Here is a 132464-nt window from a genome sequence, read left to right as displayed (position 1 = left end):
ATTCCCACTAAATCTTCCTTTCCTTTCAGCCATTTTAACAGAGTTTTTAATTATGGTGCATGAATATGCCAACTTACGCCAAATTACGCCAACTTCTTAAACGCTGCTTCGCAATATGCTTATGAATATTCGCAACTTTGTGATGAGTTGCGATGTGGCAAAGAATCAGATTTTTTTTTATAAACTGGCATCTACATATTTATGTATGTACTCCGTAAACTATTTTTCGTAATCTTTTCGTTGAAGGAGTTTTCATTTTTCTTCTCATTTGCAAGGAATATATTGTCATTTAAAATAAATACATATGCACGTCGTTCACGAAACCGGTTTCGGAAGCATTGCAAAGACGTGTTGCGAAGCGACATTTTTGATTGACGTGAATACCCACATAATTTCATGCATTGAAATGTATGCACATATTGATATCTGGACAACTTGATTAAAAATGCTAGAACTTCTTAAATGACCATTCCACAATGAGGATGTAGACGGGAATTCACATAATATACAGGACTTGGCAATTATTTAGACTATGCTGTGTCAACAAGCTACCAGGAATTGTTAGAGCATTATTGGACACGTGAACAGAGTTGTTGCAGTACCCATTGGCGGCGGAAGTTGGGGGGGGGCATAGGGAAAAATTAAGATATGTACATAGATAGCAGGACAATGCCAACTGTCGCCTTGCTTCCGCTGCCCGTACATATTTCCAGGTCAGTTTTATGACGAGTGTTTTCGATTTCATCTGTAAGTATTACATAATTTATATTAGATAATTGCAACTCTACATGATAATGATACTAATTTAATAAATAACTACGTACTTATTGCTTAAAACTTACATATGTGTGTGCGTACCTACATATTGTTATAAATATTATTCGCTAAGGAGCTATGTAAACAAGCACTCTACAACGCAACCTCCTGATACGACCTTCAAATAGACGAGTTGTCATAAACCTCCTATTTCATTGAAATAAATGGCAAAAAAACACCAATTTTTATTTAACAATAAGGGTATTCAAGATTCCTTCGTATCCTGGGTATGTATTATTCGTATCGTAAAATAAGTTACGAGGATTACGAAATTTTGGAAGTTTCTTTCATCGACAATCCCTTTACGAATTTTACGAAGCGTAACCCCTTATTTTTCCCTCGTAAACCACATATTTTACGATAAGTTACCAAAACAATTGTGAATACCCTTAATATAGTTATTTATGCGGATACGCAATTCTTACTTTTAGTCCTCTCGCCTTGCTCTTAGCCGTACATTTTGCGTCACCATCCTCTCCAACCGTGCACTACGATAACAGTTAACCGAAGTTCCAAATAAATGAAGAACATAGTAATCCAAAAATATGCTGTGATTTTGTTTAGAAATGTGTATTCAGAAAGAAATGAAGACTCAGGTAAGAGACGAAGCGTACAAGGAAAAAAACTCGCCATGGTAATGTTTCTCATTTCAAAGGTGTACAGTTTTATGATTTTCTGGATTGAGGAGAAAGTGACAAACCTTCACCTGACACTTTATGATGGCAAATGAACAAATTTATCAGACATGTATCATGGATAGAATTTATGTTATGTTGATTCAATTTTACACTTTTCTGTGTCTGTTGCAACCATCCATATCCATATCCGTGTTCGTTTGCATTTGTGCCCGCATCTGTACATATGTACATACGCCGAAAACTGATATACATAGATTTGCACATATTAACAAAGCATGATGTTGCAAAATGGTTAGGTAAAAATTTGCATTCCTTAATTATTTATGGAAATCTATCAATACATACGTATGAATTTTTAAATATGAGATTGATCGAATAGCCAATCCAGGAATATATTGTTTAAGTATACTAATCATTTAACAGACATATGCTTATGTAGGTAGGTATGTATGTAAGAGTAATAATGTGTGGGTGTGGTACCTCGTAATCTTAACGACAATCAGGCATCTACTTAATAGCTTTACATATGTATGTACATGTACATATCTCGCTAGATTGGTGTAGATTTCTCCACCAAATTGTAATAAATTTTTAAAGGAGGTTGGTTAAAGAAATCTGAAAGATTACTAATTACAAAAGCTCATAAGTGATTGATCCGATTACGTTTATTCTTATTCCCGCATTTAATTCTAAAAATTTCTAGGCAATTTCACCAATTTACTTACTTCTTATCAGGCATATATTACTTAGGATGCTACTTTAAGGGGAAATTAGATATGTAAAATGATGATTTGGTGAAAATTGGATCATTCGTTAAGTTTAAAGGCCGTTCATAAATTATGTAACGCAAAAATCGAGATTTTATACATACATATGTATGTAAGCCTTCCTTTACCTTGAGCACATACACACAAAATCATTGGAAACTTTGGCCCTCTTGGACCCTCTCGATTATTAACGGCCCTTTAATTAGATAACATGATCAAAATACGATTCCGTTTTTTCAAGCTGCTTAATAATGTATAATCGTTCCAGATTTTACATATTTTGCAATAGCCGTCCATTTAGAAATTTTGTGCATACGCTTATCTTCCTGGTCTTCAGTGCATTTAGATAATTCTATCCTCTCGTGAATGCCTTCGTTTCGAAATAGTGCAGCAGTCATTTTGCCAAGAAAGATTGAAACTTCCCCCAAAAATATGATCCCCCCGATACAAACTCCCCCAACAAAGAGGATGAATATGGTTGCCACATTTGAAACGATACTTTGCGGCCGAAACTCATTTTCTGACGTAAAACGCAAATTTCTGGAAATAAGCCCAAATTCGAAAATACTTTTCCACATGTCATACAACCCTGATTCAATAAGGGTATAAATTCTGCGCAAGACTAGCGGGTTTCCGAAACGACTGGTCCCAAACCAAGCTACACTTCCCTGCAATGAATCTTCTTGAAGACTCGTCCTGTAAAATTTATTCAGCTTGGAAGATCGTTCCGGAAATGCGCGAAGCATATATTTTCTAAAAACGCGGGAGGTTTCAACCAATGCGGAATTTTGACAGGATGAGATTTCCTCTTCTATTGATTTGTAATCATAGTTAACTTTGAGCTGGGTCATGGTGTAGAGGCGACCTTCCAACGTTGTTTCGAAAACCTTGTCCATCGCTTGTTTCCTCATAATTCCCTGCGTGCCTGTTCAAAAAAATATACGTATATTCATCCATTCACAGAAAATATTCAATTTAAAAATTGTAAGAAAGTAGTTCCTTTTTTTAATTTGAAAATAAATATTTATTCACACTCATTTTTTAAAAATTTTATCTCAAATTCCACCAGTTAGATGGATTTCTTAACAAAGCCCATGTATTAACCACCACGTGAAAAATGAGTAATGACAAAAATATTCACTCATTGTTCATGAATATGTAGTGAGTAGATATTTTCTTAATATTCATGCATTCGAAAATTTGTGATAAAAAAGTATTTACTCATTCATTAAACTCATGAATAATGAATGAATAATTTGTTCATTTGCTATTTAATTAATGAATATGAACAGTTGAATACAGACGTACCAACCCACTCTTCTGCAGTTTTCCTCATTTTGACAAAAAGCTCCTTCGAGAAGCGGGTGTTCGGCGTGAATAGAACACCATATTGGGACGAAACTTTATCTGACGGCGGGATGCCGCCATCTCCCATCCACAAAGTGAAGTTGGTCAGGTTAACGAGAGAGGACCACGTTCGCGGGGTATAGTCTTCCAGCGGGGCGACAACATAGTTAGTCAGAATTCCTTTGTATCTATGTAATTGCATACATACAGTTAGAAACACGATTAACCGACCATGTTTTAATCTAGCGTATCACAAAAGTGCTTAGCAATCTTAATTTTTGCATATGTGAAGCCCAGAAAGTTTGGGGATGGGTGACATTTCTGTTCTTGAAAAATGTCAAAACGGTAAAATATAATCTGTTTTTTTTTACTTAAAGTTAGTAATTTCTACTTGGTACATATATAGTTTCATGTTTGTTCCGATTGTCAAACTCATCCTGTGTTAACATATTATACACTTCTCTACGAATTTTTTAAAACATGTTATGAATTGTTGCATAACGTGAATTTTGACAAGTTTAACATTACGCTTCTGATAATTTTCAAAAATCGCTAAAATTTCCGATCTATAGTCAACTTTTAACTGCATAATTACTAAATTATTAGCAAACTTACGCATTACTTATGATGACACTGCATGCGCACCAGACGAGAAAAAACAGAGCAAATATTGTGTTCCTTTTAAGCGATTTCGGTTGAGACAACTGCATTTCAATGATGCTCAAGAAAAACGCTGAGTACAAGAAGGCCAGCCTGCATTTAATCGATTTTTGCCCCGTTAGCCACGATAACGCCAGCACGACTGTAGGTAGAACCACCAAGAAGGCCCCAATGACACCCCAAGTATCACACTTAAAGGGATCGAAATAGAAGAAAAAGCTAATCCGGGACCTTGAGATGCTTGAACAGGTCAGAAACCTAAATTCCGGTCCTCCCGAGAAAACCAGGTGGAAATTTCGGTCACCCATTTCTTCCGGTCCAAGCTCACCACCAACATCGTCCTGTTGCACGATATAAGCGGCCCCTGAAATTTGAATATCTTGCCAGCCGCCAAGTTGCGTTTGTCTGTAAAAACTGTGCATTTCCAGATACTCCAAAAAGGTTAGATTCCATCCGAGAATAATTGGTGCGAAGATGTCAGACGGTACGAGTGGAGCCTTTCCGGGGCTCATGTCCTCCAGCACGTGGCGTGGTCCGTACGAGAGACGTTTGTCGTAGTGCCTTTTCCAGATGGGAATGTGGTAATAATCCAACCAAAACAGGGTGACGATAGATTTCTCTGATTCTCTGACAAGGTTAAAAAGGTCAAATGTATTGGTAACGTGTACCCCGTTCCATTTCCAGAGATCAAACCGAAAATTCGAGTTGGACCAGAGTGAGGGCAGGCATCGGAGACACGTGTACTTCACGATAGGACCACGTGACAATGACGTATCAAATGCAAACCAATGGTTAGGATACTCATTCCTTGTCAACTCAGCCATAAACCAGGCTGACCCTTTAGTTTCAAAATGACCGACCAGAACAAAGAACGTGTTTTCGTACCCACCAACGTACCTGTTTTAAAAAAATTTCTTCATTCAAAATTCATTCGATTTAAACATTAGAAAAGTTCTTCATTTAAGTATTCAAAATTTAAAAATGTATCCATTATCCATTTTTATACATTTTATCTCAACTTCAATTACTAGATGGATTTATCAGTATACACAATTTACTAATTATAGCGTGAAAATTGAATAATGAATAAAATTATTAGTTCATATTTCATGATTATGTAATTCAAAATTTTTGAAAAAAATTATTCCTCATTTTTCATGAATTTATTTATTGAATAATGAATGAATAATTTCCTCATTCTCTGTTAAATTAATGAATGGGAACAGGCCAATCTCGCCAACGTACATACCAGGGATGGCTACCTCCAATGTTATAAGCACTTTGTAAGATTCCCTTCGGAGTTTCACTATTCACACCGCCAAATCCGTGATGAACATTCTGCAGAAAATCTGGGGTGAAACGCTCCACCGGAAAAATTATGTTGGCCCGACAGTTCTCACTTTTCAAAAAACGATTCACAGTGTTTAATTGGTGGTTACTGATAAACAAGTGAACCGGAATTGTAAACAGAGGGCTGTCGTCTTGTCTCGCTAAAAACATGACGTGCAAATTGCACTCTGCGAATATTTTGGTTGACCATTCCAAACTTGCGAGGTTTAAATTAGCACTAGCCACAAATATAACCAGAACTGAAAATACGCAGAGTCGCAAGAAATTCAGCAGGGTGGGGTAATAAGCACCCATTTTGTTGATGATCGTTATTCTACGCTGCACGCCCTTTGAAACGACGCTATTTGCAGATTGTCAGGAAGAATCAGAAGCCTGATCGATCTCTGCTCAAAATAGTTTTATTGAATTGAACACTTTAACAATTTTGACCATAAATACTTATACGTATTACGTCATCGTTTTCAACATTAAAGGTTAGGGAAAATTTCCTAGCCTCTAGTGTTGAAAATTATGAAGTAATATATGCACAATCATTTTACGTATTGATATTCCAAATTCATATAAAAAACTATGCATATATTTCTTTGAAGTTTATTTACATATGTACATGCACATGTGTACAATATAATATTTACAACTTTTTGCCAACTTACATAGTTCTGTATAAGACCTTACTCAAAACAAACACGTGCGTAACCTATTCTTAAGAATTTTCTTAGGAATAGGTTATACTTAATAAGAATTACGTGTAACTGTGTTAGCAAGGATTTACTTACTAATACACAATTGGGCGCAACTACATCATGCTGGAGTATGTCTTTAGTAATTATGTATGATGGCTCGAGGTGTACAATAGGACAATAGTGGCATGACGAATTCATGGCATTTACCAAGAACCTCGAGAAGAGGTTTAGTTATTTGAAGATGTTCATCCTTTGTGCTACATAAGTGCATACGTTACATTATATCTTAAGTATGCATGTAACATAGTTAGTGCGCATATATGTACATATCTTATAAAATATTTAGACTAAAGAATAAATAAATAGTATCTAATAAAAACGTTCACGGTGGGTGGGCAATTTTTCGTCGCCGTTTAGGCTTAACATGAGTAGGATAGGAAACGGGTGGTGCAAAAATTGGGTTTTTCAATAACCTAATATGTGTACATAAATGTTCCCACAATATGGTTCTACAAATACATACATATTTACATATTTATGTATATATGTATATATGTTTGTATTTATGTACATATGTACGTATCATTTGGTTTTGAAAATTGGATGCAAACTTAACTTATTTATTTGGCATGAAAAATGAAGCAATGTGTTGTTAGTGCCAACCAATTATTGTAAACTAACGATGCACTCGGGATAAAAATTCGATGTCGAAGAATCAACCTTCACTCAGCAATAGGATCTGCAATTAGAAAGATACACTGGAACTTATTGAGTATTAATTTGCATTCACACACTATGTACACACTCGGACAATTAGCTCCCCCAAATGCGTTTCTGGTTTTAGTTAACAAAGTCTTAGAGCTGTATACTTATTTGTCAGAAATTTTCATGGATGAATAAGTTATTAATATTGTTGAGATGTCTTAACTTGCTTTTCATAATTTCGGGCTTGTACTCAAGAATAACTTTGACCACCCGTCATAATTTAATTTGAACAGGACGAGGACCGTTCCTGTGATGAATTAAATGGTAAATGAATTAAATGGTAAATGAATTAAATGGTAAATGAATTAAATGAATTAAATGAATTAAATGGTAAATGAATTAAATGAATTAAATGGTAAAATGAATTAAATGAATTAAATGGTAAATGAATTAAATGAATTAAATGAATTAAATGGTAAATGAATTAAATGGTAAATTAATTAAATGGTAAATTAATTAAATGAACTAAATGAATTAAATGGTAAATTAATTAAATTAATTAAATTAACCTAACCAATGGTTCATGTTTCATGCTAAACTTCTTCTTAATTATGAATTCTCATTTTTTCACTCATAAGCCCTTCGGGATACTGTTTAGGGTTTTGGTGGTCCTACATCCATGTAGAAGTGCCCAATAAATTGGCATGTATTGTGATAAATTGCACGAACCCGGAGAGTCTAAGTAACGAGGGATTTATAAGTCGTCATATTTCTTTTAATGCCCTCGAAATATGAGTGATTTTTGACATCCTGGGGTGGTAAGCTGAACCGAACGGCATGTGACGAATATCTATATTCATGGACAGATATATATTACTGAAACCGATCCATGCAGTACACCAGAGCTGTCAGAAAGGTAATCTCTGGGGAACAAAACGGCGGAGGCTATGTACTCTATGTTTGGTGGGCATTTAAGCCAGCCTTAGTCGAGAAAAAAAATTTGGCGTGGAAAACCGATCGATTTGATACTAACTTCTGCAGCTCAATTACATCGCGTAGGCCTAAAAAATATTTTGAGGCTGGAAGTGAATCAAGGATCATGCCATAATGGATCAGGCCGACCTTTTATGGTAAATATCTATATTCATGGACAGATATATATTACTGAAACCGATTCATGCAGTACACCAGAGCTGTCAGAAAGATAATCTCTGGGGAATAAAACGGCGGAGGCTATGTACTCTATGTTTGGTGGGCATTTAAGCCAGCCTTAGTCGAGAAACAAAATTTGGCGTGGCGTAGATTTGGAAAACCAATCGATTTGATACTAACTTCTGCAGCTCAATTACATCGCATAGGCCTAAAAAATATTTTGAGGCTGCAAGTGAATCAAGGATCATGCCAGCATGGATCAGGCCGACCTTTTATGGTAAATACCTATATTTATGGACAGATAGATATTACTGAAACCGATTCATGCAGTACACCAGAGCTGTCAGAAAGATAATCTCTGGGGAACAAAACGGCGGAGGCTATGTACTCTATGTTTGGTGGGCATTTAAGCCAGCCTTGGTCGAGAAAAAAATTTGGCGTGGCGTAGATTTGGAAACCCGATCGATTTGATACTAACTTCTGCAGCTCAATTACATCGCATAGGCCTAAAAAATATTTTGAGGCTGCTAGTGAATCAAGGATCATGCCAGCATGGATCAGGCCGACCTTTTATGGTAAATATCTATATTCATGGACAGATATATATTACTGAAACCGATTCATGCAGTACACCAGAGCTGTCAGAAAGATAATCTCTGGGGAACAAACGGCGGAGGCTATGTACTCTATGTTTGGTGGGCATTTAAGCCAGCCTTAGTCGAGAAAAAAATTTGGCGTGGCGTAGATTTGGAAACCCGATCGATTTGATACTAACTTCTGCAGCTCAATTACATCGCATAGGCCTAAGAAATATTTTGAGGCTGGAAGTGAATCAAGGATCATGCCAGCATGGATCAGGCCGACCTTTTATGGTAAATATCTATATTCATGGACAGATGGATAGACATTACTGAAACCGATTCATGTAGTACACCAGAGCTGTCAGAAAGATAATCTCTGGGTAACAAAACGGCGGAGGCTATGTACTCTATGTTTGGTGGGCATTTAAGCCAGCCTTAGTCGAGAAAAAAATTTGGCGTGGCGTAGATTTGGAAACCCGATCAATTTGATACTAACTTCTGCAGCTCAATTACATCGCATAGGCCTAAAAAATATTTTGAGGCTGCTAGTGAATCAAGGATCATGCCAGCATGGATCAGGCCAACCTTTTATGGTAAATATCTATATTCATGGACAGATGGATAGACATTACTGAAACCGATTCATGTAGTACACCAGAGCTGTCAGAAAGATAATCTCTGGGGAACAAAACGGCGGAGGCTATGTGCTCTATGTTTGGTGGGCATTTAAGCCAGCCTTAGTCGAGAAAAAAAATTTGGCGTGGCGTAGATTTGGAAAACCGATCGATTTGATACTAACTTCTGCAGCTCAATTACATCGCATAGGCCTGAAAAATATTTTGAGGCTGGAAGTGAATCAAGGATCATGCCAGCATGGATCAGGCCGACCTTTTACGGCAAATATCTATAATCATGGACAGATAGATAGATATTACTGAAACCGATTCATGTAGTACACCAGAGCTGTGAGAAAGATAATCTCTGGGGAACAAAACGGCGGAAGCTATGTACTCTATGTTTGGTGGGCATTTAAGCCAGCCTTAGTCGAGAAAAAAAATTTGGCGTGGCGTAGATTTGGAAAACCGATCGATTTGATACTAACTTGTGCAGCTCAATTACATCGCATGGGCCTAAAAAATATTTTGAGGCTGGCAGTGAATCAAGGATCATGCCAGCATGGATCAGGCCGACCTTTTATGGTAAATATCTATATTTATGGACAGATAGATATTACTGAAACCGATTTATGCAGTACACCAGAGCTGTCAGAAAGTTAATCTCTGGGGAACAAAACGGCGGAGGCTATGTACTCTATGTTTGGTGGGCATTTAAGCCAGCCTTGGTCGAGAAAAAAAACTTGGCGTGGCGTAGATTTGGAAAACCGATCGATTTGATACTAACTTCTGCAGCTCAATTACATCGCATAGGCCTAAAAAATATTTTGAGGCTGCTAGTGAATCAAGGATCATGCCAGCATGGATCAGGCCGACCTTTTATGGTAAATATCTATATTCATGGACAGATAGATAGATATTACTGAAACCGATTAGTGTAGTACACCAGAGCTGTCAGAAAGATAATCTCTGGGGAACAAAACGGCGGAAGCTATGTACTCTATGTTTGGTGGGCATTTAAGCCAGCCTTAGTCGAGAAAAAAAATTTGGCGTGGCGTAGATTTGGAAAACCGATCGATTTGATACTAACTTGTGCAGCTCAATTACATCGCATGGGCCTAAAAAATATTTTGAGGCTGGCAGTGAATCAAGGATCATGCCAGCATGGATCAGGCCGACCTTTTATGGTAAATATCTATATTTATGGACAGATAGATATTACTGAAACCGATTTATGCAGTACACCAGAGCTGTCAGAAAGTTAATCTCTGGGGAACAAAACGGCGGAGGCTATGTACTCTATGTTTGGTGGGCATTTAAGCCAGCCTTGGTCGAGAAAAAAAACTTGGCGTGGCGTAGATTTGGAAAACCGATCGATTTGATACTAACTTCTGCAGCTCAATTACATCGCATAGGCCTAAAAAATATTTTGAGGCTGCTAGTGAATCAAGGATCATGCCAGCATGGATCAGGCCGACCTTTTATGGTAAATATCTATATTCATGGACAGATAGATAGATATTACTGAAACCGATTCATGTAGTACACCAGAGCTGTGAGAAAGATAATCTCTGGGGAACAAAACGGCGGAGGCTATGTACTCTATGTTTGGTGGGCATTTAAGCCAGCCATAGTCGAGAAAAAAATTTGGCGTGGCGTAGATTTGGAAACCCGATCGATTTGATACTAACTTCTGCAGCTCAATTACATCGCATAGGCCTAAAAAATATTTTGAGGCTGCTAGTGAATCAAGGATCATGCCAGCATGGATCAGGCCGACCTTTTATGGTAAATATCTATATTCATGGACAGATAGATAGATATTACTGAAACCGATTAGTGTAGTACACCAGAGCTGTCAGAAAGATAATCTCTGGGGAACAAAACGGCGGAAGCTATGTACTCTATGTTTGGTGGGCATTTAAGCCAGCCTTAGTCGAGAAAAAAAATTTGGCGTGGCGTAGATTTGGAAAACCGATCGATTTGATACTAATTTCTGCAGCTCAATTACATCGCATAGGCCTAAAAAATATTTTGAGGCTGCTAGTGAATCAAGGATCATGCCAGCATGGATCAGGCCGACCTTTTACGGCAAATATCTATAATCATGGACAGATAGATAGATATTACTGAAACCGATTCATGTAGTACACCAGAGCTGTGAGAAAGATAATCTCTGGGGAACAAAACGGCGGAAGCTATGTACTCTATGTTTGGTGGGCATTTAAGCCAGCCTTAGTCGAGAAAAAAATTTGGCGTGGCGTAGATTTGGAAACCCGATCATTTGATACTAACTTCTGCAGCTCAATTACATCGCATAGGCCTAAAAAATATTTTGAGGCTGCTAGTGAATCAAGGATCATGCCAGCATGGATCAGGCCACCTTTTATGGTAAATATCTATATTCATGGACAGATGATAGAATTACTGAAACCGATTCATGTAGTACACCAGAGCTGTCAGAAAGATAATCTCTGGGTAACAAAACGGCGGAGGCTATGTGCTCTATGTTTGGTGGGCATTTAAGCCAGCCTTAGTCGAGAAAAAAAATTTGGCGTGGCGTAGATTTGGAAAACCGATCGATTTGATACTAACTTCTGCAGCTCAATTACATCGCATAGGCCTAAAAATATTTTGAGGCTGGAAGTGAATCAAGGATCATGCCAGCATGGATCAGGCCGACCTTTTACGGCAAATATCTATATCATGGACAGATAGATAGATATTACTGAAACCGATTCATGTAGTACACCAGAGCTGTAGAAAGATAATCTCTGGGGAACAAAACGGCGGAAGCTATGTACTCTATGTTTGGTGGGCATTTAAGCCAGCCTTAGTCGAGAAAAAAAATTTGGCGTGGCGTAGATTTGGAAAACCGATCGATTTGATACTAACTTGTGCAGCTCAATTACATCGCATGGCCTAAAAAATATTTTGAGGCTGCAGTGAATCAAGGATCATGCCAGCATGGATCAGGCCGACCTTTTATGGTAAATATCTATATTTATGGACAGATAGATATTACTGAAACCGATTATGCAGTACACCAGAGCTGTCAGAAAGTAATCTCTGGGGAACAAAACGGCGGAGGCTATGTACTCTATGTTTGGTGGGCATTTAAGCCAGCCTTGGTCGAGAAAAAAAACTTGGCGTGGCGTAGATTTGGAAAACCGATCGATTTGATACTAACTTCTGCAGCTCAATTACATCGCATAGGCCTAAAAAATATTTTGAGGCTGCTAGTGAATCAAGGATCATGCCAGCATGGATCAGGCCGACCTTTTATGGTAAATATCTATATTCATGGACAGATAGATAGATATTACTGAAACCGATTAGTGTAGTACACCAGAGCTGTCAGAAAGATAATCTCTGGGGAACAAAACGGCGGAAGCTATGTACTCTATGTTTGGTGGGCATTTAAGCCAGCCTTAGTCGAGAAAAAAAATTTGGCGTGGCGTAGATTTGGAAAACCGATCGATTTGATACTAACTTGTGCAGCTCAATTACATCGCATGGGCCTAAAAAATATTTTGAGGCTGGCAGTGAATCAAGGATCATGCCAGCATGGATCAGGCCGACCTTTTATGGTAAATATCTATATTTATGGACAGATAGATATTACTGAAACCGATTTATGCAGTACACCAGAGCTGTCAGAAAGTTAATCTCTGGGGAACAAAACGGCGGAGGCTATGTACTCTATGTTTGGTGGGCATTTAAGCCAGCCTTGGTCGAGAAAAAAAACTTGGCGTGGCGTAGATTTGGAAAACCGATCGATTTGATACTAACTTCTGCAGCTCAATTACATCGCATAGGCCTAAAAAATATTTTGAGGCTGCTAGTGAATCAAGGATCATGCCAGCATGGATCAGGCCGACCTTTTATGGTAAATATCTATATTCATGGACAGATAGATAGATATTACTGAAACCGATTATGTAGTACACCAGAGCTGTCAGAAAGATAATCTCTGGGGAACAAAACGGCGGAGCTATGTACTCTATGTTTGGTGGGCATTTAAGCCAGCCTTAGTCGAGAAAAAAATTTGGCGTGGCGTAGATTTGGAAAACCGATCGATTTGATACTAACTTCTGCAGCTCAATTACATCGCATAGGCCTAAAAAATATTTTGAGGCTGCTAGTGAATCAAGGATCATGCCAGCATGGATCAGGCCGACCTTTTATGGTAAATATCTATATTCATGGACAGATAGATAGATATTACTGAAACCGATTATGTAGTACACCAGAGCTGTCAGAAAGATAATCTCTGGGGAACAAAACGGCGGAGCTATGTACTCTATGTTTGGTGGGCATTTAAGCCAGCCTTAGTCGAGAAAAAAAATTTGGCGTGGCGTAGATTTGGAAAACCGATCGATTTGATACTAATTCTGCAGCTCAATTACATCGCATAGGCCTAAAAAATATTTTGAGGCTGCTAGTGAATCAAGGATCATGCCAGCATGGATCAGGCCGACCTTTTATGGTAAATATCTATATTCATGGACAGATAGATAGATATTACTGAAACCGATTATGTAGTACACCAGAGCTGTCAGAAAGATAATCTCTGGGGAACAAAACGGCGGAAGCTATGTACTCTATGTTTGGTGGGCATTTAAGCCAGCCTTAGTCGAGAAAAAAAATTTGGCGTGGCGTAGATTTGGAAAACCGATCGATTTGATACTAACTTCTGCAGCTCAATTACATCGCATGGGCCTAAAAAATATTTTGAGGCTGCTAGTGAATCAAGGATCATGCCAGCATGGATCAGGCCGACCTTTTACGGCAAATATCTATATCATGGACAGATAGATAGATATTACTGAAACCGATTCATGTAGTACACCAGAGCTGTGAGAAAGATAATCTCTGGGGAACAAAACGGCGGAAGCTATGTATCTATGTTTGGTGGGCATTTAAGCCAGCCTTAGTCGAGAAAAAAAATTGGCGTGGCGTAGATTTGGAAAACCGATCGATTTGATACTAACTTGTGCAGCTCAATTACATCGCATGGCCTAAAAAATATTTTGAGGCTGCAGTGAATCAAGGATCATGCCAGCATGGATCAGGCCGACCTTTTATGGTAAATATCTATATTATGGACAGATAGATATTACTGAAACCGATTTATGCAGTACACCAGAGCTGTCAGAAAGTTAATCTCTGGGGAACAAAACGGCGGAGGCTATGTACTCTATGTTTGGTGGGCATTTAACCCAGCCTTGGTCGAGAAAAAAAACTTGGCGTGGCGTAGATTTGGAAAACCGATCGATTTGATACTAACTTCTGCAGCTCAATTACATCGCATAGGCCTAAAAAATATTTTGAGGCTGCTAGTGAATCAAGGATCATGCCAGCATGGATCAGGCCGACCTTTTATGGTAAATATCTATATTCATGGACAGATAGATAGATATTACTGAAACCGATTAGTGTAGTACACCAGAGCTGTCAGAAAGATAATCTCTGGGGAACAAAACGGCGGAAGCTATGTACTCTATGTTTGGTGGGCATTTAAGCCAGCCTTAGTCGAGAAAAAAAATTTGGCGTGGCGTAGATTTGGAAAACCGATCGATTTGATACTAATTTCTGCAGCTCAATTACATCGCATAGGCCTAAAAAATATTTTGAGGCTGCTAGTGAATCAAGGATCATGCCAGCATGGATCAGGCCGACCTTTTACGGCAAATATCTATAATCATGGACAGATAGATAGATATTACTGAAACCGATTCATGTAGTACACCAGAGCTGTGAGAAAGATAATCTCTGGGGAACAAAACGGCGGAAGCTATGTAGTCTATGTTTGGTGGGCATTTAAGCCAGCCTTAGTCGAGAAAAAAAATTTGGCGTGGCGTAGATTTGGAAAACCGATCGATTTGATACTAACTTGTGCAGCTCAATTACATCGCATGGGCCTAAAAAATATTTTGAGGCTGGCAGTGAATCAAGGATCATGCCAGCATGGATCAGGCCGACCTTTTATGGTAAATATCTATATTTATGGACAGATAGATATTACTGAAACCGATTTATGCAGTACACCAGAGCTGTCAGAAAGTTAATCTCTGGGGAACAAAACGGCGGAGGCTATGTACTCTATGTTTGGTGGGCATTTAACCCAGCCTTGGTCGAGAAAAAAAACTTGGCGTGGCGTAGATTTGGAAAACCGATCGATTTGATACTAACTTCTGCAGCTCAATTACATCGCATAGGCCTAAAAAATATTTTGAGGCTGCTAGTGAATCAAGGATCATGCCAGCATGGATCAGGCCGACCTTTTATGGTAAATATCTATATTCATGGACAGATAGATAGATATTACTGAAACCGATTAGTGTAGTACACCAGAGCTGTCAGAAAGATAATCTCTGGGGAACAAAACGGCGGAAGCTATGTACTCTATGTTTGGTGGGCATTTAAGCTAGCCTTAGTCGAGAAAAAAAATTTGGCGTGGCGTAGATTTGGAAAACCGATCGATTTGATACTAACTTGTGCAGCTCAATTACATCGCATGGGCCTAAAAAATATTTTGAGGCTGGCAGTGAATCAAGGATCATGCCAGCATGGATCAGGCCGACCTTTTATGGTAAATATCTATATTTATGGACAGATAGATATTACTGAAACCGATTTATGCAGTACACCAGAGCTGTCAGAAAGTTAATCTCTGGGGAACAAAACGGCGGAGGCTATGTACTCTATGTTTGGTGGGCATTTAAGCCAGCCTTGGTCGAGAAAAAAAACTTGGCGTGGCGTAGATTTGGAAAACCGATCGATTTGATACTAATTTCTGCAGCTCAATTACATCGCATAGGCCTAAAAAATATTTTGAGGCTGCTAGTGAATCAAGGATCATGCCAGCATGGATCAGGCCGACCTTTTACGGCAAATATCTATAATCATGGACAGATAGATAGATATTACTGAAACCGATTCATGTAGTACACCAGAGCTGTGAGAAAGATAATCTCTGGGGAACAAAACGGCGGAAGCTATGTAGTCTATGTTTGGTGGGCATTTAAGCCAGCCTTAGTCGAGAAAAAAAATTTGGCGTGGCGTAGATTTGGAAAACCGATCGATTTGATACTAACTTGTGCAGCTCAATTACATCGCATGGGCCTAAAAAATATTTTGAGGCTGGCAGTGAATCAAGGATCATGCCAGCATGGATCAGGCCGACCTTTTATGGTAAATATCTATATTTATGGACAGATAGATATTACTGAAACCGATTTATGCAGTACACCAGAGCTGTCAGAAAGTTAATCTCTGGGGAACAAAACGGCGGAGGCTATGTACTCTATGTTTGGTGGGCATTTAAGCCAGCCTTGGTCGAGAAAAAAAACTTGGCGTGGCGTAGATTTGGAAAACCGATCGATTTGATACTAACTTCTGCAGCTCAATTACATCGCATAGGCCTAAAAAATATTTTGAGGCTGCTAGTGAATCAAGGATCATGCCAGCATGGATCAGGCCGACCTTTTATGGTAAATATCTATATTCATGGACAGATAGATAGATATTACTGAAACCGATTCATGTAGTACACCAGAGCTGTCAGAAAGATAATCTCTGGGGAACAAAACGGCGGAGGCTATGTACTCTATGTTTGGTGGGCATTTAAGCCAGCCTTAGTCGAGAAAAAAATTTGGCGTGGCGTAGATTTGGAAACCCGATCGATTTGATACTAACTTCTGCAGCTCAATTACATCGCATAGGCCTAAAAAATATTTTGAGGCTGCTAGTGAATCAAGGATCATGCCAGCATGGATCAGGCCGACCTTTTATGGTAAATATCTATATTCATGGCCAGATAGATAGATATTACTGAAACCGATTCATGTAGTACACCAGGGCTGTCAGAAAGATAATCTCTGGGGAACAAAACGGCGGAGGCTATGTACTCTATGTTTGGTGGGCATTTAGGCCAGCCTTAGTCGAGAAAAAACATTTGGCGTGGCGTAGATTTGGAAACCCGATCGATTTGATACTAACTTCTGCAGCTCAATTACATCGCATAGGCCTAAAAAATATTTTGAGGCTGCTAGTGAATCAAGGATCATGCCAGCATGGATCAGGCCGACCTTTTATGGTAAATATCTATATTCATGGCCAGATAGATAGATATTACTGAAACCGATTCATGTAGTACACCAGGGCTGTCAGAAAGATAATCTCTGGGGAACAAAACGGCGGAGGCTATGTACTCTATGTTTGGTGGGCATTTAAGCCAGCCTTAGTCGAGAAAAAACATTTGGCGTGGCGTAGATTTGGAAAACCGATCGATTTGATACTAACTTCTGCAGCTCAATTACATCGCATAGGCCTAAAAATGGCTGCATGGCTGCAGCGCCACCATGGCGCTGCAGCCAGGAAGGCAGAAGACCGCAAGAGGGAGAAGTACGACTTCCTCTTGGACAGATACATTTTTTAATAGTTAGATTTTTATTAAATCTTAGTATAAGGTGTATCGCAGAGTATGTGTGAAAAAAATATGTATCACGAAAATTATCACAAAATGCTGACTACGCAGGAGTCGTACAAATAAGTCCCTAAACTTAAAAAAAACGCAGAAATCGCAGAAAAATCGTAAAAATAAAACGCAGAAAATCGCAGAGAATGTCCGTAAAAGGGGGAGAGAGTGGACTACAAATAGTACACTTCGTCCAGTTCCTTCCTGAAGGAAGTGTACCTAAAGTCGAAGCAACGTTCCCACGTTGAGCAGCGAGGGAAACCCGCTGCCGGAGAAAGTTGACGGCGTTGGGCTCACCAGTGGTGGCGGCGATCCTCTGTCCAACTTGGAGGATGAAGGCCAGTCCTTCTTGGCCCCATACTCCCGTGGTCTCCATGGCAACGGGGACGAAAATGTACCGGTCCAAGAGGAAAGCATACCTCTTCCTCTTGCGGTCCTCTGCCTTGATGGCTGCAGTGCCCTGGTGGCGCACGGTGTCTGGGAGGTAGCTGGGGGCAAATGTGTCCACGTAGGTGAAGTCCAAGACAAGGGACCTCCCCCGCGACCAAGGGACAAGTGTCATCCCGTCGGGACGCTTGCCGTCCGTAGTGGAGCACCCCGCGGGCCCCCTGATGCATGGTACTTCGGCCGACCGGAGTGCTCTGGCGATGACGTCGTTGGCGGCCTCATGGCGCGACCAACGACCTTTACTACGGCGACAGGAGAGGCCGTGGTAGCCGCGGGAGGTGACCTGCGCCCCGCAGGGGCACTTATGCTGCTCGCAGATGTCGCAGCCGAGGCGGAGGGGGATTACGACCCGAAAGGTCTCGTTGGGGAGAGGGGTGCCCAGTTGTTGAGAGGGGAGGGCGTTGAGCCACACCCCGGCGTATTTGTCGCGGCGGGAACGAAGGCGGGCAGTATCCTCCGGGATCACTGCCAAGTCGGAGAGTTGGGACACAGTGGTGTCCAATATGGGGCGTTCCCACGCCGACTGAATCCCTCTGACGGTTTCAGGTGGTAGGTCCGTAAGGCCGAGGTCGGTCCACCGCTGCACCCCCTCTGCAATGGCGATGTCGGTACCATGGAGGTGGTTCGGAAGGAGACGTTCTACGTGGGGCAGGACGCTGTGGACCGACGCTAAAAAGCTCGGTATCGCCACATCCACAGCGTGCCTGACCCCTAGGCCGCCTTCCTTCATGGGTAGGGAGGACTGCATCCATGCAGCCTCCGAGAGAGAGCAGTTGAGGATCCCATCCAGGGCGTCCTTCAGGGTGTCGTCATAGTGGGCGAGGGCGTCCAACTTTCTCCACGATGGGGCACAACGGAGAAAGTAAATCAGCCGGGGGATGGAAATGGACGCCCTCCGGAGGAAAAAGGCCAAATGCGCCGAAAGGTTGAGGAGTCTTTGGGAGAAAGTGGCCAATTGTTGCCAACAATTTGTTGGGTCTTCATGGCCAAGACCACTCCCAACGCTTCGTTAGTAAGGGGGGCGCCCAGCAGCATCGCAGGATCGGGGGACATGAGTTGGATTCCGGGGGCAACTTGCTGAAATTGGAGCAGGATGTCGATGGCGGTGTCCCGCTCCGCCCCCAGGATCCCCACTTCACACTTGTCGTGGTTGAGGTGAAGGCCCACCTCACCACTCATCCTAGCGACCGTTGCTAGGGCCTCCAAAACCTTCTCCGGCGTGTCCCCAATGGCCTCATCGTCGAGATACCAAAAGTTGAGCTCGGTTTCCATTGCTTCGGCGATGGGGTGGATCACGAGAGAAAAGAGGGCGGGGCCTAAGGGGTCGCCCTGATGGCACCCAAGGAGGGAGGGGATGGGGATCGTCCCGTAGAAAAGTGCCGAGGAGCTTTCGTAGCATTGCGCCACAAATGGGAAGATTGAGGGGAACTGGTTGCGGACGGCGTGGAGTAGCGTGTCCCGCCAAATTTCGTTGAAGGCGTCCCTGAAGTCGATTTTCAGGAACGCCTTTGGGGAGGTGTGGGCGTGCCCGTAAAAGATGCGGGCTCCGTGGGCGCCGATCTCCGCGCCCCCCTTGATACCCACCCCCAGTTGGTGGGGGGAAAAATGTTTAATTAGCTGGGGGGTAATTCTTCCCACGACGATCTTCGCGGCCAAACGCCGCCATGTATTCCCCACAGCGATGGGTCGAATCCGGCCCGACTTCTTCTTTAACGCCGTTAGGGAAGCTCCATAAAAAAGTGGCCAGAAAGTTGGCGGGACTCCCCCGGAGAGGACATTGTTGAGGAAGGTCCGCATTGAGTTGGTCGCCCCCTTCTCCTTGACTACACCCTAGGAGGTCCTTCAAAATCTGGGGCCTCAATCCGTCTAGTCCCACAGCGGACCCTGGCGGAAACGAGGAAATTGCCCGAAGCAACTCTTCGTCCAATACCGGGGCAAAGGCGGGATCCTCCAATGGGGGAGGAAAGTCGACTGGTTGTGGGCGAGCAGGGTGTTTGGTGAGAAGGGCGGCAAGGGTTTCATCATCGGACGGTGCGATGGTGTCGTCGGAGCAGGCTAGGCGGATTGCTCTCCGAATGTCACCATCCGCCAGCTTGGCTTCCACTTTTTTGGCGGTCATGTCGGGTGGGGGTTTATTACATTTTTTTGCCCGTTGCCATAGAGACCACGGGAGTTTGGGGCCAAGAGGGACTGGCCTTCATCCTCCAAGTTGGCCAGAGGATCGCTGCAACAAGAACAACTGGACAGGCCAGCGCCGTGAATTTTCTTTGCGAGCGGGTTTCGCTCGCCGCTCAACGTGGGAACGTTGCTTCTATTCTAGGTACACTTCCCCCAGGAAAGGAGCTGGAGAAAGTGTACTATTTGTAGTCCGTTTCTCTCTTCGTCCTATTTAAGGGACATTTTCTACGATTTATCTGCGTTTTTTTTTAAGTTTAGGAACCTCTTTTGTGCGACTGCTGCGTAGTCAGATTTTTCGATACTTTGTAAAACAATTTTTTGCGTAACTCGGAGAATACACCTTACACTCTTTCTTAACAGTTTATCTAACATGGTTTTACTTTCTGGGCTTCCGATCATGACTATTTTTTGAATTATCAAATTATGAAGTAGTTATAAGTATTCCTGTGTTCCCATAACTGGATACATATCGTCGCACTAATTCTAAATAGACGTAAGTGCAGTCGATGTTTTATTTTTAAAAGACGTAAGTGCACTCAATGTTTAATTTTAAAAAGACGTAATTGCACAAAAAAACTAGTAAAACGACGGTAGTGCACTTTTGAAATTATTAAGAGTAATTACTTGTTCAAAATTGTCAATTGAAATTTTACTTTATTGTCCCCGGTAGGCCAGTAATGAAAGAAAATTCAAAATTTAAAAACCACACCCTCAGGGGGTGTGGTTCTCTTGGGCCTAACGTGAATCAAAATCCTGTCTTTTATTTCTTTTCTTCCCCTGATAAGGCAATTACTAAAGATTATCAAAAATTTAAAAACCACACCCTTGGTGGGTGTGGTTCACGGCGCCTAATTTGCTACAAATAAAACATGGCATTTAACATGTTATTTTACTCAGTCCGATGATCCATATTCGACGGCGCACATAAAATCTTAAAACTAAAATTTTCAGGGGGTGTGGTTCTTAAACCCGAAATTGAATTCTTACTTGGTTACACCAAAAAAGTTTCCAAAAATGAATTTTGATTTGGTTACACCCCCAAAGTTTCAAAATTGAATTTTTACTTGGTTACACCCCCAAAGTTTCAAAATTGAAGTTTTACTTGGTTACACCCCGAAGGAGGACGTTCATAAACTTCATAACGCAAAGAGGGGTGGGTGGGTACTAGAAATTCCGTTACGCAGCGTGACAGGGGGGAGGGTGGGTGAGCTGATACATGTTACTGTAACGCAAATTTCTCTTTGTGCACACAATATAATTTTTAGTTTAGGTTAGTTTTTAGGAATTTGTGGGTATAAAAGTACATAAAATGCATAACAATCATAAAAATGAATGAAACTAAATTTATGTATACCGAGAATTTATATTTTAAAAATATATATTTTCCACCCTGTAAGGTTAGGGTAATATTCAGCTATCTAAAGTTTTGTGCTGTTTTGAAGCCTTACAGCAATATTGTTTAGCCCCAAGTAGGGTTGCCGCGGGTAACGGGTCGGGTACCCGTTACCCGCATACCCGCACAATTCTTGCGGGTACCCGTTATCTGCGGGTAGCGAGAGCTACCCGCACGGGTAACGGGTAGTTCTGTTTTTATTTAATTTTCGGCATAAATCAGTTCACAAAGTACACCAAGATTGTCTAGCGAGTATACATATTAATAATTCAAGCAACAAATTAGGAATACTTTCCGTTGAATGATACTTTCCGTTGAATGTCCACTTTGAAGAAAAATATTGTCGGCAAAGTTCAATTTTTAAGTAAATGTTCTTCATGTTTTTCCTCCACTGGACGGAAACCATGGTGGACTTTGAACTCTGCCCCCAATAGTTTTCTTTAAACTGGCTATTTAAGGGAAATATAATCGATAATTCCTAATTTTGGGATTTATATTTTGATATAATACGCTAAGAAATTCCGATGTAGTTTGAAAAATGTTCCATTGTAAGCCAAAAAGTTCGGTTTCAGAAACATCTAGTGACATTCCCATACCAAAGTATGGCATGCGTTACTTGCGTAGCATTGTATCAAAATACATATCAACCAAAATGAGCCAATAATTAATTAAATCGAATTTATTCTGGTGGCTGGTGAGGTTTTAACTTAATTCTCATAACGGGTAGCGGGTAACGGGTACCCGCACGGGTACCCGTGCGGGTAAGGGTGGTTGTGCTGCGGGTAACGGGTCGGGTAACGGGTAGCATTTTCGCTACCCGCGGCAACCCTAGCCCCAAGTTGGGGGGCTAATCTATCCTTAATATAGTTGCTTACTTCTTTGTATGTCAATCGATTACGCTCGTAAGACTTAATTTATCGACTTGAAATTTACTACACATCGAATAACATGAAATTATTATTCAGAAAAAAAATTTCAAGATGGGTTTGTTTCGCCACAAAGTACATGCCTGTATAAAGAGTTCACAAAAATCGTCAAGCTATCATTCCTCCAAACTTAAAAGTCCTAAAAGTCTTCATTCATTTTTCATATTAAAAGTGGAAATACTTTGATACTAAAACACTAATAAGATGAGCAAAGTATACTTAAAATAGCAGAAACGATGTTTTTAATTCAAAAGTAGTTATGTATTTTATTTGCATGTATACCAAGTAGCTAACTAGTATTTATGTACATGTTAATGATACTTGAAATTCAAGTTGACTATATCCTCATAATGTACATAAATCCCAAAAGTTAATTATTTAGTATTGGTCTGAAATTCAGACCAATTGTTCAACCCACTCGAACATCATACATACTTACAATAAAGTTTGGAATTTTCCGTCATTAAAAATTTGAAGTTCAAACTTCAAAATTCATTAAGTCATATGTAAATACATATGCTGAACACCTTCATCTAAACCAACACTGACAATTTATCTCTCTTGGAGGCTGTACAATTAGACACTTGCGTTACGTGACTGTGGGGGGGGGGGGTGGGTGGGCTACCAATTTTTGTGACACCAGCGTGACATAGGGGAGGGTGGGTGTCCAAAAAAGCCAAAATTTGCGTTATGAAGTTTATGAACGTCCCTAAGGTCCCAAAACTGAATTTTGACAAGTTGTAACCTATTCCCTATGGGTTTAAGAACCATACCCCCTGAAAATTTTAGTTTTAAAATTTTATGTGCACCGTCGAATATGGATCATCGGGCTGAGAAAAATAATATATTAGATGCCATGTTTTATTTGTAGCAAATTCGGCGCCGAGAACCACACCCACCAAGGGTGTGGTTTTTAAATTTTTAATAATCTTTAGTAATTGCCTTATCGGGGGGGAAAAGAAATAAAAGTCAGGATTTGATTCACCTTACGTTAGGCCCAAGAGAACCACACCCCCTGAGGGTGTGGTTTTTAAATTTTGAATTTTCTTTCATTACTAGCCTACCAGGGCCAATTAAAATTTCAATTGACAATTTTGAACAAGTAATTACTCTTAATAATTTCAAAAGTGCACTACCGTCGTTTTACTAGTTTTTTTGTGCAATTACGTCTTTTTAAAATTAAACATTGAGTGCACTTACGTCTTTTAAAAATAAAACATCGACTGCACTTACGTCTATTTAGAATTAGTGCGACGATATGTAGATATTTTAATTATACAATTATAATTGTAAAGTAATTGGCAACCCATTTCTGTACATACGGCGTTTAGGTATGTGTAAAAATGATTTATAAAGCTGGATACGGCTGTGGATAATTAGAAATTGTGAGCCGAGTCCTCAGTGATACCGATTTATGCTCGTTGTCAATAAATTTCTTTTATGAGTGTATGAATCTATGAATATGAAAAAATCGTGAGAAAAACTTTAGCCAAGTATATAGATGTATGCACAGGGGAGTAATTTTATTTTATTTGTCTGCCTTTCTGCTTGTTGTTGACAAAAATAACATCACAAATCGTTCCATACGTTTAAATCGTTTAAGATACGTTAGTTTACCCAACGAATCCTTTCCCATGACATAAGTGGCCGCACACTGATAAGAACGTATTTTGCCCCTAATCAATCGTATGCAACTGTCTGAATGAGAACAGTGCCCTGGTGAACAATAACATATTTACAAACTTAACGTAGCATGACGCAAACCTACCTATGTATTTGCACATGGTTGATCTTGACCATTATGCCATGCATTCTTCCAGGAACGTCACCTTCGCATCAAGAATTCGCAATAAAAGGCAATTGTCTGGAAATTTGCACTCCACACTTTTTAAAATCTACATACAGTTGTGGACAAACATCGTCGCGATAGTTATTTAAAAAAACATTAATATAAAATTACAGATTTTAATTCAATTTAATTTCATAATTTAAGTCTATACAATCTAATCAAAAATGGGTCAAGGTAAGCAAAAAATTAAATCCAGTTACATTAAATATTTAAAATTGCAGGTACAAGGTACAAGTGTACAACGTTAAACAAAAATTCGTACACATTTAAACAGTCAATAATACTAACTTAATATATTTATTAGTGGACAAAAAATTTAAGAACTTCCATATTTTTAAACAAGTTTTTTATGCCATTTTGGAAACAATGGAACTATCCCAAATACCCCCCAAAGTATATTAAGTGGTTTCAATTTTTTATTAATCTTGCAGGCTACTCCTCCGAACTCGAATCCTCCATCGGGCATTCCTTCCAGGATAAAAAACTTTTCGAGGAAGCCACGTCACACGATTTTAAACGTCTCGAACACTTGGGCGACGCCGTCATCAAATTTGTCGTCACGAATTATCTCTTCCTCACTTATCCGAGCCATACTGAAGGCCACCTTTCCAAAGAACGTGACTACCTCGTAAATCGAAACCGACAACAAGAAATTGCCGATCTTCTCCAGTTGGATAGATTTGTAAAATTGCACCAATCTGGAGTTGGGCGTTGCGATAAATTACTAGAAGCGTTAATTGGAGCTGTTTATGTCGACGCGGGCGGTGAGGATGGTGGAGGATACGTGGCGGCGAAAAAAGTCATCTATAAACTTTGGAGGTTTAAAGGAAATGAGCCGGTAGGTCATGTTAGGTCATACGATTCCTTGGTCCTGTTGAAATAAGGTTTTGTGTAAAATTATTAAATGTTTAGTATTTAAAACTGGACAGGAATTTATTCCTTATTGCAAATATTTAGTTCTACAAATATAGTTTATGAGGACGAAACAAATAAATTTAGGATAATTATTATATATGTTCATAATTATAAAATTAAAGACGTAAACTTGTGACCCTAATAAAAAATAAACCGTTACAACGCATGTAACCAAGGGGTGAAAGGAGTGTCATACGTCAATGTGAATATCAAATTGTTCGAAAATTTGTTAAGATTGACACTTCTGACGTGTTTTCGACTTTTGTGTCTTATTTGTGTCAAATTTAACAGTTGATAACCCTTATGTGACCTTTATATGACCTCTGAGGTCAAAATGGAGGTCACCATTGAATTCGGGGTTAAATTTCAGTTGAAATTGAAATAGATATGTCCTATGACCTTTACATGACCTCTGAGGTCAAAATGGAGGTCACCATTGAATTTGACATTGAAAAATAGTTAAAAATGATGTGTCACATGCCAAAACTGACAAGTGACACTTTTTCGTCACTTTTCGTCACCGTGACGATGTCATCGTCACAGGTGACGTCCAACCGCAAAATGACATGAATTTTCGAATTCCTCATTGAAAAATAGTTAAAAATGATGTGTCACATGTCAAAACTGACACGTGACACTTTTTCGTCACTTTTCGTCACTGTGACGACGTCATCGTCACAGGTGACGATGTCACAGTGTCCATCTTCGAACTCGTCCTGTCCATTGACGTTAGGAGTATACGTTCAAAATTTCAAGTCTCTATGTCTTTTCGTTCAAAAGTTATCGGAGCTACGGACAGACAGACGGACGGACGGACAGACGGACATAACGATCTTATAAAGGGCTTTCACCCCTTAATAATGCAGAAATAAAAGTGGTGGGAAAATGTATGAAATATGTAAAGACCTGGATATTTTGTATGACAAAAAGTTTCGTCTGTGTTTTCCAATGCTTCCTCATAATTGATATTCCGCTGTACTATAAAAAAATAGTTGCTTCCCTTGTGTAGTACATATATTGAATACAGCATCTTCCGTGAAGAGAAAATTCCCAATATGAACTTAAATAGTAATTTTCATATTAACGTTTTTGATTAAATAAATTTTATTGGAGATTATGTAAGCCCAGATTTTTTTAGACACAGTGTGGAGTAAATTTCCGGTTTATAATTTAAGTTTGATCTGAACAAATTCATTACAAATGACTTAACTTTAATCAAGGGTGCGTGTTTAAATTTACTAAGAAATTCTTACTACATTCATTTCAGTGGGTTATAATGATATTCATTATTTTTTCGTATCCTTAGTATAGTAAAATAATTTACGAGAAATACCAGGGGTCAAGCTTCGTATAAATCGTGAACTTTTAGTAATGCGATTTTTTTCTGACAAAACCGTACTCACAAAATCTCGTAACCGTCGTACATATCTTATTTTACGACACGAAGAATACTAAAAATACAAAGAAATCTGGAATACCCTCAATACATATTATGGTGGAAATATTGTTGTTGTATTTCAATATGTATGTAGATACAAAAGGCGTTAGGACATGGTTTTGACGAATTCATACCTTAATTGCGGGATGGTTTTTAGTCGTAGAGATTTCTAACTTTTTTTATTTGAAAGCCCATGTCTCAAACTATAGGTAAGCATATCTGGCTTCCGATTTTGTGTACTCTGCGAAATGAGGCAAGGTCAAATTTGGAGAGGTGTCCTTTTTTAGTTTTCCAAACCAGTGTTCTTATAAAATGGCGTTGAACAAAATATTTTTTTCTGAGGTCCTGATGCCAAAATAGATTTTGCGACTATTTTTAAGGGACTTAGCATGCTTTTCACTATATAAAACCACTTTTGCCTCATGCTTATCTTTTAAGTCCGTTTTACAGTCTAATTTCATACTTGTCCTAATGAAATGCGCTCTTTAACGCAACTCTTCCACTTTTAAGGCCCCCACATTTTACGACTTTGATGCTAAAAATCCCTAACGTGGTTTTTATCCAAGGTACATATAGTATATTGCACTGTAAGTACTTTTGACAAAATTTTGATAAGTGGTTATATCCCACGGACTGAGTTTTCATCAGACCTTATAAAATTTTTGGAAAAGTTCCGGTCGTTTTCGATGTCGAACTTCAGAAATAATTTAACTAACCAAAACGCAATAATTTTATTATTTTGGCACTTGTACCTTGTAGATAAAATAGTTCTGCAGTAGGGGACACAAAAAGATTATTAAAATTTATTTTCGAAAAAATTTTACCATTAATTTTCCAAATAAGTTCACGAGGTTTTTAGGATTCCGCGACAGCTGATTAACTCGGGTCCTTCTCTAAAACTGTTTATACAAAATCTTGACTGTTTGTTTTAATATTACTTAGGACACTTCCAGCTTTACCCTCAATCTTCATTTGACCCAGTCTGTCCGTTTTCAAGGTCAGCAGGTCAATTTCCCGGTGCACGGTCCGATTTATCACTTTTCATGGAAAAGTATCAGCGACGATGGAGGCACAACGTTATGTAATTCATTGTGGATTCTTTTATTATTTCATGCAATGATTATCTAGGGTTGTAATATTAACAATCATCCACCTCTGACCTCTTGGGTTATCATGCTATATGAGTAATTCAGTTTGGAAAGTATTTTTTTGGCTCCTTCCAACTCTGGGGGCACTGGAGGGGGCATTTTTGAAGCTATCGCCCTAAAATTTTAAACATATCTTTCTGAGAGTATGATCTTACAGCCTACAAAAAATCAGTTCAAAATTCAACTCCCCGCCAGAGATATTCATCCGCGAATTCGTCAAAACCATGTCCTAACGCCTTTTGTATACTTGAGTAAATTGCAACGTACATATTAGAGATAAACATACATATGTAGCTACCGAATTTGTTATAAGAAATACTGCAGTATTAGATTGACAGGCCGGTTATTAAATAATATCAGATATATACATAAATACATATGTACGTAGATATGTATGTAAGTATGTATGTACATATACATACACATAAATATGTCCTTAATATAGGACATTTGCAACTATGTACAAACATATGTAAATATGTATTTGTATCTCAATATACGTACTGATATATAAAATACGCTTTAAATCGAGCATGTATTTTATTGAATTATATCGATTAATCCCCTGATGCGAACTTTAACCACATATATATCGCAGTGAACTGTACTTAATTCCTTCGGAATAACATACAATTTCCACTTTATCTTTGTAAATATATGTATATCATGGATACATATAAATATGCATGTTTTGTTGACATGTCCAACCTCAATTTATCTACATACTTACATATGTATTGCAGATCAGATAATTTGGGACCAATGTATTTACAAAAAATCGAGTAAATAACATGTCCAGAACAATTTTTAAAACTTCAAAGTTTGAAGTTCAATTACGGTCTCATATTTTGAGTCACCATGCATATGTACTTATGCAGTTATTGTACACATGTGCCCATATTAAAAGAATATTTCGATGATTTCGTGGAATCGTAATTATCGTACATATCAAAAATAATCCCCAAGTCTACTTTGGGATCACCTTGACGTGATCCTGAGCTTTGCACAAAAATTAAAAACATTCCTACGTTACAGATTTAGTCCAACAATTTTCCTGTCATAAGTAGATGTTATTTTTGAATGTCATTGGTAACAAATTATTACCCCGTCGACTTCAACGTAAAGCTCGATTTGTATATTTCTTTCTAAGGAGGATTTCTATGTAAAAATACAACCCTTTGACAAAATGTCGGCATCACATTTCAGAATTTTAGCCGTTTACTCAACCGTATTTCAACTTCGGTACCCTTTCAAGTATAAGTTGCATCTCCAGTGGAATCCCGCATCTCGCCAGTGGTTCACTCTACGCCGAAAATTTGAAGCAATTCGCATACTTTTTGTCATTTTAGTGGGAATTTTTGCCATGACGATGCCCTCGTTGGCTTTTTGGATAAGTTCTTGGCGAAATTTCGATCTCATTTCGGGGCTAAATAAAGTAAATTATAAAAACTGTGAAAATCAAACCACTTTAATGTTCAGATTAGCAAATGAAACGTTATCGGAATCAGGTCGCCGGATGTCATTCGAAACCCCACAGCTATTCGGGTTTCTTGCGGTAGTCGTTTTTTCAACGGGAATCATTTTAGTTGCAACCCACACAATAATTTTCAATAACGGGAAGGAACCAGATATTCTGTTTGGATTGAATTCACTTATCAAATATGACGTCTCGCTGCGAAGAGGTAAAAAAAGATTTAAAATTTGATACAAATAGGAAATTCTCTTAATTATAGCCAGAGAACAGTTATGAATTTATTTTCAACTATTCGATTTGATGATGACTGGCGGTAAAACCTTCGGGTGTGCTCCTTCACTCGCAAAAATGGCAAAAAATTTCGAAATATATATGTAAACTTTACATGCACAATTTCTAGGCTTTAAGACATGTTGAATCTTTTAGAATTTGTTTTCTAAATTATTTTGTAAATTTTTCAACGATATGAAAGACGCTTCTGTTAATGAAATTGAACGATAAAAATCCAGACATTCAATTCAATTTTGCTAAAATTCTTGATTTTTTAGTAAATATTAAGGAACTATTTTTCGTATTTAAATACATATCCCCTCTTTAATTATAAAATTTATCCTCTATACAGAACTCGGACCAAACCACATCGCCACGAAAGATGTCACTACTCGACTCGAAACCACGCTAAAATTTTGGCTGAAAGCCGGCGCCCTTTCCGCCGTTGTCGGTACGTGTTTCATCCTCCCCAAAAATGGTGACCCTTTCATTTTCATATATTCCGCCATATTCTCACACTACCCCGCAATCCTCTACCACTTTTCCCTCCTATGTTTCCACAACGACCTTATATTTCAAATTGTCCTCTACACCCTACGCTTCATCCCGTCGGTTCTTGTCATGCTGGAATTTTCCCGTACAATGATGCTCCTCATCATCCTTGGAATCACGTATCTCGAATCTGCAACGAATCACGTCACCTTAATTCGCGCGGTTGCGGCGCGGCGCCATTTTTACTTCGCGGGACTTTCCTCCCTTCAAGATTTGCACTATTATTCTCGCCTTTTCATAATTCACCAATCAATTTTGCACCGGTTCCTTCAAACCTTCAGTTTCGTGGGGGTTATCATTTGCGCCGTAGTGTATGCGGGTCTGCTTGCCGTGACGATTCACCTCAGGGGACAGCTTCCCCTTATCTTTTACTCGATAATGCCTTATCTCAGTTTCACCGGGTTTGTCGTGATGGTCATTTTCATGTCTTTCGCGTCAAGCTGTCACCACGCGTCGGCGGAGTTGTTGAGAACGTTTCACTTTTCGGCGGGGCAAATGGAGAAAAATTCGGGGCGAAGGGGAATTGCGGTGAGACGGATTAAGGCCCTGAAACCCATCCAGGTTGCGGTGGGGGTTAACGGATTCGTGATTTTTGGCATTACAGCGGAAAACTTGTTAATTGTGGTGAAACTGGTGATCGATATGTCGGTGAATTTTGTGCTTTTCTTTAATTAAGATTATGAATTGTGAATTATTACAATCAGGGCCCATAAGAGGTGAGAGCAAGCCGGGCGCTAGCCGAGGCGCCGCCGATAATATGCTATATGTATTAAGTAAATTATTAACATGACATATCCGTACTTAATATTAATTCAATTTTACGTTTTTGATGCAATTTCTGTTATTTATTTCTTCAATTATTTTCTACAATGTATCGCACCTGGTTATTATTTCCTTGCCCTTTTGTTATGAAAATTTTAATATTATTTGACGAGTTCTGCCTCGCTTTGTTCTTTCCGGCGTAGGGATTTTCGGTAAAAACGTAAAATCGAGTCCCGTCTGCGGACTGATAGGTTAAGGCACACTGAAAGATAAGATAACCATTAAATTTAATTAATATACTTATTTTTATACTTGTACACTTTGAAGTATCTAACTTTGACAAATCACGCAGTCATTTGTAACTTACAAAATCCGTAATGTTTGGAACATGTGATTTTACAATTATTTAAATATTACAAAGCTAAAAGCATCCTTTAATATGAGTGAATTTAAAAGGAAAAATGTGAGCTAATTTTTCTTGGAAATGTTTTTAAATTTAGCAAAAGTTTGTAAATTTGCAGAGTGAAACGTATGTTAAGTATTTTCTGTTATCAGGGCCTGCATAAATTTCTATATTAAATTATTGCAAACAAGGTCTGATGATAATTTTGAAAAATTTTACAAAATTTCAAAAACCCGAGTGAATTGTCTCACTAAATCAAGTCCGACCCACCTGACATCCGGTCATAAAGCCGTGGCTCTCCACCCCGTAAACGGTCGATGTGTGAGGTTTGAGCTCCGGTTCGGGCAACATCCCACCCGTAAATCCGCCCCGATTGCAGTGATTCTCCGCCAGTTTGAAGTGATGCGACGACTTGTTAAAGATTATCACGTCGGTCGACCGGGTAGCCCGACCTTCCCCGAATAACGAACCGTGAATCCGTTTCATACCTGTTTCCGCGAAGGGTGCGGCCATCTTGGCGGCCTCGGCGGCTAACGCGGCAGCAACGACGGGCGCGACGGCCTGAAATCATTTTATGGAAATTTTGATGGTGTTCATGATTTCTGTATATCCTAATATTTTTCGTATTATGAAATAAGTTACGAGAAGCTCGTGCCAAGTCCTGCTGAGAGGTCCCATCGATTCCGTTGAATTGAATTTCACTTAGGGGATGTACCACGGACTCAAAAACATATTTCAAGAAATTTTATCCCCCCATTTTCGACAAAATGTAGAGGAATTGCCCCAATTTGCTCCCACCTGCGAAAACCATGACAAAAACTGGATAATGTGACTTTTTGACCTTTTGTCTGTATTGGGGGATGTCTTTGACCGATTTTGCGTAGATTATGGCATTTTGTTTGTTAAAAAACTCTTCCGATGTGAAAATCTCCTCATCTGTAAAAAAATCCTCGTCACTTTTTTGGCGCGTACCGCTTGAGGAGAGCCCTACATTTCTTTAGTAGGGCTTTGTTTGTGGGAATCATCAAGATGTGTCAAGTACCACATTTCAAAGCCTTAAGCCTAAGGTTCAGTTTGAGTACTCGTTGGAAAATCTGCGTCAACAATGTCAGCTGTGAGGCTATTTTCCTTTGGAATTTCGAGAATTTCTTCGGATTCTGTCCTTCGGCGCCTTCACGATGGGTGTGGCCCTCGTAGGTTTTCCAAAAAATTTTCTTCGACTGTTCTTAGTCGACCCGGTCCCCATGAACGTTTTTATAGTCCGCTGGGCCAAATTAAAATGCACGTTCGATTCCTGTCACATTTTTAAAATTCGCCATTTCTCTTTCAATTTGTGTAGTGCAAAATTATTGCCACCTACTTCCTTTCAATAATTTCCATGCTAATCTGCTTTTTAAGTGGTCAAAAACTGATATGTGTTACTTATGTAAAATCGCACGAGCAATCCAATGCACTTATCAGATTTTCATTATCTCCAACGGTTTTAAAGTTTTTAGCTATTAACACTTAGCCTGCCCCCACTAAGTATTACAAGTGGGAGACAATTTTTTGGTTAATTTTAGCTACGAAATTTAATGTTACACTGTAATTCTTCTAATAAATATAGATACTCGGACCATAAGTTCTCGCAAATGCATTTCTGGTCATAATTCACAAAGCATTACTGGGTCATAGATCTTATTTGCACAATGAGAAAAACTGACCGAAAAACAAACTCATGAACGGATAAGGTTTTTTGTACTTCCGAAATTTTGTTCTCAAAAGATAGTGGTTTGGGGTGAATAAGACGTTTGGTTAACAAAAAACGGTCAACAAACACCAAAGAAATCTACATCTGAAGTCGACCATCTCCTTACGCATTTTTCTGAAAGAAAATTGTCACGAAGGAAAATTGTGAGAAGTTGAAATTATCTTAATAGAGTTTTGCCGTTCTTCAACATATCTTGAACTTAATTTCGCTTTAATTAGATCAATATCTAAATTAGCGGGACTGGCATCCCCAATAAACTTCCAGCCTCCCAAAAAGTTTTCGCATACCGTTTTTGGAAAAATCGATGCCCTTACAAGGCGAAAAAATCTTGCTCAAACTCAAATTGGAAAAGAAAAAGGCAATTGTCCGCCATTTGCAGGGGCAGAATTTAGTACAAAGGGCCTATGTTGGTTATCGGAGAATTCGTTGGTTTAAAGATTGGCCCTTGGACTTTTTGCAAATAATTTTTGGCTACAAATTTTACACTTTGCGGCAAAAACAGAGATTTGCCTTCTCCTGCCAACTCGATCCAATTCACCCTATGGTGGTAACCTATGCCAGCGTTGGTGAGGTGGTGGCTTTGGCTCTATAGACGGACCAAAGTTAAGCACTTATGACCCAACCGAAGTGCAGGGACGGGGTGCCACCGGGAACCAAAAATTGCTCTGGGAGAAGCTGGCTGCCCTACCAGTAGTCTAGTTTACTAGACATTACTGTCGAGTGGATTATGCAGGCATACCTATCTATGGTTGTCTTTGCATCCAAAGGGCATATATTAAATGTGCAAATAGTATGGTCAGGTATGGGTGGAGTGGTTACTTGGGTTTACTGGTCTGTTGCAAGGGGCAGCAATCCGGTGTAACGTTGCGAACTTGTGACGGGGATGCAGGAGACGTGAGGATAGGGGGTCCGCCCCGTTCTCTAACCATCACCTGTTAAATACCTGCAGATCCTGACTGCTCATTTACCACCACCATTAGTGAACCGTGGGGATGCCCTTGCTCCACGGGACTGTGCATGATGGGGTAGTCGTATAGCAGTGAGGACATGTGCAGGCTAGCCATACTAGCACGTGTATTTGGGGAGCCGGCAATTAGACTTTAATGCTCTACCGCCGCAGCCTGGCTTTCGGGCCAGTCTACCCACCAAAGTACATACATGGTGGTAACCTCATTAACTTCCGCATACTTAAATGGATGTCAGGTACCTAAATATAGAGAAATAATCTGTCGATTTTTTTCATTTAATTTCTCTCCAACGGTGAAAAGTCTGAACACGTTTCTCATGAAAAAACGCTCGTGCCGCAATTGAGCACTTAAGTCTTGCTTTCAAGACCGTGCACGAAATCTTGAAAACGAAGTTATTATTTCGAAACAATATTAGTGCCTCATAAGACTGGTTTAGGATATCTGGTTGACCCTTATCGAAATCATAACCAAAATCATAATCGAAATCATAACCGAAATCATAACCGAAATCATAACCGTAATCATAACCGAAATGATAACCGCAATGACAACCGAAATCATAACCAAAATCATAACCGAAATCATAACCGAAATTATAACCGAAATCATAACCGAAATCATAACCGAAATCATAACCAAATCATAACCGAAATTATAACCGAAATCATAACCGAAATCATAACCTAAATCATAACCTAAACCGAAATCATAACCTAAACCGAAATCATAACCTAAATTATAACCGAAATCATAACCGTAATCATAACCGAAATCATAACCAAAATCATAACCGAAATCATAACCAAAATCATAACCGAAATCATAACCGAAATCATAACCGAAATTATAACCGAAATCATAACCGAAATCATAACCGAAATCATAACCGTAATCATAACCAAAATCATAACCAAAATCATAACCGAAATCATAACCAAAATCATAGCCGAAATCATAACCGAAATTATAACCGAAATCATAACCGAAATTATAACCGAAATCATAACCGTAATAATAACCAAAATCATACAAAAATCATAACCGAAATCATAACCGAAATCATAACCAAAATCATAACCGAAATCAGAACCGAAATTATAACAGAAATGATAACCGTAATCATAACCGAAATCATAACCGTAATCATAACCGTAAATCATAACCGAAATGATAACCGTAATTATAACCGAGATCATAACCGAAATGATTACCGTAATCATATCCGTGGTGTGATTGGTGGAGCCAGGAAGCCGGCAACCAATCATAATCATAATCATAATCATAATTCGCATCTGTTCCCTGATTGGTGGAGCTGGAAAGTCAACAACCAATCAGAATGCAGGAATGTCACGGAAAATTTCACGGGACGGACTTTTCGAAATTATAATATAGATATGTCAAAATCAGGTGGCCAGTAAAACAAGGACACCCCAAATTAAATTGATTGTTTTCAGCGAAAGTAATTAAAATATGCCGAATTGTGGTAGGAAATTAAAATTTCAGTACATTTGGGATATTTTGGTCAATTTATGACATAAATTTACTATTTTCTTCGGTAGATTTCGCATAGTGAGGGGTAAATTCCCGTACTTGTTGCAGAGGGGCAGAGTAGAAGCTCAATGTGCTTTATGGCGGAGTATTTCCAAAATGTACACTCACCTAAGTGTCCGCCGACCCTCTGTAACAAGGTTAAAGGTCAAGGGGGACACTTTCAGTGGAACTAAAAGCGAAGACGCACACGTTAAACGATACAAATTTAAAAATTCACTATTCTCCGTCGCTCTAGCAACCCCTGTGTAACGATTTGCCAGATTTGAGCGGGGTTTTATCTTCCTAGTTCAACATCTGAAACTATTCAAGTCATGTCTGCTTGGTCCAACCTCAGCAAGAGGAAAATTAAGATGAAACCGGTACATCCCCAGAAGTAAAAAGATGGCGGATTCCAACGGGCGAAACAACAAATGACGTGGACTTCTATGGGGGATTACACCGTATTTAACGACCAGAAATGAGTTACCTGCGGCGGACCTGATAGCTGCAACTATTATTTTCAAGACCTTCGCAAGGAAAACCTTAATTTTTGCCATAAACAGAACGGTGGAGATTGGGTCATGATTTAGGTTTTCGTCGGTCGCGGAATGAGGTCCGAAATGGTATTTGTTCGTACAAATTTTAATTTACACGGTCATAGAAACATCTCAAGAGTAATTGATTTCATCCGAAACACAACTTCGCAAGAAAGAATGGATGTGTCAACCAGAAAATACACCATATTATGCATTTCGGTAATCAAAGAAATGGTTCTAAGACAACGGTATCGACTTTCTGCCTTAGCCATTGAGGAGTTCGGGTCTAAATTAGATTTAAAATATTCAGGGATACTTATAACGTAAAGCCTATGCAAATAGGCGATCATGTTCAACAGTTTTCCAAGTAAAACAAAGATGCATTGATGCATGTGATTCAATGCCAACCAGTGTCATTAATCAGCACATAGGGTAGATGAAAAATTAAAATTTGTCGACCATCTATAAAGGGGATAGCTATTCTGAGTATTGATCTGAAACAGAATTGACAAAGTTCAAAATAAATGATTCAAAAAGCAATAATTCCAAAGGTGTCCTTGTTTTACTGGCCACCTGATTTTAACATATTATTTGATAATTTCTCCGCCCCTGTACTAATTTTAACGAAAATTTGCAACAAGACTACTACACACTGTAGTACGTCATGGTGAAAAAAGCAGCTAAATATCTTGAAGGGCCTTTGAGAAATTAGACAAATTGTTAGGTGTCCTTGTTTTACCGGTCGGAGTGTACAGCCTGTCTAAAAATGTTTTTTTTGTAAACTAAAAACAACCTGCACTAGTGCAAGAGATGCTAACAGATTTAGATTTGCCAGTATATAAATTACTTCGACTAATTATTCCTGTCTTTAAATATTTTAATTGTCAATGAAAAAATCCAATAATATATACACACAAGCGTCCGACGGCCGGGGGCCGTCTCATCTTGGGGGCCGATATGTGGGACCTCCCCCACCTACCCCTATTTACGCCAGTGCACTAGTCTGCACCGCTCTGACGGGAACTAGAGGTAACTAAAGATTTTTTTAAATACACACTTAAAAATGATGTTACTCCTTTAAAATATAAATAAACTCTGGATTCCAAATAAGTAAACTAAACTAAATCCAACGTAGCGTTGACTTGACAATTAGTAAACTTTACACGGAATTTAGAAATAGCTTACTTAATGTAGAATTCAGACTCTGAATTTCAGAGTGCGGTTACTTTTCAAAGGGTTAACACTATTTTTAAGAGTGAATTTCTCGTTTGCGAAATAATTGTCTTGAAAAACTATATCTCTAGCTCGAGAATGCGGGTACAGTGGATGCCGAGAATTTGGGGGGATCGTTCGGACAAGATGCGACACCCCAGCGACGGGTGGGCGTGGCTTGACGGAATTCCAGTATGACGTAACGTGTGGCTTGTTCGGTTGGGGAAGAAAAGACTATTGCTGCTCTAAAGAGTAGACGACGCCTATTTCGGGTCAAGAATACCGTTATTAAGTTATTATGCTAACATTTATATCATATTTGAAAATGCAAAACATAAATTATCCTGATTGATTACATAGAATTTTACCACTTCACAACATTATTAAAAATAATAAACATTAATAAATAAATTAGCAACAATAATAAATAATAATAAATATAAATTCAAACATACGCAAGAAGGGTTTACACCATTGTGCTTCTAATTTATACACAGTTATCGATTGAGTTAAATAGGTAACGGAGTCAACCTGACCACACCCCAGGCCAGGCGAGAGGGGACGTGGTCCAAAATTAACTTTAGCATTAATTTTTTATATGTGTCATTTTAAAGGAAATTTCATTACAAATTCGACGCCGCCAATATTTTTGACCTAAACACCGTGACGTGGAGATCACAGGTCAAATATGCGAAAATGTTATATATCTATGTACGGTGTCATTTGAAAAGAAATTTCAATCTTTATTAAGCTACTTTTCTATATTCGTTTCTATGTAACGCTTTATTTTTAAGACTGGAAATATTTGTATCATAAAAAAAGTGAACGTCTTGCCGTTCAAAATTAAACATTGGTACGAAACTCCGTACATATTTACGTTTGATGTATACTCAACATATATCCAGATAAATCAAGGACTGCACCACGAGCTGCAAGCATGGGTCGAAGTAATTCCAAAATTCCCGGTTCCTAAAGAAATGCATATATATTTACATTATACAAAATTTAAAAAACGCAATTTGTTTCCTTTCCCGACTTACCACATAACCCGAGAGTTCTACCCGTTTAAAACTTGCACTATACTCGACGAGGTCTTCAACGTGGCGAACGAAGTTGTCATACGTGAAGCAAGTGTTATTGAAGCCGAAGCGTTTAACGCCTAGAAAACAGTTAGTTATATGTAATCTTGTTATTTTCGCTTAGGATTTTACCCCAAAAAAGCATACACTCTTAAAAATAATGTTACCTTTTAGAACATTAGACGCACTTTGAATTCTACGTTAAGCAAACTATACTTAACCCAGAGTTTGTGTATCGGTCAAAATTTGACTGATACACAATTACCAGTAGAAAAGTAAATTATTTACTGTCAAATTAACACCGACTTAATTACCTAGATACTAATTAAATATTTCTGGTAATTCGAGATTAATTAACACCGACTTTTTATAGAAAGATTTGAGCGAATTGTATTGACTATGTGGAAACTTTTACCAAAAGGTTTTATAGACATGTAGATACATATTAATAAGGAAGGAACGGCATAAAAATATCAAATTTTACAGTAGCACAGAATTCAGAGAGCATTTACTTTTCAAAAAAATAGCATTATTTTTAAGAGTGTACATATGTACATACCTTTCCACTTTGATATGTTCTTAAGGGCTCCGATAAGCAAGGGAAATGCATCCAGGCCAAACCTTCCACCGTCTCCGGTTACGCAGGCCTGTTCTAGATCCCACATTTCGAAGTGTGCCATCCTTTGGGTGTCATCCGTACTGTGGAAAGTATAACTTCTTAACGGAGGGAAATAATTGGACAAGCTTTCCCTCGATGGCATCGTTCAGCCCGTAATGATCCAGTCGGAGCGAGAGAGAGACAACGCCTTCGTGTCGCCCCCACACGTCCAAATGGGTCGACAAATCGGGTGAGACGTCAAAATAGTCGTTTAACTCGAGGTGGTTCAGTTTTGGGAGATGCTTTCCGTCAAAAAGGGCGTGGCTTAAATTCAAATGAGCCGGGTTGAGGGTGAGAGAGGCGAGTTGCGACATGACTGGAACCTCAAGATTATGGTGCTAAAATGTATGCCAAATTTGGATTTCAAATTATGCACAACTTTTTGATTTTTTATAGGAGCTACAGTCCCACATTTCGATTCCCGTTATTCATTAAATTTCTTCGTATCCTTGGTATCGTAAAATAGTTTTCAAAAAAAACAAGGGGTCAGGTTTAGTGCAAATCCGAAGTGTAGATAGTAACGTAATTTACGATGAGAAAATTTTACGCCGCTTACAAAATCTTGTAAGCGTCGTAAGTTATTTTACGATGCGAAGAATACATACTAAGGATCCGAAGAAATATTGAATACACTCTTAAAAATAATGTTATACTTTTCAAAAGAAAATACGATTTGGTTTAGTTTAATGTATATTGAGTAAACTATTCGACATAAATCCAGAGTAAGCTTTCCTCTTGATCAAGTTAATGCTACTCTGTATTTATTTAGCGTAGTATATAAAATTCATATTTTGTTCTCAAAAGGGGAAACATTATTTTTAAGAGTGCAGTATTACAGCTAGACAGCATCAAAATCAATGACTTTTTGTACAAGGTCTCTTCCATGGTTTGCTTAATGCTTACCTGAGAAACGACACCCCCGATGTGGCGCAATTCCATCTCCTCCAGGGAGTCCTTCACCTGTGCTAACATTCTCGTCACCGCGGCCACGTCCAGCTTAGGACATATTCTAGTATCGGCACACTTCACGTTAAAGAGTTTCAAAATCTTGAGCTTTTTACAACCCTCCAAATTCGGATAGAATGATCCCGAAACATCCAAAGAGGTCAAGTTTGGTGCAGCGTCGATCAAAATTTGGAGCACAGGGTGAAACGAGTTCCTCGTTTTTTCTCGAATAATTCCGAAAAGCTCGAACTTGATGGAAGTCAAGTTACTCAGAATTGGGAGGAGTCGACACGGCTGAACTTTACCTTTGGGGATTTGGAGACCCCTAAATTTCTGGGGTTTAAAGAAAACGGAAATGTTTTGGATTTTTGTCGAATCTAGCATTCTTATCGCTTCAGTGAGGACGCTGGTCTTATCGTTGGTCGGAATGGAGGGGAACAAGGTGTTGTAGATGATAAGGCGCTGGGTTAATTTGGAATCCACGTGGTTCACCTGGAATAACTTGGATGCATCGTCGTACCGGAAGAGCTTATGGAGTTGGAGGAAGGTCCGCTTGGCGAGTAAATTGACGCCGACATCGGCCCACTCACGGCACACGAGGCGACACGTTTTCAAGCCGCGGACGCTTAGTTTGGCGAATATGAGGTCGAGAACCTTGGGAAATTTTAAAATTATTAGATATACTTATGCGTTACGAATGTATAATTGTTCACGTTCAGTTATTAAATACAGAATTAAATAATAAGTTATGTATGTATTCAACAAATTCATGAGTAATGATGGAATATTTTTTTTCATAATTTTCGAATGAATGAATATTAGTCTTGAATTAATATTTATTCCTTTCGTATCTGTATTCATGAAGAGGAAATGCATAATTTTATTAACTACTCATGTTTCACTGTACATTACGCCTAAAATATATATGGGATATATATGTATTGCGAAATCCATCCAATGTACCAAATTTGAGATAAAATTAATGCAAAATTTACAATAAATAAATATTTTTTATAGTCTTTCAATCGAATGAATTTTGAACGGAAATATATTATTTGAACAACAAAATTAAATAATGAATTATGTCGGTATTGACTCACCAACGGATTCATCAAAGCTTCCGACATGGCCGTGTCAGTATAGTTGTCGGGGGCAGCTTGTTCAACTGGGTTGATCGTTTCCATGACAATAAATAATTTTTAGACGGGAGAATCGATGATTTAATGGCAATCTTTAAAGCAGAGCTGTCTGGTCGATGAAGTAAATATGTTTAATTTTAATCCTATTTTTTTATCGTTCAGTTTACTCCTTTTCTAAAAATAAAATAGACCTTTTCTCCATGAGGAATGTATGTACATAGACCAAGTTGTGAACTTCTCCCAAATAAATAAGTTCGTTAAACTTCGTTACACCCGGACATGCAACCATTCCACTAATTTTTACTAGTTAATATTCATACATATTTACATAGACTCAACTTGAGAAATTTGTAGTCTGAAGTAAGCAATGTGTCGCAATTGTGTGATAAATAAATATATTCAGGACGCAATGGCCAATTTGTTAACTGAATTAAGAAATATGTAAGGTGTCAAAGAAAAAATTTCGAGTTGCAAGGACCCAAAACTCGAAACCTATACTTTTTTATTTGTCGAGTGACGAGTGATCTGCTATGTAAATTCTGTTTGTTAACGTTGCAATGACATAATTTTTATATCGCCATGATCTCATTATTTTTTAAATTTCAAACTCCGTAAAAAAATCTCAAAAGTAAGTATATACGGACAATTTCCTCGTCGCCGATTTTTAATACATCTTAACTTTAAATGTTATGTATCGAATACATAATGCGGAGAAAGACATCCCAGTTGGCGTTATGCATGCATAATGTTGAGAACATTTAATTCATGATAATAAAATTCCTCTTCGACTCATTATGCTATACTCAATTTCTGCTGCGCACTCTTCTCGACTCATGACAGTTATTGGTCCATGATAATGAATATTTATTAACGTAGGTATGTATGTACATATTTGATGTTCAAAAGATGAGTGAGATACATATGTATGTACCTTATGAACTCTTGATTCCTACATATATAAGTATTTATTATAATTTGAGAAATCAATAAATATTCCACAATTTTAATTCCACCCATTAATACTGCTTAAACACAATTGGTATTTTTTTAAGTAAATAATTCAGTGACACTGATTATTTACATTATTCGATGTCATACAAGATTCGGTTGTGATTATCACGCGCACAGGCAGAAGTGAAAGACAGATTAAATATACATATTTATATAAGTTTGACTTTTTCCGAGAAATGTGCATAACAATATGCGGTTTCGTTGATATAAAAAGTTTTCCTATGCCTGCTATTGCAATCAGAAGAAGATTAGCCTTTGTCCCGACACGGACAACAAAACCGTTACTTTCTTCTGAACAAAAAGGACTAGAATTTCACGCGGAACCATGAAATTTTCCACTGCAATTGTCTTTTGCACAATTTTACTCTGTGCCGTAACGATTGGGACTCAAGGTAAATAGGTATCCGTCGGTTTTGGATTGCTAAATATTGACGCAATTTACCCATCAATTGGTATCCTTGCAAAATCCGTTATTTAAAATAATTTTATTAATTATTACAAAATAAAAAAGAGCTTTTGATCAAGGGTTCGTTTACAAAAACTTGTAAGCTACTTTTCCTTAGGCCTATTTGCAAAATTTTGTAAAAGTTTGTAAATTTACAGAATATGTATGTATAATGTTGCTAATATCTACCTGCGTGAATTTCCTCAAAATTTTAGTTGCTAATACAATTTCGAAATATATAAATTTCCTTAAAACATTGTTTAGCTCGGGAATGCGGATACAGTGGGTGCCGCGAGTTTGGGACTATCGTGCAAACACGGTGTAGCACCGCGGCGACGGGTGGGCGTGGCATGACGGAATTCCAGTATGACAAGAAATGTGGGCTGTTCGGGTGGGGACGAAAGGACTATTGCTGCACGAAAGAGTAAACGATTGTCCGGATTCGGAATTTGATTTTTGGGTCAATAAGTTTACAGACAAGGAACATTAATGTTTTCAATTAACTCTTAATTGTTAATAATTAGACACAAAAAATTGGCATGCATAATAAATATTACGCAAACGTCAATTAATAAAACTTTTTCTTCTGTATCGAACTTGACGTCTGATTTTCTTTAATTATGCTTTCAATTTTTGTAGCTAACCTAGCTCGATGCTAGAAGCAGCCTGCATTAATTTGTTAAGCACCAATTTTTTAATAATTTTACCACATCATCAATCTATGTACATTGGTAGGAAATACATATATAGATATTTTTTATATTTTATATTTTTTATTTTTTATATTCGTATGTAAAGCAACTTCGATCTGGACTTACCGTAATTATGATTTTGTGGATGTGATACTTTTAATTAAGTTTTTAGCCTACATCGTAGAAAGCATCTTACATACGGGGCCATCCATATATTACGTCATAATAAGTCCTCGAATTTAGCAATCACCCACCCAACGTATACATACATTAAGGGATATGTAATTTTAACATAAAAAAGACAGGAAGACCTAAGCCACCCACTCAATAAAATGATAACGTAATATATGGACGTTCCCTAAATGTGTACACGTGTGTAACTCTAATACGTACGATAATAATCTGAAGTACATGGGCAACGCAATATCGAACTGGAAAAATTTCGTTAATCAGTTAATTTCTATGTTCATCCAGAAAATAATCAGATCAATTGCTTAGATTATTCCTTGATGGATATTTAAAGGTCAAATATTTTTAAACTATGAACGTATGTACATACGTGCGTACATTACATACTGAAACAATATAGTTGATTACCTTGGGGGGAATTTGATTTTAAATATTTACTGATTTATATATAAGACGGAAAACCTTTCAATTAATTAATTGCTTCTAAGTTGAGTAATGTTTTCGTCAAGTGAATTTATTTTAAGTTATATCCAGTCGCAAAATTGGATGCAAAAACACTACTTGCTTTCAGAAACGTTCTTACAATAAAAAGTACTTCATGAAATAATGTTATCAACGTACATCGAGCTTTTGCAAACCTTGCAAAACTTGTATTTCGACCATTTCCCGCTCATGTATAAACTTCCGTTCGAAATCCGTCGCACGAAAGGTAATGGGATTCGACTATCCAAAGTAAAACGGCGCAATGACCGGGTCGTCTCACTTTTCCCAGCGTTTATCTTTGCCTCAGCCGTGTTTCTCTTCATTGTCGCTACGCGGCTCCGAACCCCTTTGGTGGCAAGGCCGATGGGGGATGCGAAAATGTGGGGGTGGTTCGTGCTGGGCATCGCCTGCTTTAGTGGGCTTGTCTTCTACACGTTGTGGATGTTGGTGTACCAAAGTGACGCAATTTTCATGTGCAACGAGATCTTCCGGTGGGAGGAAGAACTAAGAAAAGGTAAATAGATAATCGGGAAAAACGAACACTTTTAAAAAGAGGCAGTCCCAGATTTGTATGCCCTTTAAAAAGGTTGTAGTAATATGTAAATTGGTGTTCATAGAGCTCCAAATGAGTCGAGTTAAGTCGATTCGATTTATCGAGTCCCGAAGCGAACCGAATTCGAGTCCACTGTTAACTCGATTAAATTTTCGAGTCGAGTATGACTGGATCCGTCGAGTTCATACCTGTGCAAGTGAATCTCACTTCACTCAACTTCACTTATTTCCACCTCGACACAAATTGCCCTTCACTCCCCTTACTCGCGTGAAGGAAGGCTGAGTGAGGCTTCACTCACTGACAAATCCCATTCTCACTCCTTCATTCCTTTCACTCACTCAATCCCTTCACTTCACTCATTCTCATTCCCCTCACTCACCTATTTTCCTCACTCTTTCTTTCATTCAATTAAGTCCCTCGTGTCATCATAATTAAAATTGTGTGGGGTAATATGAGACGATACTATGTTTATATTGCGACGCTTATTTGAGTATGTAAACTAATTATCTACCCCATATTACTTCACCCTTCTTCCCCTTAGACGAAGGAGTGAAGAGATGAAGCCGCCTTCATCTCCTTCACCCTTCATTCCACTCATTTTGGCCTCCCTCACTCACCTTCACTCACTCGATCAAAATTTTCAACTCCCTCACTCAGCTTCATTCTCCTTCACTCCCTTCATCGTGAATGAGGCTTCAATTCGCCGAAATTGAGTGAAGCTGCACAGGTATGGTCGAGTTCCAGTTTGTATTAATGGACTCGGTTCGAAACTCGACGAATCGAATCGAATTTTTGTTCTGTTTTGAGAATGATGGTCGCAATGAGGGCACGTATTTTACAAATCTCGTTATCCAAATTTTACAGACAGCAGTCAAACGAAACACATCCCCGTGAAAGCCACCCTCCTCGAGAAAACAGTTCTCCTCGGTTTCAAACTCCTCGTCTGGATGTACTACTTCGTCACGCCGATAGACGCCGCGGTCACAACATTCCTCACAGTGGATCCGCTCCTCCCCTTCTTTGAATTCGTCCTAAACATGATTCCCCAACTGCGCAAACTTCTCTTATTTTTCGCCTTTAATTCAGAAGCACTCTTCTATTTTGCCATGTTCTTAGTCAGAGTCGGCTGTGTCACAGTTTTCTTGTACGAAGGTTTCCGTTTGGCGGCATTTTGTATCGGGTTAACCATCCTTATCGGCAAAGTGGTGGTTTCCTATCTATCTAGTGTGTCCCGCTTAACTGATACCTTTCAGGAGAACATAATTCAACACGGGCTTTGGTCACATTTGAAAATTTATAAAGTTTTACCCATAATATTTCAAAGTTTGGAAGCCCCCATGAAATCTACCGCGAGTTTGGCCATTGTTGCCGGAACGGTTGCCGTTTCAGGCTGTACGTTCGTCGTCATTAAGCTGCATGCTGTTAATGACGTTTACATGACGGGGTTTTGCTTAGGCGTTAGTGTGAGCGCGGTAATTTTGACGAAAATTATTTTGGACACGTTGGCCAATCTGGACGAGACTTCGGTTAAGGTGTTACTGCAATTTAGAAGGCTTGAGATCCTCCAAAAAATGGGGGAACCTGAGAGGAAAATTTACTTGAAGGAGTTGTACTATTTGAAACCGATCGCGATTCCGGTTGGCTTAGGAACAGCGCGATTTTCGAGAATAACGAACAACGTGAAGACTACAATATTGATGTTCATGTTGGAAAATAGTATTAATTTATTGCTTGCGTTTTAATCAGGAAAGATAAATAAATTGTTGAATTAGTCTAATTACATAAACCACTTTCACTCTACGGCTGTGCATATTACAGATATTTTTTTAATTGGTAATTTCGTGGTATTCGGATATGTAAATAGTTAAATATCTACGAAAAAGGTCCGGGCTACGCGTTTTTTTTGGCTGCAACTGATACATTTAGCGTGAGAATAGCTGAGTTATAATTGTTGCTTGAGAATTTGAATAGTCTATTTAAAAGTGCGCATTACCTATTTTATTATAATGCTATAATCTAATCATATCTAAGATATGAAAATAAATCCTATCCTTCCCAAATTTAATTTAAGACTGCATTTACATATGTATGTATTTCATGGACACAAATGATAACCATGGTGCACAATAGTTATAAATATATACAGACACACCTACACACATGGGCAGACAAATCGTAATCGTAAAGGGTAAATTTTTATATCAGAAATTTACATCCAGAGTTACACAAGTTATCTACCTATCACTGGACCAACTTGTTTGTCTTTCCTCATGAAATATCATGAAAACCATGGCACTCATGAAATGAATCCTACGTATTTTACTCACTCAACATGAGAAAGCCGGATTCTCCCAGATTGCGACCAGGGCCCAATTTTTCATGGTCACGCTTTTCACTTTGCACTTTTCACTCTGCACTTTCGGAAAAGTGAAAAGGCAGAGCGTTTTTTATGCATCGTGAACTCTGCACTTTTCACTCTGCAGAAAAAGGTCAAATGCAAAGAGATTTTGCAGAGTAACATTTTCTCCCCTCTCAAAATTATCGCTCCGTGCAGAATAATCCCTGCGATTTATAAAATTATTTAACTAACTAATTTGCACAATTTCTGTCCTTCTTCAGAATCTTTCTAATTACTAATTAATGTCAATTATAAAATCGTTAACAAAAGTCCTTGGATTAGTTTATCTTAGTTAATATTAATAAATTCATTGCAAAAATTGATTCTATCAATTTGTTTATAGGTTAGAAAGGCGTTGGTAGAAATTTTAGACAGTATAATTTTCATGATTATGGTCCGTGCATGGAACTACGACAAATTGCAAAACTCTTAGCACTCAGATTCTTCTTTAAATATATCTACGAACGGCTTCCTAGCCTATTTAAAATTAAGAAGCAACTTTTGTAATGAATTTCTTAATATCAATTAAGATAGGATTAATATGGTATACAAATGAAGCAATTATTTTGAAAAATGTATCACGAGAAGCGAGAGTTTTGAGAAAAATTCAACTGCAAAATGCACCGATTTTACTCCCCGCTTTGTCTTTTTCGGATGCAAATATTGCAAATTTCATACTAGTTAAATTTTTGATCGATTGACACTACTTCGGTCGAAATCTGTGAGAATATGTGCGTTGGGAGACCCCCATTATTGCTCAATCTAACAATGATGAGGTGTGGACGTGATTATCGCCGATTTTTACCGGACTAATTTTAAATTGTTCACGCTTATAAATAAGCGGATCCATATTTTTGGGGGTTTCCAAAATGCAAATGTTTTCGCCAGTTACGGAATTTTAAAAAATTAGAATTTTTCAAGACGCTGTCACTATTCGAATTTTAACCCGATTTCAAAAATCAAAAATAATTTTTGGTAAGAAGCACTATAAAACTTCATTTTATGAAATTTTACGTTATTAATGTTATTTCTAAGTTTTTTAAAATTAAAAATTTTTTTAATGGGGTTTTTATAATTTAAGAGCAATTCTGAGAACAAACTGTGCTTCATTTTTTAAATCGGGTTAAAATTCAAAAAGTGACAGCGTTTTGACAAATTCTGATTTTGACCGATTTTTTAGAAATTCCACTACGGGTGAAAACATACGCATTCTGAAAAACGCAAAAAAATATGGGTCGGCATATTTCTGAGCGTGGCAATTTAAAATTACTCCAGTAAAAATCGGAGATAACCAAGATACACCTCTTCATTGTAATTAAATGCTAGCAATAAATAACTATTTATGCAAATAGTGAGGACTCCTCACTATTTTCACTCCTCAGTGAGGAGTGAAAGTCAAAGTATTATCCCTAATTATATTTCGCGAAATTGACGGAGCCGGAGTAAAAGTTTTGAAAAGTGAGGAGTGAAGTGCCTCTAGACCTTTTGCACTTTTTTGTGCAAAGTGTAGAGAATATTTTGCAGAGCGACACGTTGAAAAACGGGTCCCTTCTCTGCACTTTTCAAAACCTCTGCGGTTTCGACTTTTCACTTTTCACTTTTCACTTTACAAATCGCGGTCGCTGAAAAACCCTCTGCTTTGCAAAATTGGTGAAAAGTTGAAAAGTGCAGAGTGAAAAGTACCATGAAAAATGGGGCCCTGGTTTCATTTATCATTTTAATTTCAACCTTCATCAACAAGTACACATGTTGATAGCGAAAGCGAACATTGTTAACGTAATAGATAATTCAATAATTCATTTTGGAATTTTCCACAAACAAACAGTGCATATTTCCATGCAAAAAATTTTGCGACGTGCCCAACATTTTGTGCCGAATGGTATAAAAACCGTGGTTCTTATAGTTATTTCCAAATACCGGATGGAGAGCTATCTTTGCCCCAATAAATAAAAAATCGTTACCTTCTCCCCAAAATTATTTCGACTCATAGTCCGTCATGAACTTTTGCGCCCTTGTCGTTGTCGCAGTTTTTGTCTGCGCCACCATTACTGACAATGGAACCTTTTTTTAAGCTACACGAGATAAGCTTAGTGATCAATGTTAAAAAATCAAGCTAAAAATTACAAATGACGTGGTACTGATCTTTCCGTTGAATGGGCACTTGGAGGTCAAATATTTGAGGGCAAAGTTCACAGTAGCGGCCTGCTTTTTTCTCAAGCGGGCGAGCGGAGGAGTGAAAATTTTCTCCTTCGAGGTCACTTCGAAAGAGAACGACATTACAAAATGTAAATTTTCCAACAAGAAGGGGGATAATTGTTTTCTATTAAAAAATGGTCAAGTATGTTTAGTAAAAAATCACACGGCTGATATTGCAGAGGTCAGACCTTTTTCATTCAAGCAGCCGTTCTTTCATTATCCAATTGAGAGTCAGACTTTGAACATATTCTTGCTCCGTAATTTAGGCTCTACTATTAGATTTGTCAATATCACTGATATTGTCACAAAATGTGTCTTAATTCCGTCTCATGTAGAAAACCAATTTGTTTCATTACCTTTAATAAACTGGTTATAATTTATAAAATAGGTTAATGTGTTTACGATGTTATTTAGTTAATAATTCTAAATTTTTGTAAGTAATAAATAAAAATATAAATGGTTATATTTATGTTGTTTGTTTAAATTTGTTACCAATATATAACCCAAAAGCAACCACTACCCAGCATTTCAATTATATTCATTTACATTCATATAACATTAGAGCAAGATTAGTTATTGGTAACGTCACTATCGCAAATTATACTTATCCAACACAAAAATAACGTTCAAGCAACGTTAGCGATTTACGTTATTCCAATGCAAAAAAAGCGGCCAAAGTTTACAGTTATCCAACAGGGTTGGATTTGGGTTAAAACTACTGAAAATTTCTAGTTGGGGCATTTCACTCCCCATGAGGAAACCAGATGATCACATCTTCCAACTATATTTCAATTATCATTTAAACTTCAACCTTCGAAATTCCACAGCAATTACATATTTACCAATACATATGTTGACAAAGAATATTGTTACAACATATGTGCTACTGACTTCTCAATGATTGATTATGGAATTTTCGATGCAAACATTTCAAACTCATAAATTTTTGTGACGCATGCGAAATTTTGTGCCGAATGGTATAAATACCGTTGTCCTTATAGTCATTTCTAAACACTGGATTACAAGCGATCATTGTTACCGCCTTAAATAAAATCGTCAACTTCTCCCTAAAATTACATTGACTCATTGTCCGCCATGAACTTTTGCGTCCTTGTCGTTGTCGCAATTCTAGTCTGTGCCACTATTACAGAGAGCCAACGTTATCCTAATCTGAATTTTAATTTTACCCATAACAATAATTATTTGCAACAAGATTCGATTTATGGAGTTCTTCCCCCGCGCCGGCCTGCACCCCGACCCCCGCATAGGCCTGCACCGCCACCCCCGCGCCGGCCACGGCCCAGGATTCAAAATCCAGCCACTTTACCGGGTAATATACGTGTTAATAGATTGCCAACTTACAATAAATAGAGGTCTCCCAAAGTATACTCACAGATTTTAACCAAACTATGTAGTCAATCGATCACAAATGTAATTAGTATGAAATTTGCAATTCGCACGATCTGTCAATATGGTGGAGATATTTGCATCCAAAGCGGGAAAAAAACGTAGAAAATTTAAAAAATGTACCTTAGGGGGGAGGTTTGTTCTCTTTTTATGCAAATATCTCATCTAAACTTGAGAATTTGCTGATAGTTCCATTTACAAATTTAATACTAATTACATTTGTGATTGATTGGCACCCGTTTGGTCAATACATAACTTTTCTTCACTAGATGGATATCTAGAGTTTGGTGAGCACGTGAATGGCTGATCCAGATTGGCATCCTGCAAGAGATGCGGGTAGGCCGGTTGACGAATTTTTGAAATTTACTGCCCCATTTATGCACCAACGAAAATATTAAATTAACTCTAATTATAAATTATGATAATAAATCCTACCCAAATTTTGTTAAATGCTTTATTTATTTATGTATTTCATACAAGTAATTATGCACCACAATCATTTTACATATGGAATGTAAGACGAGTCAGCCTCGACTAACTCTTTGGAACCAACATTCAGTGAGTAAATTGCGTAGATGAAAATTTTTCAGCAATTTATGGGCGCCCGTCAGATTTTGCCAAAAATCTGGGCGTTTTCGATAACTTGCGGCGTCCATAAGAACTTGCCAAAGTTTGCACAAGTTCCGCACTAACAAAGGATCTTTTTTTCTAAGTATCTACATACACTGGGATGTTCTAGCGAGTTGTATCAAAAAATAAAGTCGACAAGTTGACTACTAGAACAGCGCGGAGTTTTTTTAACTTCAGATAAGCTATTTTGGATCAGTTCCAAATTTTCTGAAAGCTTCTTAAACCTAAGACCTGATCCTCTAGAAACTGTCAAACTCTTGAATTATCTATGTACATATTATCCTCGTGTTTACGCGATCCACCTCATTACTCATTAGCATAAATCTCACTATGCCCATTTTCGGCGATACGGGCTTTCCATGTTGAATAAACTCTGAATGTCTCTCGCGAATGCGTCGAAATATGCAAATGCGGTAATCGGCTATAAAAATTCGACAGTATGTACAGTACTTTCAAAAACTTGCTCTTCTAATGTGTTAATTATACAGACACACACATAAATAAGTTGTTTGTGTACATAGGCAGACAAATGATAGTCATTTGATAATATTATTATTTTTATTATTATTATTCAAATGATAATATTATTTTTTGAAATTCGTATCGTATGTATCAGAAATTTCCATGGAGAGTTGCATATTTACTATACATAAGTTATCACTCAACCATGTTTTTGTCTTTCTTCATGAAGCATCATGAAAACGATTCATACCTTTCATGAAAATCAATCCGACGCATTTCACTTAGTGGTCTCAACGGTGCGGTTCGGTTCGGTTCTTGGAAGAACCGGTTTAGAACCGAGAACCAGAATTGAAGAACCGAAACAGAACCGAACTTTTTTTAGTTGGAACCGAACCGGAACCGGACCAAACCGTGACCGAACCGGCGGTTCGGGTCAAACCGGTAGTGTTATTAATATGCAATAAACAACAAACAATGCTAATTGACGTGTTTCTGATGAAATTTCACATATAAGCCAATAACTTATCTGTATTTAAACAAGCAAATTCTAATACATGTCAACAGTAAAACCACTTATGTATATATTATTGAAGTTAGAAAACAATTCCAAGTTTGGGGTGCAACCAAGTCAAAATTTCAATTTGGAAACATTGGGGGTGTGACCAAGTAAAAATTTCATTTTGGAAACATTGGGGGTGTAACCAAGTCAAAATTTCATTTTGGAAACTTTGGGGTGTGACCAAGTAAAGATTTCATTTTAGAAACTTTTGGGGGTAAAAATTTCGTTTAGGAAACTTTGGGGGTGAAAATTTCATTTTGGAAACTTTGGAGGTGTCATCAAGTCAAAATTTGGTTTTGGAAACATTGGGGATGTAACCAGGTCAAAATTTCGTTTTGGAAACATTGGGGGTGTGACCAAATAAAAGTTTCATTTTGGGAACTTTGGGCGTGTCATCAAGTCAAAATTTGGTTTTGGAAACATTGGGGGTGTGACCAAGTCAAAGTTTCATTTCGGGAACTTTGGGGGTGTGGCCATGTCAAAGTTTCATTTTGGGAACTTTGGCAGTGGGGCCACGTCAAAATTTCATTTTGGAAACTATGTGTATTTCGGGAAATTCGTAAAACTTTTTCGAAAATATGATTAACTTCGCTAATGTATTTATGTATGAAGTTCGGTTCAACCCGAACCGGCCGGTTCGGTTCGGTTCTCAAAGACTTGGAACCGGAACCGAACCGGTAATAAAAGTTTCGGTTCGGTTCGGTTCTCCGTATAAACCGGAACCGAACCGAGCCATCGGTTCCGGTTCGGTTCTATGAGAACCGAGAACCGTTGAGACCACTAATTTCACTCCTCATGAGAAAACCGGATTCTCCCATATTCCATCCAAATACTTTTTAATTATCATATAAATTTTAACCTTCGACATTCCACAATAACCATGTTGACAATGAATAATAGTAAGTACACTCTCAGAAATGTAGCATACTTCTCGAAAAGTAAAAATGAATGTAACCCTGAACTGAGAATACGAAGGTATTTTAAAAGTAAATCCAGTTGCTCTTATATGAGCAAGCGATCTTTTTAACTCTGAAAGAACCATGCTTGAAAATAACTTAAAAATTAGCCCACGTCTACCCTCACTAAAGTTGATCGAACTTCATTCCGAGTAAGCCTGCCGCAATTCGCCCGCCCTTCTTGATTTCTACCTTGGAGTTTGTTAGTCTATTCCAGACTTACACATTTCCCTCGTTAATTCCGAAATTTAAATTCCCATTAAAAAATTTTTTTAATGTGTGATACGGAGATCCAAAGATTATTAATTCCATTTAATCTTGGAAAATACTGTCAATTGTCTAAAGGTAAGATCTATTTTAGATTCCATTCTGTATTTTTATAAAATAAACTCTAACTCAAACCTTTGCACGTTTTTTAACATAGCTAATAATCTAACCGGATTCTTTACAACACATTAAAAAAAGATGACCTCATCCACGTCGTCCCGCCTTTTCAATTTAATGTTCCACCCGTTCTCCAGGGGTTGATTGTACAAATTATACAGAATATTTAACCCTGTTTCTTAGCTTGTTTTAGCGTCAAAAATATCTCAAACATTTTTTGCCATGCTGTAATATTATTTTTAACCTACATATGATAGTAATTGGATTGTAAAACTTAATAGTTGTGAAATAATAAATTGCGCTCACTTAAATAAATATATATTTTTCCATTTTTAACTGAACTTTAAAATTAGTAAGCCGAGCCCCGGATAGAGTAGGTCATATACTCCAAACCGTGCTTACTTTTACTTAGAATCGGGCAGAATTGCTTCATATAGAGTAACATCTTCCTATATGTCGTACAAGCACTATGCATAATTTGGAGCATACTACAACTCTGATCCTGAGTGGAGTAAGTATGCTTACTCCAGACTAGTTGCCGCACGTATTACTCCGGGCAGCGTCGAAGCACTTTGACTACGTATTGGAGTGACATTTTACTTCATTCGAAGTGAAAATTTTTAAGAGTGTACTTATTATTAAAACAGATGTGCTACCGATTCATCAACACTTTTTAAATTTTCCACACAAAAGGGACAATTCAAAGGTGCTGACATTATTGATTGGGACGTTTGCAAAATTTTGTACCGAATGGTATAAATACCGTCCCCCTTACAGCCATTTATATATTACCGGATAGAAAGCAATCTATATTTCGACAAAAAAATCATTAATTTCTCCACACGATTAATTGGGCATGAAGCTAATCGCCCTTATCGTTGTCGGTATCGCAGTTCTGGTTTGCGCCACCAGTACTGAAGGTCAGGGAATAGATACGCTTGGTGGACCATGGTTCCCCCCACCACCACCATGGCAAGCGAGCACATTTACTCCAATAAAAAATAAAAATTGTGAACTTTCCCACAAAATTATTCGACATGAAGATCTGCGCCCTTGTCGTTGTCACAGTTCTGGTCTGCGCCACCATTACTGACTGTCAGAGTGATTCGACAAGAGTAAAACCAAAGCGGCTACTTCCGCAGCAGTCACAGCCACCACCCAAATTACAAAATCCAACTGTTTTACCTGGTAAGATGCATACCCTTATTGGTAACACTGTGAAATTATTTGTGCGTGGCACCTAATTTGCAAAATAGTTGTATCCCAATTTTCTCGGCGGTACGTGCTTATGATCAGATACATTACTAGTACCTATGTAGTAAGACTACTGTGGAATTATTTGTGGAACCTCATTTGCATAAATCGAATCATGCCTATTTTTGGCGCGAGGTGCTTTCTAGGTTGAATAAATTCTTACCCCTGCGTCAAAATCTACATGCAAATGTGGTAACTACGTTGTTTTAATGAATCTTTTTGGTTTGAGATTCTGCAAAATTCCGAAAACTAGAATATGTATTTTGTACCGAAATTGACAAAGTAAAATTATGTAGTAGCAAATTTTGTCAATATTTGTTGACAAAGTTGACTTTGACAATATTCAAACTTTTTTTAAATGAATGTCTAGAGTTTGGTGGTGAGCACGTCGTGCAAGCTAGATCCCAAGCTAGCTGCACCAATTGCGCCTGAAAGTTCCCACGAAGAGGATACATAATTCGGTTGATGACTTTTCTGGATTTGTGAAATTTACTGCACCAATTTTCAAGGAAAATATTAAACTACCTCTTCTAACTTAAATATGTGAAATGATTAAATATTTACATAAATTATAAAATTATTATAAAATTGCATATTTCAAAATATGAATTTTATGTATACATATATTATTGAACTCGTGCACCTCAACCAGCATCCGACCTGCATTTGATACACAGATGTCCATACCTCATTTATTTAACAGCGATTAAATATGTTTTCAAGTTTTACATTTTTATTTTTAACAAAGTATGGATACACATTTTTAGAATTAAATAACTCGTCAGAAAATACCAAAAATATTTTGGAGTACACAAATTTCTCAGATTGTCATGCCTAAATACGCAGGACTTGATCACCAAACCCGGTAAAATCTACACACATTTCAAATCATTTCTCAGGTCTGGAAATTTATTTTGAGCTTTTGCGTAGAGTTCCAATTTTTCTGAAGGCTTCCAAACCCTGAGATCCAAAAATCGTCCAAAAATGGTAAATAGATTTCTTAAAAATTGGCAACTATTTGCTCAACAAATTAGGGAAAAAAATAAATTCAGAATTTTAAAATAAATTCCCAGAGCTAAGAAACGTGCTGCTTTTACCGATTTTGGCGACTCCAGCGTTATCTTGGTAACGACCTAATCTACATTTTTTTCTTGGCCACCCTCCCCCCACGATGAGTCTTCCTCACATGATCATTAAGAATATACCGTTTCCCAAACGCCTTCCCACACTCTTCGCACTTGAACGGCCTCTCCTCCGCGTGGCTGACCATGTGATTCGTTAAGTTAGTTTGACACCTAAACGCCCTCCCACAAACCTCACAAATGAAGTCCTTCGCCTCACTATGAACCCTTAAGTGATCCCGATAAGATCCCGAGGTGGATAATTGCTGCCCGCAAATTTCACAAGTTTTCTGCCGCGTCCCCTTATGCACGCGACAGATATGCGCGCGTAATGAAGCCCTCGTGCTAAACGATTTTCCACACGCGTCCCACTCGCAGGGAAAAGATTGGGCGCCGCCATCCTTATGGGCTCGCTCGACATGCACGATCCTCGCGTTAAAAGTGACGAACTTTTCGTCGCACGAGGAACACGGGAAGACGGCCTCGTTGTGCGTGGAGCCCATGTGTTGTAGCTTGCTCGGCACGTTGGGGAAGAGGGCGGGGCAGCCGGATACGTCACACGGGATGGTTTCTTCGCCGGTGTGGGACGTCGTGAGGTGTAGACTTAGGTCGTCCTTGGATTTAAATAAGGCTCTGGTGCAGACGAGGCAGTTATACGAATCTACAATAAATAAATAAATCGTCGATGGTATTCATTGTTCGTTCTTGTATGGTAAAATAATTTACGAGCAAAAAACAAGGGGCGAGCTTAGTAAAATGGGTGCGCAAAAAATGCTCAACCCAGATTATTTTTTTGACCACCTTACCTTCGTATATAATTAAACATTCAGTGAGAAACTTGCGTAGATGCAAAAATTTCAGCAATTTATGGGCGACGCCAGTCCAATTCCGTCGAAACTTTGGGGTTTTTCGCGAACCTGCAGCGCCGGCGCCCTTAACTTGCTGAAATTTTTGCATTTACGCAAGTTTCTCACTGAATGTTGTTTCCAAATGTTTGCTTTTTCAAATTAAATGAAGGTGATCAAAAATAATTTGGACTGAACATGGTTTGCGTCCACATTAGCCCACAATGTCATTTCTGGTGACAAAATCCGTCACTCCAAATCTTGTTAATTTTGCGATTAGATGAGTACTATTTTTATTTGTGAAGAAATCATGCATACCCTTATTGTCGTGAAGGAGAGAATGTGTCGCGAGGTGAGTTTCGCTCAAATGGAGGGAGCCGCACGTGGCGCACTTCCAGGTCAAGAGTTCGGGATGTTGTGATCTCTGATGTATCGCTAGTTTGACCCGATTCGGAAATTTGGCGTCGCAGAGAGAACACGGAAAAACTTTTGCTTCCTTGGTTTCAAGGAGAATGCATGATTTTTTGCTGTGGAGGTCCAACTGATCTTGAGTTTGGAATCGTTTGTCGCAACTTTGGCAGAAAAGTGGATATGTTTGATCAAATTTGGCATGGTTTGCCACGTGGCGTTCGTGCAGTTGCGAAATGGCGAACTTTTTTGGGCAGGTGGGGCACGACAACGGTTTTTCCGTGGCCAGGGTTTCATGTTGGGTTAGGAGGTGATCTAGCCAGGATCGTTCATGGGCAAAACCGATATCATTGGTGCAGTAGGGACACATGATTTTCTGTACTTTTCCGTGCACGTGGTCGACATGGAGACGAAGCTGAGTTGTGGCATTACTTCCGCGGAATAGTCTGTTACACGTGGGGCAAGGTAGGGGTGGAGGGAGTGGGGATTTTCGGGGGGCGCGGGGTTTTCTGACTTTGGGCGTCGGGATGGTTTCGGAAGTACCTGGAAATATTTAGGATTTAAATATTCGCAAAAATCGAAACCCACCCTCATCGTAATGAATACCCCCAATCAGGCCCCGTTTTAGGTATAGGCGAGCTAGGCAACCACCTAGGGCGCCAGATATTTGGGGGCGCCGGCAGGCGCCCCTATACACTAGATAAAAACGGCTTTGTGGAAGTTTATAACCTGTTATGGAAAACAACATAAAAAACTGACTTTAACTGAAGTCTGTGGTACAAAATTGTATTCTTCAGCACCGTTCTCAAATTTTAACTTGATAATCCTGCCAGATGAACTTGCGATTTTAATAATAAACTGCAATTTGTTCGTAACACCTACAGAAATGTGAAGTGGTAATCTCCGATTTTGGCAGGACTAATTTGAGAATAACGATCGGAAATAAACGGGCCCATATTTTTGCGCTTTCTAAAATGCGCATGTTTTCGCCTGTGGCGGAATTTGTAAATTAATTTTCAGCCGAAATCAAATAAAATTTTTACACGTTTTAAAAAAGATGTACAATTTGTGTTCTGAATTATTTCTCTGAAATTATAAAAATTAATTTCTTGCTTTCAATTTTCACAAATTAATGCTTTTTTTGCGTCGTTAAAGAAAAGCTCGTAGCATAAACATATCAAAGTTTCCAGATTTAGCAAATTAATTTTATAATTTCAGGTAATTCTACACAAAAAATTGGGATGATTTTTTTAATCAGATGAAATTGGAAAAATTAGAATCAGATCCAGGTATGTATATGTATGGTTGGTATATATATTGTTATCATTGGATTTAAAAAATTCCGACACATTCGCAATTCCCCACATTCTACAAAACCAAAAAATATGTGACCGATTATTTCTGAGTATGAACTAGGACTGACAAATCCGGACCCTCCGAATTCGAAAAACCCGGATTTTTCGGATTTCGGATACTTCGAAATCCGGATCTCATTTAGAGACGAATCCGGATTTCCCTAACTTAAAGATTCATATTTATTTACGATATAAAGATTCAAATCTTGGCGAGAAGTGTGAATTAAAAAAAATTAGCATGATACTCATTCAAATTTCCAAATATAGTTAGTTTATCATATCCGACATCAAACTCACTTAGGTATTTGAAATTCTAATTTTTTTCAGTTCATGAACTGAGAAAAATGCCCAGAAATTACCTGCATCGTCAGAAAAATTTCAGAAATATTGAAACTTCTAAAAAAGCTGAGATTGCAATTGAAATTAATAACTCTACTATCTGACATCTACATATCTGATTCGTTCAAATATCAAGGACATAAATAATGACAATAAGTAATTCACAAGATAAATGGATAATCCGAAATCCGGATTTGAAAATTGGGAACGGATTTGTCAGCCCTAGTATGAACAACTCAAAAACTATGATAATCGCGTGGAACCGGGAGATAACAACCTTACTTTCACCCATCCATTTTTATATGAATTTAGTTTTGAATAAGCAAAGCCTCAAAAAGTGAGAAATTTTGATTAGGCTTGTGTGCCTTAATAATATTCAATTTTTTACGAATTAAAAATACAAACATATTTAACTAAACTTATTTTAAAATGTTGATTTGTGTAAATGAAATTAGTACCAGTTTCGGTACGACTGTATACTAAGATGTAGATCGAGCGCCTATGCATAGGCGCTCCATCTACATCCTACTATGTTAACTTGCATCGTTCTCGAGCTATAGCTATGGCTCGAGAACGTAGGGGCGCAATTATCTTTTTGCCTAGGGCGACACATTGGCTAGAACGGGGCCTGCCCCCAATGTAAATTAATTATTAATTATTCTTGTACTTGTCGCCCGTTTAGGAGGTGGGGGCTTAATAGCTTGTTGTAAAGTAAATGTGTTGTCGGCCTGATCCTTGTCGTCGTGACCTTTCGATTCTTCCGGATCTGCAAAAATTATTTAGAAATTAACAAAAATTCAATCAATGTGCGTATTCAGAAACGTTCACAGCAATGAATGAGTTCGCATCGTTAGCAACGTTAACAAAAAAAGTTGACATGCAAATTTATTTGCAAACGTATGCTTAAGTATTTAACAATTATTTTGCGATACGAACTTGCCCCAAATGTGTATAATTTGTAAGTTAAGTATAGTAATTATTTTGTACTTGTGGCCGTTGTGGGTATTGTAGGGTCAAAACTTTGTATAGTAAATGTGTCTTCCTCCTCGTCGTCCTGACCATCGGGGTCAGGATCCACTTCGATTTTGCAAAAGAATTCGGATGGCTCGAATTCAGTTTCGGATTTGTATCCCTCTTCATCCTCCTCCTCCTTGATTTCAGGCCCAAGTAGATCACGGTGCATATTCTTTTAGGGTTTTGTTGGGTATGTGAGGGTTTTGTGTGGGGTGCTGAACCTTGTGTATTTCTGATAAATATTTTATACAGATTATGCATGTAAATACCCTCATTAAGAGAAAAATCATAGCCATCATTTTTAAGACGGATATAACTCAAGGGCAAGCCTCAATGTAAAATTTGGGATGACGGACACTCGCTAAACCCACGTCTTTTAGCTGCTCAAAATTTCATTCTATTCGATTGAGTGTAAAAGTAGTATATAATCCGAGTGTAAAAGTTGCAGTGTCACTAAATCTCGCCCCTAGCCCGCTTTGGCAACACATATTTAAACATTATATTTCACGACGTGGTCTGCTCCAGCCATCCTTCTCCTCCTTATTAAATTTTTGCACTTCAGCAATGTTTTCAGTAGTTAAGTTTCTTGAGGATAAGTCCGTACAAGCCGTTCCTTCCAGTTGGGTTAGCCAGGACAAGAAGACTTGTTTATGGCCACCAGGATTGCCATCATCTGTCTCGGCCTCTATTAAAAGGCGCACAGAGCCGGAGAAACACTGGACGACAAATTCAATTAAGTTTTACAAAGTTGCAGGTGGGTTATTTTATTTAAATACATTAATACAATTTTGATAAATTACACGTTAGATAAATAATAATAACATACCAGTAACAAGTTTCAATGAATATTTAGATTCCCTCAAAGAAGCTAAAAGATTCGAGTTGGACGCGACCGCCGACAAGGTATTGGACACAACAGATGCCGAGGACATTGTATTGAAGAGAAAAAATTCGAGTACCAAGCCAGTTCTCCCAATTAAGCGTCATAAGTCAACTCATTCGAAAGAATCCACCTCTTCCGATAATGATGATGAGTTATCCTCAGATAACGAGACTAGTTATGGATCAAGGAATTTAGAAATAAGTAACGACTGCAATATTTTCTCTCAAGCAGGTAAGTAAAGATTTCGATTAGATTTTTTAATTAATCGTAATTTTCCTTATTTGACCTCCTAATTTCATACAGTACATGCATAATGACTTATTTTATTGTTTACAGAACTGTACAGTGCCAATTCAGAAGCTCAAAACTTCTCCACGTCTTCCTTTCCAACATCAAAGTATACCCAAGGTTCCGGGGAAAAGTTGGGAGAAAGTGGGGGCACTTTGATTTCCGCTGGTCCAGATAATCACTCTCTTGGATCCTCTCAATTTACTCCATTGGTCGAGGGAGACAATTTCATTCCTACTTCTGGTTTGTCCACCCCAAAATCAAGCCAACTCTCATCTGGCTTAATTCATCGCCGCAGAAACATTCGAGAAACTGGTTGGGTTTTAGTCATAATTATTTAGGAGCAACATGATAATTTTATTTTTATTTCAGAATCCTTTGAAGAGGTTGTTCTTCGAAAATTGAGCGAAATTCAATCAGATATTCGAGTGTTATTTTCCCGTTTAAGCTCACACCAAATTGAAACCAACACAATTGATTTACCGGTCGTTCTGCCCTTAAATGACGAAGAAAGCGTTGATGAATTGGAGGCGTGGATTGAAACAGATTCAAACAGGAGATCTTTAGTAAGATAAAATTAAATGCTTATATTTACATATTTATCTTTGCTTAAACATTTGTTTAAAATTATCGATTTTCATTATGTTGTTTAGGTTAAGTATTTATCAAGCCTTGGAGGAAGAAAACCGGAAAAAATCGTATCTCGAATACTCTCCGAACTTTTTACACCACCACTTGCAAGAAGGTTTAATTACAGTGGGGGAGGCTCGCTTGGGCGACAGGCATTTTCAGTTTTGAAACTGAAGATAGTATTGATTGGTAAATTATGTAACATAAATATACTATTTATAAATTTATTAATTTAGATTCGGAAAGTATGAACACAGCTTTATTTGTTATTGATATAGATGCAACCAAGCTGAATAGAATTGCAAGTGATACAACAGTAGATGCGATCGAGACAACGATTAAAAACTGGTTCAGGAACGCTCGGGATAAAGGGGAAGGTGGCGGAAAAAGAAAAAATGTATCAACGACAAAGAAGGGATATTCGAAAGGAGGTTCAGGAGCTGCTTCAAAACATGACGCCACGCCTTTCACACAATGAAGACTCGCCAAGTTTTGATATAGTTTATGTAAATAATTGTATTAGTAACGGATTAGAATTCGACGGATCCAGCAATTCAACCTCAGATTTAGAATTGATTAGTAGTAACGAATTAGAAAAGGCTAACCTAGCAAAACAGTTAAAAATTTGGAGTCTCCAAAATAACATTACTCACTCTGCATTATCAGAGCTGCTTCAAATTTTAATTCCCTATGTTTCGTGTCCCCTGCCGAAATGCTCTAAAACTCACCTCGCCACTCCTAGGGTTATTAGCATTGTTGAAATTGGCGGTGGAAAATTATATAATTTTGGTTTGCAAAAAATTGTAGAATCTGAAATTATAAATGGACTAATTGATTGCGATTTCCCATTAGTTCGAAAATTAGTTTCAGAATTTAATACAAATGAGAAAAAAATGTTAACACTTTCAGTTAGCACAGATGGTATTCCAATTGGTGAGAGCAATGGTGTGCAATTTTGGCCTATTTTGATACGATTAGATCAGGGTAAAAGTAGGGAGCCCCGTCTTGTTTCATTATTTAGGGGCGAAAATAAGCCAAGTTCTATTTCCGAGTTTTTTAAATATTTTGTGGAAGAAGTTAAATTTTTGCAAGATGTAGGGTTTACATATAATTCGGTACAATATTTTGTTAAAATAAGTGCCGTAATTGCTGACGCGCCAGCTAGAAGTTTTGTTAAAGCCGTAAAAGGTCATACTGGTTATCACAGTTGTGAGCGCTGTGAGGAAGAAGGAGACTATTTGGAGAATAGGATAGTATTTTTGGGCTCAAATGCCAATTTAAGGACAGACATTTCCTTTATTAACAAAGTAGATTCTGATCATCATATTGGCAACTCCCCGTTAATAGATTTAAATTTAGGCTTAGTCTCGCAAGTAGTATTAGACTACATGCACCTAATATGTCTTGGAGTGATGAGAAAACTGTTTTACATATGGGAGAAGGGTGGGCTTCCTAATCGACTTCCATCTCGTGAATGGAATAAATTATCAGATAACTTGGTGTCTGTTAGTAAATTTGTTCCTTCAGAATTTACAAGAAAGCCAAGAGGTCTGAAACATTTACATCGCTACAAAGCCACTGAGTTTAGGCAATTTTTGTTATACGTTGGGCCAGTAGTTTTGAAACCAATCCTTTCAACAAAACTGTATAAGCATTTCCTGCTGCTTCATTCCGCCACATTTATTCTATTGTCCAACAAATCTCATTTACCGTTATGGAATGAAAAGGCTAGGTCTTTTTTAAAAATATTTGTCGATTTAATGGGAGATTTGTACGGGATTTCCACAATGTCCTATAATGTACATAGTTTGTTGCATGTAGCAGATGATAGTTTAAACTATGGGAATTTGGATAATGTGTCTGCATTTCCATTTGAAAATTACCTTCAGAAATTGAAGCGTATGGTCAGAGGGAAGACACGAGAGTTAGAGCAGGTAGTGAAAAGAGTCACAGAAAAAGAGAGCTTTAATTTTCTGACTTCAAATCGGTCAAAGTTTAAGCCTAAAATTCGTAATGATGCGTATGTAAAAATCTATACTAAAACTAATATTGTAATTACTTGTAACAAAGGTGATAACGTATTTTTGTTATCATCGGGAGAAATTGTAAAGGTGACCGAAATTTTGAGCTCTGATAGTTTAATGTGTCAAGTTTTTGTTTCTAGAAAGGTAGCAAAATATTATCCACTAGATAGCTCGGAGTTGATGATAGTCATAATAGATATATCTAAGTTAAGTTTGCCTAAATTAGTAAGCCTTGACGAAATTATTGTAAAATATGTATTTCTACCAATTCCAAACAACCAAAATTTCTTTTGTATACCTATGGTAAAAATGAGCTTGGAATAAATAAATAAAACTTTGAAATTTTGCGTACAATTTTGCGTATTTATTGGGGGATTTGCTTATCGTATTATAATTTAGGGAAACGCAGGGGTGGAACGAGTGGAATACACGCATAGAATGCATGTAACTGATGAATTTGTAGCAGAATTATATGCGTGGGTTACACGATGAAATTGTGAGGGTGTTATCGCGTATAACCCACTGCGTCGTGATTTTCACTTTACAACGTGTTTTAGAGAATTTTTGTACACGTCTAAAACGCACGTAACCCACATAATTTTTCTGCCTGGGGGTGTTTCGGGAACATCCTCAACTTTCTTCTTCGCTTCTAAATAATAAATAAAAATAAAAATATGTCAAAGTACGAAATATTTATCGCTATCATTTCACATTTGAGAAGCAGCATAATGCTAAATAAATTTCGAAATCTGCCCAATTTGGCAAAATTTTGGAACTTGTAACTGTTTAACTCACCAGAAGCCTTTCATTCATATATATGACTATTATTATTATTGATAAATTAATTCATGCACGTATAATATGATTAGATTAGAACTATAAACTAATCAGTAATTAATTAGAATTGCGAACAAGTCACACAATTTTAAATTCTAGAAATTAATTACAAATTACAAATTGTACCCAATTCGTAACTCACCTTTCGCAATCCTTTCCCTAATCCGTTCAACAATTTCGGTTTGTTTTCTAATTAAGAGACTCAATTCAGAAATTAATTTTAAACAGTGATCACAATTATTCCAGCTCGAAATTTCTTTAGATATTTGTGAATTTTGTAGAAAAATGGCACTCTTTCGCAACAATTCACATATCTGGTGAGAATATTCCACTTTTAGGGAGACAATCGGTGTATCAGAAACACCGCAAGTGTAACAATTAACCCGATTTTGAAAATTATCCATTTTTATTTATTTTTAAAAGAATAATTTTATTTTTATTGATTTTTATTTTTTAAAGCAGATGAGTTTATTTGGTTCCCGCTTGCCCGGAATCGCACGAACAAAGAAGTATGCGATGTTGGCAAATATTTCCATGCATGTTTTTGGTTTATGAAAATATTTTCATAATAAATAGAAGTTTTTAATAAATATAGACAATGTTTTCATGAAATCTTAACATTAGCAATAAATAAAGTTGAAAAATGACTTTGCGAACTTGCCCATCCCAAAAGTTCGCATTTTGTTTTCAAAATATGTTGCGATATAAACTTGGAAGGAATACCAATTGAAATGCTTAAATTCTATCTGTAATTAATTGACTATTTATTCGAACAATTTGCAAGACAACTTTTATTAAATGTTTATTTTGTTCACACATAGTATTACCCAACAGACTATAAAGACGTTCATGGGGACGGGGTGGACTAACAACAGTCGAAGAAAAAATTTTTGAAATCCTACAAGGACCACACCCATCATGAAGGCGCTGAAGGATGGAATCCGAAGAAATTCACGAAATTCCAACGGAAACCAACCTCACAGCTGCCAGTGTAGAATCAGATTATTCAATGAGTGCTTAAATTGAACCTTAGACTTAGGACTTTGAAATGTGGTACTTGCCACATGCCGACCATCCCCCAAAGGGAAACCAGATTAAAGAAACCCAGGAGTGACTTCAAGCGGTACGCTCAGAAAAAGTGACGAGGATTCTATTTACAGATGAGGAGATTTTCACATAGGAAAAATATTTTAACAAGCGAGTTGGCCTTATCTACGCCAAATCTGTCAGACATCCCCCAATATAGACAGAAGGTCAGAAAGCCACATTATCCAAGCTTTGTGGTGATTTTGGCAGGTGGGAACTAATTGGGGCAATTTCTCTACATTTTGTTGAAAATGGGGGGAAGGTGGGGGGATCAAATTTCTTAAAATACGTTTTCGAGTCCGCGGTACATCCCCTAAGTGAGATCCAATTCATTGAAGTCGACTGGACCTTGCAGTAGGACTAGGAATCAGCTTATAGTGCAAAAAATGACCCAAGCGTGGGTAAAAAACAAAATTCCGAACTTTTCCTCCTCTCGGAAATGGTAATTCTACTTTCTGGATTTGAATCTCCGGATTATGAAAAATGGTCAAAGTTAGGGGCAAATGTGTGTTCTAAGCCTCGTAGAAGTGTAGGGATCGGAAAAAAATTTTTGACCACGGAATGGAACACTTTGCCCAGGAATTAGTGCGTGCTTCAGCGGAGAACTGCAGGCGGTTTCCTCAGCGCTGCATTAATGGCAGGGGAGGAAATTTCGAAAACTAAAAATTGTTTTCTACTCAGAAATTAACTGGCTTTCGGTTAAAATTAACTCGAAATTCGTAACATAAAAACTGTTGAAGCCACAGGGTTTCATTTCACTTACAGTTTCAGTGGGCCACCTAGTAAATGCATTTTTGGTGAAAGGAAATTAATAGTTTTGTTGACCTCATTCGTGGATTCACCGAATGTACATCATTTTTTGGATCGGCTATTTCAGAGGAAAATATTGAACTACTTATTCTGAGTTGTATGAAATAATTCAATAAAATAATGCCAATTCAACATATTACTGAAATAAAAAACTGCACATTTTTAAATATGTATGAAGTTTGTACATATGTGTGTATGTGTATGAATTATTTAACTCGTGTACTTCAACCAATATCCGAGCTGTATATATATATGTCCTTCATTTATTTAACACCGATTAAATATTCATACATATTATTTTGGCATTTGTATTAAAAAGTATGGATACACATTTTTAGAATTAAATAACTCGTCAGAAAATACCAAAAATATTTCCAACTACACAAATTTCGCAGATTGTCATGCCTAATAACTAAATACGCAGAACTTGATCACCAAAACCGGTAAAATCTACACACATTTCAAATCATTTCTCAGGTCTGACAATTTATTTTAAACTTTTGCGTAGACTTCCAGTTTTTCTGAAGGTTTCCAAAAACTATACAATTTAAAAAAATGGCAACCACCTGCTCAAAAAATTAGCCGTTCAGAATTTCAAAATAAATTCCCAGACCGGAGAAGTAATTAATTAAAAATGTGCTGCTTTTACCGATTTTTGCGTTATCTTGGTAACCACCGAATCTACAATTTTTTCTTGGCCACCCTCCCCCCACGATGCGTCTTCTTCACATGATCATTAAGGATATACCGTTTCCCAAACGCCTTCCCACACTCTTCACACTTGAACGGCCTCTCCTCCGCGTGGCTGACCATGTGATTCGTTAAGTTATTCTGAACCATAAACGCCCTCCCACAAATCTCACAAATGAAGTCCTTCACCCCGCTATGAGTCTTCACGTGATACCGATAAGACTCCAAGCTAGACAATTGCTTCCCACAAGTTTCACAAGTTCTCTGACTAGTCCCCTTATGCACGTGGCTCACGTGCCTCCCCAACGCGGCCTGAGTCGTGAACACTTTCCCACACGCGTCCCACTCGCAGGGAAAAGATTGGGCGCCGCCATCCTTATGGGCGCGCTCGACATGCGCAATCCTCGCGGATAAAGTGACGAACTTTTCGGGGCACGAGGAACACGGGAAGACGGCCTCGTTGTGCGCGGAGCCCATGTGTTGGAGCTTGTTCGGCACGTTGGGGAAGAGGGCGGGACAGCCGGAGACGCCACAGGGGATGGTTTCCTCCCCGGTGTGGGACGTCGTGAGGTGTAGACTTAGGTCGTCTTTTGATTTAAAGAAGCCCCTCGTGCAGACGAGGCAGTCGTAAGAATCTAAATTATAAAGGGTATTCATTATTTCTTTAATATCGTGAAATAATTTATGACGAAAAAATAAAAAATAATGTCAACTTGCGAAGTTTTGCTGGAAAACCATGGGATTTTTGGCAAATTTACCCAGCAATTTCGGAAGATTATTGGACAAACTCATCCTCACCATCACCAGCAAAACAAAGAACAGAAACCCGTGGAAACAATATCAAAATAGGTGTTTGTGGTAGATTTGCGACATCATAATCCCCCTAATTTTTTACCTTCGCAAGTTTGCCAAATGTCTCGCTACATATGGGACAGTGTCGTGAATACACTCAAAGTCTTGTAACCGTCGTAACGCAATATAAAAAAATAAAGATACGAAGGAATCATGAATACCCGCATTGCCGTGAAGAAGGGAATGTGTCGCGAGATGAGTTTCGCTCAAATGGAGGGATCCGCACGTGGCGCACTTCCACGTCAAGAGTTCGGGATGTTTCGACCTCTGATGTATCGCGACTCTGGCCCGGCTCGGAAATTTGGTGTTGCAGAGAGAACACGGAAACACTTTTGCTTCCTTCGTTTCAAGGAGGGGGCATGATTTTGTGCGGTGGAGGTCCAACTGATCTTGCGTTTGGAATCGTTTGTCGCACCTTTGGCAGAAAAGTGGATACTTGCCGTCAAATTTGGCATGGTTTGCCACGTGGTGTTCGTGCAGTTGTGAAATGGCGAACGTTTTTGGGCAGATGGGACACGACAAGGGTTTTTCTGGGGTCAGGGTTTCGTGCTGTGTGAGGAGGTGATCCAGCCAGGACCGTTCTTGGACGAAACCGATAATATTGGTGCAGTAGGGACACATGATTATTTTAGGTTTTCCGTGCACGTGGTCGACATGGAGGCGAAGCTGAGTTGTGGCATTACTTCCGCGGAATAGTTTGTTACACGTGGGGCAGGGTAGGGGTGGAGGGAGAGGTGATTTTCGAGGTGGGCGAGGTTTTTTTACTTTGGGCTGTGGGATGGTGGGGGGACCTGAAAATAGTTCGAAGTTATATTAGCAAAAATCTAGCTTTATACTTCGGGCGTAGTCGTGATCGTAACTCGGTTAACAAATTTGTGCAGTTCTAAAAATTTGTTTCGATTCGCAAATTTATAAAAATTCATATTTTGATATTGCTTCCATGAGCTTTTGTAATTTCTCTTGCTACTGATGGTGAGGATAAGTTGGCGAATTAATTTTGGAAAATAAAACCGGCCCACTTCGCGGGGTAAATTTGCGAAAAAATAACACATTCTTCCATCCAGAGTTAACTTCGTATACTCAGTTTGCGACCGTTGTCGAGAGTACGCAGTTCATAAATGTATAGTTATTAATTACTTGTCGCCCGTTTGATAAAAGTACCAGATGCGGGGTCAAAAACTTCTAAAGTAAATGCTGCTTCCTCGCTTTCTACAAAGTTACAATTTTTTAGAAAAAATCCGCTATTTATCGTTTTTCATACTTAATTAGCAATTACTACGTACTTGTCGCCTTTTCGGTGAGAGTGAGCAGTGGAGGGTCAACAATTAATAAAGTAAATGTGTCCTTGCCCTCTTTGTCGGGACGTTTCGATTCTTCAAGTCCTGTAAAAATATACATATACAATTTAGATGCTAAATTCCAAAAACCTGGGTTATGTATCAATGGGGGTATTCATTTCATACGCACGAGTTTCGCATTCACACCCATTTTTGCTTGAAATTACATTTGCGAACTAATATGTAGTTGGCAATTTTTGTTCAAACTTATTTTGCGAATCGCAGCTTGCGATGCGATCTCGTAATGAATACCCCCAAATGTTCAATTAGTAATGTTTACTTGTCGTTTTCGCCCGTTTAGGAGGTGGGGGTTTAAAAGTTTGTATAACAAAGGTGTCCTTCTCCTCGTCGTGAGTACGTTTCGATCCTTCGAGTCCTATGCATACATAAATACAAATTAGATTTTATTATCAAAAACAGGGTAATTTATAAATTTCGGGGGTATTCATTCCGTATTTACGGGCTCGCTTCGTCAGCTACATAAAAACAAAATTTGTAAAAATTTTGGCTTCCAATTTTTTTTTGCAAACGTGCCCGTGTAGTATTTAGTTTGCATTTTTTTGTCAAATCAAAACTATGCTGCGAAGCGAACATCAGAACTCGTAATGAATACCCCGAACGTTTATAATTTGCAAATTAGTAATGTGTACTTGTCGCCAGTCGTTTAGGAGGTGGCGGGTCAAAAATTTGTGAATTTAAGGTGCTGTCCTCCTGGTTCTTGTCGTCGTGACTTTTCGATTCTTCCAGACCTGTAAACATTATTTAGAAATTATTACCAACAAATTGAAGCTTTTGTAAGCTAATTAGTAATTATTTTCTACTTGTTGTGGCCCCATTCGGAGTTGGGGGGTCAAAAGTTTGTATAGTAAATGTGTCCTCGTCTTCATCATCCTCCTCTTCGTTGTCCTGACTTATCGATTCTTCGGCGTCAGGATCTACTTCAATTTTGCAAAAAAATTCGGATGGTTCGAATTCTGTCTCGGATTTGTATCCCTCTTCTTCCTCCTCCTCTTCCTCAAGCTTGATTTCAGGGGCTTCGGAAACATTCTCGACTTTCTTCTTCGCTTCTAAATAAATAAAAATAAAAATATGTCAGAGTATAAAATAGATTTATCGTAATCATTTCACATTCGAGAAGCAGATTTTCATAAAAAATTGATTATTACGACGACCAAATCTTAATTAACATCGCAATTTAGCTTATATAGTTTCAGAACACAAGATTAATTAAAACCAGGTTAAACAAATTGCGAAATTCGCCCAATTTCGCAAAATTTTAAAACTTGTAACTGTTTTACTTACCGGAAGGAAGTCATTCATACAGATGGATATTATTATTATTAAGTAATTAATAAATGTATAACTAATTAAAAGTAATTAATTAATTAGAATTACAAATTATGCGAAATCAAAAATTTTCTAATAAAATTAAAAATTGAACCCCGTTCTCGGCTCACCTGTCGCAATCCTATCCTTAATCTGTTCCACAATTTCGGCCTGTTTGCTTATTAAGAGACTCAATTCAGAAATTAATTGTAAACAGTGATCACAATTATCCCAAGTTGAAATTTGTTCGTTTATTTGTGAATTTTGTAGAAAAATGTCACTCTTTCGCAACAATTCGCATATCTGGTCGGAATATTCAACCTTTAGGGAGACAATTGGCTCATCTGATACACCGCAAGTGTAGCAATTAACCCGATTTTGAAAATTGTCCATTTTTATTTATTTACAGAGCAATTTTATTTTTACTTATTTTTATTTTTTAAAGACTGCGAAAACAGATGAGCTGAGAGGCACGAGTTTATTTGATTCCCGCTTGCCCGGAATCGCACGAACAAAGAAGAATGCGATGTGTGTATGAAAATATTTCTATAATAAATATAAGTTTTCATGACGATGTTTTCATGAAATATTAACATTAGCAAAAAACAAAGTTGAAAAATGGCTTGAAAATTCCTTTGGGAACTTTCCCATCTCCAAAGTTTGTATTTTATTTTCAAAATTATGTTGAACGATGAATGAACAAAGGATGTGATGCATGTTTATTTGTGTATGAAAAGTCATTAAGTTTTCATGACGTGGATAGTTTTCATGACGTTTTTATTCTAATAATATGACAAATAACCACGGTATTCATTACGAGTTCGCAAAAACTAACAAAGTTGGCAAAAAAATATTGGTCAATAATTTCTACCCAATTTTACATACAAGTTTCATCAAAATCCACAAGTTCAGGGAAATTGCAAGCTTTAATGACTGGATCGAAAAGTAGATCTTCCGGACAACTCATCTCAGTCAAGACTTCTCTCTGGCAACGAATGTATTTTGCACAGTCGAAGGGATGCGGGTAGTTTCCGTCCACCTTTCCAACACAGGACAACTCTTCCGGACAAAGTGTGGTCAAATCGATGTACCAAATTCCATCTACTGTCGTCCCATTTGGGGAAGTTTGGTAGGATGTTCGTCGTCCAATGAAGTAGATCCTGTTTAGCTTTTCGACATAAACTGCCGTCGTCATATCGAGGAGTTGGGTCCCGCTGGCGGGAAAGTTGGAGACAGGATGTAGCCTAATTCTCATTGTGTCAGGATTAAATTGGCCAATGGTGCTGGTGAAATGACCCGCCGAATCGTTCCCGTATCCACCAAGGACGTACCCATGTTTCCCGTCGAAAACGGCGGCGGGTTTTCCGTATATGAAAGGGATCGTTTCCGGACCAAGGGTGACGGCTAAAGTTGACAGGTTTACTCGTGCCTAGGGATGTGCAATGGCAGTATTAAGAATGGTATAAATGTTCTAAATATCATGTCATATTTGTCCATTGTCCATCATCTTTGATAAGGAATAAATAGTTTGAGAAATATAACATGTCATAAATGTCTAATGATAGAAGAGTTGGATCTGGCTACATTTACATGAAAAGTTGTTTAACAAAAGAATTTGTTAATGGCACTATAAATATTGTTTTGTCATAAATGTCAACCGACACATGTCATTTATTTGGTTGTTGGCAAGTTATAAATGTCACAAACGCTGACACAAACAATAAAGTCTGACAAATATGCCATAAATAAAACTTTTTTTGGCAAATACGACATTTTGACATATAATACAGTGTTTCGTTTCTTGCGGGTTTTTCTCATTTTTTGCACTGCAAAGCAAGAAATGCAAGAAATGCAAGGTGCAAGAAATACAAGAAAGTGCAAGAAACACAGCGCCATCTAGCGACGCGCCTTCAGAACTATGGCGGCGGGAAGGAGTTTCTTGCACTTTGCATTTCTTGCGGGTAAAAATAGCTGCAAGAAACCAATGGGGGTGGGGGTGGGGGTGGATTTGATGGGGGTGGGGGTGGATTTAGGTGGGGGTGGTGGTGGTTTTATAAATGCCGTTCATCGGACCACAATCTCTCACCCTTGAGATGTGTGCGGGGGGATAAACGAGATTTCTACTGAAATTGAATCAATAAATGAAATTAAGTATTCTCACACTGCTTGGGGTGAAGTGAGACTGAGGCTACTTCGATATGTGCGTTTTCTACCGTTTATCTTAAATTATTAATATATCGATAAAGCTGCTGATAAGGGAAAAGTTAATTATGTTAATGGTTCAAATGAAGTACTTACGTATGCATGACGTTCAGTCCTGTTTGTGTGTATGGTACAAGGTACGAGTATTACAAATTATGCACTCTGTCACATATTTACAACTATGATGGACACACGTGTTAAAGTGGTTACCTTGTAAATACTTTTTATCATGGTGGTATTTCCAACCATAAATAAATACTTAGGTTGCGAAATACGTACATATACGTATTTCATCGATGAGAATTGGTTGATGCAGGGATAAATCTGACTGGAATGAAATTTTGTAGTTGATTTGAGCATTTGATTTAGTATACTAAATCTAGTCCTAAGCTTATTATCCGCGCGCTATTACTTGTCCCCGGCTCATACACAAATTAACGGTGTCTACAACACAGTCAGTATACACGCTCTACACTCTACAACACGGGAGAGTACACCGTTAATTTGTGTATGAGCCGGGGACAAGTAATAGCGCGCGGATAATACCAACTTAGGATTAGGAGCGTTCGTGTGAAAATATTATCCGGAGATAACGAATTGATGTATTCAGAATAAATTTTCATGAAAACTAGATAAACCAAGTTTATTAAACTTATCAATTACACAGATACTTACATAACGCTTATTTGTTGCTTGAGAATTTAATGTAAACCTCCTTAATTCGCAATCTCTCGAACATCCACCAATTTTAAATACAAGTCTCATCACAATCCACGAGTTCCGGAAAGTTACAAGCTCCAATGGCTGGGTCGAAGTGTAACCCCTCCGGACAGATCATCTCCGTCAAGACTTCGCGTTGACAACGAATGTACTTCGCACAGTCGAACGGATGCGGGTAGTTTCCATCCACCTTTCCCACACAGGACAACTCTTCAGGACAAAGCGTCGTACTGGATGGCGGTATCGGCGTGGTAGTCGAAGTTGTGGTCGTTGGCCTAGTAGTTGTGGTCGGTCTGGTCGTCGTTGTCGGACGCGTCGTCGTCGTTGGGGTTAAGGGAGACAAGTCAATGTACCAAATTCCATCAAGCGGCACATCATCTCCCACACCGTATGTCCGTCCCCCAAAGAGGTAAATCCTGTTCAGCTTGGAAACATAAACCGCCGTCGTCAAATCGAGGACATTGGTCCCATTAGCGGGAAAATTGGCCACAGGAAGTAACGTAAGTCTCATCGTGGCGGGATCAAATTGGCCAATCGTGTTGGTGTAATGACCCGCCGAATCGTTCCTATATCCACCGAAGACGTATCCATGCTTCCCGTCCCAGACAGCGGCGGGTTTTCTGTACATGCGGGGGACGGTTTCCGGGCCGCGGGTAACGGCTAGAGTTGCTAGGTTTACTCGTACCTAGGGATGTGCAATGTTAATATCAGGACAGTTCTAGTTTTCAGTGTCATGTCATAGTTCGCTGTGAAAAGTCTGATAAATACAGTATGACATGTCATAAATGTCAGAGCATAAAGGTAATATGTAGAGTTTGAAGTGGCCATCTGCTGGCCGAATTTGATAGGTTGTGGAGTAAGAAATAATTACTTTTTGTAGCGTTACAAATATTGTATTTGTCATAAATTTCATACATGTCAACCCACGAATATGACACCAAGTTATAAATGTCACACATTGACATGAACAATAAACCCCTGACAAATATGAAAATATCTGACAAACAAATACGACACGCACATCCCTACTCTCTTACCACGGAATACTCCGGTTTCGTCACTCCAACCTCACTTCCGAATATGAACGCGGATCCGTTCCCATCCGAGATGGCGGTCATGGGGAGATAAGCGACGGATAAGTTGCCCACCACCACAGCACCAATGTCTGATCCCATGTAGTAGGACGCGACCGTTTTCGTATTGGTTGAGGACCCCATTAAATAAACAATGTCATACGTGGGACCAAGTGGTATGGCGGCGTGGTAATAATCTGTCGATGGGAGGGTCGCCATGTGCACGATTTCGCCACTAGAAGGAATGAATTTGTGCACATTACCGTAGTAAAATATGTTCCCGGTGTAGATGTAAATATTTCCAGCGGAGTCGATCGAGGTTGTCGCTGTGTTTGAAATGACTTCCAGGGCTAGCGAGGCGACCCGGGTGATGGCGTCGGTCGATATCTTGTAGGCTAGGATGTCCTTCACGCCCAGCTGGGAATAAGCGTCGCTCCCTCCGACAATGTAGATCGTATCGTCACCATCGTACACGGATGAGCAGCTATATCTTCGACTTGGTAGAAGGGCGTTCGCCTTAACGGCGACCAGTTGTTGGGCGAACGAGACTGGCAAGAGGGCAGATACTGTCAGCAGTGCAATTATTTGTGCTTTGGAAGGCAGCATTTTGAAATTGGGTGTAAAGTGGGACAGGTTGTAGGTCGTTACTGGTTGAACGAGAGAAGCAGAATGGACATGCATACCTTAGTGTGTGCAAGTGTCATAAATAAACTTATCTTAAATTGTTAATATGTCGATTAAACCACTGATAAGGGCAAAGTTAATTATTTTAATGCTTTAAATCAAGTGTGACATTCTTCCCTGTATGTTTACATACATAGTGGAATATACGAATATTGCAAAATTAAAATATGTACTCTCTCCCGTAAGTATAACTCTGTATGAATGGCACGAGTTAAAGTGGTTGATGTCAGTATAACTGTTTGTATCTAAATATGGCACCTTGAACTTTTTATCATGGTGGGATTTTCAACTATTAATACTTACATAAATTGCGAAATATATGTACATATTTATATATTTCGTTGATGACAATTGCATCAAATTCCTGTAGTAAGAAAATGTAAAGGTATGTGCAAATATTGGCAATGGACAAATTAAAATTGGTCCTGTCCAAATCATGAGGGCAGCCGTTGACACCTTTAGGCAGTAGGGACCGTTTGTAAAATATGGAACAAAATTTACGTTACAGAAACTATTAAACTATTAATTCGCCAGAAAATCATTGGACTAATTAAATGTGCAATCCAAGTCTTAAAATGAATTTAAGGAAAGTCAACCTCAAAGACGTGAGTTTAAAGGAATAGCGTCACACAATTATTTCTGCGTAATACCAAAATGCCAGACATGATTTGCATGCATAAATAAACATGTAGCTGATTTTATAATGATGTAATTTTAATTAACGAGTCAATTACAAGCAACATTTTTTTTGGCTCGTGTGCAAATACTTTGATACAAAACAATTTCTACAGGCGTATACAAATATCTGTTGATTGTATCTTATCAATGAAGGGCCGTCCATAAGTTACGTAATCGAGAGGGGGGAGGGGCGCCTAATAAGGGTCGAATGATATCGTGACTATGTTGCACATGTTAAAGAAAGGAGGGGGCTAGAAAATGGCGATTTTTTCGTTCCGTAATTTATGGACCGCCCCTAGCATGAACAAAACACACGATGTGTTAAGTTAATTCGTCCAGATTTTCCTATACATATATTTGAAAACTTGTAACTCAAAGTCGGTTAAAACTTGGGTTATACTGGCGAACGGTATGATTCTCATGATTAGGACTTATCTTCATTCTTCGCATGGAAAAATTTAAAAGAAAAATATTAACTTGTAAGGAAGTTATGCTTAAATATTGGTATATCGGGACGAATTAAGTCAACACCCTTTAGAATATTTAGTCATTTTCATACCTATATACCTATGTATGTATGTACATACGTAGATACTATTCGTTTTAGACTCTCCATCCACCCAAAAGAGCTTTGGATCAAGCAAGTCCGACGTCAAAAAAAGGCGTCCAGGCACGACGTCCAAAAATTATGTTAGCCGAGTGAGCCGAATTATCCTATTATTTAACACCAGTTTATTTTATTTTGGCGTTCAAATTATTCAATTCGTGTCAAGAATTTGGGTAATTGAATGATTTCCACGCCAAAATAAAATAAACTGGTGTTAAATAATAGGATAATTTGGCTGACTCGGCTAACATAATTTCTGGACGTCGAACCTGGACGCCTTTTTTCGACGTCGGACTTGCTTGATGCAAAGCTCTTTTGGGTAGATGGAAAGTCTAAAACGAATAGTATATTCTATGTTTTTTAATAGTAGCCCTAATTGGGAATTAAGGGTTTTGACACTAAATTATCACATAACCGCCAAGTTTCTCATTTGCGCTATTGATAAATTTTGCGGTCGCAAGAAAATATTATCCTCAGATTATGAATTCAAATATTTACAATCAATTTCTAGGAAAAATAAACCTATCAAATACACAAATACCTACAGAAGACTTCCTCTTTGGTTTGCTAAGTGAAAATACCCTTAATTCGCAATCTCTCGAACATCCACCAATTTCTAAACACAAGTCTCATCACAATCCACCAGTTCAGGAAAGTTACAAGCTCCAATGACCGGGTCGAAGTGTAATCCCTCCGGACAAATCATCTCCGTCAAGACTTCACGCTGACAACGAATGTATTTCGCACAGTCGAACGGATGCGGATAGTTTCCATCCACCTTCCCAACACAGGACAACTCTTCCGGACAAAGCGTCGTACTTGATGGCGGTATCGGCGTAGTAGTCGAAGTTGTGGTCGTCGGCCTGGTAGTTGTGGTCGGTCTGGTCGTCGTGGTTGGTCGCGTCGTCGTCGTTGGGGTTAACGGAGACAAATCAATGTACCAAATTCCATTAAGCATGGTAGCATTTCCGATAGTTTGGTATGACGTTCGTCCCCCAAAGAAGTAAATCCTATTCAACCTGGAAACATAAACGGCGGTAGTCAAATCGAGCAGATGTGTTCCACTTGCGGGAAAGTTGGTCACCGGAAGTAGCGTAATTCTCATCGTATCGGGATCAAATTGGCCAATCGTGTTGGTGTAAAAACCCGCCGAATCGTTCCCGTATCCACCGATGACGTACCCATGCTTCCCGTCCCAGACAGCGGCGGGTTTTCCGTACATGTACGGGACAGTTTCCGGACCCAGGGTGACGGCTGCAGTTGGCAGGGTTACGCGTGCCTAGGGATGTGCAATGGCAGTGTCAATAAAGTTCATGGTACAAACGTCATGCAAGGTCATATTTTTCAGATGTATGTCATATTTGACAAGGTTGTAAAAAAATGACAAATGCGACATTCATGCCAGACCAATATTAAATGCCATAAATGTCAAAATTTTCGTAAATGTCGACCGAAACTTCCTTGGCTACCGGCAATTTTTTTGCCACAAGCCATTACCAATAAATGTCTGGCAAATATGACAGCTTGACATTTATGTCACGACAAATTGACCCGATATCAACGTCCCTACCCTTACCACGGAATACTCCGGTTTCGTCACTCCAACTTCCTTCCCAAATATGTACGCGGATCCGTCCCCGCCAGAGATGGCGGTCATGGGGCTATATGCGACGGACATGTTACCCACCAGAACGGTAGAAGTGGATCCCATCGAGTACGACGCGACCGTCTTCGTATTGGAAGACGATCCCATTAAGTAAACCAGGTCATACGTGGCGCCACGTGGTACGGCCGCATGGTAATAATCTGACGACGGGAGGGCCGCCATAAACTCGATTTCGCCATTGTGAGGATTGACTTTGTGCACGTTCCCGTAGTAAAATATGTTCCCGGTGTAGATGTAAATGTTTCCGGCCGTATCGATCGAGGTTGTCGCGGAGATCGTAAGAACTTCCGGGGCAAACGTGGCGACCAGGGTGATCGAGCCGGTGGAAATTTTATAGGCGAGGATGTCCTTAATGCCAAACTGGGAGGTGGCGTCGCTCCCTCCAACAATGTAGATCGTGTCGTCCCCATCGTACACGGATGAGCAGCCGGATCTCTGCGTGGGTAGGACGGTGTTCACTCGGACGGCGGTCAGTTGTTGGGCGAATGAGGAAGAAAAAAACGTTAGCAGTAAAATAAAAATTATTACTGGTTGGGAGGACAACATTTTGATGTTTTAACGAGATGGAACAGGTTGTGGATCTTTTCTGATTGACAGAGAGGGACAGAGTGGACAAAGTTTAGTGGGTGCAGGCAGGTGCTATTAAGTAAGCTTATCTTAAATTGTTAACAGATATATCGATCAAATTGTTGATAAGGGGGAAGTTAATTATTTTTATGGTTTAAATAAAAAATGGTTTATTCGGTAGAGTGCATATGTACAAGAGTATTACAAAATTTGTGTTCTTTGTGTAAGTTCAACTATGTATGTATGCTGGGTATAGGTGTTAAAGTGGTTGATATGAATGTATGTATGTATGGGACCTTAAACGTTTTATCATGGTGGTATTTCCAACTATAAATACTCAAATTGCGAAATATACACATTTTATCGATGACAATTTTGTAATGCAGTGATCACTTTAAAAGGAACTGGTTAGAATGAAATTCTGCATTTGAGTTGACTATACCTATGTATGAAATTGCGGAGTCCTTAGCGTTCGTGTTTATTGTTAGTTGTGCAGCAAATATGCATATATGTAGCTTGTTTAATATTACTAAATGAATAACAATTCGTGACAATTTAACTGCAAAGTAAGTAAATATTATCACATTAGGAAAGTATATTTTGAAAAATTCCCGCAATTTAATAAGAAAATGCAAAGATATCTATGTGTGTATGTATATATGTACATATGTAGCTACACAATTTAATTTATCCCTCTGTCTTAATGAATGCATTTTTCAATGCTCAATAATATTGATTAGGTTCTATCTCTGATGATAATCGACCCATTTCCCAAAAAGTTTTGCTCTCCAAGATAATTTTTCAAAAGCCAGATCGCCACCTATGCACTTCCCGAGGGTAAATTGCTAACACCCCAAAACCGTATTGACAACCCTTCACACATGACGCAATTTTTATTCCGACCGTCCAAGCAAATTATGTACTCAAATCTATAATTTATTTAATCGGGCGGAAAAAGGTTCATGATAAGACCTCAAAATTTCTGATATGCTTACATCGCACGTCATATTATGTCGGCAGGCTTTGATCGATTGATCAATTGGCCAATTCGATCGGCTTGTCTCTATAGATTTTCTGTGAATGGTTGACATTGTCCCAATACATAATTTGATGAGATTCTGACCTGCAGTTTTATTCTAGTTGACGCAAGTACTATCAGATTTTAATTGAATTTACTTGACCATGAATTTTTATAGCTTAAACTAATTTATCTGCATTTCCTGAATTTTTGCAATGCTTACATGCAAACATACTCCTCTGAATATGTATCTTATCATATTAATTACGACAGATTTACGTCAATCATGACATTCTGCGGATCCAGTATAAAACCGAGCGAACCCCTTCATCCAGGTACATTCACACGTTCTTCACTCTCATAATTTCAAATCTAAATAGTGAGAAAAAAGCTTTTCAAATTTTGAAAATGTCGTCCGCATTGAAATATTTGGCTGCCTTGGCCCTCATTTCCGCCGCCGCTTCTGTGACAGCATCTTCGCTGAGCACAGCATCTTCGCTTCTTTTAACCTTACTGAGGTCAGTATCGTCCAAAAGACGGCCGACAATTCAAGGGGCGTCGTGAGAAACATTACTCGCTGTGGTACGTATGTATTTAAATAAGTACACTTTTTGCATATTTTAATCGATATTAAACAATAAATGGTAACATTTATATAATTGATGAGGTGGGTACGGAACACCAATTCAACTCAGAGTTTCGGATTGCGAGGGACGCTGTGCTTTCATACCTGGACGAGTGTACGACATTGAGTATGATTTCATGCCAAGTAAGTTTAGTCGATTATTAGCTCGCCCTGCGTAGCACGGGAGCTATTGAATTCCTCTTGTCCGTCCGTCCGTCCGTCCGTCTGTCTGTTAACGACCTTTTTGCATCAATTGATGCTACTTAAACAGCCCCTTGACCATTATTGGATACGTCAGGCGCACCATTGGTATTAAACAAACCGAATCAAATTTTTTAACAAGTTAATAGGACCATTGATATCTAACAATCGGGAACACAAAATGATGCGAAATAATTGGAGGCAGAGACGCAAAACGCACCAATAATGCAGAATATCCGGGAGAAATGATCATACAATTTTGACATAAATTTTTCAAAATTATCGTTGATCGTTGGTAGGTAATTCTGCACCAGTGATGCACAATTTTTGGACTCTTCTCGATGCATAATAATTATTGATCTATTTTGTTGGATTTTTCTGCACCATTGGTGCAACATTGCATAAAAATTATTCATCTACTTTGTTGGATTTTTCTGCACCATTGGTGCATAATTGCAAAAAATTATGTATCCATTTTGTTGGATTTTTCTGCACCATTGGTGCAAGTTATAACCAAATCATTATTACAGGGTGAGCTACTTCTAACGTTACTACGGTTTATTAATATTTAACTTACATAATTAAGCAGTATAGTTTTTCTATTAAGTTAAGTTTAGAGTAACTGATTGATCTCGATAAAATTTTATATAAAATTGGAATTTTATCCAATTCCTAATTTTTTATTTGATAATAATTACACCCATCAGTTACCAGTTATCATCGATTATGTTACACATTTAAAAATCTGGTATAGTAATACAAGCATTGATACCCGATATCCCCGTATTAAAGTTGATACCGCTTGGTATTGAAATTATACCGATCGGCTTCCGCTAACCCTGAGCTATTGCTACACGGTATTACATACTTATCAAAACCACATCGGTATAGTCAATTATGCATACTACTTATCTGTACTTATCTGTTTAATCCTGGATTTTTAAGAGTGTAGCGACTAAAATTCATATAGAGTTAATTATCACTTCACTAATTAATCAACAGGCTCTGCCGCACCGTCGCTCAGTTTGGCGGTTGACCTCGTGTACCTCGGAACTCAGCACCGTCTCTTTGACTTCGTCCTGCCAGACTCTGTCCAACCTGGTTTCGTATACACCGTGAGGTACAGCATCGTACCGAATGATGTCCTCGCTGGGAACGCGGTTCTTCTTCGTGCCATCATTTATCACACGGACAACCGAATTTTGGAGGTTTGCAGCCAGACGGAAGCCGATATCTTGAACCTTCCATAAATTGCGGGGTTAAAAGATTAGTTAATAAATATGTATTGTTACTAATTTATTCATAAGTGCGTCATTGAATTACATCAATAATACCTGTTCAAAAATTTAGTTTTTATTCAAAAGTCCGATTTCTGACTGAAGATTTTCATTCAATTCAGTCATTTGCTGTCGAACTCATTTTATTTCACATCATCGGACTGCATTTCTTCCTTCGCCCCATGTATTCAGCATAGGGTGAAAAATGAGATGAGTGAGAAATCCCTTCATTCACAGTTATTCAACCTGAAATGACGGAATCTTTCATTCATTTTCATTCACTATCGCTTACCACTCACCATCATAATCACTTAAATGAATGAAAGTGAACAGGTATGACATAAATGCGAGCAAAACGGGTAACCAACGACTAATTTTTTCGTCTTTGCAGTATTTTTGCATATGTAAAAGTCGAATTTATTTTAGATGATTGGCCTGGTTACATATGTATGTATGGAATATCAGATGTTAAGCTTATTTAATTTTGGTTCATCAAATTGACACATTATTTGGATTTTATTATAGATAACACCGTTTTGCATCAACTTTTGAAGTATGTTAAGTATGTAGTTCTACATATTTTAATCACCCCCTGGTCGTTCGAAATGAATAGTGGACGCTGCGCCGTAAAGGGGAGAGGGTTTCAAAGTTTTGCATCCCCGGTTGTATCCCCCACAGGCAAAAGTCTCATTGTTTGTGTTTGATAAATATTTCCCGGTAAACGTACCGTTTTCAAAAATCCACACCCCATAATGCCCTGCGCCAAGGGAAAACCTGCAAAATGGTATTAAGACTTTCAGGGACCGTACATAAAGATGCCATGGATTTAAGTGCAATGTGGGCGGAAATACACTGTGTATACACTGTTAAAAATCTGGTATACCTACCCAACCAGAAGTTTAACGATGAAATAACATTAATTCATCTGCGTTGAATCACGGTGATCGTGTCAGTGTTTTCAACGTCCCACGCACCGTGCATTTCATGGTAATCGCCCAGTGACTTCACCGTTACTTACATCTTGAATCAACGTTAATGCACGGTAAAATTTATGTGCATGGCACCTTATATTATCTTTCTGTCAACGTTAATCGCACGATGGTATATCCTAGGTTTCTCGGTGATGCACTGTTAATTGAACGTTCATTTTGCAAATATTTATATCCAAATATTTTTATTTCAAAGCTTACTCACAACAAAATAATACATAACAATATAAACTATGTGTAAATATACATGTCAATTATGATTAGTAATCTATTCTTCACATAAAGGAACACAAATGTAACTTGATTTTTTACTACATGCTATGGGAAACAACATTACCTTATATTTTATGTCAAATTCATTAATTAACTTTGAAGTGAATGAAAGATCTGTTACTTTACAGATCATAAATTTTGTCGATTTACATGGATCTGTAAAATAATCAGACTTTCCCTTAAATTTACGTATACGAATCTTTTGTCCCTCAATAGAAATGACTACAACAATATCATTGTTTTGTAAAATAAAGCCTCGATCTCTTGGTTTGTCGGAAATTTTAAATTGTCTGGAGATTGTCTCAATAATTTTTGCATTCTCTTTAACACGTTCTTTTTCTCCTATACGTCTTATCACCTGTGCTAAATGATTGCTATTACCTCGTATCATTCGCTTGATTGTTTGCATATCGTTTTCAAACGCAAACGCATTAATTGTTTCTAACGAACCAAAAATGTCTGCATCATCAGTGATATGAACTAAAGAGTGAACATTATACACAAGAAATTCCTTGCAGTATAGGGTAGACATATCTTTACCAAATTCAAAAAATAAATGTCTTGCAAATGGATACCAAGATCTGTTGTTAGAAAGCAAAATTCTGGTCGCAATGCTAAGCTTTAAAAAATGTTTATATTTTTGGGGGCTCAGAGAATCTTTCAAAACTACTGGACCATAGTACAATAGGAAACTCCTAAATTCTGTGGCTTTCCAGAATTCTAATTCTGAAAGAGATCTCGGTCTCCTATTGAATTCTGAGGCTGCGTATTTGTTTAATCTAACTAACTTTTCAGAAATTATTAAAATTGTTTGTCTCCCTTCTCTATGGGGCAGAGGTCCACTTTTCCAACATTTTAGTAGTTTTTTTACTACACCTAAACAAATAAGGTGCATGTAGTCAAGCACCACACAACTGACTAAACCAAAATTTAACGGAACTAAAGGGGAAGTTCCGTGGTGGTGGAGTTTATCTAGCTGGTCGTTAAAATCTTTGTCTGTTCTAAGTGGGGAAGAAAATTCATTGAATACAACTCGACCAAACCACGCACCTTTTAATGTACAACGGTCACATCCATGGAAACCATTAAAAGCTGCAGTCTGCTTTACATAATTACGAGCCGGCGCATCAGCAATGATACACCGTAGCCTAACTCCAAGATTAACACCATAAATATTTACACCTTTCGCTCTTAATTCTAAAAATTCATTAACTAATGGCCCCAAAAACTCATTTACATCTATGGGCTTAGATTGTTCGCCGTAATATAATCCAATCAAAAATGGGATATTATTACTTATGTGAGGACATCGACCAAGAATAGGCCAGAACTGTTTCTTACTACTTTTGCTAATAGGAACGCCATCAATTCCTATCGTTATTGAGAAAAATCCCTGCTTTGACAATGTACAAAAACTACTATCAGACACTACTTGCAACTTTTGACGTAACCCAAAATGATAATAATAACCACCTGCTATTGTACAAATATTATAGTTTGTTGGAGTTCCTAGTAAAGTTTTATATGATTTTGGCAATTTGGAACTAGGGAACTCCTCACTCAAAACATTTAATAAACTATCCACAGCAGTGGAGGTAATATTATTTTCTACTGCCCATTTTGCTAATTTATCCTTAATACTCAAATTACTCATATTGTGCTCTAATAACTTATCTGAACCTAAGCATATCCCGTTGGCATAATCAGAATCACAAACTAATTGTAACTCAGATAATGAATCATTAGAAATTACTGGCTGACCTAACTCTACATCTGGTACATCTGATACATCAGTTTCCATTTCACTTAACATTAACTGTACATTACTTTCTATCCTCCGATATCTTGTCCTGTCAGAAGCCATATTAATTTTTTACACGATCTAGACTTAAGATTAATTAAATTAGCAAATTAACTTATTCTCCAATTATTCATCAGACGATTTCTTCTCCGGTTTCCGGCAAAATCGAAGCTTATCCATTATGATTGATTTAATCTCTAAATCATCCGGCACCGTGACTAGTTTTCTGTTGCGTTTCACAGCAGCTGTTGGAGAATAGTGATGCATTAAATTTATTTATATCTAGTGGAACATTTATTGAAGCGGTTTTAAATATCTTACCGACGATAGCCGTGTTGATATTTGAGAAGGATATGTACGATTTTTTTCCATCGCCCTTGCCCGTGTAAGTCAATCCGATCCGTAGTGTTTTTGCAAATATCCTCTCCAAAATTTCGGTGATTGTAATAGGAAGTGTTGTTCCTCCTATCCCAACAAGGTACTGCTCCTGTTAGTTGTTACCAAAATCAATTAATAAATAGGTCTGTTGCACATATGTATAGATATAGCATGATGATAAATTAAATCATAAAAACGTACAAATACTTTCCTTTCCGTATCAATAGATAATTGAACATCAAATGCTGTTAAGTCGGCCTCACTCTCGATAGGGAATTTTGGTAGCGATGAATAATCCACCTCCACATGCGGTGTTGCCCCTGACCGTTGATTCAAGACTAGTTCGTCCAGGATTTGACGGAAGTCCCTTTGATTGGCTTCAATACGTGCCAACGCTCTAATGATTACCCCTTGGAAGCCTACGAAATATTAAAAAAATGTGTAGGTAATCCACATCGTGCGTAAATGTTTCGAAATACCTTCCGAAAAACCTGAATTTGACGACTTTGACGTTCCCACGTTTTTTGTAGGAGCAGATGTGCATAAAACTCCGCTGGAGTCAATGAAGAAAGTTTGAGAATTCGGCAAAATTTCCACCGTTTGAAAATTTAGTTGGTTTCTCTCGTCTTCAGCCAATGATGAAAGACTTTGCGAGGAGCCAGCAGCCCCAGGTTCATTAACCGCTCCTCCTGAAAATAATAATATTACAAATCACCGAACTATATAAGTATGAATGTTACGCTATTATGTTTGTTAAGAGTTAAACATTTACCAATAAAATTATTATGCGGCTCACAGACTGAAACTGGAATTTATGGAATTGTGGTAGTCAAATTCGCCTGGCTTGGTTTGTCAAGGTCCTCACAATCAGACGACGATGACCGCGCTGGACGTTGCGTTGTCCTCCTTGTGCGTTTTCCCGCAGAGAAGTCCACTTTCGACACCTCTATTTCTGAGGTATCCTCCGCCTTGTGTGCGGCGGCGTTGGCACTAGTATAGTTATCTGCAAAGTAATTTCCTTATAGTAATTTAAATAAAACACAAAATTTAAACTATATGAAACACCTTAAAATTAGTATTTACCAAATTCTCCCAGCACTCGACATTTGTAGACAGTCCAACCATCACCAGGGGATGAATTCTTGTCTTTTTTCTTGTTTGTAAAAGAAGGGGTCACTTTATTGGGCCACCGACATCCGGTCTTGTCAGACGTTAGCCAAATTGCTGGAACTGCTTCAACAGTTTGCTCCTCGGGGAATTCTAACACCACAAATGGTTTACTCGTTATAACAGCCAGACTCATTTCCAGTTATTGAGGAAAAAAACTACTAAATATTTAAATTTTATGAGCAGGATAATTAATTCGGAAAGTACAAAGATATTAAATAAGTAAATGTAGAGCTCTGCTGCTGCCGGTGTGGTGGTGGAAAATTTGGAGCGAAATGGAGTGGTGGAATCTAAAATGGGGGAACGTGCAGCGTCATGTCTTTAACACGTTGATTTCACGCTGAGGACACGTTAAATCTTCGTGCATGTTTTACCGTGAACTTATCACGGTATTTCAGCGTTGTGTCAACGATATAGTAAAATTAACGTGAATTTCGACTGTTAGTTTACCGTGCTTCGCACAATTCATTATAACGGTATGATGATCACACAAATATAACGTTAAAATTACAAGACTTTTGCGAAAATCTGCACCTTATTTCAACAGTGCAAAATCTGCACGTTAAATCCGTTGGGTCAACGTTGTATCATCTATCATTTCTGGTTGGGTAGTCAGGCAGGTATTGATTTCTCGGTATTAAAATTTCTACCGCTTGGCATTAAAATTATACTGGCTGGTAAAAACTTTAATACCAAGTTGTTAGTATATACATATGTAAACACATGGCATTACTTATCAACACCACTTTAGTAGAGTCATAAATGAATACCGCTTGATATTATTTTAATACCGGATTTCTAAGAGTGTACATATGAAATTTGTCAACATTTTTAAGAATTCGATCAAATTCCACATGCCAGATTCCATTATGGGAATAATAAATTTTAATGGGCGTATTCACCGCAACGTCTTATTTTGCGTCACAACTCTTTAGGAAACTTGCGAAGTATTTCTGTCGTGAGGGGATTCGTAAAATATGACTTCGAAAAAAAATGAAATAAAGAACATGCTCATTTGCTAGGTAAATTTGGCCCAAAAATTTCACGGTTTTCCAGCAAAATTTCTGCAAAATCCCACAAATTTCGCAAACCTTCGTAAGTTATGTTGCTCTGCTCAATTTGCGAAGGTTGACGTGAGCACGTTCAGTACATACATAATATGAGTATTTTTTTAAATTTCAACATACGTGTCATATCCGACTTGTCGCTTTATCTCGACAAAGTTGTAGTCCAAGTTGACATTGTAAATGATGAAATTGTACCGCAATTTCCGACTGGTAAGGTTAAAGTTTAACCGCTCAGCTAAATCGTTTAAAATTATGCCGAGCACGTTCGACCTTGACCTTGACCTGGACCTCTCAACCTGGAGCTTTTCATAATCGAATCGCTGCTTCATTTCCTTGATTTGGTTGACAAGGATTTGTTGCACATTTTCGTCGCCCGACAGGCTGAAATATTGTTGAAAATGTAGAAATTTAGGGTTGGATAAAAAAATTAAAATCTACAAGTTGAAAAAATAATTTATGAAAATAATTTATTCAATATTTGCATAATAATTTCCAACGGTTTACCTGTTAGCTGTATTATTGATGGGAATATTCATTGCGGACAAAAAATTGTGTGCAGCTTGTTACACCCCAAGATTCTAACGTATGAATTTGTGAGATAAATATGTATGTTCTTCGCCAAATTGTATATTTAAATTTTTAAAATCATAACGAAACGTTAAATTGAAATGTTTAACGAACAAGTGGAGAAGAGCTAATGCTGGATTTAACCAGGACTTGGTACATACACGAGAAAAAGATGACCTCATCGCCAGTCTGGAGCCGTAAGCCATGATGACGAAGTAGTTTAAATTTTATTAGTTTAAGTGTATATCCGAGAGCAGTAACAGCGGAGGCGGGGGAACATGGGGAAGACATGGTGACATTTTTTGACATTTTTGGGGACATTGTGCTCCCCAAAAATTCAGAAAAATTGTCGTATCTTTCCCATATTTACATACATACAGAGGGGTGGGACAGAAGAAGGAGCCACTTTGCCTAAATTTATTCCGGCCTTATTATTCGTTTGTGAAGTTTGGTAATTGGTTCAGTGTGAAGCCCTTTAGTTTATCTAACGAGCCTCAGTCGCTTTTTCCAACCAGTCATGACCTTTGACACAATTTTCAGAGTGATTCTGCACCACTCGTCCTGAACACTTTTCCAAAGTGCATCAAAACGCACGCGTTTTCCTTTCAAGAAGGCTCTGTTTTAAGTACTCGAATCCAAAAAAAACATCGGATTGATATCAGAGGAACTAACGAGAGTTTCTATAGTAGGAATAATTGTTATACCCAAACTTTTTTTAAAATCCTTCGTGTAGGCTGATATTTTGTGAGAAATAAGTTGGGATGAGAGCATGATCTCGGGATTTCCTACGAGTCACTTGCTGTAGGTCATTGTGAATGACTCTAGAAATGTTCTCCTACTAACGTTTAACATTTTCGCCATGCAACTTTTAGTTGGTGGATTTACCGTTTTGGCGAAAAATTGATTTTCCGGATAAACTTTTTGGTTCAAGCGGATCTTGGGTATCCTTTCCGTGGGGGTGGAGCTCTAACCGCTTTTTCCCTCCGCTTGATTCCAACGTTTTTAAGTACATTAGAAACGTACTTTCGATCGACGATAAATCCATTTGCAGCAAATTTTCTAACAATCGCTCTCTGGCTCAGTATGTCTTTGGAAAACACTTTTATGCGTGCCTCGCACTCTGGGGGGTGCTGCAGGGGCATTTTTAACCGTAGGGAAAATCTGAATAGTGTTAAATTTTCGTTAACTATCTGGGTATGACATATGCAAATTTTGAAAATGCCGCGACTGTGCATCACACGCCACCCCTAAAATTCAAGTGGCTCCTTCTTCTGTCCCACCCCTGTACAACTGCAAGTGATCGAATTTTACAAAATGCATCATAAATATCTTTATGTTCAAAAGATTAATTCTAATTTGCAGGTTTCCCCTTGACGCGTTGCATTACGGGGTGTGGATTTTTGAACAGGGTATTTTTAGTGGAGAAAATTTATTAAATACACGCATGGACACCTATATCAGTGGGGGGTACAATCGGGGACGCATAATTCGGGAAGATGTCCGGTCACTGCCCACTACCATTTATTTCGGACAACCAGAGGAGGATTAAAATGTTTTAAATTTCGCAAAGTATATTAAAAGCTGAAAATAGATAATTAAAAATAATTTCATGTGACTCAAACATACTTGATTTACACATTACAAGGGTGTTATCTGTTATCAACAGTTGTAAGTGAAATAAAATCTATAGAGGTACATATCGCGTCCATTTTATGAATAAAGTGCTTAACATCTGACACTACTAAAATGGGAGTTTTAAGCAAATGAAGGGACGCGCCTAAGTAAGAGGATAGTAGTTCTTTATTTTACAGGCCGCATCACTACAAATGTGTACATGCTACGATTGATTAACCATTTAAGCATTTTATTTAGATTTTTCGGTGAACCTTTATGTTCGTGCGTGCAAATATGTAGATATATGTACATATAATGCAATGCACATTGTGTGTCTTCATGCCATGAGTCGTCCCTTCCACCATTATCCCATCTGCAACTTAAGGAAGAGTGCTTATTCCACCCTATTTCAAAATATGCATATCGTAAAGTTGAACCCTTCAAGCTTTCTAATTTGGGCCATGCATGAAACCAGTGATCAATCCATATATATGTATGTATGTCAGGGGTATTTGTCAAAGAAATATGTGTGTGAGTACATATTCAATATCATAATTGTACATGACATATTTATTACATATATATGGGCAGCAAAGGAAGGATAAAGTTTGCAACACCCACATGCTGTGAATATATATGTAGGTACCTTTTATACACGCTAAGGGACCCCTTAGCACCATTTAAACATACATACGTACATATGTACATATCTAGGCATAAAATCTGAAGGTATGGTCAAAATCATGTGACTCTGCTTTTTACATAACTTCGTCCATTGCCCACGTCTTAAATTATTCCTCGATTTTAAAATTCCACAAGTTTTTATCAGACTACATGCGCAGCAAATCCACGAAAAACATGTCGCATACTTATCAGGCTTACGGGTCCTTCTAATGTTTCCTACATACGTATAGAATTTTTCAACTATGGGTACTTCTCGTCAAGCTTATCCTGCTGCCTTCACACCGAATATCCAAAATATGGGGTAAGTAAAAAATAGCCAAAATTCCGGGACAATCTGAGAAAACTTGTATAAGATCCTTACTGGCCGAAAGGCATACTTCATACTTGACTCCACCGGCACTGCTAATAACTTGCATTGCCGTTTAATAATGCTGGGGTAATCAAAACCCAGAAAAAAACTATGAAAACGGTGTATGCATATGGCTCTACCAGATTTTTAATATTGTAGCGTCCCATAGGTATGTATTAACAGTCCATACTGGGATTGGGAAGAACTTCCTACCGAATTGGTAGCAGTTTGTTACTGAGTGGTAAATTTGTTATTACCATTATGGTAATGAGAAATTTACCGCTTGGTGATGTTATGATAACATCACCAAGCGGTTATGCCCGTTTTACTGTGTGGGCAGATATGTACTCCGGTCAGTAATGATTTAATACCAGTTTTCTAAGCGTCTACATAAATTAGCATATTTTTTCTAATTAAATATATATTTAATTACATAAAATATACACGCATTTAGCACATATGTGCTAAATGCGTGTAACTACATAGAGAGCGAAACCTTATGTAGTCAACAAGAACTTGATTTCGATTTTAATTACAACTTTACAGCGAGATGGATCACGGCTTAGGAAAAATCATTGTAGGTCTAATTCACGCCGTTAGCAACACTATCAAACCAAACATGGACGTCGAGCTGGACAAAATCCGGGCCAGAATTATAACCGATTTGGCAGAGCGATTAAATTGCACGTTAACCTTGCAAAAGATTCTGTACAATTTCGTCGTTTACAATATGGACCTCGACTACAAATTCGACCAAATGCGGGGACAAATCGGGTATGAATCGTAAGTATATAAATATACGAATAAATAGTTTACCGGTTTGGAACTGGAAAAAAATCGACAAATTTGAAAAAAAATCTAAATTGCTACACCCTAAAAATAATGTTACTCATTTGAAAAGTAAATGCACTCTAAATTTAGCTGCAAGTAAATTTTTCTAAATCCAGAGTAACGTTAACTTGATAAAGAGTAAGGATTACTCTGGACTTAATTTAGAAATCAAATTGCATTTGTTTCTAAAAAGCGTTGCATTATTTTTAAGGGTCTGTCATTAACTATCTAATGTAATCCAGATGTTTCTCCATTTTCTAGATTTTCCCTCGGATCGTCACTATATGAAATTTGGGTTTCTCAACATGGCTCATTTACCGGGAGTTTTGAAAAGGGCCACTTTGCCTGTGGCGGGTATAATAGAGGATGCATTATCGAACGCAAAAATAATTCGGATGGGGAGTTAACCATCTATTTCGGAGTTCCAGCCAAAGACGGTGCGAACTGACAAGGCGTAATTGATAATTTGCCATTTGATGGATTCCATCTCAAGAGAATAAATTTTAGATTGTAAAAAAATAGTGAATTTAAATTAAATGCATTCACAGATTTTATTTCGTTTTCAGGCAGATTTTAATTAATTCTGCAAGTAAAAAAATGTGTAGGGACCACGTTTGCAGAAACATTTATCAACTACAGATACATACGTACTTATAAGTATTTATATACCTAACATACCTGCATAAATAAATTGGTATGTACATCAAAATCGTATAACAATTTTTACTATTTTATTAAGTGAATAATCCTTAAAAGACTGCCCATTAAATTACAGAATATAAAATGATAATATGACAAATTTAGTTCGGTCTAAATAATGAAATTCTGAATTCTCATCGCATGCATGCATATTTTCATATGTATTGTGTCTGTAAGATCGGCATAAATCGTATACATATACAGATATACATATGTATGTAAATATGTATATAGTCTAAATCCACGCAGAATATGCATGTGTGTATGTGGTATTTAGGTAATGTGGTTTTAACAACAAGTTGAGAATGTTCAGCTATAAAATTCTATCTAATCGTGTGTCAAATTGCACATGAAAGTATTTAGTTTCTCTCCAAACTCACATTATACATCTAACTCTCTGATAAGATTGTGTAAGCATGTAGTTCAAGAAATTGCTTTCTCAGTTTCTAATGTTTCACTGCTTATTTAATATCCTCAGTCTGAGACAGTGACCGCGGAACTTCGAGGGACATATGGTGACATTAGAATTATGAGATAGAAGAGGTGGGGCTTCTACAGGGGTGGGACAGAAGAAGGAGCCACTTGAATTTTAGGGGTGGCGTGTGATGCACAGTCGCGGCATTTTCAAAATTTGCATATGTCATACCCAGATAGTTAACGAAAATTTAACACTATTCAGATTTTCCCTACGGTTAAAAATGCCCCTGCAGCACCCCCCAGAGTGCGAGGCACGCATAAAAGTGTTTTCCAAAGACATACTGAGCCAGAGAGCGATTGTTAGAAAATTTGCTGCAAATGGATTTATCGTCGATCGAAAGTACGTTTCTAATGTACTTAAAAACGTTGGAATCAAGCGGAGGGAAAAAGCGGTTACAGCTCCACCCCCACGGAAAGGATACCCAAGATCCGCTTGAACCAAAAAGTTTATCCGGAAAATCAATTTTTCGCCAAAACGGTAAATCCACCAACTAAAAGTTGCATGGCGAAAATGTTAAACGTTAGTAGGAGAACATTTCTAGAGTCATTCACAATGACCTACAGCAAGTGACTCGTAGGAAATCCCGAGATCATGCTCTCATCCCAACTTATTTCTCACAAAATATCAGCCTACACGAAGGATTTTAAAAAAAGTTTGGGTATAACAATTATTCCTACTATAGAAACTCTCGTTAGTTCCTCTGATATCAATCCGATGTTTTTTTTGGATTCGAGTACTTAAAACAGAGCCTTCTTGAAAGGAAAACGCGTGCGTTTTGATGCACTTTGGAAAAGTGTTCAGGACGAGTGGTGCAGAATCACTCTGAAAATTGTGTCAAAGGTCATGACTGGTTGGAAAAAGCGACTGAGGCTCGTTAGATAAACTAAAGGGCTTCACACTGAACCAATTACCAAACTTCACAAACGAATAATAAGGCCGGAATAAATTTAGGCAAAGTGGCTCCTTCTTCTGTCCCACCCCTCTGTATATTCTTTTTGATATTAGTAACTTTTAACAGTTTTTTAAATTTCAACGTACGTGTGATATCCGACTTGCCCCTTTATCATGATAAATTTGTAGTATAAATTGATATTGTAAATGACGAAATTATAGCGTAATTTCCGCTTGGTAAGGTCGAAATTTAATCGCTCAACCAAATCGTTTAAGATCATCACGCGGACCTCTAATTTTTCAAGCTGGAGCTTCTCATAATCGAAACTTTTTTTCATTTCATCGATTTTGTTGACAAGGATTTGCTGTACATCGTCGTCGTCCGTCGGGCTGAAATAATGTTTAAAACGTGGTTTAAAAAATAATTAAAATTAGTTACGTACTCAATATTATGCCAACTTTTTTAAGGGTTTACATACCCGCTATTAGTGACAGGAATATTCATTTGGGACATGGGTAAAATTTTTCGATTTCTTATGGTTTAATGTATCGTAAAATTGTCTAGGTTATGTGAAAATCATAACGAAATAGCAAAACTTTAACCGACAAGTGGTGAAGGGCTAATGGGAAATTCTACCACGCTAAGAGTATGGAAAACGGATTTCTTTGAAAGGAGTGTTTATTTCCGTGTTTGTAAATAATTCCATAACGTGGACTTAATATGGTACTATGCATAAACTATGTTATGTATTTTTTATGTACGATTCTAGTGTTAAATTAGAAAGTTTGATGGTTTTAAATTTTCAACAGAAAATATTTATTGAAGCACCAACGGTGACCTTTGGTACGTATTTATACATATCTCATAAGTTAATAATGCAAAGATGTAAATCAGATGAAAAGTGTAGTGGACGGTCCATGAGTAGCAAAGACAAGCAGGGTAGGGACCGTTCATAAATTTTCCCTCTGTAATATGCGTCACATATGTGGGCCCGATACCATTGGAGATGGGAGTAACTAAATTGCGTTATATAATTTATGAACGGCCCCGTATGAATGTCAGTGATTTATTTTTATTTTATTTTCTGACACTTACAATAAATATGTGGCTTACATATCTGCATACGTAAGTGAGTACGTACAAATAAATCTACGAAAGTACTCCTATTTTTTTAACCATACGATCCTCGACGTCATCACTCTCATTACTAATAGCATTGAAGTGGTGACGTCGAGGGTCGTTTGGTAAATAAACGGACTGTATGTATGCCCCTACAAATTTATAAATACCACATACCAACACGTACATATAATTATGCTTGATTAAAATTTGATATTTTCATGCGATTTTTGCATTTAAAAAAATGCCTATAATTTTTTTTAAATTTAAAGTTTAAAAAAAATGAATTTTTATAATTTCGTAGGAGTAATACTGAACAAAAATTGTGTCTAATTTTTGAAATCGGGTTAAAATTCGAAAAGTTAGGTTAGGTTAATTTTACGTCTTTAAAAATTAGAATTTTGGATTTATTTTTTTTTGAAAATTCCACCACGGGCGTAAACATGTCCATTCACGAAAACGTAAAAATTCAGGTCCACTTATGTTTGAGCGCGAACAATTTAAAATTAGTCCGGTGGATATCGGCGATAACCAATGTGTCGATTTTTACGAAGCTTGGCCGTTTTTTTAAACTACTTCACGTTACTAGATATGGATATATATGTAAATACCTATGCGACGACAATTGAGAATACCCTCAATGCTAATTAAATAACGATAATTACATAATAAATAATATATATGCATAACTTGGTTAAAACAGAATTCTTAGGGCATTTCCTTCCAAAAAGGGCAGCATTAGCTTTAGGAGTGCTCATAAATAGTTTCTAATATGAGCAACATTTATTCAAAAATTTCTCCCCCTACGCCATAATCGTGTCTATAGCATAATCCAACATCTGCTGGAAAACGAATACTTTACTCTCTTTATCCAAAATTAATAAGGTCACCTCCCCAATTCCAACGTATAACGCCAACGGTTCCAAACTTTTCATCCATCGCGCCATCTCTCTCCTTTTCCTTGCATCCCCCACATTCCCCAATCCCCTCTTATATTTATCCAACAAATTCTTACTCATTTCATTAATATACGCGCCAAAATTGCAAACCAGTATTTGCACATAGACCGTTACGAACACCCCAAACGCGCATAGCAGTAACAAAGTGTTGTATATGTATCTCAAGTAGTACTTTACAGGTTGGATCTTTAACCTTGAGTTTATGCGCATATGTATGAATGTATGAAATCATGGTGTGTCCGTGCGTGTACGAATGAGTCAACTTGTTATATTTAATTCCGGTTTCTAATAAATTAGTTTGTTAATTGTTAATATTGTATTGTGTGCTATAAAGTCATTAAGCATCAAATACAACATTTGGCGACGAGGCTGAATCGAACTTACGTAAATTCAGTGCAGTTTAGTAAGCAGTGTGAGAATTTTGAAGTTAATCTGTGTAAGAACCTTCAAAAATGTCTATCGGCAAGTTAAGCCCGTTCAACCCCACCTCCGACGATTTTGATGCTTGGACAGGAGTTCTGGACAACTACCTTATCGCCAATGGAGTGGACAAGTCTGTGTCAAGTCAGGAAGCTAAAGCTAACGCTATATTGTTGTCATCAATTGGCCTCTCAACTTATGCTCTCCTCAGTGACATTCTCTCACCTGATAAACCCGAAGATAAAAAGTTTGCTGATCTAATCACAACCCTTCGTACACATTTTACGCCGGCACCGAAAGCTATTGCGGAACGTTTTAAGTTTACAAGTCGTAAGCGAAAGTTGGGTGAATCAGTCACGTCGTTTATGACTGAGCTTCGTAAACTCGCATCTACGTGTAAATTTGCTACTGAACTGGATACTCGCTTGCGTGATCAATTTATTTTTGGTTTAAATAGTGAAGCAGCCCAGAAAGTCCTAATGAGTAATGAGCGTCGCTCTCGCCCAGGAAACCGCAATCGCCAGTACCCAAGTCGTTCGTTCGGGCAATCCGTCCGCCCACAGTGTTCCAGAGGGGGATGCCACATTTCAAGTAGGGAAGAAGGATAAGTACAAGCCTCAGCCGTCACAGCCCCGAAAGAAGAAGGACCAAGGCAAGTGTCCTAATTGTGGAAGTTCTCACCCCCGTTCTGAGTGCCCTCATCGTGACGTAGAGTGTTTCGTCTGTCGCAAGCGGGGACATTTTGCAAAGTTCTGCAAAAGTAAGAAGTCGTCAAGTCATCCAGTGCATACAGTCAATAGTATAAGGTCGTCGCACCCCCCAATCATGTTGCACACTATTGTACATGGTCGTGAGCATGAAATGGAATTGGATACTGCATCATCATCAAGTTTCGTCAACAAAAAGTTTTGGTATTCTCTTGGCAAGCCGAAGTTCCACCCATCGCAAACTACGTTCAAAACCTTCACGGGTCAGGAGTTTAAATCTGTTGGTCGTCTGTCCACAGATCTTCAGTACAATGGACAATCAAAACGAGTCATTTTGGAGATAAGTGATGGTACATCTCTTTTTGGTCGTAACCTACTTAATCAATTTCAGATGGACTGGCCGAGTATCAAGCTCCAATGTTCTCAAGTAAACAAAATAAGTAGCGCACCTCTCCGTGACTCTCTTCGCGCCGAATTCGCCGACGTCTTCGACAAACCCGTTGGAGTAATACGTAACTTCAAGGCCAAGTTAGTTCTTCGCGATGATGCAGTCCCTCGTTTCTTCAAAGCACGTCCCGTCCCATTTTCTCTTCGTGCCAAGGTGGATGAAGAATTGGACAAAATGGAAAAGTCTGGAGCTATTCAACGCATCGAACATTCAGACTGGGCGTCACCGTTAGTAATTGTTCCTAAAGCAAATGGAAAAGTTCGTATCACTGGAGACTTTAAAAAGACCGTTAATAGTCAATTATGTGTAACTCAATATCCTCTTTCTAGGTATGAGGATTTGTTTGAGTCTGTTGCAGGTGGCGTGTCGTTCTCCAAGTTGGACGCCACTGACGCCTACCACCAAGTCGAGGTGGAGGAAAGTTGTAAAAAGTTTCTCGTTATCAACACTCATCGTGGCTTGTACCGCTACAACGTGTTGCCCCAAGGGATCGCTTCCTCACCAGCAATCTTCCAAGAGATGGTCGACGGTATGCTGAAAGGAATACCCATGAGTGGATCGTTTATCGACGATATGATCAGTTCAGGTCGAACTGAAGAGGAGAATTTAAGAAATCTCAAGATGATACTACAGCGAATGCGTGAATACAACTTCCGGTTATCATCCAGCAAGTGTCTGTTCCTCGAGAAGTCAGTCAAGTTTCTGGGTCAATTCATTAGTCAAGATGGAATTCGTACCGATCCAGAGAAAGTTGAGGCCGTCAAATTAATGCGTCAACCGACCGACCCATCCGAAGTTAAGTCGTTCTTGGGATTAGTGAATTTTTATGCGAGATTCATCCCAAATCTGTCCACGCTGTGTGAGCCTCTGAACAGATTAACCCGTACTGATGTGAAGTGGAAATGGTGCAAATTGTGTGATAATTCGTTTAATAAGATCAAGTCGTTGTTGTCTTCTTCTTGTGTTTTAGCCCATTTCGAGCAGTCTCTACCAATTGGGATCGCGTGTGATGCTTCATCAGTCGGACTCGGTACTGTATTGTTTCACAGATACCCGGATGGGAGTGAAAGACCAATTGCTTTCGCGTCGAAAACCTTGTCCAAGGCTGAGCGAAATTATGGTCAAGTTGAGAAGGAAGGACTCGCACTCATGTTTGGTGTTAAAAGATTTGTGCAGTTTCTTTATGGTCGCAGGTTCATCCTAGTTACAGATCATGAACCGTTGTTGTCAATCTTTGGAGCGAAGACAGGACTGCCCCCTTTAATCGCGTCTCGATTACACCGGTGGAGTCTGTATCTCAGTTCGTTCCAGTATGATGTCGAGTATCGGAACACCAAGAAACATGGAAATGCTGACGCGTTGTCACGTTTGCCATTGTCCGCCGCGCCATCAATTGACCAAGACAGTGAAGCCATTGTCAAAAGAGTGGTGGAGGACAACCCAGTAATGTCAAAGAATATCAGATTCAGGACTGCAAAAGATGAAGAATTGTCTCTTGTCATACGCTACATACGCCAAGGTTGGCCCAGCAAGCAGTCACAATTACCGCAGAAAATCCAGTCTTATTTTCCGCATCGTAACGAGTTCACAGTGGAGGAAGGTATCATTTTGTGGAGACTCCGCGTCGTCGTACCGTCAGCCCTGAAGTCACAACTTCTTCGTCAACTCCACGAGTCGCATCGAGGAATAGTGCGAATGAAAGCAATTGCGCGTCAAGTTATGTGGTGGCCAGGAATCGATGTGGACATTGAAAAGCAAGTCAAATCATGCACAGAGTGTGCTGTCCACCGGGACAACCCGTCCGTAGCCCCCCTCCATCCATGGTCATTCCCGGAAAAGCCCTGGCAACGCATCCATGTGGATCTCGCAGGACCTTTTCTCAGTAATATGTGGCTCATCATGGTCGATGCCCACAGTAAATGGCCAGAAGTCGGTAAATTGGGAAACAATTCCACTTCTAGCAATGTCATTGTCAAAATCAGAGAGATGTTTTCAAGATTTGGAATTCCAGAAACCATCGTTTCAGATAATGGTCCCCAATTTGTGTCAGAAGAGTTCGAGCGATTTTGTAAGAAGAATGGAATACGTCACACTACAAGTAGCGCGTATCATCCTCGTAGTAATGGAGAAGCAGAGCGATTTATTCGTGCCTTTAAGAGTTCCATGTCTAAAGGGGAAGGAAATGATAACTTGTCCTTGTGTAATTTCCTGTTGAGCTACAGAACTACGCCCCATGCGACAACTGGAGTAGCGCCTGCAGAAGTCCTCCTCAAGTCCAAGCCTCGAACGTTATTGGATCTAATCCGTCCTGATCCAAGTGCCCGTGTCCGTACACGTCAAGAGATTCAAGTCGAGTCGTTTGGTGGTCACTCAGCCAGTCGAGAGTTTCGAGTGGGTGACAGTGTTTGGGTCCAGTCATTTTCCAAGAACATGCCGAAGTGGTCCTTGGGAAATATCACGAGAGCAGTGGGTCCTGTCTCGTATGATGTCACTGTTGGAGATCGTGTTATGAAGCGTCATGTCGATCACATTGTTGCAGCCGATCTGTCCCAATTTCCATGTACCAGTTCTCCATCAAAGTCCGATACCAAACATGAAGACAATCAGTCGACACCAAAATCAAAAAGTCCAGAGTTTAAGAGTACGGAATCAAGTCCAACCAGTCCCGTCAAGGAACGCGTCGTCGTCCCTATTCCTATCGAGATTCCAGAAGAGGAACCCATAGTTGACCTCAACGAGAGTCTGGCGTCGTCCCGTCCTCAGCGTCAGCGCCGGAAACCTAAAGTCTTCGATCTGTAGGGGAAGGGAATGTTGTATATGTATCTCAAGTAGTACTTTACAGGTTGGATCTTTAACCTTGAGTTTATGCGCATATGTGTGAATGTATGAAATCATGGTGTGTCCGTGCGTGTACGAATGAGGCAAATTGTTATATTTAATTCCGGTTTCTAATAAATTAGTTTGTTAATTGTTAATATTGTATTGTGTGCTATAAAGTCATTAAGCATCAAATACAACACAAAGCTGTCGGAATTCTGTCATGCAATCGAATCACGATGTACGCAAATAAAACCGAACTCGCGCCCAGGAACGTGATCGCGATGAACGTACCGAATTTATTTATCGAGACGGGAACCCGATAAATAATTCCCACTGTGCGATACACTTCGATGTTACTTTGTCTTAGAACTCCTTCGTCCAAGTACCCGTCAGCCAGGTCGATAAGGTTTTTGAACAGTTGGATTCCAATGAAGGATACAATCGCTAGGAGAATGAAGCAGCGAAAGATGTCCAATATCACGAGTAGAAAGAAGATATACCGTATCACAAATAGAATGATGGTATTTACAAGGGAGAGCGAAGCAGTGAATGTATTGATTTCAGGAGATTTTGAAATTATGAAGGTCATAATAAGACTGTGAGTCGATAGCCTAATGGCTAGAGAGCACGGTTGCGAACCAAATGGGCCAGGGTTCGAATCCTGGTGGCAGCGGTTTTTCCCGAAAGGGGTTTTCCGGTCTGTGTCGCAATCGTGTGGGGTCGGGGCCCCCTCACAGTGCGTGGTGGGGGAGTGCGGACTAGTGGCTGCACCTTGGGGTCCCCCCATCACATAGTTAGGTACTCTCTACGTAACAACCCATGAAAATTGGGAAGTAGAGTACGAGGTCAAAAAAAAAAAAAAAAAATTGTGACCCAGGGGTCCAATCGGAGCAGGAGAAAGACCAAAGTCACAGGAGGAGGAAGTAAGATGCCGGCCCAGACGAGGAGTCGGATGACGTAGTCGAGTAAGGCGAGACGACGAGATAGCTTTCTGGAGACGGGGACAGCTTAAAATAGAAAGGATACAAGTTTTAATTGGTAATAACGGTTAAAAAATGTCTAAAATTCATCCAAATACAGGATACGAAAAACCTATTCATTCATTTTTAACGTGCTCATAATTTAAAAATCAATCAATATTTGTTCATTAGGAATTATTCATTTTTCTTAGATGAGGCCATAGTTACTATATGGAAAAAAATCATCTAAGTAAGCATTCACTACAGGTTTGAAAAGCTTAATTCTTTCAGATCTCCGTCAATTTCCAACCGATTTTAATGAAATTTTGGGCAGAGTTAATTATGGCTACATCGAGTAGAGCCCTGATTTGGCCGCCTGAAGCATCCAACGGTCTATGAGATATTCAATAGAAACCCAACCAATAGTGTGTTTTTTGGAGATTTGAAAAAATTTAAGGCATGTATGAAAAAAGTACATGGATAAAAAGTTGATACATATTTACTATAAAAATACAAAATTAAAATAGACAAAATCGGTTTAAAAGTGAGAAAGTTTTGATGGTTGTGAAATGTAACCACTCCCACCACCGCCCAAAGTTGAGTTGCTAAGGTAGACCCAGCGACTTCTCAATTCAGAACCCATTTTGTATCTAGGTGATGCTTGGGGTCTCTTAAGGGCCCGGGGGAAGATTTGCTTTTAGAAAATTTATTTTATGTTAGCAACAATAATTTCTAGGGATCCAAGATTATTTATCACTCCATAAGGTTACGACCTTACGACCACGATTAATTGGCACCGTTTCTATAGCACGTTCACGTTCAGAAGCTTTGGTTTGGTCACTTTGCCCTCAAGTTTTGTAAACAAAGTTGTTTTCTTTGGTTCCATGGCTACTCAATTCAATTCATGCCATCAATTTTGCAATTCTAAACCAATCTGTGCTGACTTTATAACCAAATATCTCCACTGCACAAGAGGACAGATCGTCAAATTTTTTAAAAATAAAACCTAAAGATATAATTAACACTTTAAACATAATTTGACAAATCTGTCCTCTTGTACATTGCTGAATTTTATCGTCAAAGTTGACGTGATTTCTAAGCAACTTCCCCCAGGCCCTTAAAGAGTAGGTCATTAGTAATATGGTTGGTGGTCACATAATTACTCTTCAATACGAATAAAAACTAATAAATAAAAGAAACCCAAAAAAGGAAAGCTTAGATGAGACTAAGAAGTGCGATAAAAAATATTTAATAAATTTCTTCTCCAGTGAAGGACATCGAATTTTAATATTTCCAGCATCAGCGCCCCATTTCATTCACTACCAAGTACATACAAATATACAATAACTATCAAACTTGAAATATAACGCAGAGAGAAATATTAAAATCATTTGTGAATTTTTCTTGTCACTAAAAAATTATGAATGCTCACAAATATACTGAAAGTTGATACATGATATACAGGTGTAGCCTAACATAGTCGACTTTTAATAATATGTAGATATATGCATACATGTTGCTTATGTACAGACATTTGAGTAAATTCTTAAATGAAATGGGAGCGCTGATGCTGGAAATATTAAAATTCGATGTCCTTCACTGGAGAAGAAATTTATTAAATATTTTTTATCGCACTTCTTAGTCTCATCTAAGCTTTCCTTTTTTGGGTTTCTTTTATGGTGAGGCGTCAAGTTGACCCAGTCACATTGACCCACGACATATTGACCCGCTCATAATGACCCAGCGACATATTGACCCGATACCATATTGACCCAGCGACAGATTGACCCATGGTCATATTGACCCAGCGACAAATTGACCCAATACCATATTGACCCAGCGACAGATTGACCCATGGTCATATTGACCCAAGTCGTATTGACCCAAGTCGTATGTATTGACCCCATGGTATACATGTAAATACTATTTACTGCATACACAAATATCAATGCACGTAGCGTATGATACGCAATTAACCCTTTCGGTTCGGTTCCTTCTCAGTCTCATCCTGCCTCAACACCACTGATCCATTACTAAATACACAACGTATTCTAGATATACATATTGCCTTTTGAAAGGGATTTGTGTCGTCATACATATTAGTATGATGTCATCATATGACGTCACCGTTTACTGAGGGACCATCCGGTGGGGTAAAAAAATAAGTTGCCCTTAAACGACCTTTTTTAACATGCTGAGTAAAGCCATAGAACGGATTTTTCGAAATTCGAAAAAAAAATTTCCACCCGCTCAGAAAAGGGACCAACCATTTTCACTGCATATTGCATGACGGGAGACGGGTGGTGGTGATGCGACTACTTGCTTTGTACTCCAGCCGCCTTAATCTATATTTAGAATTCAAAAGGCACAAAAGGCATAAATAAAAGCAAGCTCACTACATCTTTGTCCAGCCAAGTACACGGTCAGTTCCCTTGCTTTATTTATCACCTTTCGCCGGTTTCACTGCTCTCCCTCCTATGACAACAATGGAATCATTGAAGGAAATTGTGACCAGTGACCCTAATCTCAAGGTTTTCCCCTCTGGTAAAGGAAAGAATTACGTAGCGACGTATAAGAGATTTTTCTATACGTACCACAGGGACGGGCTGGAAAAAACCACATTTCGGTAATTCACCTCCTTGGTAATTTTTGAGTTCTGGTCACGCATTATTCTAATCTGTACAGGTGCGGGGAGCGACTTAAAGGGTGTAAGGGCCGGATTCACTTATCTGAATCACGCAAATCCGTTGTTGATGATTCACAAGCCCAGGAGTCGTGTCACACCCACGGACCGGACCCATCGAGATGCAACGCCAAACTCCTTATGTCAAAGGTCAAGTCAAGCGCCACAAATTCGAGAGAAGCAACTACTTCAGTGCTTGCTGTTCATCTTAAAGCTGTCCCTTCTTCCAGTCTGGGTGTATTACCGTCTATGAAGTGTATGAAACGAACAATTCAAAGAACACGCCAAGCAGCACAAATTCACCCTATTGTCGCAACAACGCGGTCTGAAATCCCTGACCTGAGTGGAAGGTTTTTAACAATTGATGGTGGCGACCTTTTGAAGATTGATGTCACGATCTCCTCCCCTAATGAAAGAGTTCTCGTCTTCTCAACAAATAAAAATTTGGATTGGCTGCAAGCGTCGCACCACTGGTTTTGCGACGGGACATTCAAGTCGTCACCGTCGCTATTCGACCAGCTGATAGTCATACATGGACTACGACTTGACGGAAACAAAGTCACGTGCTTTCCTCTTGTTTATATTTTGGCCCCCAATCGCCTACAAAGGACCTACTATCGCATTTTTACAGAATTAAAGTCGTTGCAACCAGGATTGGCCCCCATTTCAATCATGACCGACTTTGAGAGTGGATTAAGAAATGCATTTGTAAAAGCTTTTCCCCAAGTGACCTTGCGAGGATGTTGGTTTCATTTTCGGCAATGTAACGTTAAGCACATCCAAGGTATTTAAAATAATTTTCAATAATTTAATAAGTCATTTCTTTATCCGCATTTCAATATAGTTTTAAATTTTAGGAGATCCAGAGCTCAAAGAGCTTGTTTCGACTGATCCTGATTGGGCATTAGAACTTCGGAAGCTAATTGCGTTGTCTTTTGTCCCAAAAGAACAAGTTGTAGCCGCCTTCGACGAAGTGGAGTCTTCTCGACCATTTGTCGACAATTCTGAGGTTCTGGAACGATACATGGATTATTTTAACAATACATGGATTGGTGGTTTTGATCGCCGCGGAAATAGGAAACCCCCATTGTTTTCAATTGAGTCTTGGAATTGTTATGAATCCGTAATTCAAGGTTTGCCAAAAACCAATAATTACTGTGAAGGATTCAATAGCGCCTTCTCCTCCATGCTGTCCGCCCATCATCCAACCCTGGATCGGTTTGTTCCTGAAACGACAGAGACTTACGGAATGCAGCATGGAACAATTCTTGGCTGGAACGACCCCTAACCCCCCTGCTGCTCAAATGAAAAGTTCCGAAAAACTAAAGCATTCCGTGGAACGTTATGGTGAAATGGCAACTCTTGACTTTTTAAGGGGTGTTGCGTACAATTTTAGCATTTAGTATGTAAGGATTTTGTGGGGTATGTTAATCTCAATATCAAATTATCATTTAGTTTTATTGTTTTTATAAGTTTTTATAAGTATAAAAATAGATTAAGGAATTTTACAAAAACAGGATAATTATCAGACAATTAAATTTTTGATTGGAATATTTGACGTGAATTGAAGTATAAAATAAAGTTGAGTATTTTTCTATGTAAAATGCAGTAAGTACAACATGTGTATCATGGGGTCAATACATACGACTTGGGTCAATATGACCATGGGGTCAATACATACGACTTGGGTCAATCTGTCGCTGGGTCAATATGACCATGGATCAATCTGTCGCTGGGTCAATATGGTATTGGGTCAATTTGTCGCTGGGTCAATATGACCATGGATCAATCTGTCGCTGGGTCAATATGGTATTGGGTCAATTTGTCGCTGGGTCAATATGACCATGGGTCAATCTGTCGCTGGGTCAATATGGTATCGGGTCAATATGTCGCTGGGTCATTATGAGCGGGTCAATATGTCGTGGGTCAATGTGACTGGGTCAATTTGACATGCAATCTTCTTTTATGACCCAAATGTTTCTTATTAGGTCGATTTCTCAATATACCTTATAGATTAGGCTTATCGTGGAAAATGAATAATGAATAAAACTATTGAACTAACTTCTTAATGAGTATGTGATGAATATGTAATGAATATGTAATGAATAAATATGTAATGAATATGTAATGAATATGTAATGAATATGTAATGAATATGTAATGAATATGTAATGAATATGTAATGAATATGTAATGAATATGCAATGAATATGTAATGAATATGTAATGAATATGTAATGAATATGTAATGAATATGTAATGAATATATATTCAGTCAAAATTTTGAAACAATATTTTTAATTTGATTAATTTCTATTCATTCTACATGAATGAATGAATGTGAACAGGTATAATGGTACATGCATACATATTTACATATTTTATTAATTGGATCGAGCTACGGTAGGTTACATGCCTTTTTCCAATTCCTCACAGTACGGACTCCCCAGCCGACCAGTGTCTATGACGGGATCGTCAAATCCGAAAAAAAGCATGGAAAACAAGAAAAACCGAATCACTTCCATTGCGAGAATCCATTGCAGTATTATTATGATGAATCTCCCGATCGGAGTGATGACAGGATTCGACATTCTCAAAAATATAACGAATCCAACAAGTATTGAGTGTCCGAGTGCCACGACAATTGGAGTTATTTTATGGACCAACTTGCCTGATTTTGCGGAATATACACAACCCCCCTTAATTGACAACTGGATAGGGAGCCCGTACCAAAAAAATGGTTTCGCATAGTACAAACGGTTAAATAGGCGCACCGTTTCTAGCAGATATGGCTTCATTTTTTAGATTTTAGCTTGAACAAATATATAGAAAACGTAAGTGTTCGGAATTTGATTTTTATCACTACCTTGTTTTAAATCTGGTACAGTCACATATTTACAATTGTACGTATAGATTTCTCTGTATTAAATTTGCTACCGCTTGGTATTAAAATTATACCGGTAATCGATAAGTTTATACTTGGGTGGAGTAATATGCCGAATGAATACCGTTTAGTATTGTTTTAATCCTGGATGTAAGGGTACAGCAGATAGCTTATCATGCTGTACAAGTCGAACTAAGGATTCGTCGGGGTGACTAAAATTTTTATCATTGTAACAATGCACATGTCCGACATGTTTCACACGGATCTGACTAAAAACTAGCACCAAAAAATGAAGGAACTAAACACAAATAACGGTTGGTGTAGGGCTGCAGCACTTGAGCAGAATTCACGGAATGGCGAAGGTTTTAAGTTGGTAAAAAAAGTACATATTAACCATGCAAAACTATACGAGGTTCCCATCCGACTTTCTCCTACGCTTCTCTTGGGAGAACATGGGCGTTTTCATTTCAGGATTTTAAACATTAAACAACTTTTTAATAATTTTTAAGACTTCAACTAACCAGTGGAAAAAAATCAGTTAAAAATTGGTTCAGAATAGCTTATTAGAGTTTTTGTGATTTCTTTCACGTTGCGTGATTTTAAAGAAGTTCATGATAACAATCATATTAATTTGTGTCATGTTATTTGATGTTCGCTCTTCTTACACATACTAACTTTAATATAGTTGGTTTTACATACATATGCGTTCTAATCCTTTACGAATAAAAGCACTCAATGTGAATGAAAAAGAATCCTATCAACTATTAACTATGTATTGTAAACCAATTTTAAAAACTTCTACTGATAAGAAGTTAATTGCATCTGTTTTAAATATTCAAAAGTGTTAGAAAATTGTTTTAAGGCCAAATATGAAAAATCAGAATAGTCTTGGTTGGAAAATTAATTAAATATTTTACATGGAAGGTGAAAATCAATAACCTGGCGAAGAGAAGCGCCGGAGAAAATCGGAAGCGAATAGGTGACTCCTTATTCTGAGGAGGAGAGAAGACCCTCTACATGTCATCTTCAAATCTTGATGCCCTTTGGATATATTGAAGTACCCTATGAGTCTACTAAAACCCTGAAGTAGTTTGATGCCATGGCCCCATTTGCGCCCGCCACACCCCCTCAAAGGTGTAAAAAAACACGAAAAAAGCCCTCGTTTCATGTACTTTAGGGACCGTTCATAAATTATGTAACGCGGGAGGGGGGGGAGGGGTCTGAGAGTTGCGTTACAATATGTGACGAGGGGGGTGGGGGGGGTCAAGGTCCTGCGTTACGTCACGGAAACTAAAATCAGTAATTGTGCAAAAAATACATCCCGCGGTTTGAAAATTTAAGAAAATTAGTTGTGTTGTCGAGGTACTGAAGTGTTAAAGTTGCATGTCTCTTTAACGTTCCGTTGGATGTGTATCCTGAAGTTGTCTTTCTTCCATGTATTCAAATGGGGATATTGAAACCTGTTCATCTCCGTGGGTTTTTTTTAAAGTGAAGATTTAATTGCACGTAAAAGTCAATAATTTTAAGGTTTGCAAGGTGCAACTGGTGCGAGCATGTTCACGTTTTCTTCCGAGAAAAACAGAAATAATGTAAATACAAATTAACGCAACAGTTAAATATTTTCTCATGGAAGAAAAAATCAAAATTCTAACCTAACTTTGGAAAACTAAAAATTATCGATTTTTAGGTACAATGAAATATTCATAAAAAAAGCACGGAGATGAACATGTTTCAAAATTTGAATACATGGGAGAAAGGCAACTTGAGACACAAGAATTCAAATTTCAAAACCCGCATACAGTGCCACCTTAAGACGAGCCTTCATGCTCCCTTGAGGAGAACTTAAAATTAGTTCTCCACCGGTAGTCTTCACTGAAGCCTATTCAGTGCAATTTACATGAAAATTACTTTTAAAAATTCTATATTTTTAACTTAACAAAGTGATCAAATCAGATTTTAGATCACAATTTCATCCTAATTAATGAAGAAACAAATGTTTACATTTAATTTTTAATTGAAACAGAACAGAAACTAAACCAAAACGTCAATCAGATCCTAACCAACAAATAAATGGGGGTAGCATCTACTCTTTGCACGTTTCTTTTCGGTCTTTCATTTGTTTCTGGGAAAAATGAGATTTGCGTTACGTTACACAGGGGGAGGGGGGGTATTGGTCTTGCGTTACACTAGTGTGACAGAGGGGGGGAGGGGTCTAAAAAAACTCGATTTTTGCGTTACATAATTTATGAACGGCCCCTTAACCCGTTAGGGACCAACTACACATATTTGTGTAGTTTTTTGCTTTCCCTTGGGGACCAAGTACACAAATATGTGTACTTTTTTGCTTTCCGTTAAGGACCAAGTACACACATTTGTGTACTATTTTGTAGTTACGTTGGGGACCAACTACACATATTTGTGTATTTTTTTTTCTTTCCGTAAAGGACCAAGTACACATATTTGTGTACTAATTCCACGTTACGTTGGGGACCAACTACACACATTTGTGTACTGCGGAAAAATTTTCAAGAAGACCAAATACACACATGCATACAAGTCAAAATTTTATTTTACAAAATTTTAATACGGATCATTTATTTATGCACATTACCAAAAATTATATATCTGCAAAAACTACAACTGTAGTTCGCTGCAATGCATTGTAGGACTAATTTTAAATTGTTCACGCTCAGAAATAAGCGGACCCGTATTTTGGCGTTTTCCAGAATAGGTATGTTTTCGCCCGTGACGGAATTTTAAAAAAATGAATTTTTAAAGATGCAAAAAACGATAATTTTTTGGAAACTAAAAGTTTTTAGCCCGAGTCAGGGCTTATGGAACCATCATGTCCGTCTGTCTGTCCGGCACGATAGAGCCAAAACGGATGAACCGATTGACTTGAAATTTTTACCATATGTATATTGGACAAAGTTAGGAAACGAGTTCGAAGATGGGCGAAATCGGTCAAGTGGTTGACCAGTGGGGATCATCGGAGTGGGTGGGGTATTATGCACCAAAATTTCAAAATTGTTGTAGAGAGTTGAAATTTGGTACAGAGGTTGCTAATGGCTTCTACTAGATAAAAATGACTTCAAGTTGGAAAAATTTTCATCTTGAGTGACCCTATGGGGTGACCCATATCGATTTTAAAAAATCATCATATTGAACTGAAATTTGGTGTAGAGGTTGCTTATGGGTTTTAATGAAAGAATATGATATGATATTGGTAAAATTTTTATCTGGAGCCACCCTATGGGGTGATGCATACCGATTTTTAGAAATTGCTTTAAAAATATGAAATCCAGCACAATGATACTTAATGGCTTCTAATTAAAGAATATGAAGTTAAAAGTGAGCAAAGTGCGACCAGAGTGACCATATGGGGTGACCCATACTGATTTTTCAAAATCGTTATATCGAGCTGAAATTTCATATGGAGGCTGAAAAAGTGAAAACCACTGCTGGGTAAAACATGCATGCAGCTTAGAACTTCAGGATGTTGAAGAAGCCCACTGGTCATGGTGGTCAAGGCACATGATTTGTAACTAATTCAAAAATTTGACACCAAATAGTAGAAACTATCTAACAAACTTTTGACCATTCACAACGCGGTTTGTGCTATTATGTCGGTCAATTCGGAAAAAATTTAGAAGCGGGCTCGGACTTATTGAGTCAGGGACTATGTCCCTGACTCGGGCTATATGGAGTCTGCACTGTAGGTTTTTAATTTTAATTTTTTCCATCTGAAATTTGGTACGAAGGCTAAAAACCACTTCTTGATAGCAAATATAGCTTTAGAAGTTTAAAATGGTAATATTATGTCGGTCAATTCGGAGAAAAATTTAGAAACAGCTAGGACTCAAGATATGTGAAAACCACTTGGACCTTGCTAAACTATCAAAATGTATGAATCAATAACTTAATATTATTATAATGAACTGCATATTTATGCATATTAATTTTTACTAATATGCATAAATAAATGCTTAGTGTTAAATAAAATCATCAAAAGTTGCCGAAATAAATTCGGTCCTGTATGGTTTGCACACCCACTGTCAAATCGGTGACGTAACTACGCTTACTTTAAAATCATTTTGGTGACGTAGCTACACTATTGGTAAAATTAAATTGGTTATGTAGCAACAACTAACTGATAAAATTCTGGTCTCCAAAGGAAAGCAAATTTCAATTATTTCGGTCACAAAGGGGTTAACTGTCACAAAAAATCCAATTTTGCTCGGATTTTCATAAAATTTACATTTTTGTGATCCCAGATACTTGTGTGATTATATCCAGTAGATATCTCAACCTTTTTGAAATTTTCGGACATTCCACTGCTCATGAATCATTCGAAAATTTTCAAAATAATAAAGTTAACGTGCACTCAAACAGCAAAATACAAAAGAGGCACGAAGTCCGCTACGCCATAATTGTTTCCATCGCGTAATCCAACATCTGCTTGAAAACGAATACTTTCCTCTGTTTCTCCAGAATGAACAAGGTCACCTCACCAACCCCAACGTATAGCGCTAATGGTTCCAAACTTTTAACCCATCTCGCCATCTCCCTCCTTTTCCTTGCATCCCCAACATTCCCCAATCCTCTGTTATATTTATCCAACAAATTCTTACTCATTTCATTAATATGCACGCCAAAATTGCAAACCAGCATTTGCACAAAGACCGTTATAAGCACCCCTAATCCGCCCAGGAACAAGAACGCTGCAGGAATTATCGGATTCAATCGAATCACGATATACGAAAAGAAAACTGAACTCGCGCCCAGGAACATGATCGCGATGAACGTGCCGAATTTATTTATTAAGACGGGAATCCGATAAATAATTCCCACGGTGCGATACACTTTGAAGTCGCTTTGCCTCAGAACTCCTCCGTCCAAGTACCCGTCAGCCAGGTCGATGAGGTTTTTGAGCAGTTGGATTCCAATGAAGGATACCAAAGCGACCAGGATGAAACAGCGGAAGATGTCAATTATCCCGAGTAACAAGAAGATATATCTGACCAGAAATTGGACGAGGGTAGTTCCAAATGAGAGCGAAGCGGTGAATGTATCGATTTTAGGAAATTTTGAAATTATGAAGGTCATAATTGTGAGTCCAAGGTCCAATTGGAGCAGGAGAACGATCAGGGCCAAAGGAGGTGGAAGCAAGATGCCAGCCCAGACGAAGAGTCGGATGATATAGTCGAGAAAGGCGGGATGACGAGATAGCCTTCTGGAGACGGGGACAGCTAAAAATAGAAAGGATCTAGTTTCAATTTCGCGGGTAAATTTAATTCATAAGGCTTGAAAAATTTCCATACAGTCATAACCGTTAAAACGATATCTTCATTCAAGATTCATTCATTTTCGAAAAATGTCCATTGTTAATTTAAATAAATAACTGTAGTTATTTATTTTCAAATTCTGGAAAATTCAGATTCAAAATTCAAATTCAAATTCAAATTCATAAATTCATAAATTCAAATTCATAAATTCATAAATTCATAGATAGATGGGCCTATAGGCCCATTTAACTAGATAGATTCATTTTTATTCAATTTATTAGGTGGATAAACCATATGTATGTACTTATTAGGCATGAGGTGAAAAATAAATAATGAATACAATTATTTACCATTCTCAATTAATATGAAATGAATAGATACATATTTATGCAGTCCAAAATTTTGAAAAAAAATATTTTCATTTAGGGAATCATAGTTCATTCACTCTCCATCAATGAATGAATATGAACAGGTATGATTTCGTATGCGTATCAATTCGCCATACATATTTACATATTCTACAAGTTGAACACAGCAATGATATGTACTTACCTTTTCCCAATGCCTGACAGTACGGAATTCCCAGGCGGGCAGTTTCTACGACAGGATCATCAAATCCGAAAAAAATAATTAAAAACAAGAAGCACCGAGTCACTTCCATTGCCAGGAACCATTGAAAAGCTATTATGATGAACCGATCGAGTGGAGTGATGACAGGATTTGACATTCTCAACAATATTACGAACCCAAGAAGTATCGAAGTTCCGAGTGATAAGATAATTGGAGTAATTTTGTGGACAAGTTTGCCTGATTTTATGCCATATACACCAGTGGAGTTGCCACTTCCGCTTGGCTTGAATCGGCTTATTGAGTTGAGTTGAGTCAAGCTGAGTTGAGTTGACCTCAAGTAAGCCGTCGACTCAATAAGCCGGCTTATTGAGTTGTGAGTTGGAATGAGTTGAACATGGCTTGACTCAACTTGACTCAATAAGCCTCCGCCTCCTCGTGGTTACATACATATATACATTTATTTCTGCTCCACATTTATTATTTAAATTATTTTCATTTACGATGATGAAAGAAAGTATAATGTTTTAATGTGCCCCATAAAATCAAGACCCAAGTGCAGTAAACCACGAAAATCTTTCATATTTCACTAACTCAGCTGCAGATTATTCTCATCATCTTGACTTAAAAAAATTAATTAAAATGGGTGAGTTCTTCTAGTAAGCTTTAGTATAATTTTTGTACTGTTAGTAAAATATAAATCCACATCATTTTTATTGTATTTATTTTATATTTTGCGCATAGAACATGACAGCACTTCGCCGTCATTTATTGAGTCCAGTCCAACTTCTGATAATGTTGACGATCGAGAATCGGAAGTTAAAAACCGGAAGCAAAGGTCGGAAATGTTTAACCACTTTTGTTTAACGCCGAGTGGATCACAATATTCATGTAAATATTGCTCGTAAGTCTGCAGAATATATGTCATAAGCTTAAAATACATAAATCGTCTCATTAACACAAAATTGCTATCAATGCCTTTTTGTTATGAATTTAGAGATTTGTATCAAAACAGCGGAGGGGTCACCTCCAATTTGAAGAGGCACATGGAATCGAATCACCCGTTAGAGCTACAAGAATCAAGGAGCCGAGATTCAACGAAACGACCACGTAATTCTTCTGCTCCTAACCAACCTGTAAAATAATTATACTACTTGTTTTCGAGTTATTTCAAACTTAATTCATATCAAATTTATTTATTTATTTATTTAAGGTAACCCAAGAACGTCTTATCATTGCCCTGACAGAATTTGTCTTGGAAACGGACCAAGCGTTTAGTATTGTGGAGGAGCCATCCTTTCGACGGCTTTTGGGATTGTTGAACCCGGATATTAAAATTCCTGGTCGCACAACAATACGTTCCGAAATTTCCAAGAGGCATCAAACCGAGAAAGAGCGGATCACGGCCAAGCTACAGGTGCAATTTAAATGTCACAATGATATTACACAAAGTCTATATGTAAATATGTACATATTTGAATTTGTTTGTAGGAAATTCCGGGGAAACTTTCATTTATCCTGGATTGTTGGACTTCTTCTAATCAATGTGCATTCCAAGGTGTAATTGTATACATATGTACTACATATGTATACATACGTATGCATGCAATAAGTGTGTGGGCACAGTAAGCTTCGAGTAAATATTATTATACTGCGTTAGTGGCAGTTATCTGTAAAGTAAGTATTAAATAGTCAGTTAGAGTCGTAAAATCGATAAATTTTGAAAATATTATTATATTTGAAATTTGATGACTTTACAGTACAATTTGTGAATTTTTTTTTCGAGATAGCTTTCTCTGTACATATTTATATAAATATTGTGTCTTGATCTGAAAAGCAGATTTTGTTCTGATGATTTGCGACATTTTAATAAACTTCAGTAAACTGTGCAAACAATTCCATATGAAAATTCATTAACATCTCATTTATCGTGTGGAAATAAATTATAGGAAACCTAATTAGGGGTCGTACATAAATTATGTCACGCAAAAATCGCGATTTTGTAGAAACCCTTTAACATGTAGGCACGATATCATTGGAGCCTTGGATCCCCCCTACGACCTCTTGCATGATAATTTATGGACCTTCCTTTGGATGTAAATTTGTATTTATTTCGGACCTTCTAAATAAATTTTATCAATTTGGGACTTGGGGGAGCAGAATTTATTTTTTGTTTTCTTAACAATGCGTAAGTATGTAAGTACATTTATAATCAATCAGAAGCTCTAAACAAAGCAAGATTTAATGCCTGTTTTAACCAGAAACTGCAAAATTATCCAAGAAATCAACTCGTAACATTTAATAGACACACATTTATCTATATTATAAGCTGGAAATGTTTGTCTGCAACGGAAGTGAAAGTAATTTTCCGAAACGGAAGTGAAAGTGGAGACAGTCAAGTTCCGAATGGCGCGAAAATTTGGAATAAATTAAATTTAAAACATTAAATGTCTTAGAATAGTTATCTTAGTGGTTTTATCTTAGTGCTTCTCTAGGAGTAGTTACCTGATGGTGGTTATCTAGGAGTGATTGTCTCCCCTAGAAGCTTGATTTTTTTTTACTTTCACTTCCGCTGCCGACAGATATTTCCAGCTTATAATTCTCGCTCGACCGGCGGAGACGGGCTAGCTGTATAAAGTCAGCACTATTTTGTTCACTAAAAAAATTTGGGTTAAATCTTATCTTTAAGATTCCAATAATCCGTTACAGTCGATGAAGTGCGGCGAGCGAAATTGTATGAAATGCGTCCATTCCCAATAATTCCACGAGTTCTTGAGGCGACAAGTTTAAGTCGAGGAGTCGTTTGTCCAAAATGAAATTGACGATATTCCTCTCCAAATTCTGAAATGATGAAAATCTTAATTAATTTTAAAGAAATTAAATTTATCTCAATGAGTTAACCATTAATTAATTAGTTAATTACATACCGAAGCCTTAGCCAAGGATGCGTTACGAACGAGGAAGAAAGCACTTTCCTCGCTGATATTTCGAATCAGAATTTTCTCACAGTTCTGACGAATTTTGAGGTCACAATACGAGTCGGCTAACTGCATGAGGTCTAAAACATTGGAATAAATGATTACTTTTTAATAGCTAAATTTTAGTTAGGATAATTTTGGCGTTAAATTCCTGCCAATATTTTACATCTTCTCCTTACTAAAAATGTTCTCGTACTCGTTCCCAGCGAATTTGACCTTGTCGTTGTAAATGTAGAAGAGGAAAGCCTCAAATATTTCATACTTGGTATCCTTGATCTCAATCACGCTGAAAAGTATTTAAAAAATTTCAGAATTTGAAATTTGAAATTGAAATTCTCGAATAACTGCACTTTAACAAGAAAGCACGTAAGTACTCACGGTGCTTCCCCTTCCGTCTCCTTCCACTCATTGCTAAACATTTTTGCGAAATAGGCACTTCGACAGACCAGAATTAATTTGTGTGCCGAGATGGTTTTCCCTTCCAGAGAAAATGTCACGTCCGAATTTTCCTACGTAAATAGAATCCAAGTTTTTAAAAAAATCACAGGAGTAGTTTTTGCAAATTTATGTTAACCTTGCTCCCCCACAAGGTGCCAATATCGTCACCCACTGTCCGTGATTTAAGCTGAGTTTGTGCACAAACAGTGCGATAAGTTGCTTGACAATTTTCCGCAATAAACTACTCGATTGAGGTACAGCTTGGCAAAAACGAGGTAAGAGGAGGGGAATCTTCATTCCAACAAAATGCAAAGCAAAGGGTGTTATTTTTTAACTCGAAAATAACAGCGTCTTCCGTCCAAGAGGTTGCAATATCTTGAAATTCTTGACACGTGTAGACAGCCGTCCATTCAACCACAGAATCTTGCAATCCTAAAGAGTACAGCGATCCGTTAACGGCCAGGGCAAGAATGAAGTCGTTAGTGGCAGTTATCTGTAAAGTAAGTATTAAATAGTCAATTAGAGTCGTAAAATCGATAAATTTTGAAAAATTACTTTACGCACACGACCTTAAGTAAACCAATTGTTTATAGAATTTTAGCAAGCTTCGCTTATATCGCTTATATAAATTGCTATCGACTACAAATATAAATGAAGCCTACATACGGGTGATACTATATTTCAGACTATGTTTTAACATAATGGGTTATATGGGTTCGATTTCTGTTTTTTTAGAAAATCCTGGAAAATTCCGACTGCCCATGGTAAAAAAGATCCTCCAGCCCGCAAAACACGTTTCAAACTTTGCACCACATATAAACCCTTCCAGTATACCTTTTTAAATGGTGCGGTATCCACGACCACTTTTTGCGGCATTTTGTTGTCCAGTGCCCATTGAAACAACTGCAGTCAAAATTAAATGTATAAATTAAATTAGCATGATTAAAATTGTTTAATTTAGCCTTAAACATTTTAAAGAATAAAGGGCCCTTCATAAATTACGTAACGCGAGAGGGGGAACTAAGGCTCGCATAATATGCCACAACAAAATCAAGATTTTTGCGTTACAGAATTTATGAACGCCTCAAACTTATCACCTCTCCATTCGATGTAAGAGCGGCGGACATGTCGTCACTGCAGGTAATCGAGATGACTTGCTGGTATTGAAAATGTTGCTTTGGAACCAAACATGGCTCCCAAGAAGAGGCCGCCTCACCCCACTCGTAAACGTCCCCACCCATGGTTAACACGACAATCCGCTCACATGATAACGCGACTTGGCGTACTTTCTTCCCCGTTAAAGAACCCAGGACACGGTGCGGGGTCAAGATGAGGTCAGATTTATCCCAGTTTATTCCATCAGCATCTTCTTTGAGGCGGCCTAAGAGGGCGAAATCGGTGGAATCATGGTCAAAATCCAACACGTCGGGATCATGAAGAATCCAAGAATACAAGGATCCATCTTCCGTTACGGCCAGCTCAATCAGTACCACGACAAAGTCTAGAAATATGAAACAGGTGGATTAATTAGGGAAACATTCAAACATTTCCTAAATTAAATATCTGTAAGGATGACTCAATATCGGCACATTTTTATTAATCATATCAGGAGTCAGGGAATTAATTTTAAAATTCTGGACGACAAATTTGTAATCAGTGAGGTGATTAATCGCATAGCGGCGAGTTTTAAGTTAAGTCAGTTTCGAAGAGTTTCAATTTAAAAATTCATAAAATTATGAAGACGTCAAGACCTTGAAGAAGTCAAAATTGACGAAATTAGGAGTGTAATTAATTTTTTAACGTGCCAGCGACCGACCTGCGCTACAAATTTGGTGTCGCTCTCGGGATTTATTTTAAAATTATGGATAAAATTAAGCAAATGTTCTCCAAAATAATTACAGATTAGTTTAGTTAACAAACCTTTAATACGGACGCCGAACAGTTGGGGAATTTTAGCAATTTTGCAGACGCCACTGTCGACAAAAGGGGTGCGGATGAAGGAATAAGTTTCGTCTGCGATGGTGACGACGAAGGCTTGCCACCTGTCGACGACATGCACCAATTTGGCCGTCTTTAAAATCTCCTCTCCTTCGGGTCCAATGTGAAGAAAGATTTCAAAGATAGTTAGCTTGTCGCGAGAAATGACGTCAAGTGATGAGGCAGACGACTCCATTGTAGTCACTTATCAAGGAAGGAAGATAAGAACAAAGAATGAGAAAAAACAAACAAGTTTTTAGTTTATTAGTCAGCAGCACCAAGATTCAGATATGGAACTCGATATGGGCGCTCAATCTGGCGAAAATTGAGACAAAAAATACTAAAGTATAAATTCCATGCGAAATATATATCTCTAAATAGATTTTATTGGCATCTCAGCATTTATGTAAATATTATGTAACATTGTCTTGTCAATACATAGTCATTTTTAGAAAATATGTATACTAATTAACAAGTCCTATCTAATCTTGTCATACAAACTAAGCCTCGATTTCACCCTTTCCTTCCTTGGTTTCCCTTTCCTGAAGACTTTCCACAACTTGAGCCTCCCATCCCCCGCTCCGGTCACGATGTCCTCCCCACTGGGGGACATGGACATGTACAAAACCCGGTCGTAATGTCCCCTCAACTCGTCGACCTGCTGGCACGATGGGTAGTTCCAGATTGAAATATTGTTCCCCGAAAAACCATGCGTCGTCACAAACTCCTGGGAATGTTTGGACCAGGCCAAATTGCAGATTTGAGAGCCCATCGGGACACACCGGATTTCCTGACCCATCGCCGTATTCCAAAATCGCACCTTCTGATCCGCCGTTCCTCCCCCGCTCGCGAGCAGGCCGTGGTGATGCGGGGACCATGCAATCGCTTTGACGGCGGCGGTGTGCTCCCTGTAAAAATAGTGTTGAGTTGTTAATGAAATTCAGGGGAACCTCCATAAATTATGTGAGGAAAAAATGCTGATTTTTCAGGTCCTCGTGTCACGATTTAATATTTAACATGTGGCGCAAATCTGGGCTGTCACGCAAAATTTTTACCTCAATCGTGACGTAATTTATGGACATCCCCTCAAATTTACGACAAATAGTCACCAACTTGTGCAGAATTGAATTTTAAAAGAATTTTTGGACTCGCTCGCAGATAAGTTTGGGATGAAATGAAACCATACAAGTTTCCACAATACAAAAATCTTAACGTTTTCGTTTTTTTGATCAAAATTGTTAATGAGATAAAATTTAGCCGTAAACAAGCTGGCTCAAAAATTAATAATTATCAATTTTTGTATTTCGTTGGAATGTATATCTAAATCTATCGGAGAGTCCAAAAAAATCATAAAAAATTCAATTTTGCTCACATTGGTGACCAAACTCATGCGCATTATTACGTGTAAGTATGGACGGGTTTGGAGAAATGTCGATTCCACACGTTGACACGACCGTCGCCCCCGCCAGACGCTAAAAACTCGTTATCCGGAGACCACGCGAGCCCGCAGACTTCTTCGAGGTGACCGTACCGCCGTTTGTCCAGCATGTGGCGATGTTCCCGGAGGTCGGACTCACTTATCGAGCAGTCCTTCGACCCGGTTGAGATAACGTTGCCTCCTTCAGACCACGCCATCACTCCGACGCGGGCGGAATGACCCCAAATCGAGGTCAGTAACGTTTTTGTAGTGACATCCCAGATTTGGACGAGGCCGGTGTGCGTCCCAACGGCGAGTTGGGTTCCCTAAAATAAAGACAGATTTAAGTCGATAATTTGTCCCCGTGTAAAATCTGAAGAGGTGAAAATTAGCAATTTTCCAGGGATATGAGGTCCAAAATAATTCACCATTTTTCTGCATAAATTAATAATTTGCAATACTTTGCAAGGATAAGTTATACAGAAAATTTCAGCTGAAATATGCTCCAGGAAAATGGACAGGTCGATTTTTATATTAAGGGTATTCACAATTGTCTTGGCATCGTGACGTAGTTTACGAAGAACAAACGAGGGGTCAAGCTTCGTAAAATTCGTAACCTTTGTAACGCGATTTTTCCTGAGAAAATCTTATCACGTTTACAAAATCAACCTCGTAACGTAATCGTAACTTATATGAAAAATAAGAAGGAATCGTGAACACCCTCTTTAATTAACTATTAAATAATTATAATAACCTTTTCATTCCAAGCCACCGACGTTACGGTATCTCCTCCACCAATTTCACACAGCTTGACTACATTGCCATTCACCGCGGAAAGGGACCAGAGGTAGACGTAGGATTCTAAACTGACAGCGAGGACGTCTTGGGCTGACCAGTCGACCAAGTGCAGGTAAAAGTCGTCACTTAATGTGGGGGCGAAGATCAGCTAAATAAATAAACCACAAATTAAGAGATATGTATACAAAAATACGAGTTTCTACATTTTTACTAAATATGTAAATAGATTAATTAATTAATTGTGGATCGGTGCATACTTTAAAAGGGTATTTTGAAATTTTCCTGGCAGCCGGTGGACAAAAACGTTGTTGTAAAAGCTGCGCCGAATTTGGACTAATTGGCGAAAGAGAGTACGGTGACGATGGCGAGTTGAGGAAATTTGTTCTTTCGGAGCTATCAAACTGAAAAAAATTTTAAGCCTTTTTAGATAATAGCGTTGTTAAAAAATTGATTTTAAGTAAATATGTATGCACCCTTACATTAAATAGTCTTCTACTCGGGGTCACTCTACTTTGAGGGGTCAACACACCACAGTCGTCAATCTGATCGCCAAGAACTTCATTTTTCAGTAGACTCGCATAAATTCGGGGTCTATCGTTCTCCGTGGCGTTATTTTCCGAGAGATTTTCATTCCGCGGGCCAAGCGATCGATTGTTGGCATCCTGTAAATATTTTAGTCATTAATTGTTAATTGAAAAAATTCCGCTGGTTTGGGTATCTAACTTTTTAGCAGGTTCGAAATACAAAATATGAAATACTTACTCCTGGCTTGGACAATTTGAGGCTGCTTGAAGAAGAAGGGGGCGAAATCATGGGGAAAGATTCCCACGTTTTTCCAGCCCTGATGGGGATGAATCTGTCCCCATGGCGAGGTTTTGGAGGGGTGTGGTGATTTTGTACATGCATTTTTCGTCAACTAAAAGTAAGTTAAGTATCAACAATTAAATATTAATATTTAACCGCCTTGAACAATTGTATATTCAAAATTTCTAAATACAGTACAATATAAAAACTCAAACTCACCGTTTACACACTAATTTGAATAATAAATTGTGACCTTGTTTAATTCGAAATTTGGAAACATTTTTAAATTATTGAATTCCTGTGTTTTGTTTTGAGTGACGAAATGAGATTATGAATTTAGCGGTTATGCTGGGGTTTTGTGAGATTAAGTGCATGAAAATTGTGAAAGTTTCTTTAAGTTTTAAATGTGGATCATTTACCTCTGTTAATTTAATTATAGCAAATATGTAAAACCTTGGAAAACGATTTTTAAACATTTTCATCCAAACTGACGATCCTCAATTAAATTAAGCCCACCCACAAACGCAATTAATTTAAATTCATCGATTTCACTTCAGAAATCCTATTTTATTATTCCCTTGGAATAAAGTACATCAAATAGCACATTTTAACATTAATCATTTGTCCCCATCGCCACCGGATGGAACTCCAAAGTAGATTGTGGTTATCTCGACACTTTGACCATTTTTCTCGTGGTCCGATTTCCTCCCGGTAATGCATCCCCTGTTGTACCCCCCGCTGATGAAGCCAACCTTATCACACATTCCGGTAAATGCGCCTTGTTGAAAAACCCAAATTCCGAACTGAATTGACCATTTAGAAAATCTGCAGCAAAAAAAATACCTCGGTCAAGAGAGAAACGCATAATTTAATTATAAAAAATCCCTATATTTTTCGGCATACGACTCATATCCGACTTGTCCTTGAATCATGTCGAATTTGTATCCATCATCGATATTGTAAATGATGAAATTGTAGTGTAGTTTCTCCTGGGTAAAGGCGTAGTTTAGTCGCTCTGCTAAATCGTTGAAAATCATGGCGCGAGCCGACAGAAAATACGGCACGCGTCGAAATTCCAAGCTTGTCTTCATTTTCTGGATCTGGGTGAGAAGGATTCCTTTTACGATGTTGTCCACCGAGCTGAAAATAAATAGAGTCGGCTATAAAATTCTTACTGTACAAATACTTGATAGAAATAATATATAAATCAAAATATGTACGGGTCCATGTTGGTCGATTTCGACGATTTCAATTTGATGATAGCGATTCAGTAATGGGTCTCTGACAAAACTTTTTTTGCCGTGTATTTTGAAAAGTATTGCCAAATCTAAAATGGAGGAATTTGAGTACGCCGGCTGTTCAGTTATTGTTTTGACGACGACGTCAGAGGAACTACGCTTAATTAATAAACCGTAGTAAACGAACATAAGGAAGTAGCTTCAGACTACTTCACCCCAACCACTCCCACGACATAGCGGGAATACTTAATTTATTTAGCTGTATTTCATCTATAGATTCAATTTTTGAAAAAAAATCTCATTTTGCCCCGACCACACCCCCTGGCGCCAAGGGGTGTGGTCCGGTTGACCCCAAAAGTTGATAGGATCCTCCCCCTGGGGTCATATGCATAATGTCGAAAACCGATTTCGATTATCTCGATCCGTTCTCCTGCTGACAGACAGACAGACAGACAGACAGACAGACAGACGGACAGACAGACGGACAGACAGACAGACAGACAAAGTCTTCGCATAAAGTAGCTGAAGAATAGCCAGGGAAGGGGATGGGAATGTTCATGAATCATGTTAGCGATTTAAATTGCTGGAAAAATTGAAATACTGCTATTATAACTATAACACACACGGTCTTGAAGATCATATCATTCAAATTTATCCTTTAACTCGGCTACGTACTTCACGAACGGTCCCATTATTTCCGAGGGAGTCTCAAATTCAGCACTCGCTCGAACAGCTCAATTTTTCAAATTGCAATATTTTTCTTGATGGTTTCCATTCCACATGATTCTCATAGTGGGATGGTCAGTTTTAGGCCTGCAGACCCAAAGGCAAAATTTTGGTTGCCGGGAATGAAACCACCACCACCACGTCTCACTTTGTTTCACACTTTGTCTCACATCCAGCTCACGTTGTTTCGCATTTCATGAAACCAATGCTGGCTGCTGCATGGTTTCGTTTGCATTGATACTTTCATGGTTTTATTACTGCGTCAATGCCTGTACATAAAATAATTATATTGTATGATTGTGCATAGATAGACGCAATGAAAAAGTGTATCTTTCTAATGCTGTTTTGCATTGTACTTTCGCCAAACACAAACTCATTATTTACATTTCATAATCAATTATTTTTATTAAGCCGGCTTTGTATTGCAATAAGTGCTTCAATAAATATAATTAAAAAATGTAGTATGGTCCATATTTTACGCTCGAAAAGTATAATTCATAAGGTACAAGTAACATGCATCTAAAATGCACTTGTGCATACTAATAATAAATAATATAACAAATGTCTATGCCTGAAAGTACTCTTATTATTGCAAAAATTGTTATGAAAAATCCACTAAACGAACTGTACATAGCGTATAACAAAAGTAATATATAATTTATTCAAAATCGTAGACACATCACTCTAGCCAAATAATGAGGCAGTAATATGTAACATTTAACGTTACCTTCAATTTTTAGACTAAAATAAAGCTTACTACTTCTTCGTTCTTGCATAGTTAAATTGATACTTTTTGAATCTATGAACTGAAATGTTTAAAGAGTGATAAAATATATCAAATATAGGATGAAATATAAATAATATATCTAATCATCTTGGTCTTCTTCATAGTCCACCTCTTCATTAATGAGTTCATTTATTGCATCCTGGCGTTTTGCTAAACTGTTCAACTTGGCCTTAAAGTTTTCCACGTCCTCTAAGTACGGCATATTGTATTCAAAAGCCTCAAAACCTATACGACAATTATAATTATAGTCATACTAATATTTTGCATAATAAATTTAAGTTGTGTGCATAACAATTACTACTAGATAATTTTCTACACAATTTGTTTATACTGACCGTTATGAAAACGGTTTCCTTTGTTTTCTAACAGTTGGTTCTCCCTCAGTATTTCCACTGCTTCTTCAAAGTCAATTTTTGTCTTATCATTAATTCCTTTTCCTACCCCAATTACATCATCTTCATCGTCAATGTCGCTGATTGCAGAATAAAATGCCTCTGCTAATTCTGCAATAAACTTTAGAGACTTGCTGCACCGTTCCATGGACTTCTCCGTCATGGAACCACCAGAAATGGATAAAATGGCTGCAAAGGAATGTGAAATATTACACTAATTGTTAAAAAAAGTGGATAGCACACCTTTGAGAATCTTATTTAGCAGTTCATTTGCTAAATCTGCTTCGAGGTTTTTTCCTTCTCCTCCATGCCAGTTGACCCCACAATTGTGCTTGAGGTCATGTCCGATATGCCGCGGCCCAAAGCCCCCAATTCTGCCCAACACAAAAAAATAAATCGCAAAGTACATCCAATGAGGTGTAGTGTCCCATTGTTGCCGATGGAGTTTTGCGTAAATAACCCTCCTATCTCCATCGTTGGACCTGGTGGCACTCCGGAAGGAAATGAGGTTTAAACCACCAAAAATTATAGCTTTTGTATAACTGAACTTTCTGTCGATGCAGTCTTTTTGGGATTGTCGTGGGATTGTCGTGATCAGCATTACCGATCGTATGATTTCTCTCAGCGGTGACAATTCGGTTCTCATGCACCCTTGTTCATGAAAGAATGATGAAAATGTGTGGGGGGAGGGAGCGACTGGTTTGCGGAATAATTGGGGTTGCATAATCCATTAGCTTGGAAACTTCAGTACAAAATTATAAATCAGTAAACGTAAACGCGTTTTTGTAAATTTTGGTTTGATAATTAATTCTTCTAGTTATTTTTTGATTCTCAATTCCTGATAAGCATAATATGTTGAATACTATATTATAATTACATTTAGATATGTTTGGTAAAAAATAGTCTGCATTTATTATTTATTTGCTGCATCATTTTTGTCAGCACAGCAACACCAATTTTTCTTAGTACAACAAATATAAATGCCTTGCAATGTGCAAATTGATAACAAAAATACTATTACTAATAATAAAATGAAGACTAGCTGGGAGCAGGATTCGGTGTCCTCCTTGTCTGCAGAGTGTCGATCAACAACAATTTTACTGCAATAATAATAAAAATAACAGTCAGTCCAATATTAAAATACTACCAAGAGATATTCATGTATGATTCTACCAAAGTAGTACTGATAAGTAATACAGTGTATTAATAGCTCGGTATTAAAGTTTTACCATATCGGTAGGTAGCAAATTTTTACGGACCGGTATAATTTTAATACCAAGCGGTAGCAAATTTAACAACGAGAAATCAATATCTGCCTGACTATGCCAAATTTATAACAGTGGACACTAATAATGGAAAATAAGTGTATTTACGTGCTGTTGCGCAGTATCTCCTTTAAGACTTCTCGTGGAAGGGGGGTGAACGTCATGGTCATGGTTTATTTATTCGGAGTAAATATTTAAAACACAATTTTTGATGTAAAACTGCAGTTAAATGAGTGCACGTGCGTTTCATACGTAAATAATGCACTATTTGAGTATGCGTGATGGAATGGTGGTGGAGCGGAGCGCAGGGGTACAACTAGGATCTAGGACAGAATTTGACAATTTTTGCCTTTGGATCTCAACGCAGAAATCCTACCAACGTACTCTGTGAAACTGAGCAGTTGGCGCCCAACAAATATTTTTCAAAATTTCCAACACAACAAGATTAAAAGTTAAAAACCTGTTTTAGCCAAACATGTCACAAACGAGGATCCCATCGAAATCGACCACCACCACGGGGGATCGGTATTATTTTAATTAAATGATACCTATTTTACAATTATTTTATAACCCTCTCTACTTATTTTCAATTTCCAGGGAGGTGGAAAATCTCATAAAACAAATCATTGCCACCCACCTCCAACAAATGAAGATAAGTCTGGAAATTGAAGACCTGTTGGATGATGGGCCAATAAGCCGGGCTACGATTATCCACGATTTTGCGGAACGATTAAATTACACATTTACCAAGCAGAAACTACTTTACAATTTCATCATTTACAATCAAGGGTGTTCGCTGCTATGCACAATGGGGCCGCCTTATGGTAGGAAATATCAGAAATTATTTTATGACTTTTTTGAGCTATTTATGCATACGAGGTAATTTGGGGACGGATGGCACAAATTATATAACTGCAGTGCGACCACACCCCCTTTGGGAGGAGTTATCTCCATTTGAATGGGTGTGGCTTTGAAAACTATCGCATTCGATAGATCTTTGAAAGCTAACCCAAATTCATATAAGTTACACCAACGTACGACGCTCCAGAGCCAAGTTATCGGCCTCCAAACATTGAAATTTTGCATTCTGCGCCGACTTTGCGACCTCGTGGCGCAGTGCGCGACCGCATTCATGGGTTCGTAGCTATCTCAAACGACGCTACCAATGTTGGGCTGTCACCCCAAGAAAGAGAATTGATGATTACACGCCCCGTTTCGCAGCAGGAATTTTTTCAAAATCGTCAAAAATATAGCCAAAATAGCCTAAATTTCCACACTAAAAAATAATTAACATTATTTAATCATTTTCAAAAATGCGAAAATGACGTTGTTTATTTTTTTCTTCAGCCCATCCCATCATTAAAAAGGGTTTATTTTAATTTCTTAACACATTTTAATTACTACGATAAAAATTTCGCATTTTTGAAAATGATTAAATAATGTTAATTATTTTTTAGTGTGGAAATTTAGGCTATTTTGGCTATATTTTTGACGATTTTGAAAAAATTCCTGCTGCGAAACGGGGCGTGTAATCATCAATTCTCTTTCTTGGGGTGACAGCCCAACATTGGTAGCGTCGTTTGAGATAGCTACGAACCCATGAATGCGGTCGCGCACTGCGCCACGAGGTCGCAAAGTCGGCGCAGAATGCAAAATTTCGATGTTTGGAGGCCGATAACTTGGCTCTGGAGCGTCGTACGTTGGTGTAACTTATATGAATTTGGGTTAGCTTTCAAAGATCTATCGAATGCGATAGTTTTCAAAGCCACACCCATTCAAATGGAGATAACTCCTCCCCAAGGGGGTGTGGTCGCACTGCAGTTATATAATTTGTGCCATCCGTCCCCAAACTACCTCGTATGCATAAATAGCTCAAAAAAGTCATAAAATAATTTCTGATATTTCCTACCATAAGGCGGCCCCATTGTGCTATGTCTCTCCGCTGCGAAACGCAGCCAGGTTGCCGTACCGGAACTATGAACTATGACCCTTGCCGGGCCAAAATTCATAATTTTGGCTGTAGGCACCTGTCCCTGGCTTAATTGACAATTCTTAATAAAATAATACAATTTTGTAGTGTTTAAAAAGTATAAACTTCGAATTTATGAACAATTTTTTTAATTCGAAAAAAAATATTTTTTTAAAAATAGCAGTTAGTGTTTAAAAATATGTTTGAAACACTACAAAATTGTATTATTTTATTAAGAATTGTCAATTAAGCCAGAGACAGGTGCCTACAGCCAAAATTATGAATTTTGCCCGGCGAGGGTTCAAGTTCATAGTTCCGGTACGGCAACTTTGGCTGCGTTTCGCAACGGAGAGACATACCAGCGTACACCCTTGTTTACAATATCGGGTTGGCATACAAATTCGACGCAATTCAGGGACAAGTCGGATACGAGTCGTAAGTTGAAATTATTGAAAATTTATGTAATTAAATGATGATTTAAATTTAGAAGAAAAGAGTGATCGAGTCTAGTTTCCAAATACTTTGGTCACGACGGTAAAATATGTAAATTTACATATTTTTTGGCCAGATTTTGATGCAACTTCTGATCAATCATTTTTGACAAATTATGAGTTTTTTCTTCCCATTAATTTTTAACTATTTTAGCCTAAATATTATATTATATTGTAATTTTACGCAGGTTTTCCGTGGGGGAATCGCAGTGCGGAATTTGGGTTTTTCAACAAGGCGTATTTACCGGAAGGTATGAGAAGAACACCTTTGTCCGTGGAGGGTACAACAGAGGGTGCATTACCGGGAGAAATGGCGAGAGGATTTATTTCGGAGTTCCAAACGATGAGGGTGCGAAATGATTAATGTTGAAAGGTGCTATTTGATGTACCTAGAGAATAAAACAGATTTCCATGGAAATGAATGAATTTGCAAAAAATAATTGAATTTGTGGATTTTCAGTTATTCCAAAATACAATATTTAATATTAGCTTTGTAGCTGCATTTACATACATACATATGATAACATATTTGCATATCGCTACATAGATACATAATTTTTATAACAAGGTAAGTATTAAATCTTAAAAATTACCTTCCATCATTGATAAACACAATGAGGGAATTCACGCAGTCCTTGGGAACATTGTAAAATTCGTAAATTCCATATGCTTGCACACTTGTACAAAATCTTGCAAATATTTATGGAAAATTAGCTCTAAAATTTTTGTAAACTTGCTCAGATCACGATCGTATCTTTATTTTTTCAAAGTTTGTAAAACTAACTTAAAAATCGCACAGATTTTACAGGCTACTAATGACTGTGTGAATTATCACATATGCGATCTCTCTTTTGCATGCAATAAGTAAATAAACCAGGAAACTTTATATTTTTTTCAAAATTTTATATTTCAAAATTTCATACGTCAATCGAATCAAAGAATAAATGCTCCACAAACTTATAAACGCAAACCCCCACCATTCCCACGTTTGGGATAAGGCTCAAAAACACGCCGAACGCCCGTTTACTTGGATACCCAATCACGAAGAAAAATCGGCCAATGATAAAGCAAAAGTTGACCCAGGGGATGACTCGCAACGTGTATTTTTCCCCGATGAAGGAAACCATGCAAAGTTGAGCGAACGCGGAAATGATAAATTGTTCGAAACTGTTTTGCAGGATGTTGGCCTGTTTTTGAACTTTGTCCTCTTGTCCCGCCAACGGGTTCACGGTCCCGGTCGTCACCCGTTGAAAGATGACGAGGAAAATGGTACAAAGAACGGAAAGGACGCCGAGAGTTAAGTAGCGGAAGGTGAACTCGGCACGTGCGCTGAACGTGGCCAAGGGAAGTTTTACGGAGCGACCTGGTAAATAGATAAAAATAAATTTCGAAAATTATATTTAGACAAAATACTGCAATCTTCAGAATTTTTATCAGATCAGAATTTGGTCCTTATTCTTCAAATTTGATAAATTAAGGAAATTCATTAATAATTAGTAAAATTCATGCGTTTTGTAGCATAATTTTACAAACTTTTACAAAAAATAAAGCGACGCTCTTGATCTGACAATGGAGGTCTCCCAACGTATGCTCAAAGATTTGGACCAAACCAGCGTCAATCGATCAGAAATATAATTAGTATGAAATTTGCAAATGGCACTATCTGCCAATGCGCAGGTTTTGCGGAGATATTTGCATAAAAAGCGGGAAAAATTCGTAGCAATGAAAAATTTGCCAGCCTTGGGGGTACGTTTCTCCTCTTTTTATGGAAATATCTCCGCTACATCTGCGCATTGGCAGATAGTTCCATTTGCAAATTACATCTAATTATATTTCTGATCGATTGACGCTAGTTTGGTCCAAATCTGTGAGCATACGTTGGGAGACCTCCATTGTGAGTAAGCCATGTTCATAAAATCACAACAATTTCCTTCCACAAAGTTTACAAAGTCCACAAAAAATATATGTTATGTACGCATGGTAACAAATCTAGGCTTTTATGTAGACCCAAATGTTTTTAGCGTCCCATGAAATATTACATACCCCAGATAACAGGTCGCTATGAATTCGCTTAGAGAATTCGCAGAGAATGTCGCGTTAAAACAGAGAACTCGAATTCTCTCAGATTTCGTTATTATTCTCGTATCGAATTCGCATCGAATTCGTATCTAAATTCGATATTACGCTCATTTCAGAATTCGTAATGAATTAGACTCGAATTCTCAGAGAATTATTCTATCGAATTCGAAACGACTTCACTATGAATTCTTAAACGAATTCGCTGTTATTGTAGTGAGGAATTCTCCCCGATTTCGATAGGAATTCTTCTTACAGGAATAGGAGACCATAAACTGTTCGCCTTGAATCTCGAATTCGTAAATAATTCTTAGAGAATTCACTGTGATTTCTCTCTTTCACGCTGTTATTGTATTTTTAAGTAATTTTAGCTGCCACATTCAAATCTTTCCTCATGGGAAGGAGACGACTTTTTCAGTTGAGTGCTCGCTACAAAAGAAGACTTGTAAAAACACCAAGTGAAATTTTCGAGGAAAATTTCGATAGTGACCTAGTCCAGGCCGAAAGGGAAAACATTTATTCCGAACAAGTGTTCGAGGAAGATCTGGAAGAAATTGAAGTCGGAAGTAAGTTCAGCTGAAACTATTAACTCAGAAAGTGAAGGTGAAATTGATACTTTTGATATTAGACATAGTATCCAAAATTGGTCCCTTGAATTTAAAATTCCTCATAATGCAATCTCATTATGCAACACTCTAAAACATTTTAAAAATATGTTAATCTCAGATGAGGTAGCAGCTCACCCAAGGACTCCAAATTATCCAGACGAGGGCACAGTTGACGAAGAAATACAAAAATCTCTGAAGAAAGTCGCAGATAGAGTTGGGAAGCGTATGAGGTACAAATATATACTATCGATAATAACTGTTGCAAAAGATTTTAGGAATAACATTAGTATATTTTCAATAGGAAGGTACTTAACATCGCGGCCAATTTCACTACCAGGGTCATCTGATTATTCAACTTATGTTTATTTTAATAGAAACAGTCATGTATATTACATAATATTTAGAATAAATCAAATAAACTATAAGCTGGATTAACTCGAAATATAGCAGAAATCGTATCGATTTATTACTTAATTCGCAGTGACTTACCGGCGAAATCGATATACGATTCTCCATCGATTCCCTGTCGAATCGGCGGACATTTCCCTTCGATATCTCCTCGAATTTATCTCGAAAGTTGGAAATTCTAGGCGAATTCGATATCGATATCAAAGCGAATGTAATATCGAAACATAAGAGAATTCAGAGCGAATTGTTATCTGAAAAGTACTTTTCAAAAGTGCGCAAAAGATTGTTTTTCCATAATTCATCGGTAAACCTATTTGCATAATACCCAGCTTACAAACAATTTCATACCCGACAAGTCGATCACATCGCCCAGACAGAGTCCCCCAGAGATTGCGATGAACACAATCGCCGCAATGTAAGTCCAAGTCCCCTTGATCGTCTCAACCACACCCATTTTATCTTCGCAAAATTACTTTTCACCAATTTAGGAAATGCAAGTACAAAAATTATCTCAAAAATGTAGCTTCAAACTTAAAATGCTGGATTGTTTGGCGATGACTGAATCAAGAATGTAATGATTTGCAGATTTATCACTCTCGATAAATTTATCCCTACCTTGTTCACCAGTTGTGGTTTGGCTTTGCCTGATTGCTTAATGTAAGCATGTATTTAATTACATAAGTATGCAAATGACTGGACAATTTATTGCCGCACGTGTGTCATCCTTCCATGTTATTGATAAGATAAGAGAAACCAGTATTTGTATAAGCAGTAGCGGAACTATAGATTCGGGGCCGGTATGCGAGCTGGATATAGGGGCCTAAATCTAAATTAACTATTACAAGTGGGAGACAATTTTTTGGTTAATTCTAGCCACGAAATTTAATGTTACACTGTAATTCTTCTAATAAATATAGATACTCGGACCATAAGTTCTCGCAAATGCATTTCTGGTCATAATTCACAAAGCATTACAGGGTCATAGATCCTATTTGCACAATGAGAAAAACTGACCGAAAAACAAACTCATGAACGGATAAGGTTTTTTGTACTTCCGAAATTTTGTTCTCAAAAGATAGTGGTTTGGGGTGAATAAGACGTTTGGTTAACAAAAAAACGGTCAACAAACACCAAAGAAATCTACATCTGAAGTCGACCATCTCCTTACGCATTTTTCGGAAAGAAAATTGTCACGAAGGAAAATTGTGGAGAAGTTGAAATTATCTTAATAGAGTTTTGCCGTTCTTCAACATATCTTGAACTTAATTTCGCTTTAATTAGATCAATATCTAAATTAGCGGGA

General features: G+C 38.1%; 16 protein-coding genes and 2 long non-coding RNA genes across 28 annotated transcripts; 7 read left to right on the top strand and 11 right to left on the bottom strand.

Moving 5' to 3' along the window:
• Positions 1-24634: 24634 nt before the first annotated feature.
• Positions 24635-25619, top strand: LOC118433506 (ribonuclease 3-like). Its single transcript, XM_035845483.1, has 2 exons — positions 24635-24762; positions 25020-25619. The coding sequence occupies exons 1-2, from the start codon at positions 24753-24755 to the stop codon at positions 25469-25471; spliced, it is 462 nt and encodes a 153-aa protein (XP_035701376.1). The 5' UTR covers positions 24635-24752; the 3' UTR covers positions 25472-25619.
• Positions 25620-38351: 12732 nt separating this feature from the next.
• On the bottom strand, positions 38352-41480 carry LOC118433496. The gene is made up of 5 exons (XM_035845468.1): positions 41329-41480; positions 40187-40882; positions 39185-39621; positions 38587-38705; positions 38352-38515 (listed from the first exon to the last, which is right to left on the bottom strand). Exons 1-3 carry the CDS (start codon positions 41410-41412, stop codon positions 39316-39318), a joined length of 1086 nt encoding a protein of 361 aa, XP_035701361.1. The 5' UTR covers positions 41413-41480; the 3' UTR covers positions 38352-38515; positions 38587-38705; positions 39185-39315.
• A 1116-nt stretch (positions 41481-42596) lies between these two features.
• LOC110862385 lies at positions 42597-43419 on the top strand. The gene is made up of 2 exons (XR_002549166.2): positions 42597-42770; positions 43088-43419. It is a non-coding gene; the product is annotated as an uncharacterized LOC110862385 (long non-coding RNA).
• Positions 43420-55697: 12278 nt separating this feature from the next.
• Positions 55698-65221, bottom strand: LOC110862379 (zinc finger protein OZF). 4 transcript variants are annotated; one of them, XM_035845445.1, is made up of 5 exons: positions 64873-65221; positions 59722-59820; positions 57271-57903; positions 56084-56768; positions 55698-55858 (listed from the first exon to the last, which is right to left on the bottom strand). In XM_035845445.1, exons 1-4 carry the CDS (start codon positions 65132-65134, stop codon positions 56125-56127), a joined length of 1638 nt encoding a protein of 545 aa, XP_035701338.1. In that variant the 5' UTR covers positions 65135-65221; the 3' UTR covers positions 55698-55858; positions 56084-56124. The 4 variants fall into 4 exon arrangements, with proteins under 4 accessions (XP_035701338.1, XP_035701339.1, XP_035701337.1 ...); XM_035845446.1 differs by having other exon boundaries at positions 55698-55820; positions 56120-56768; XM_035845444.1 differs by having other exon boundaries at positions 55698-56768.
• A 1658-nt stretch (positions 65222-66879) lies between these two features.
• Positions 66880-71317, bottom strand: LOC110862353 (gastrula zinc finger protein XlCGF58.1). 6 transcript variants are annotated; one of them, XM_035845440.1, is made up of 9 exons: positions 70963-71317; positions 70327-70572; positions 70156-70254; positions 69786-69881; positions 69452-69550; positions 69306-69377; positions 68330-68959; positions 67276-67951; positions 66880-67076 (listed from the first exon to the last, which is right to left on the bottom strand). In XM_035845440.1, exons 1-8 carry the CDS (start codon positions 71222-71224, stop codon positions 67308-67310), a joined length of 2148 nt encoding a protein of 715 aa, XP_035701333.1. In that variant the 5' UTR covers positions 71225-71317; the 3' UTR covers positions 66880-67076; positions 67276-67307. The 6 variants fall into 6 exon arrangements, with proteins under 6 accessions (XP_035701333.1, XP_035701334.1, XP_021967239.1 ...); XM_035845441.1 differs by having other exon boundaries at positions 66880-67052; XM_022111547.2 differs by having other exon boundaries at positions 66880-67038.
• A 2349-nt stretch (positions 71318-73666) lies between these two features.
• On the bottom strand, positions 73667-75478 carry LOC118433504. The gene is made up of 2 exons (XM_035845481.1): positions 74791-75478; positions 73667-74438 (listed from the first exon to the last, which is right to left on the bottom strand). Exons 1-2 carry the CDS (start codon positions 75430-75432, stop codon positions 73782-73784), a joined length of 1299 nt encoding a protein of 432 aa, XP_035701374.1. The 5' UTR covers positions 75433-75478; the 3' UTR covers positions 73667-73781.
• A 728-nt stretch (positions 75479-76206) lies between these two features.
• On the bottom strand, positions 76207-79056 carry LOC110862371. Its single transcript, XM_022111567.2, has 2 exons — positions 78372-79056; positions 76207-78074 (listed from the first exon to the last, which is right to left on the bottom strand). The coding sequence occupies exons 1-2, from the start codon at positions 79005-79007 to the stop codon at positions 77412-77414; spliced, it is 1299 nt and encodes a 432-aa protein (XP_021967259.1). The 5' UTR covers positions 79008-79056; the 3' UTR covers positions 76207-77411.
• Positions 79057-80402: 1346 nt separating this feature from the next.
• Positions 80403-82167, top strand: LOC110862394. Its single transcript, XR_002549170.2, has 3 exons — positions 80403-80628; positions 80714-80815; positions 81875-82167. It is a non-coding gene; the product is annotated as an uncharacterized LOC110862394 (long non-coding RNA).
• A 3040-nt stretch (positions 82168-85207) lies between these two features.
• LOC118433486 lies at positions 85208-86893 on the bottom strand. Its single transcript, XM_035845448.1, has 7 exons — positions 86674-86893; positions 86456-86593; positions 86363-86395; positions 86070-86279; positions 85792-86009; positions 85534-85699; positions 85208-85457 (listed from the first exon to the last, which is right to left on the bottom strand). The coding sequence occupies exons 1-7, from the start codon at positions 86891-86893 to the stop codon at positions 85339-85341; spliced, it is 1104 nt and encodes a 367-aa protein (XP_035701341.1). The 3' UTR covers positions 85208-85338.
• Positions 86894-90729: 3836 nt separating this feature from the next.
• On the top strand, positions 90730-94005 carry LOC110862352. 2 transcript variants are annotated; one of them, XM_022111546.2, is made up of 3 exons: positions 90730-90990; positions 91585-91812; positions 92131-94005. In XM_022111546.2, the coding sequence occupies exons 1-3, from the start codon at positions 90932-90934 to the stop codon at positions 92315-92317; spliced, it is 474 nt and encodes a 157-aa protein (XP_021967238.1). In that variant the 5' UTR covers positions 90730-90931; the 3' UTR covers positions 92318-94005. The 2 variants fall into 2 exon arrangements, with proteins under 2 accessions (XP_021967238.1, XP_035701383.1); XM_035845490.1 differs by having other exon boundaries at positions 91585-91821.
• A 2917-nt stretch (positions 94006-96922) lies between these two features.
• On the top strand, positions 96923-100390 carry LOC110862351 (uncharacterized protein K02A2.6). The gene is made up of 2 exons (XM_022111545.1): positions 96923-97818; positions 97921-100390. The coding sequence occupies exons 1-2, from the start codon at positions 96923-96925 to the stop codon at positions 100388-100390; spliced, it is 3366 nt and encodes a 1121-aa protein (XP_021967237.1).
• A 12885-nt stretch (positions 100391-113275) lies between these two features.
• LOC110862396 (zinc finger BED domain-containing protein RICESLEEPER 2) lies at positions 113276-114685 on the top strand. The gene is made up of 5 exons (XM_022111596.2): positions 113276-113435; positions 113534-113693; positions 113787-113925; positions 114003-114206; positions 114281-114685. Exons 1-5 carry the CDS (start codon positions 113432-113434, stop codon positions 114416-114418), a joined length of 645 nt encoding a protein of 214 aa, XP_021967288.1. The 5' UTR covers positions 113276-113431; the 3' UTR covers positions 114419-114685.
• Positions 114686-114916: 231 nt separating this feature from the next.
• LOC118432962 lies at positions 114917-118464 on the bottom strand. Its single transcript, XM_035845465.1, has 8 exons — positions 118126-118464; positions 117303-117706; positions 117040-117108; positions 116342-116698; positions 116146-116276; positions 115947-116053; positions 115717-115847; positions 114917-115630 (listed from the first exon to the last, which is right to left on the bottom strand). The coding sequence occupies exons 1-4, from the start codon at positions 118376-118378 to the stop codon at positions 116447-116449; spliced, it is 978 nt and encodes a 325-aa protein (XP_035701358.1). The 5' UTR covers positions 118379-118464; the 3' UTR covers positions 114917-115630; positions 115717-115847; positions 115947-116053; positions 116146-116276; positions 116342-116446.
• LOC110862350 (RCC1 and BTB domain-containing protein 1) lies at positions 115493-116186 on the bottom strand. Its single transcript, XM_035845447.1, has 4 exons — positions 116146-116186; positions 115947-116053; positions 115717-115847; positions 115493-115630 (listed from the first exon to the last, which is right to left on the bottom strand). Exons 1-4 carry the CDS (start codon positions 116184-116186, stop codon positions 115493-115495), a joined length of 417 nt encoding a protein of 138 aa, XP_035701340.1.
• A 70-nt stretch (positions 118465-118534) lies between the features above and the next one.
• LOC110862384 (fizzy-related protein homolog) lies at positions 118535-121480 on the bottom strand. The gene is made up of 7 exons (XM_022111586.2): positions 121421-121480; positions 121160-121313; positions 120877-121059; positions 120655-120798; positions 120354-120545; positions 119585-119925; positions 118535-119090 (listed from the first exon to the last, which is right to left on the bottom strand). Exons 2-7 carry the CDS (start codon positions 121301-121303, stop codon positions 118661-118663), a joined length of 1434 nt encoding a protein of 477 aa, XP_021967278.1. The 5' UTR covers positions 121304-121313; positions 121421-121480; the 3' UTR covers positions 118535-118660.
• Positions 121481-121733: 253 nt separating this feature from the next.
• Positions 121734-123269, bottom strand: LOC110862390. 2 transcript variants are annotated; one of them, XM_022111590.2, is made up of 3 exons: positions 123115-123269; positions 122105-122341; positions 121734-122026 (listed from the first exon to the last, which is right to left on the bottom strand). In XM_022111590.2, the coding sequence occupies exons 1-3, from the start codon at positions 123129-123131 to the stop codon at positions 121819-121821; spliced, it is 462 nt and encodes a 153-aa protein (XP_021967282.1). In that variant the 5' UTR covers positions 123132-123269; the 3' UTR covers positions 121734-121818. The 2 variants fall into 2 exon arrangements, with proteins under 2 accessions (XP_021967282.1, XP_035701349.1); XM_035845456.1 differs by lacking the exon at positions 123115-123269 and adding an exon at positions 122422-122612.
• Positions 123270-125743: 2474 nt separating this feature from the next.
• Positions 125744-128489, top strand: LOC118433494. The gene is made up of 4 exons (XM_035845467.1): positions 125744-126134; positions 126207-126385; positions 127953-128013; positions 128258-128489. Exons 1-4 carry the CDS (start codon positions 126085-126087, stop codon positions 128427-128429), a joined length of 462 nt encoding a protein of 153 aa, XP_035701360.1. The 5' UTR covers positions 125744-126084; the 3' UTR covers positions 128430-128489.
• Positions 128490-128630: 141 nt separating this feature from the next.
• LOC110862349 lies at positions 128631-131793 on the bottom strand. The gene is made up of 2 exons (XM_022111542.2): positions 131510-131793; positions 128631-129432 (listed from the first exon to the last, which is right to left on the bottom strand). Exons 1-2 carry the CDS (start codon positions 131613-131615, stop codon positions 128987-128989), a joined length of 552 nt encoding a protein of 183 aa, XP_021967234.1. The 5' UTR covers positions 131616-131793; the 3' UTR covers positions 128631-128986.
• Between the last annotated feature and the right edge of the window lie 671 nt (positions 131794-132464).

The sequence above is a fragment of the Folsomia candida genome, unplaced genomic scaffold, assembly GCF_002217175.1.
Source record: "Folsomia candida strain VU population unplaced genomic scaffold, ASM221717v1 Fcan01_Sc055, whole genome shotgun sequence".
In the NCBI taxonomy this organism is placed as follows: Eukaryota; Metazoa; Arthropoda; class Collembola; order Entomobryomorpha; family Isotomidae; genus Folsomia; species Folsomia candida.
Note: the sequence above shows the minus strand (reverse complement) of the source record. Positions and strands in the feature narration are given on the sequence as shown.

Coding starts and splice junctions, on each gene's coding strand:
- LOC118433496 (XM_035845468.1), bottom strand. CDS start 41,412: ATGGAAACGATCAACCCAGTTGAACAAGCTGCCCCCGACAACTATACT. Junction 40,883..41,328: donor AAGCTTTGATGAATCCGTTG/GTGAGTCAATAC, acceptor AAATTTCCCAAG/GTTCTCGACCTCATATTCGC. Junction 39,622..40,186: donor TCGGGGGTGTCGTTTCTCAG/GTAAGCATTAAG, acceptor CATACATTTTAG/CACCATAATCTTGAGGTTCC.
- LOC110862379 (XM_035845444.1), bottom strand. CDS start 65,134: ATGGATAATTTTCAAAATCGGGTTAATTGTTACACTTGCGGTGTTTCT. Junction 59,821..64,872: donor TAGGGAAAGGATTGCGAAAG/GTGAGTTACGAA, acceptor TAATTTTTGCAG/ATCCGGAAGAATCGAAAGGT. Junction 56,769..57,270: donor TCTCCTTCACGACAATAAGG/GTATGCATGATT, acceptor TATTTATTGTAG/ATTCGTATAACTGCCTCGTC.
- LOC110862353 (XM_035845439.1), bottom strand. CDS start 71,224: ATGGACAATTTTCAAAATCGGGTTAATTGCTACACTTGCGGTGTATCA. Junction 70,255..70,326: donor TCCGAATGGGGCCACAACAA/GTAGAAAATAAT, acceptor TAATGTTTACAG/GTCTGGAAGAATCGAAAAGT. Junction 69,882..70,155: donor TCCTAAACGACTGGCGACAA/GTACACATTACT, acceptor ATGTATGCATAG/GACTCGAAGGATCGAAACGT.
- LOC118433504 (XM_035845481.1), bottom strand. CDS start 75,432: ATGCTGCCTTCCAAAGCACAAATAATTGCACTGCTGACAGTATCTGCC. Junction 74,439..74,790: donor CGAAACCGGAGTATTCCGTG/GTAAGAGAGTAG, acceptor GCACATCCCTAG/GTACGAGTAAACCTAGCAAC.
- LOC110862371 (XM_022111567.2), bottom strand. CDS start 79,007: ATGTTGTCCTCCCAACCAGTAATAATTTTTATTTTACTGCTAACGTTT. Junction 78,075..78,371: donor CGAAACCGGAGTATTCCGTG/GTAAGGGTAGGG, acceptor GCACATCCCTAG/GCACGCGTAACCCTGCCAAC.
- LOC118433486 (XM_035845448.1), bottom strand. CDS start 86,893: ATGAGTCTGGCTGTTATAACGAGTAAACCATTTGTGGTGTTAGAATTC. Junction 86,280..86,362: donor GCCGCATAATAATTTTATTG/GTAAATGTTTAA, acceptor TATTATTTTCAG/GAGGAGCGGTTAATGAACCT. Junction 86,010..86,069: donor AAATTCAGGTTTTTCGGAAG/GTATTTCGAAAC, acceptor AATATTTCGTAG/GCTTCCAAGGGGTAATCATT.
- LOC110862352 (XM_035845490.1), top strand. CDS start 90,932: ATGGGTACTTCTCGTCAAGCTTATCCTGCTGCCTTCACACCGAATATC. Junction 90,991..91,584: donor CCGAATATCCAAAATATGGG/GTAAGTAAAAAA, acceptor ACAACTTTACAG/CGAGATGGATCACGGCTTAG. Junction 91,822..92,130: donor GGACAAATCGGGTATGAATC/GTAAGTATATAA, acceptor TCCATTTTCTAG/ATTTTCCCTCGGATCGTCAC.
- LOC110862351 (XM_022111545.1), top strand. CDS start 96,923: ATGAGCGTCGCTCTCGCCCAGGAAACCGCAATCGCCAGTACCCAAGTC. Junction 97,819..97,920: donor CATTCAGACTGGGCGTCACC/GTTAGTAATTGT, acceptor TCCTCTTTCTAG/GTATGAGGATTTGTTTGAGT.
- LOC110862396 (XM_022111596.2), top strand. Junction 113,926..114,002: donor CTTCTGCTCCTAACCAACCT/GTAAAATAATTA, acceptor TATTTATTTAAG/GTAACCCAAGAACGTCTTAT. Junction 114,207..114,280: donor GGATCACGGCCAAGCTACAG/GTGCAATTTAAA, acceptor ATTTGTTTGTAG/GAAATTCCGGGGAAACTTTC.
- LOC110862350 (XM_035845447.1), bottom strand. CDS start 116,186: ATGTTTAGCAATGAGTGGAAGGAGACGGAAGGGGAAGCACC. Junction 115,848..115,946: donor CGAGTACGAGAACATTTTTA/GTAAGGAGAAGA, acceptor CCAATGTTTTAG/ACCTCATGCAGTTAGCCGAC. Junction 115,631..115,716: donor CATCCTTGGCTAAGGCTTCG/GTATGTAATTAA, acceptor TCATCATTTCAG/AATTTGGAGAGGAATATCGT.
- LOC118432962 (XM_035845465.1), bottom strand. CDS start 118,378: ATGGAGTCGTCTGCCTCATCACTTGACGTCATTTCTCGCGACAAGCTA. Junction 117,109..117,302: donor CTCTTACATCGAATGGAGAG/GTGATAAGTTTG, acceptor TTTTGACTGCAG/TTGTTTCAATGGGCACTGGA. Junction 116,699..117,039: donor ATACCGCACCATTTAAAAAG/GTATACTGGAAG, acceptor CTTACTTTACAG/ATAACTGCCACTAACGACTT.
- LOC110862384 (XM_022111586.2), bottom strand. CDS start 121,303: ATGCATGTACAAAATCACCACACCCCTCCAAAACCTCGCCATGGGGAC. Junction 121,060..121,159: donor TCAAATTGTCCAAGCCAGGA/GTAAGTATTTCA, acceptor AAATATTTACAG/GATGCCAACAATCGATCGCT. Junction 120,546..120,654: donor TTTCAAAATACCCTTTTAAA/GTATGCACCGAT, acceptor TTATTTATTTAG/CTGATCTTCGCCCCCACATT.
- LOC110862390 (XM_022111590.2), bottom strand. Junction 122,027..122,104: donor GGACAAGTCGGATATGAGTC/GTATGCCGAAAA, acceptor TTTTTGCTGCAG/ATTTTCTAAATGGTCAATTC.
- LOC118433494 (XM_035845467.1), top strand. CDS start 126,085: ATGTCACAAACGAGGATCCCATCGAAATCGACCACCACCACGGGGGAT. Junction 126,135..126,206: donor ACCACCACCACGGGGGATCG/GTATTATTTTAA, acceptor TTCAATTTCCAG/GGAGGTGGAAAATCTCATAA. Junction 126,386..127,952: donor ACTACTTTACAATTTCATCA/TTTACAATCAAG, acceptor CGTACACCCTTG/TTTACAATATCGGGTTGGCA.
- LOC110862349 (XM_022111542.2), bottom strand. CDS start 131,615: ATGGGTGTGGTTGAGACGATCAAGGGGACTTGGACTTACATTGCGGCG. Junction 129,433..131,509: donor CGATGTGATCGACTTGTCGG/GTATGAAATTGT, acceptor TCTATTTACCAG/GTCGCTCCGTAAAACTTCCC.